This window comes from Armigeres subalbatus, chromosome 3, assembly GCF_024139115.2.
Source record: "Armigeres subalbatus isolate Guangzhou_Male chromosome 3, GZ_Asu_2, whole genome shotgun sequence".
Classification (NCBI taxonomy): Eukaryota; Metazoa; Arthropoda; class Insecta; order Diptera; family Culicidae; genus Armigeres; species Armigeres subalbatus.
The window spans coordinates 226,941,032-227,061,545 of record NC_085141.1 but is presented as its reverse complement, the minus strand read 5'-3'; the positions used below and the strand labels follow the sequence as shown (position 1 = coordinate 227,061,545).

The 120,514-nt window shown below is 41.0% G+C and overlaps 4 protein-coding genes and 1 long non-coding RNA gene across 8 annotated transcripts; 2 read left to right on the top strand and 3 right to left on the bottom strand.

Annotated features, from left to right (window-relative positions):
• Positions 1-16,196: 16,196 nt before the first annotated feature.
• Positions 16,197-32,199, bottom strand: LOC134220504 (WW domain-binding protein 2). Its single transcript, XM_062699571.1, has 6 exons — positions 31,953-32,199; positions 18,030-18,204; positions 17,653-17,787; positions 17,040-17,454; positions 16,893-16,978; positions 16,197-16,822 (listed from the first exon to the last, which is right to left on the bottom strand). Exons 1-6 carry the CDS (start codon positions 32,006-32,008, stop codon positions 16,778-16,780), a joined length of 912 nt encoding a protein of 303 aa, XP_062555555.1. The 5' UTR covers positions 32,009-32,199; the 3' UTR covers positions 16,197-16,777.
• Positions 32,200-35,772: 3,573 nt separating this feature from the next.
• LOC134219755 (uncharacterized) lies at positions 35,773-36,745 on the top strand. The gene is made up of 3 exons (XR_009981655.1): positions 35,773-36,035; positions 36,124-36,225; positions 36,634-36,745. It is a non-coding gene; the product is annotated as an uncharacterized LOC134219755 (long non-coding RNA).
• A 531-nt stretch (positions 36,746-37,276) lies between these two features.
• LOC134220501 (uncharacterized) lies at positions 37,277-73,180 on the top strand. 3 transcript variants are annotated; one of them, XM_062699567.1, is made up of 7 exons: positions 37,277-37,653; positions 50,539-50,917; positions 50,974-52,520; positions 52,591-52,805; positions 54,390-54,502; positions 71,554-71,687; positions 72,590-73,180. In XM_062699567.1, exons 2-7 carry the CDS (start codon positions 50,565-50,567, stop codon positions 72,937-72,939), a joined length of 2,712 nt encoding a protein of 903 aa, XP_062555551.1. In that variant the 5' UTR covers positions 37,277-37,653; positions 50,539-50,564; the 3' UTR covers positions 72,940-73,180. The 3 variants fall into 3 exon arrangements, with proteins under 3 accessions (XP_062555551.1, XP_062555549.1, XP_062555552.1); XM_062699565.1 differs by having other exon boundaries at positions 71,527-71,687; XM_062699568.1 differs by lacking the exon at positions 71,554-71,687 and having other exon boundaries at positions 72,590-72,735.
• A 3,108-nt stretch (positions 73,181-76,288) lies between these two features.
• On the bottom strand, positions 76,289-79,933 carry LOC134222327 (uncharacterized protein K02A2.6-like). The gene has a single exon (XM_062701476.1). It carries the CDS (start codon positions 79,931-79,933, stop codon positions 76,289-76,291), a length of 3,645 nt encoding a protein of 1,214 aa, XP_062557460.1.
• Positions 79,934-83,948: 4,015 nt separating this feature from the next.
• On the bottom strand, positions 83,949-112,276 carry LOC134220499 (SPRY domain-containing SOCS box protein 3). Of its 2 annotated transcripts, none has more exons than XM_062699563.1 (3): positions 111,912-112,276; positions 98,785-99,145; positions 83,949-84,883 (listed from the first exon to the last, which is right to left on the bottom strand). In XM_062699563.1, the coding sequence occupies exons 2-3, from the start codon at positions 99,127-99,129 to the stop codon at positions 84,140-84,142; spliced, it is 1,089 nt and encodes a 362-aa protein (XP_062555547.1). In that variant the 5' UTR covers positions 99,130-99,145; positions 111,912-112,276; the 3' UTR covers positions 83,949-84,139. The 2 variants fall into 2 exon arrangements, with proteins under 2 accessions (XP_062555547.1, XP_062555546.1); XM_062699562.1 differs by lacking the exon at positions 111,912-112,276 and adding an exon at positions 99,465-99,710.
• Positions 112,277-120,514: the final 8,238 nt, after the last annotated feature.

The following is a 120,514-nucleotide window of genomic DNA, read 5'->3' as shown; positions in this document are numbered from 1 at the left end:
AGTTTCTTCTGGAGCCCGTAGTAGGCCCGACTTCCATAGATGATGCACCTTCGTATTTCACGACTAACATTGTTATCAGCCGTTAGCAAGGATCCAAGGTAGACAAAGCATCTAAGTTGAATTATTGTTTATTTGTAATCTTCATAGCTGAATAAAATGGATGCTAAATAATTCGCTAGACAGATTTCATCTCAGCATTTGATCCAACTAATATTCGGCTTGACCTATTTATTTGTTTACCGCCTTTATTTGAGGTCGAACTAACGTTTTAGTTTTATCAAATTTCAGCACATCATCAATGTGCTGAACTAATGATTTTCAAAATTCTCTGTTCGACTAAGGTGTGTTGTTACAGTAATTGTTGTCAAATTGAGTTTGAATAGTAGATTAATAAGCAAGCATTAGACATCCTTCTTAACCGTTGTCCTTCTTTACCATTGGATTTCACCTTTACCGGATCTATCGCACAGTGGGAGAAAACATCATAATAGTTTATGCTTTTTCCGTTTGAAAGAAAATCGTGATGGCTTGAATTGATGATATTTGGATAGGAAAATAATAATTTATTTTCAAGACATTGTTGGATTCATTGTCAAGAACACTCAGGCTTTTTATTTATATTCATGGGGCAATGCATAATTGTTTCGTGATACATAATTAATTTCTGATCTAGAATAAAGCTGTTGGAGATTATAACGAACAAAATTGCTGGTGCAATGAAGAAAATTCATGCAGTTGTTGTAAAGTTGAAAAGGAAACGAACACAAACAAATTCATAAAAAAAATCGACCATATTGCATGTCTGTTACAGATTTCCTATGTACTAGTTGTTTTTTTATATGTAAACTAGTTTAATTGTGGACGAAATAGCGCCCGTGGCAAGTTTTTTTTTTCAATATAATCGTCTGTTGTCTGTGATTTTTTCATCAAATGCTGTGTCTGGTTGTCTAAGGTTGGCACTGGTTTTGTTTTCTGCATCTGATATAGTAAAAAAGAATTAAAGTGTCAAACTCTTTTTTTGTGAGAATTTCCCCGCGTGCTGCGTCTGGTTGGCTAGTCACCGGACAGACAAACAGGGCTATTATATTTATGATAATGTCGATATGTGTATAGTTATTTACTCGCTGCATGTGTGGTATTGATGGCATAATAATATCGCAAGTTGTTATTCAGAGTATCCGAGAAAGGTCGAACATAAATTCATTAAATTTTCATAAACCCCATCATTGGAGACGAATTTTATTTAATCGTTTTGACATTATTTTCTTATATTTTTTCCCAGTGTTAAATGGTCATGACTGGCTGAACAATGGTTGAATTAAAAATCTTGTACAGTAATTAACAAACTGTAGTTTGACAGATTGACTTGTTGATTAAGAGTCCAATTATGATTCATATTCAGCCATACGATTATTTATGTTTTGTATTGAGTAAGCCATAACTTAAAAATCAAGGATGGCGCGGATGGCAACGTTACCGGCGGATGATCAAAATGTCAGCAGTTCGAGACCCGATTTAGGAAAATTTTAAAATGATTATATGGAAATAGCAATTGCAATACGTTCAATGGGAGATCTTTATCATGTTACTTTCAAAGCGTTATTATTTTCGAAGAATTTACATGTAGCTGAATTAAGGCTAAGTAAAATGCTTATTAGAGGTTTCACGAATCAGGTAATAAAGTTGTTTTTCAAAATGAGATGTTGTAGCTGTATAACTTCTCCAAAATTGTGTGAACAAAGCCTGAACAGAAGTTGCGATAAGAAATAGTACAGACATAATTCAACACAGTGCTGAACTGAATCATCACACTGATGTTAGTTAAACTAGTGATTGTTTGTTGGGCCCACGTTGGGCGCCAATGAAACTACTTTGACCCAGGGAGTTTCTGCTGCCTCAGAATGGGGCTAGCTTAGACCCCAAGCTGTTGGTCTAGAGCCAATGACAGCTCATGGGGTGGGCACAGAAGACCTATTTTGCTCCCAGGGCGTTAAACGGAGGGAAAGTTTTCGAAAGGCAAGGGAAATGGAACAACTACTTACGATTTTTAAACGGCTATATTACAATCAAAAAACACCAACAGATGTGGGGGCGTGTGGCTGCATAGACCCGATACGGTCGACGGTGATAACTGTCGTCCTCTTCTTGGACAACATCTTGTGGTGTGGGAATCCGGGTAATCAGGGTCGATCTCGGGCGACCTCACTTGCTCACGTGTTTTTTTATCTCATGTATCCCGATGGGGGGGGGGGGCCTGCGTAGTTCGTGTGTTTTTATTTGTAGATACCCGGGTCATTGTGCTGACGAACCAAATGGTGGGACGAAACGGATCTGTCGTCCGGCTTTGCGGGTCTCGGGGGCATTCAACAAAAATCAAAGGCGGGGTGGGGGGAGGGGTCAGATAGTCTTCGAACCCACTGGTATGATGATTCATTCGACGCTCGCCATGACAGATATTCTCGACACCAAAAAACTGCACTCGGGTACGGTTGCCGGCTATCTACAATTACGCTCGTACGACGAGAGTATCACTCGTCTACTCTCGAATTTGTGTCTGATCAGCAGCCAGGTTCTTCTTTGTTCGGCTTTCCTCGCTTGTTGGTATCCCGCTATCCATTGCGAAAAACTTCAGGCTTGCTTTCGGATTAGTAGCTACCATCACACAGGCCCTGCTGTTGGTGCTATCGTTCGTTCATTTAAATTGAACGTTACCGTGATTCGAATAAAAACATCCTTTTCCCGAACCATAAATATGGTACAGTGTTACCATTTTGTTCGGTACCAATACAGTTATGCCACCTTTGCAAATGTTCGGCCGACAATGTTCATGTCATCCGCGAAACAAATAAATTGACTGGATCTGTTGAAAATCGTACCCCGGTTGTTACACCCAGCTCTACGCATGACACCTTCTAGCGCAATGTTGAACAACAGGCACAAAAGTCCATCACCTTGTCTTAGTCCCCGGCGCGATTCGAACGAATTGGGCCGGTTCGCCCGAAATCTTCACACAGTTTTGCACACCATCCACCGTTGCTTTGATCAGTCTGGGAAGCTTCCCAGGGAAGCTGTTCTCGTCCATAATTTTCCATAGGTCTACGCAGTCTGTACTGTCGTATGCCGCCTTGAAATCAACGAACAGATGGTGCGTTGGGACCTAGTATTTACGGCATTTTTGAAGGATTTGCCGTACAATAAAGATCTGGTCCGTTGTCGAGCGGCTTGAAGCCGGCTTGATAACTTCCCACAAACTCATTCACTAATGGTGACAGACGTCGGAAGATGATCTGGGATATCACTTTGTAGGCGGCATTAAGGATGGTGATCGCTCGAAACTTCTCACACTCCAGCTTGTCGCCTTTCTTGTATATGGGACATATATCTCCTTCCTTCCACTCCTCCGGTAGCTGTTTCCCAGATTCTGACTATCAGTTTGTGCTTTTCCGGGCCCATCTTGATGAGCTCAGCTCCGATACCATCGTTACCAGGTGCTTTATTCGTCTTTAGCTGTTGGATGGCATCCTTAACTTCCCTCAAGGTGGGGGCTGGTTGGCTTTCGACGTCCGCTGAATTGACGTAGTCATCTCCTCTGCTGCCTTGACTTTCACTGCCTGTACTCTCAGCGGCATTCAAATCAAGACAAAATTTTCAAAACGACTTATCTGCTTTTGTAAACAAAGATTCAAACGACGATTTGACGAATCTGATAGATCTCCCACGCAAACCAACACCACCAATAGATAGGTGAAGGATTCCGCTACCTGATGATGGTGTTGGTTTGCGTGGGAGAGCTATCAGATTCGTCAAATCGTCGTTTGAATCTTTGTTTACAAAAGCAGATAAGTCGTTTTGAAAATTTTGTCTTGAAATGTTCCTCGTAGTGCTGCTTCCACCTTTCGATCACCACACGTTCGTCTGTCAAGATGCTCCCATCCTTATCCCGGCACATTTCGGCTCGCGGCACGAAGCCTTTACGGGATGCGTTGAGCTTCGGTAGAACTTGCGTGTTTCTTGTGAACGGCACAGCTGTTCCATCTCCTCGCACTCCGCTTCTTCCAGGCGGCGTTTCATCTCCTGTAAAAGGCGGGTCTGCTGTCTCCGCTTCCGTCTATAACGTTCCACGTTCTGCCGGGTACCTTGCTGCAGCGCGACCGCCCGTGCTGCGTCTTTCTCCTCCAGAATCTGTTTGCACTCTTCGTCGAACCAATCGTTCCGTCGACTTCGTCCCATATACCCGACGTTGTTCTCCGCTGCGTTGTTAATGGCTGCTTTGACTGTATTCCAGCAGTCCTCAAGAGGGGCCCCATCGAGCTCACCCTCTTCCGGCAACGCTGCGTCGAGATACTGCGCGTATGCAGTGGCGACATCAGGTTACTTCAGTCGCTCTAGGTCGTAGCGGTCGTCGGTACCGAACATTGTTGATAACGGATAGTTTGGGGCGCAGTTTAACCATCACCAGATAGTGATCAGAGTCGATGTTAGCACCACGATATGTCCTGACGTCGATAATGTCGGAGAAGTGCCGTCCATCAATCAGAACGTGGTCGATTTGTGATTCTGTCTGCAGTGGTGAGCTCCAGGTGTACCGATACGGGAGGCTGTGTTGGAAGTAGGTGCTGCGAATGGCCATATTCTTGGAGGCGGCAGAATCAATTAGTCGTAGGCCGTTTTCGTTCGTCAGCCGGTGAGCGCTGAACTTTCCAATAGTCGGTCTTAACTCCTCCTCTTGGCCAACCTGAGCGTTCAAATCTCCTATGATGATTTTGACGTCGTGGCTTGGGCAGCTGTCGTACTCACGTTCCAGCTGCGTGTAGAATGCGTCCTTATCATCATCAGTGCTTCCGGAGTGTGGGCTATGGACGTTGATTATGCTGAAGTTGAAGAACCGGCCTTTGATCCTCAACCTGCACATTCTTTCATTGATCGTCCATCACCCGATCACGCGCCTTTGCATATCGCCCATCACTATGAAAGCTGTTTCCAGCTCGTGTGTGTTGCCGCAGCTCTGGTAGATGGTATCATTATTTAGAGGTTCGCACCAGTGATCCCTTCCAACAAACCTCCTGCAACGCTACGATGCCGAATCCACGGTCCTTGAGTACTTCGGCGAGTATGCGTGTGCTCCCGATGAAGTTGAGAGATTTGCAGTTCCACGAACCGAGTTTCCAATCGCTAGTCCCTTTTCGTCGCAGTGGTTTTCGCGGATAGTTCCGGTCCGCAATGCACCTTGTTGGAACGCAACTTGTTGCAAGCAAATCAAATGAGCATCAGTGTTAAAAAAGTGATTTTGTATTGTGGTTTTGAATTTTGGCCATAACTTCTGATCACATAGTTCGATCGGGCCAATTTTCGATGGGACTTTGCCGACTGCCGACTTTCTCTTCTTCTTCTTCGTTGGCATTACATCCCCCACTGGGACATTGCCGCCTCGCAGCTTAGTGTTCATTAAGCACTTCCACAGTTATTAACTGCGAGGTTTCTAAGCCAAGTTACCATTTCTGCATTCGTATATCATGAGGCTAACACGATGATACTTTTATGCCCAGGGAAGTCGAGACAATTTTCAATCCGAAAATTGTCTAGACCGGCACCGGGAATCGAACCCAGCTACCCTCAGCATGGTCTTGCTTTGTAGCCGCGCATCTTACCGCACGGCTAAGGAGGGCCCCAATTGCCGACTTTAGAGCATTCAAAGCTGCTTGGCTGTCGGACATTATGCATATATTTGAGTGTCTGTAGTTCCTACGCAAACATATTATAGAACACTCTAGAATTGCGTGAACTTCCGCTTGGAATATGGATGGCCAACTGCCAATGGGAATCGATACGTCTATCCCAGGGCCAGTAACTCCTGCTCCCACTTGGTTGTTCAATTTTGAACCGTCAGTATAAAACGTAATTGATCCTGAACGAAGTGTTGGTCCTCCATTCAACCATGTATTGCGCCCAGGATCAATTACTTTGAACAGTCTATTGAAATTGTACTTTTTCTCCATCCAGTCTTCATTGTTCATTACTAGAGAGTTTATACTGAAGTTTTTTAGAATGCTAAGATAACCCTTACGGTCACCTCCTAAGAGGTTTTCGGATCCTCTGATCCTTAAGGCAATCTTTTCAGCTTCTAATTGTACATTTTGATGCAGAGGAAGCATGTACAGTAAAGTATTTAGTGCACTTAGTGCTCATTGCACCTGTAATTGAGATAGGCGTTAATCGTTGAAGTTTTTCGAGCTTCATCTGAGCATTCTTCTCTTTCGTCTTTGGCCACCAGACCAACGAACCATAGGTAATTCTTGGTTTTACTATAGCTGAATATATCCAATGGATCATTTTCGGCTTAAGTCCATTTGTCGCTTTATTAATGGCGTGTTCTAAATGCATGTTCCAGTTAAGTTTGCTATCAAGAACTACGCCAAGAAATTTGACTGTATTCGACAGTTCCAATCGTGTACCTTTCAATATCATGTTGTTTAGTGAGAATTTCCTCCTACGCGTGAAGGGCTCAATAGTGGTTTTGGAAGGATTTACACTCAATCCTTCTCTATCGCACCACGTGGAGACATAGTTTAAAGTTTAAAGCAGTCTGCATTATGTTGGCGATAATGTCATTGTATTTGCCTTGTACTATTATGACAATGTCGTCAGCGAAACCAATTACTTCGAAGCCCTGGGCTATAAGAATTCCAAATTTTCCCCGTGCTCATTAAAATTCCCGCATATTTCCCGGTAATTTTCAATTCCCGGTTTTCCCGGTTTGCAGGTCACTGTTCTTCTATTCTATCTTCTCTATAGAAAAAACCCTGATTGATCCACCTAGCCGTGTTTGTGCCTTTCTCGTACATTAGATATACTAAAAAAATTGAGTAAGAATTTCTTAGCGTGTTTTTTTTTTAATTGTAATAAAGAGCGTAATAAATCCAATTTTCAACGCTCGAATAAAGCTTCAATTTTTGGTCATAATGTGGTCAAATGAATTACCCCCATAAGAATGCCTGCATTGCGAAGAGTTTATGACGGTGTTTAATAAAAGCAAACATTTTCTGATCAAATTCCATGATGGCCATATTGAAAATGGAAATGCATTTCGAAGTCAGTGAAAAATATCACTGAAATTTATGATTAAACGTTGTTTTCACCGCGTATCATGCTTTTTCTGACAAATAATTTTATTTACTAATAATTTAGGCAAAAGTAGTAATCAATTTAGCAAACATCTTAGATAATGTGGTAATAAATATTTTCAATTTATATCACTGAAACACGTTATATTGCCGGCGCGTGGTGTTCAACCTTATTTTTCACCAGCTTTGACCATGAAATAGGACGCGCACCTCATTTTCAGTGGCAGTAAATCGAAAAACAAATCTGAAAGAAAATATTATTTTGTTATCATCATAATTTTCATCAACAGTCCATTTTGTTGTTATTCATCTGCAAAGTTTTGTTTCTCTTTTTTCAAAGCTACATTCTGACAGCTGCCGCAGCCAAATTGCCTTTTTTGCAAGTGGCTCAAAAAGGGTTTCTAAATGCTCTTATAATAGGTTTATAGTGGTTTTCTAGAGAGGGCCACTTGGCCATATCTTACTCTTATAGTGGTCATCAGAAGGTTGCCGTATATTATTGGGTTTTATTATTAAATCTTATAAGTTGATCTTGAAAACCATTCCTAGAGCGAAATAAAACTTTAAATGTTACTTGGGATAGTAGGGTGGTTCAAAAAATCGATTTTGCTCCACAGCACTCATCTGATTCTGTATCATGTTCTGAGTGTTCTCTGAAAATTTGAGCTCATTTGGATTAAAACTGATTTAGCACAAGTCGTTTCAAGTTTGCATGCAAATTAGTATGAGGGGATTTATTTTGGCGTAGAACTACGTCTGTCTTTTCTATATTGGGGTACACTTTACGATTGCAAAAAATCGGAAAACATCACGAAAATATGATAGACTTTGATCGTTAATATCTCAGCCGTTTCTCGATGGATTTTCTATTTTCTTGGGCCATTCGATCAAGGAAGAGTCAACGCTTTATTCCCGATGTACACTGAAGTCGTTTTTCACGCGGTTTATTTTTACACGAATCTCTTTTTACGCATTTTTTTCACTAGAATTTCGGGATTAACGTGGTTCATTTATACATATTTTGGAATTTATGCGGTTTTTGCGGGTACTTGGCCTGCTTTTCAACTTAGTGATCTATTAGCATTAGGAAATTAAGTTCAAAAGTAGCATTTACCAATGCAATGCTTCGAATCGAGATACAATTATCGAACGACTTTTACTTCTTAGCGAGTTTTTATCAATTGATAATTTGGATATGTGATCGCTTGAGAGTATTGTTCATCCTCGATTATTTGAAAGTTTTATTTTTATCATCCTTTTCAAATTTTGGTCTAAAAATTTTATACATCACCAGGATTCGTAATGCTCACTCAATCCCAGCAGACAATCACGAAAACTACCAGTACTGCCACGTAGTTCAACGTCACCTTTGCGTACAACCCGATTGGGCTGCACCTTTGAGTTTTTTCATTATACTGTTACTGACGCTTCCCCATTAAGCGCAGGTTAAAAGAAAACCTACATAGCTAGAAGGAATACTCAACAGCTTTCACCCAACGAAAACCGCATGTTGATTAATCGCCCCAATAATAAGTAATCGATTTTAAGACAGGTTGCGAATCTTTAGCCATGATCGTTAAACTTCACTGAAATGTGCAGTGCAACACAGTAGCCTGAATTTATGTTTTCTATCTTTCGCGCCACGAGCAGCAATGTTGCCTGTTTGGGAGTTATGCAATTAGCTCCAGAAAACTACAGTATAGATTAAATTCGATTACTAATTATTGGAACGATTAATTAAGGTGCGGTTTTCGCAGAGTGAAAGCTCTTGAGGTTTCCTTTTAGCTATGTAGGTCTTCTTTTAACTTGCGCTTAATGGGGAAGCGTCATTAACAGTATAATGAAAAAATAAATTTCCCCATACTAATTTGCATGCAAACTTGAAACGGCTTGTGCTAAATCAGTTTTAATCCAAATGAGCTCAAATTTTCAGAGGACACTCAGAACATGATACAGAATCAGATGAGCGCTGTGGAGCAAAATCTATTTTTTGAACCACCCTAATATATAGCTTTTTTCGTTACACGTTGGTGTACGAGAAAGGCAAAAATAAAATGGTCTGTGTTTGTATCCGCTTAACTCGAAAACGGCTGGATGAATTTTCTTCATTCCTTCAGCAAATATGTTCGTTATTGTTTCCGATGGGTTTGTAATGATATTTCAAAAACAAAAAAAAACAAAATCGTTTGGAATTTTGGATGGGCTGTTCACAACGCGCATTTTCGCCTACTATGCAGGGCAACGTCTTTCGGGTCGACTAGTTTCTAATAATTTCTAAAGAGGCTGCACTCATAACAAAGAGACGAAGTGTCAAAATTGGAACAGCGCATTTGCTGTCAAATCAGTTGTTCCAATCGAGCACAAGGTTGTTAAAGGTAGGAGTATTGCGTCTCTTTGTTTTTCGAGGCTCGTTAATAATTTCAGCAATGACTGCATCGATAAAAGATATTAATGCTGTCCAATGAGAGCTTGAAGTAGCTCGAAGTTTCTCCCTGTCCTGCTCATGCCCATTTGTTGACAAAAAAGAACGAGCAGGACGGGAACAACTTCGAGCTACTTCGAGTTGCTCATTGGACAGCACTATTTTAGTTACCAGATAAAGATTGTCGCTTCGGTTCTCTTTGTTCTGCTGTCCGAAACACGCGTGGTATCAACTGTCAAACCGGATGTATTTTTCCTTCATTGACATTTAGATCCCCTATCCTCGCCAGCAAAAGATGTTCCGGACAGCGACGACAGCGACACACACATACCAGGAATGACAATATTATGAAACTAAGATGAACCTCTAATCTGTTTTCACAGGGTTCTAGTGTGACGACCCCAACTACTTAAATTCCTTTAGGGGGATTCGTCACAATCTTTTATGCGGAGTCAGTTTACCTTGGCACCGACCCGCGCTAGAAAAGAGTTTTGCGCCCAGCAACAGGGTTTTGTTATTTAAGTCTGCTTACTTTTGCTTTATAAGCAAAATACAGCACTTGGCAAGGTTCTAAATGAACCGTTATGTGTGAGAGAGTCATTAAGTAAAGAGAGAGAGAAAATTGTCAACATAAAGTAGGTTAGCTGTAAGTTAAATGTAAGTTAATAAAGAGTCTTATTTGTACCACCGAACTGAGTGGTGTTTTAATTTAATTCGAAAATCCAGTGCCTGCTGCGGCCCACCGGCGGGGATCGTCGCCCCGTCGGTAGAGGTCTGTTCATTGTGGTGACAGCGGAAAGCGCTTCGTGTGAAGCGCCGGTACGCCAGAAAAAAATCTGCGGTGCGAAAATAATGGCTTATATGGATTTAAGTGAGTTTCGAGATTTTGGTGAACATTAGTGACAAAGAATGTGGTGTCCTGCATGATCGGGTTTCCAATGAAAACCCCAAGGATAACATTTCACAAAGAGAACATTTGAAGTGAGCAAACAAGAAGCAACGAAGCGCGAAGAGCCTTTATGCTGTGCAAAGCTGAGTGTAAAATTGGATCATCAATTAATTGCGACGAAAACAGCTGAGTGTAATTGTTTTGAAATGGCGATAAGCGAAAAGTGGCGCTTGCGAAACGACCACGGGCATTCGTTTCTACACAGTTAAAAATATGTTGTGATTTTAAATGTATTTTCATGCACATATTTGGAGCATGCAAATAAACGTAACATCCAATCGATCTCACTGTTCTTTTAAATCGAAATAAATTTAAATTGTGCTTGCTTGTAAAAGTCAATAAAATTTAATTGAATATCGAATGTTAATTCGTTTGATAGGGTTAGCGACAATTTTACACGTCGTTGAATTTTCAAAATTATTTGCTGTGTACGACAAAAAATTGAGTTTTCATCAGATCCTGATTTACAATGAACTACAGCTAAGTGGATTTTAATATGCAAAGGTGAAGAATGATGTAGATCTCTGGTCGAGTTACGGATTCGCTTGCGTAGTACGCACGGAAGAAACGAGTGCTTTTGCGACAAAAGATGGTACAACTGTGCGCTCTTTGGTTGAGGGTCTGCGGCCACGAGGAAACGTCCAGCTGCCGACGGAGAAGAAAGGTTCCAGCACGCAACGTAAGCCTGGTGAATCCTCTGTTGCAGGTGGTTTCTAGTAGCTTCGACTTCGATAGGATTTCCGAGAAAGTGATTTAAATGATAAGTATGCCTTTTGTCTTCTTTTATCTTCTAAGTGTAGTGCGATACTTTCATTAGTTGAACGCGAGTATTTTCTTATAAGTTTCAGAGAAAAATATGCATTTGGTTTACAACTGGACGTCTTATAATAAGTTTTTGTATTAATAATTAAACTGCGGATTTTGTTTCGTTTGCGCGTATTTTTGATCGCTTATTATTATTATCTACTAGTGAAACATCTTTTCAAATTCAACAACAAAAGTTGTGTGTAAAAGTGAATCTTTTTATGCGTTCAAGTGATATTGCAAAGAAACAGAAGCACGTTGAGTCCAACATTTAGCATATAAGAATAAGTGTTTTTAATCGAGAAAATTTATTTTGAAAGTAAAAAGCAGCGGAATTACGCGATACAAATGTGCAGAAAAATCATTCGAGTGTATGTGACGTCGAGCACGTTGCTTATTGAGTTTTATTATTAATTAACAGAATTTAATCAGATTATTGCCCCAAACGAACACACATTGAAGAACTCAAACAGTAAAAGACTAAACAGTTTAAAACATTCAGCGTATAATTCGTAGCATGTAGAACGATTCAAAAAAAAAAATTATTGTTATATTATTGTTGAACACATTATTGAAAAATTAAAATTATGAAATTATTCAAAACAAAAAAAAACTGTGAACAATTTTCTCTCTCTTAAAAAATGGATCTTGACTAATTGTATTTTGAAATTTCAGTCTCTCTCAAGCCTTTTTGTTTTTAATAACGGACTATTTTGAGCCTTGGTTTTCACTATAACGTTTTCAAAGAAGGAATCTTTTGCTAATTTTTTTCTTCTTTCAAAGGAGGAACAGGGAATCGGCAGGTATTCCGTCAGGCTATTGCGCTTCGGCTTCGTTTCGGCTAAAGCCGCAATTACTACTATAATGCAATGCATTTTAATGATAGATATGAATTGATGGAAACATTGGAATCTATCCTCCTAAAGCGCTAGTTTGGTGGACAATCTTTTTTTTTTATATGACGGCTAGCTTGGTTTTTTAATCAAAACCATTACTTTAGCTGTCTTTTAAATTGGGAAAGAGAAATGGACTCTCACATTCCATCATCAGAAAGGGAAATGGACCCTCATATTCCACCACGAGCTGATTGGGAAGGGGGTGATGCGATGACTCTGCTTGGCCTTTGACCGAAAAGCCATCACATTTTTAATTTTTGGATAAATGTTCGAAAGTCATATAATATGGTAGAGTTGCAGTATTTTTCATGTGCCATTTTTGAAAACAACAACATGGTACATTTTTCTAAAAGTGGGTTTTATATACAACGTATGAAAATGTTCATATTGGCACATTAGTTTGCCAAATTTTAATAAGGGAAAATAATGAAGGAGGATATAATCCTATAGATAGATTTATTATTTGAAGAAATAATACTATATTACAGGAGAAGAGTCATGCCTCCTATAGAAAGAAATTAAAAGAGATATTACAGGAGAAGAGTCATGCCTCCTATAGAAAGAAATAAAAAGAGATATTGCAGGAGGAGAATTATGCCTCCTTAAAAAGGATATTATGGGAGAGGAAAACACCCTCCAGAAAATTAAACAAAAGGGGAGTACATTTATAGAATTTTGTATGGATCTGGATACTTAAAGTTATCCAAAAAGGGAAAAGTGTACAAAAATATTGCAAGTTCTACCAAGTTGCTATAAAGTTTAGAACTCAACCCGCTACTTTCAATTGAAAGTGATCTTTTCAAGTACACTTTCAACTCATTGGGTAGGGGGTAATGTGACGACCCCAACTACTTAAATTCCTTTAGGGGGATTCGTCACAATCTTTTATGCGGAGTCAGTTTACCTTGGCACCGACCCGCGCTAGAAAAGAGTTTTGCGCCCAGCAACAGGGTTTTGTTATTTAAGTCTGCTTACTTTTGCTTTATAAGCAAAATACAGCACTTGGCAAGGTTCTAAATGAACCGTTATGTGTGAGAGAGTCATTAAGTAAAGAGAGAAAATTGTCAACATAACGTAGGTTAGCTGTAAGTTAAATGTAAGTTAATAAAGAGTCTTATTTGTACCACCGAACTGAGTGGTGTTTTAATTTTTATTCGAAAATCCAGTGCCGCTGCGCGGCCCACCGGCGGGGATCGTCGCCCCGTCGGTAGAGGTCTGTTCACTAGTACTAATCATCCCCTTTCAGGAAAGCATGCGATCAAAATATTCTATCGGTGAAATTTAAAAAAAAATAGATTTCAATATTTTGGAGGGGTAAGATATATAGGTTGAGATAGGAAAAAATTGTCGAAATTCAATTTAGCATAATTTTTCGTGAAATAACTCACAGTGTTATCCGATTGGCTTGAAAAGGGTGGTATTCATCATCTCCATTATTGCCTATTGAAAATACGACATACGTCGGACTATGGGTTTGAAAATTATGGCCAAAATAATAATGTATTGAAAAATCTCTTTTCTGGCATCTATACTCATCCGATGTATTCGAAACAAATAAGGCAAAGACAAAGGTGCTGTTTGAACGAGATGGCGCCACAACATTTAAAGTAAAATGAATTTCTTTGTATGGACAAATCATTCGTTCTCATTAACTACGCATCGCATCAATATGAAACCTAGGTCAAAAAGCAACAAATAATTTTTAGATTTTTTGTTCCCACGACTTGTTTTACATTTCTAAACAATAAAAGAGATTTCATTGTACCTCCATACTAAATTCTAGCTGTATACTTTCAATTTCTTCAAGACTGTTCTCCACCTCGTGTGTGTGGAAGGAACATTGAAAGCTTACGATATCGAACAGCAGATGTCACTAGTGTATATGCAATATTACATTGATACAAACACACATCAACACCACCTGTCGTCTGATAATGGAAATATTGCAATTATACCGTCAGGTGTAGTGGCTGTTGTTAAATTTTTTTGGGAAGGGCCTCAAGCGGATTTTTTGCTAGAACGCAACTGATGATCTCCTATTGCGTTCGACGTGAATTTTTTCAAATGGGATTCAAAAATAAGGACCTATTTACCTATCAGTGATATTTTGGACCTTTCTTGTATGCTTTTTAACTCTTACAAAGGCACGAGAAAGGCATCATCACCGCTATGTGGAGAGCTTTACACTGACTGAGACCATGCAAATATATAATACTAGCTTCCATATTTTGAAAACGATAACTACTAGAGCAAGATGGAATACATTTAAAACACTTTAATATCCAATACTTTAAACTGCAATGATCTATGGGTTGGAAGAGCTTTGCATATAACGGAATTAACCAAAATAGTAACTCAACCATGTTCTACGAATATCAAATGCATGTTAATTCAGTTATTATAATACGGATATACTGCCGTTCTAAGCATAATTGTCCCATGTACATAAGAAATCCCTGCAAACATGGGACAGATATGCGTATGACGGCAGTATAGTACACAGTAACAACATGGTTGAGGTATTTATCATCCTATTAACACAATTCAAACCGATTTGATCACAGCAACTTTCATATAAATTAATAAAGTCGTGTCACAGTCATTGTAACTTATCTATGACGAGTATCACTTAGTACTATCAAGTTATGTTATTACCGCTTGCTCTAATTTTGATTCAGGACTCACTGACTATGTAATCTTTATCAGTTGCCAGGTGCCATAGAAATGTGAAATCAGTAATTGCCAAATTTGCTTACCAAATGAAAAAATATAAGCAACAACGGTCATAATATTTCTGTTGTGAATGCAACTTGTGTTCAAAAAACATAAAATGGCATTCTTGTCGAATCTGGAATCAACTAATGGATAGTCAGATATAATTATTATCTTAAAAATGTCTAAATAGTCATCGATTCGCATAACTATAAAGTTTGATGACCATATTAACATAATTTCGCTCGTTAGAAATTTGGTCATATTCTGTTACAGAGTGGCTATTGAATCTCACGGTCTAGATAATCTCTACTTAGTCATCGTCTTAGGGCCAAGCCAAAGTAAATACGATGCGACGCGACTTACATAAAAGAATAACAAGCATTATCAATGAGCTGTCAAATTGCACTGTCGCGTCGCATCGCTCGTCGCGTTTACTCTGGCTTGCCCCTTAAACAAAATCAAAAATACGATATTCAATGCATATTTGCATGGTTTCGATTGATTCCAAAACTAATCAATTCCCTCAACATATTCTAAGGAAGTCATTCCACATTAAGATCCTGAAAATCTCTATAATCATCGTCTTGAAAAACGAATTTCCATGATTTCGATTATCAATTCGTTCATATTCCCTTAATCAATTCCACGGAAACGACCATATATCAGAGAATTCCTTGTGGATTATCGACATATAGCCCGCTTTGGACTAGTGCAAAGCTTACCTCTCAAATAATGAAAAGCATGAGTGGAATAAATGCATTTTCCGCCAACCTCCGAATTCCGGAATATCTCCGCTATCTTCAAACGGATATGAAATTTCATCTGAGGTAAAACCTAGAAAACAAAATCCAATGGTTTCATTTTTATCAAAAGTGAATTATTTTACGAAAAGTTATGCTAATTTGAATTTCGATCATTTTCTTCCTATATCAACCTTTATGTCTAACCCCTGTGAAATCTTAAAACCTAATTTTCTTAAGTTTTCACCGATAGAATATTTTGATCGAATGATTTCCTGAAACGGGATGATTAGTACTAGAACCCTGTGAAAACAGATCAGAGGTTCATCTTAGTTTCATAATATTGTCATTCCTGGTATGCGTGCGACAATGTTTATCTAGAAACTAAAATATCTTTTGCATCGATAGTTAAATTTACCTGTTGGATGGATGTTTTCCCGTATTATTTTCGGTTGTTCCCATTTTTGTCAGTTTTTCCGACTGGATGGTCTGGATGAAATATCTCTCATGGACTATAAAATTCTTTTATTCTAAGTTATTAAAATACTGTTTTTATATTTAACATGTATAATATAGATCAGATTTATTAAGACCTTCAATATAATTTATTTAAAGATTTACATTTTCAAAGCCATAGGTGTTTTGTTACTTGAATATATATAATGATTTCGGTTCAACATTCTGTTGTCTTCCGTCTTACCAGTGCTTAATATTTTTGGCGTTTTATCCCTCAAATACTCCTCAGACTTTTTAAACCTTTCAATACTTATGTGTTGCTTAGTGCTGTATCTATCAGGTAAAACATTGAAACATATATCAATCGACAACACATCTTGTACATGGTATGATCAATGCCATGTAATGATTTCAAATTTGTGAGGAGCAAATTGGATGAAAAACGTCTCAAATACTGGGCGACAGTACGGTTATACTACGGTGCATTAATCGACCAATATACCTATTCTGCTTTTATATTTATTTCTGCTGTGTGCATGTGTACCAATGTACTAAAATCAAAAAGTAAAAACAATTTAATCTTTTGCGTTAGGTTTGTGACTGCACTAGTATTATTTTCTTTTTGGAGCAGATTATAAGGCGCGTTTTAAGCATACCGCGAAAAAAAATCAGAGCTACTGCTCTTTCTTGTTCAAGGAACTGTAGCTTGGCGGCGGCTCCTGCAATTTAAACAAGCAAAAATGGAGCAAATTAGTATTACATTTTTTCAGTGCAAAATAAAATCCTTACGTAATAGGCTGGTGGTGGAACGTATGCCGTTTGTGGTTGATTCGGATCGTAGTACGCGCTCTGAGCGGCTTCAGCCTCTTTCGAATCTGTAGCGAAACAACGGTGGATTACTTTAGCGTATTTAAGGCAATCTGACGTACAACCCACTTGCTGGAGGTGGTTGGGTAAAACCCATGGCCCCAGCAGGTGCCCCAGATACACCTGGCCCACCTGTAAAGCCATATCCTGGGGCACCGTTTTGCATTGGGTATCCCGGCTGCTGCGGTGGATACGCAGACCCATTCTGAGGCGGATACGCCTGTGGAGGATAGCCTTGCGGATGACCTTGTGGTGGTCCGGATATGATTCCCGGATACGGCGGTGGACTGTCGTGCATATAAATTGAATTCGGGGCCGGTTGGTCAGGAAAAACAGTCGAAGACGGAACCCATCCATAGTTGTACGGATTCGGAGTGTACGCCGGCGGAGGCGCAGCATACCAACCACCACCCGGAGGAGTGTAAGGCGGTGGTGGCGCTGTGCCAGCATTACGCTGAGCCATTGCAGCCGCTCTCAGCATAGCCTGTATTAGAATATAGAGATCAAAATAGATTAACCAAAATATTGGATTTTTTGTTATCAGGGAGTAAACATTTTCAAATTTCAACGTTCTCGACACTTGACATTGACATTATTAAATTATTCTTCACGCTCAATCAACTTGTCATCGGCGAACGAGTTTAACTATCTCGTCTTGGCTATCAACGCTCGGTTCACTCACCTGTCCGTAATCAATGGCTCCACCGTGCTTGAAAACGAGCTTAAACTTGGCTTCTCCAGTCCAGTTACCATTCTCTTGCGCACGCACTTTACCTTTGATGTAGTTTGCGCCAAATACTGGCTGTTCGAGTTGAACCTAAATGAGCAAATAAACGCAAATCCGAGATAAAACGAAAATATTATTTGGCTTATGTATTAGTCTTTGCATTTTCCTTTTGCATCTACTGAGAAAAAGTATGAACGAGCAAGATGTTAACAATCGTCGCCAAACTGCACAAGATGTTGGTATGATATGCACACGGGTATTATGTAGAAGAAACTATAAGGGATGGAAAGAAACTAAACCCGAAAAGCAAAGCGAAACTGAACGATACTTACATCATTGAGCGTCACGAATGGAAAACTAAACGACTGCATTGAGTCGCTGGCTTTCTTGTTGTTGAAAATCATGCGATGCGTTGTGAGATAAACGCGACCTTGCTTGGTGCCCTTGAAGGCCGTGCTGTCCTGACCACTGAACTCCATTGATACATTGTCACAGAAGATTAGAATACTGAAAAGTTGAGAAGATGTTAAATTTACCTACATTAAGTTGTGATTGATTATTGTTTTGTATTTCTGAAAACGTGAATTATCGATATTGGTTGGTATAAAATTCCAAAACATTAATGAAGTATTGCTCGCTTGTATCGTATTCTTCATACAATGATATGATATTTATCGTAAAACTATGCAGAGATAAACGTTCTTAATCCACTACTCGAATGAATCAAAAATTGATGATTTATGTCTATAGCTATCTCGCGCGTGAGAATTTTGTGTAATTCGAATGGAAGATATTACATCTTTCGTTACTTTAGCGATAAGATGTTTTGTTTGTTTGTTTATTAGAGACACTTCACACCGCCATGAAGCATTCGTGTCAGGGAGTATGTGTCTAAAATTTCGATTTACAACTAATTGAAAAGAAATTTAGAAATTTTCGTCCTTTTCCTTCAAGAGAGAGGAAACCATCTCATAATCTTTCATCTCTTCAGCTTCACCTTCTTTTGTCGTAACGAATAAATTGTCAGTCCCTTCTTCTGTGCAAACAAAGAATTGTGTAAAGCATGTGGTACTGTAGACCGGAGGCGCCGCCATAACGACAACCCGTGCCGAAGTATTCAACGAACTGCAATGTGGATGCTCTGCGTTGGTTGGTCAACTGTGGGAGAAAAGGTGCCACGGTAACTTGTGAGGATATTAGCTCAGAGCTGGAACTTGCTTGTGGGACGCTTTGCCCCACTGTGCCAGCCGCTGTCGAAACCATTACACTAGTCTTCAAAACACCGACAACAGCCGGCGCTTTGTTTAATATTTCTTCGACGATTCGTCGGGGCCCTTTCCCAGATGAGAGGACTGCTTGGTAGCGACCTGGAATTTTTGGCGAGACAGCATCCGTTGGCGGTTGGAATAAACGCGTACTGACCTGTAGGACGTTTAGCCCCAAAGTGCCAGCCGTTGCCGAAATTACTACATGATTGTATCTCGATCTACCGGCAACAGCCGGCACTGGGGAAAGGCTTCGTGTAGCTCTGCCGATGAGATAATTTTGCTTATACCGTTTTAAGACCTACGAGCTGACCAACTCTGAATGGTGTTGCTCGTATAATCGCGTTTGGTGCAAAACACCACCAGTTTCCTTGTTCTTCCTTTATCATTACTAAGGGCATCTTTCAGACTGCTGAATAGATCATGCTTGGAGCCATCTGTGAAAATTACTGTCGACCTGTGAAATTTGGTCGAAAGTGGCTGTTGGACGACTGGACGAACTCTGTCTGGTGGGTCGCCGACTCGGACACTGTTCTTTACATCCCATACGTACGTGCCAAACACGATTCATTGTACCCGTACCCGCTGTACCCGTTACTTCGAGTACACGGTCGGAAGCTCGATGAACCAGCGGAAGGATGCTGTTGCGTCGACTTTCAGCTAACATCCGAACGGTCGTCCTGGCGATATACTGAACTGCCAATAGTTCGAACGGTAGATTTCCAGCTTTAGCCATGACCGAGTTAATCGGGCTAGTTGCGATTGCACCAGAAGCGTAGCGGACCATTGTGTTGTATACGGGAGCGAGACTTTGCAGCAGAGTTACTGTGCACGTGCTTCAGTTGTTGGTGCATGAGACGCGTCTAAAGCTTTCGCATATGAACGAAGTAGGTGATGCGCTTTCCCAATCCCGCGCCTCCGCCTAGTTGCTGTGTGCCTCATGTGAAGCGCATGCGATTCGTCTCACGCGCTCGTCGCATGAGCTGATCACCTAGTGACCGAGCGCTAGGAAAAATAAACAAGGACAAGTCAATTGTATCCTACCACCGATGCAGTTTTGTTGGAAGTATTTGCAGCTGGTCCAGATGTAATTTTCGCCCATTTTTGAACATAGTTTGTGTTATTGAAAACATCGTCCAAAAGGTGTGTGCGTGAAATTCTTTTTTCGAATAACGATTTCAAATGCTTTTTGTAGCTTCCAATATACAAGTTCTCCGTAGTAATTGATTGGATTGATTTCTTGCATTTTACGAACCATACACCTTCATTAGTGCATCACTTTTCACCGTAAATAGACTTTTGCTGCTTCGTCATCATGCTTTCCATAGAACCTAAGACCAATCGAAAATGGACTCAGAACGACGCTTCATATGAACCCCGTTCATAAACACATAAAAACACATCATCTTAGACATGGACGGTATGCTCATCGGTGTTAAGATGCAGCAAATTCAACCGACGAAATATTGACACCACCCCTGCACCTCTGCGGTATTGATGTACGGAGAACTTTGTCGATGTCAATTGATAACGCTAATAACATGATTGCAACATACAAACGTCTTGAAGACTATTCAATAATGGTGACATATGTTAATGTATACATCAATAAAAAGTTGAAATATATTTTTCTCTGAATATGCTCTAACCATTTTCCTTAATATTTTAAAATCTACAAATACCCCTGATAACCCCATTTTTTTACGCCAGTTTTGGTGGTATGTATATAATAGATAGGGGCTGTCCACAAACCACGTAGACTGAAATTTCACCTTTTCAACCCCCTCCCTCCCCCCTAGTAGACTTTCGTAGACTTTTCCGAAACCCCTCCCCCACCCCCTTGATACCTACGTAGACTTTTCCAAATTTTACAAAATATCATATGTGATTGGACAATCAAAATCGAAATCAAATTTAATCCTCTGTCCACAGCTCCTGAAACCAAATCTCCGAGTCAATTAATTAAATTTCTGTTGAATTTGTTTCCTCCTATAAGTGTGCACCACCGCTGACGACACTTTTGCATCGGCGCGCCACTGTTTAAAATCTGTTACGCATCACGCCAGTTCAAATTTGTAGAAAACCGAAGAATTTTCATAATTTCCCTAAAAATTTAGAATTATTGCCCGAGGTAAATTTAAGTTTAAATGGACATTCCGAAATATTTCCCGTTGAATTTAGGAATGGTTTCCTACGTTCTTGCAGATTTGGAGCAATTTCCTGAGGGTTTTTTTTTTATCCTATAGACATTTCAAAGACTTTTCCGAATAATTTATGGTGGAAATTATAGAGAATTTTCAGTTGAAATTTTAATGAATTTCTCGTAAAAATTTCAAGTAATTTTTCATAAAAATTACAAAGGCTTTCTTAAAGAACTGCAAATATTTTTGTGGAAACTCAAAGAGCTTATGGTGGGATATTCAAAAAATTTCTCGTGGAAATTTTCAACAGTTTTTTTTAGAAATTCCTAAGATTTTCCATCGATTATTCCAATGAATTCGCATTAGTACTCCCGAAGAAATTGCCGTAAAATATACGAAGAATTTCCCATGGACATTTCGAAGAATTTTGCTTATATATCCAAAAAACAAATTCTCGCGAAAATTCTGAAGAATTTCCGAAATTAAGAAAAAATTCCCGGGGACTTCCCAGAAAATCTCCATTGAAGGGTTTCTTGTGGAAATTTCGCGGAACTCTTCGTTGAAGCGCGACAATTTCCAAAGAAGTTCCCGACGAAAATAAAACAAATCTAGTAGAATCTGTAATAAAATCCAAATGGAAATTTTGAAGGTTTTTATAGAATACTTCGGAGAATTTTCCTGCTCAACACAGAAGAATTTCCTGGAAATATCCATATAGTTTTAAGTCGTAGTTCAGACTATTATTTAAGTGAAATGCAGATTATTTCGATAAAATCTTGCAAAAAAAATCAAACAAGTGAACTTTGCACATAGCTTCTGTATAAATTGTTTTCCAAAAAGAAATAAAAAATAAAAAAGTCTACGTAGACTTTTGGTATACCCCCCCGTCCTCCTTCGTAGACTATCGTAGACTTTTTCGAAACCCCTCCCTCCCCCTCAAGAGTCTACGTGGTTTATGGACAGCCCCATATCAATTTTCCACGGGGTTGATAAACTTTTTTGAACTGTGACGTACGATCATTTAAAAATGATTAACATTTTGATGGAAATCCGAACTGTTGTTCCATTTTTACTACAGTTTGTGTTTCTTGCAACTTAGCCAGTTCTGATTTAAAACTGATAATACCCTCAACCAGAAACACTATCTTATATTACATTTCCATATAATACCATTCACATATAGTCGTGGGAAGTTGGAGTCAAAGTACAAGCCTGAACTCATTCATTTATTTCAGTAATTTTTCATTATTTTAAAAAGTAAAATAGCTCAGAAAAAAGCACGTTTCACGTTCACAACAAAGGGACTACACGAACGATCCAGGACCAAACGAATCCCGGAAGGTTAAATCAGACACACAATGACCCCAATATGGGAATTGGAAGCTGGTTTCGGGTTGAGGCAATTCACTTACTTAAATATACGATTGAGAGCACATTTTCATTAGTTTTCATCATAAAGTTTGTGTTAGTAAACTAATGAAAACAGGAATACGAATGACAAACTTTAAATTAAAGGATGAGAAAGCGCGCGGCGACGAGCGCGGGGCGCGCGCACTTGAATTTTCTTAAGTGTCACATTCAAGTCACGCGCAAAATTTTGATTCATGCGTCCTTTCACTGTTCAGCACACTTCGATTCTTATGTGCTATGAGCTGGTATAGTAAGAGTCTCAGTAGCACATTTTTGTACGCATGAGAATAAAGTAACTCTGCTTTGCAGTGTTTCCGGACTTCCTCGGCTAACTAATCCTATTCCATGTGTCAGCTTTGCGGTGACTAAAGCCGAACCCACCTGCAGAAGAGTCGTGCGATTGAAACGCGGGAGTTTCGCTCCGATCATCTGCAGGATCCTTAGTCGCGATTCGCAAGCTTTCTAGGCCATCTTATACTGCGGTTTGAACGTAGGGCCGATGCCCAGGTAGCGTTTTTTAAGCTGCGTGCACGCCGTGTCCATGCAAGGTACCCAGCATCAAATGTAGTCGTGCACACGTTTAAGTGATGCGTAAAAAACCGCTACGTGGACATCGGCCCGTAAGTGTTCGGTCGAGAGCGACACCTAGAATCCTCAGGCGGTTGGTCTTCAAGATGGGGATGGGGATCGGTCTATGGAGATGCTCTGTGTCGGCTCACGGCGTGCATTTGGACTACAAAAGAATGAATCTTCGCCCAGTTATCCACTGCCTTGACTGCCGCATGCAGTTTCCGGTGCCAACCTTCCCCCTTTGACCTTCGTACTACGAGAAGGATGTCGTCCGCGTACAAAAGAATTTGAACTCCGTCTGGCAGCACACGGAAGACCGGCTGCATGGCACGAGGAACAATGTCACGGACAAGACCCTGTGGAACTCCGTTCTCCTGCGGATATTGTTGAGACATGTTTTCTCCTATGGACACCTGGAAGGTGCGTTCCGAGAGAAAGTTTTGCAGCATGTTCAGCATGCGCACTCGAATTCGTCAAGATTTTAAGGTTCATAGTATGCCATGTCGCCAGGTGGAGTCGTATGCCTTCGACAGATCAAATCTGAGAATGAAATGCCCTGACTGTCTTTCTTTTTTTTAATTCCTAGAAGCGCATGAAAATCTCTGCATGTGTAAATCCTTGAAATCCATATGAGTTCCTGAGCTACTGGAAGCCTAATCACTTCTAGAAACAGAACATTAAGGATTTGTAGAATATCGTAGGCAATTCTGGTCGTTCACAAATATTCAAGTACACAGAACTCCTGAAAGATTTTCATTTGGAGTCGTAATAGACCTCCAATACTACTGACGGAAATTTGTGTGAAATCTTGTATCTTTTGACACGACTTTTAAAATTTTTCCAAACTATCGTAGAAGCTTCTAAAAAACCTTCAAATCCCAGGGTTAATAATTAATCACTTCAAATCCCGTTAAAAAATATTACGGATTGTTGGGACTTGGACAACCCTACACGGTTAGAGAAAAGTACCTAATATTAGGTACTTTTCATTCAAATCGGGGGTTCAGTGCGGGAACCCAAAATTAAGTACTGTTTTCCTGAAATTAAGTAAAATTCACTGAAAATTAAGTAAAATTTACTTAATTTTAAATAGAAATTAACCAAAAGTTAGGTAAATTTCACTCCACTTTTGTAAACATGAGATTACTCAACGTTGGGTTCCCACACTTTAATGCCCTTGTTGAGTGGTTTTGCTCTTCATTTTATGACAACAAAGGGAAGAATGAGGGAGATGCAAGAGAAAAAAAGTACCTAAAATTAGGTACTTTTTTCTAACCGTGTAATGGACAACTTCAGTAACCGGGCTCAAGATTGACAGTTCAGCTGTCAAACCTTTGACGCCTTGTCATTACACACAATGTCATAACCGAGTTCAGTAAATCAATGAATGTATTGTTTTATTCTCCGTACAATTATATTTTAATTTGTAACTTTAATGTACGTGTCGCGTTAATTCATTATAATACCGAAACGGCTACCTCGTATTCACGCGACTCGGGAAAAAGTGATTCTGTCGCGAAAATCGGTTAAAAGTGCCTCTACCGAGAAAGCGATGCCGGCTCAGCATGGACGAGGACCGTAACCTCAATTTGGGGAATGCTGTAGCTGGAGTCAGTGGACAGCATGGTCAGCAACCACCTACTGTTACATCCCAGCACCCCGGACAGCACAATCAACATCAGCAGCCACACGTCGTCAACCCTCCTTCGCAGTCAATTCCACAGCAGCAGCAGCCACCATCATCCGACACGATTTTTGCCCATCTATTCAAGCAACAACAAGCCTTCGCACATCAGCACACAACAAGCCTTCTAAAGTCAGGTTGCTCATGCAGCAACGGCACGAATTCATGCAGCAGCAGCAAGCACTTTTCCATCAAGCAATGTCATCCATTCGAATTCAAATACCTCCGAATCCGGAAATCATACTCGATTCCCTAGCGAACAACATCAAAGAATTCCGGTATGAGCCGGAGAGCAGCATTACGTTTGCAGCTTGGTACGCAAGGTATGATGACCTATTCGAAAAAGATGCGGCTCGCCTCGACGATGAGGCTAAAGTCAGGTTGCTCATGCGCAAGTTGGGAGCTGTGGAACATGAACGCTACGTAAGTTTTATCTTACCAAAGGTTCCAAAAGAATATACATTCGATGAGACCGTTCAGAAATTGAAAACACTTTTCGGTGCTATTGAATCTGTCGTTAGTAAACGATATAGATGTTTTCAAACAGCAAAGCAATCGAATGAGGATTTCATCTCTTTTGCTTGTCGAATCAACAAGAATTGTGTTGAGTTCGAATTGAGTAAGATGTCAGAAGAGCAATTCAAATGTCTAATGTTTGTTTGCGGTCTGAAGTCGGAGGGAAACAGAGAAGTTCGAACGAGATTGCTGTCAAAGATAGAGGAGCGAGCGGACGTCACACTGGAACAATTGTCGAAAGATTGCCAACGGTTGTTATGTCTGAAACATGACATGGCAATGATAGAAGCACCACAAAGTTGACAGTACCGTCAACTCCGTGCTGGTGCTGTGGAGCAATGCACTTCCACCGGGACTGCACGTACAAGCAGAACAAGTGCAAAGATTGTGGACTCGTCGGGCATCGTGAAGGCTATTGCTCGAGTGCAAAGAAAAACCCTAAATCAGGGGCTTTCAGGCGGAAAGGTCATCCAGAAGCCTACTCGACAAAAACTGTGAATCTTTTGGTGAACACTGTAAATAAACATCGTCGTTTCATTCAATCTCGTATCAACGGAGTGAAGGTGCGGCTTCAGTTGGACACTGGTTCCGACATTTCTTTAATTTCCAAGCAAACATGGATACGAGCTGCAACAGCGTCAGGGGACCAGTTGGAGATACTCTTCAAGTGTAGACCCGGAAGATCTGATAATGCTTTATCGCACAACGATTCTGTCAGTTCTCGAATACGGTAGTTTCTATTTCCAATCCGCCGCGAAAACTCACATTTTAAAGCTACAACGTATTCAATATCGTTGTCTTCGTATCGCGTGAGGTTTTAAATCCGTTGGTAATTGAGAATTTTGAGAAGCTAATCAAACAAAACTTCCAGTCAAAGTTTATGACACTGTACCATTGGTACATGAGCCCTTCCTCGAATGTTCCCAATCGTATGATTCTCCAGTTCTACTGTAGTTTTTGATCTGACCATGAGACAAGAGATCCGTGGGATACCGGATCCGCACCGATCGGTGTACCATCAATTTTTGCTAGCAAGTACAGTGAGGTCAGTTGTGACAAAAGGTATTTCACCGACGGGTCAAAATTAAATGAATCCACTGGTTTTGGTGTTTTTAATGAATTTCATAGCGCCGCTCGAAAACTTCAGGATCCTTGTTCAGTATATGTCGCGGAACTAGCGGTTATACACTATCCTCTGATAAATACTTCATTTTCACGGATAGTCTCAGCTCCCTTGAGGCAATTCGTTCAATGAGGCCGGTGCAGCACTCACCGTATTTCCAGAACGAAATACCCTCACATCACCCTCACATCCCTTCACATCTCTCAATTCCGGGAGAAAGCGGATTCACTTGCCAAGGTGGGCGCTATGGAAGGCGATATATACGAGCGTCAAATCGCCTTTAATGAATATTTTATAATTGTTCGTCAACAGGTCTTGATCGATTGGCAGAAAAAATGGGATGAACGAGATTTGGGGAGATGGTTACATGCTATTCTCCCGCATGTATCGAAGAAACCCTGGTTCAAGGGCTTGGATCTTAGTCGAGACTTTATTAAAGTGGTGTGTCGTCTAATGTCCAATATTATTATTATTATTTAATCAGACTAAGGCCGAAGTGGCCTGTGCGGTATATAAGAGTCTTCTCCATTCGGCTCGGTCCATGGCTACACGTCGCCAACCACGCAGTCTACGGAGGGTCCGCAAGTCATCTTCCACCTGATCGATCCACCTTGCCCGCTGCGCACCTCGCCTTCTTGTGCCCGTCGGATCGTTGTCGAGAACCATTTTCACCGGGTTACTGTCCGACATTCTGGCTACGTGCCCGGCCCATCGCAGTCGTCCGATTTTCGCGGTGTGAACGATGGATGGTTCTCCCAACAGCTGATGCAATTCGTGGTTCATTCGCCTCCTCCACGTACCGTCCGCCATCTGCACCCCACCATAGATGGTACGCAGCACTTTCCTTTCGAAAACTCCAAGTGCGCGTTGGTCCTCCACGAGCATCGTCCAGGTCTCGTGTCCGTAGAGGACTACCGGTCTAATTAGCGTTTTGTAGATTGACAGTTTGGTACGGCGGCGAACTCTATTCGATCGGAGCGTCTTGCGGAGTCCAAAGTACGTACGATTTCCAGCCACTATGCGTCTCCGAATTTCTCTGCTGGTGTCATTTTCGGCAGTCACCAGTGAGCCCAAGTACACAAATTCTTCTACCACCTCGATTTCGTCACCACCGATGCAAACTCGCGGTGGGTGGCTCACATTGTCTTCTCTTGAACCTCTACCTATCATGTACTTCGTCTTCGACGTGTTGATGACTAGTCCGATCCGCTTAGCTTCCCTCTTCAGTCTGATGTAGGCTTCCTCCATCTTCTCAAAGTTACGTGCCATAATATCTATGTCGTCGGCGAAACCAAATAGCTGGACGGACTTATTGAAAATTGTACCACTCGTGTTAATCCCTGCTCTTCGTATTACCCTTCCAAAGCGATGTTGAATAGCAGACGCGAAAGACCATCACCTTGCCGTAACCCTTTGCGCGTTTCGAAGGGACTCGAGAATGCCCCTGAAACTCGAACTACGCTAATCACCCGATCCATCGTCGTTGATAACCCGTAATAGTTTATCCGGAAATCCGTTTTCGTGCATTAGCTGCCATAGATGGTCCCGATCGATTGTATCATATGCGGCTCTGAAGTCGATGAATGGATGATGCGTGGGCACGTTGTATTCGCGGCATTTCTGCAGTACTTGGCGAATGACGAACACCTGATCAGTGGTGGAGCGTTCGCCCATAAAACTCGCCTGGTACAGCCCCACGAACTCTCTTGTAATTGATGCTATTTGACGGCATAACATTTGGGAGAGTACCTTGTAGGCGGCGTTCAGCAATGTGATTGCGCGGTAGTTGCTACAATCCAGCTTATCGCCCTTTTTGTAGATGGGACACACGACACCTTCCATCCACTCCTGCGGCAAAATTTCCTCCTCCCAAATCTTGGTAATGACCCAGTGCAGCGCTCTAGCCAGTGCCTCACCACCGTGTTTAAATAGCTCTCCTGGTAGTTGGTCAACCCCAGGGGCTTTGTTTTTCTTCAGCCGGCCAATCTCCTCCTGGATTTCCTGGAGATCCGGAGCCGGTAGAATTATGTCCTGCGCGCGTTCTCCCAGGTCCATCACCATACCGCCATCTTCGTCTGCCACATCGCCATTCAGTCTAATGTCCAACCATTACTCATTAAACGCGCATTCGTATCGAACAGGGCTCGCAGACAGTAATCAATGCAGCTGTGGTGTAGGCTATCAAGACATCAACCACGTAGTCTGGAACTGTCGAATACGGATTTGCCAGGTCCGAATTATGTGTATACTTCCGGGCCCAAGGGAAACCAGAAAAGGAGAATATTAGAGTTGTGCTGAGTAAGCTTGACCTTGACTACATGGCCCTGGTATATAACGTTTTGAAACGTATAAATGTGTCAGTTTAACTCTCTTGTCTTTCGTTCGGCCATGTTCACCTCGCCCACACCCACTCCGCTCGGCAAAAACACTTTGTTTGTATCTTTACAGTTCGTCCTCTGTCAGCAGTGAGAACAGCACAGCAACGCTGCTCAAGAACATCGTCACAGATCCTAGGCCCTTCAACTCCTTTTTTTTGTAATCCTTAACCTCGACCAAGTCGCGAGTTTTTCGGCTCCCCTAACATATAAATTAAGAAGCAAATCATAAAATTGTACAAACAATTCAACCAAGTGATGGCTCCGTTATGCCTCCTGGCACCTGAGCCTTTAAATAAATGACAATATAAAAAAAATCCTCACGGTAAATACATTTGCTTCAATGAGCCTCTATTTTAGATCAATAACAGACGTACCTTAGCCACGTTGCTCAAATGGTCGCTGTTTTAGGCCTGATCCAAATAGTTTTATTAAATAGTCCCCTTCAATAACATCACTGATTTACCATTATAACTATCACTCATCACTCCAACTTAACACTGGGTCTATTCCCTGTTGATCCGGTGATTAAATTTGCTTCTACGAGCCTCTATTTTTGATCATTAACAGACGTTCCTAAGCTACGTTGCTCAAATGGTCACTGTTAAGGCCTGATCCAAATAGTTTTCTATAAAATAATCCCGGTATTATCGTTTTCGCCACCATCACTATCATAATTACTATTGTCACTGTCATCAAAAATATCTTATTTACAGTCATGAACACACACACAATGAATCGATCTTCAAAACAGCGCTGTTATATATCATATAAAAACCGACACTTCCACTAGCTTTCATAGGACATGTACCGAATATTTTACATTATTTCTAGTATAATTGTAAAATAATTCCCACTTCTAGCACATCAACTCAATATTGCATTTTCCTTCTTCATACTCACTGCGAACATGTTCCCATCCCGTTTAAATCAACTCTATCTTCTACCAACTTGTGTAAAATACCAACTTGTGTATTAACCTTTTCACTAACACTTGCATAACCACACAACATCATCATTATCATATCAACAACCATCGTTTTCACAATTTCATCGAGATCAGCAATCATATCCCTACTATCCCTACTACAATGTTAACGCAAACAAAAACTAGTCAGTTATTTTTTTTTCTAAATTTGCATGGAAATGAAGCTCAAAAATTAATAAGCTTATCATCTATCGCGAGAGTCAGTCTTATTGTAAATATGATGTCAAAGAGAGAAAACTCGAATAGAAGTGCATTTTGAAACAATAATAACGCACTAGATGTTGATAAATATGACTCGTTTGAAATTTATTTTGGAATCTATTTAGTTCATTTACCAGGCCACAGTTCAGAACCATGCGCCCAGCAATCTTCAACGCCGAATACTGTTGCTATGGGCCTGTTGGTCCTCAACAGCTTCGCCTCCAAATAAGATTCAACAGGTAATAAGTTTACAAACATTTCTTGACCTTCGAATTGTTGATAGGCTTAGGAAGTCTTATGGTAGATCTTTATGTCTATGGATCTACTGTCAATCTAGTCATAATTATGTCGAATGTTTCGCACTGTGTCATTGTTACTCTGTCTGTCTTAGTTATCTAATGTTTCTTACGTTATTCAGTTCAATTCTATACTCATTGTAGATTATGTTACGTTTTGATGTCAGTTCTCTATTGCTAAAGGTCACCTCCTCTCAGGCGAGTATCCTTCTTCTTCTTCTTCTTCTTATTGGCATTACATCCCCACACTGGGACAGAGCCGCCTCGCAGCTTAGTGTTCATTGAGCACTTCCACAGTTATTAACTGCGAGGTTTCTAAGCCAGAATACCATTTTTGCATTCGTATATCATGAGGCTAACACGATGATACTTTTATGCCCAGGGAAGTCGAGACAATTTCCAATCCGAAAATTGTCTAGACCGGCACCGGGAATCGAACCCAGCCACCCTCAGCATGGTTTTGCTTTGTAACCGCGCGTTTTACCGCACGGCTAAGGAGGCGAGTATCCTAGTTCAAGCGTATAAGTAAGCACCGCTTAAGAGTTAAGCGAAGGTGAAGAATGGTCTCTAAGTTGTCTAATAGTCTCAAAGCCTTACACGCAAGCGTAGCACAACTTTAATTGTATGGGTCGTGGTCAGCTATAGATTCTCTTTTCGGTGGCGAAGTACCTACAGCTTCATCACGCTTATTCCATATCTATCAGAAAAAAATTCGAGAAAGAAGCCAATGTTAGATTGTTTGCATATCATCGTTATAATACGAGGTATTTTTATTTATGGCTCGTTAAGGCATAACAAAATAAAAAGGTGCCACCTTCCATAGTTTTGATAAAACTTCTACTCAGTAGTCAATTCCCTATTAATGTCTTGATGATATTTTCTACAGGTTAATTCCTACCTAGCTATGTTTAAGCGTGGCTACGACTCATCATCATCAGGGAACGCCTCAGAAAAGTATTGCCTATCTCACATCATTATCACTGATGAAAAGGGCCTCTACCTGTCTGCATCACCATGCAAGGCTCAAAGATACGATGTGCGTTGAATCACATGCACATGCGTAAAATCAGTGCATCAATGCCAGATTATATGTGACGCGGCATTAAACAAAAAATAGTCAACATGTGATATCACCACGACAGGATATGTCTTTTGTTGCCATATCAGTGCTAATGGCGTAAGCCCACCCATCGCGGCAAGATATCATATCCGAGGGGAGGGCGAACGACCCCGGTGGATTTCCGAAGCAAACTAACGAGAGATTCTGAAGCAAATCCTCCATATATTATGAAGGGTATCTCCCACAGATTCCTAAGTACGTATCATGGCTCTTCATTTAAATTTTCATGAATTGAATTGTAAATTCATTTTAGATTGTTTTTTTTTATAAATACCATTCAATGTACCAGCTCAGCCCAGCACTTTTTTCAGCGATCGAATATGGATGTGGGTATATCCTATTTTTATTTCTCAAGAGGTCTATAAACATTTTGAATTCAACCCTGAACTGTTTGTTGTAACTCGCACGTAGTTGTTATATTAGTTGATTATAGCTGAACTGATAACATCGTCGTCTTACTTATAATAATTTATGAGACATTTTACTAATTTCACCATCAGTCTATAGCATTATTTTCTATAAATTGTATTTACATATCATCTAAATAATGAATTGTGCAGACTTACCCTTCTCCGGCATGGATCAACACTCCGTTATTTGCGTGAGCAGTATTGAGGGACATTTTCCCGTATATTTTGATGATAGCTCAAAGCACAATGCGGGAACAACAGTACGAGCTAGGAAAAACACTTAAATAACTTTTTTCCGCACTACAATTTTTAATTTTCCACAATGAATGAGTCACCAAGAAAAACACAAATTACAGGAGAATTTCACAAAATACGTATCAGCTTTGTTTTGGTCATCTGACAACTGATCATTGATGTTTTGATGACGATGACTGACAAAGTTTATACTAATCAAGGTAATTAGAAGACCGAATAGGCCTTTTCATGTGGCACTGCCGAGACCCTGCAGGAACAGACATGAAATGCTCATCGTCCATCATTTTAACGGATATTTTAAAGTCAGCTGCTTGGGAGTTTCACACCCAGAGGCGCGCGCATCGCATTCCTTTATATTATCAATTCAGTAGAAAACTGAAATGGGGACTAGCGAAGTTGGATTTTTCTTGAGCCTGTTGATTGGAATTAATAAAACATAAAGGTTCCCCCAAACACACGTGACGCGACGGTCGCGTTGCGATTCTATCGCTTGGCGACAGCGATTCTGTCGCCGTTGGTATGGGAGCGTAAATAGAACATTGCCTACAGCGACCCAACGATAGAATCACGGCGATGAAATCGCTTAGGTCTGGGGGAGCCTTAAAAAATAAAACATTTCGGAAGTGATGTGCTGTATAGCGCATCACCAAATGAAAACAGCGCACCACTAGGAGATCGTCAGTTGCGTTCTAGCAAAAATTCCGCTTGAAGCCCTTCCTAAATATTTTAACAACAGCCACTACACCTGACGGTACAATTGCAATATTTCCATTATCAGGCGGCAGGTGGTGTTGCTGTGTGTTTGTATCAATGTAATATTGCGTATACACTAGTGACATCTGCTGTTCGATATCGTAAGCTTTCAATGTTCCTTCCACACACACGAGGTGGAGAACAGTCTTGAAGAAATTGAAAGTATACAGCTAGAATTTAGTATGGAGGTACAATGAAATCTCTTTTATTGTTTAGAACTGTAAAACAAGTCGTGGAAACAAAAAATCTAAAAATTATTTGTTGCTTTTTGACCTAGGTTTCATATTGATGCGTAGTTAATGAGAACGGAGGATTTGTCCATACAAGTAAATTCATTTTACTTTAAATGTTGTGGCGCCATCTCGTTCAAACAGCACCTTTGTCTTTGCCTTCTTCCGAAATTAGGTTTAACGTATGGATTCAATACCAAATTTTTAAAACGACTTATCTGCTTTTGTAAACAAATATTCAAACGTCGATTTGTCGAATCTTAGAGCACCATCTACAGGTAGCCGTGAGCTTCAGCTGACATTGTCGGGAACTGACGGCTTTGGCAGGTTTTGTTTTATTATTGTCAGGGGGGTTTTTATTGTTCAAATTTCATGAAATTTGACCACAATATTCTTTGATATGCAAAGAATGTTTAGGTCAAATTTGGGCATAATTAGTTATAGAAAACCCCCCTGACAATAATATAACAAAACCTCCCGCATAATTACAAACTGTACATGGATATTTTCCCGTGCGGTTGGCAACAGTATCCTTTACTGTTGACAACTGTATGTGAACAATCTCATATAAAGTTCCAACAGTTTGTGGTACGGTTATTTGACAAATAACAATATGTTGAATGGGTTGTTAAGTTATGTCACCATACAAAATCGGCAGTTTTCGCCTGCAAAATTTTCGCTCGTTAGTATGATAAAATGTTGACATATAATGCAGGAAATATAAAACATTTTCGGGATAGCATGTTATACATTGACATTTAGTGTTGATGTCGAGCAGTTATGGTTGAGTCCGAAAAGTATTTGGTAACCGCAACATAAACTGTGAAGCTATATCTTACATCGTAATAATAATTCTGACCATATAACATGTTGTTTTTGTATTATGCGGGCTGCCAAAGCCGTCATTCCCCCTACTGAATAACTTTTCATGCAACATGCACACGAGATGTTTAAAAGGAAACCGAAGCGACAATCTTTATCTTGTAACTAAATTATCTTTTGTTCAGTCCTCTGCAGCACAGACAAACATACGTAACAGCTAGAACAACTTTTAAAAAAAAATATCACCCAAGTACTTGATCACTTCTAGTTTGACATTTCTCGCTTAAGGTCACTCCTGACGGAATCCAAGTTTCAAAGTGCTCGCGTTTTCGGGGGCACACCACTCGATACGAAGGCGGCGCACAACTGTCATTTTTGTTGACTTAGCTTTGCTGCGTCGCAGCATGCGTGAAATAATAAAAATGACAGTTGTGTTGTGCGTTGCTTCCGTATCGAGTGGTGTGCCCCCGAAAACGCGAGCACTTTGAAACTTGGATTCCGTCAGGAGTGACCTTAACTTTTCAAAAGGACCTAAGTAACATTTTTTTCATGAATTAATTTGAATACTGCAATCAATAGCTTTCATGTTGTTCTATTCGTTGCGCTATTCAAATTAATTCATGAAAAAAACTCAAAGGTGCAGCCCAATCGGGTTGTACGCAAAGGTGACGTTGAACTACGTGACAGTACTGGTGGTTTTCGTGATTGTCTGCTGAGATTGAGTGAGTTGAAAGCAGGCCAAGTTCCAGTTGGAATGTAGTGCTATGGAAAAGAAGCTTGCGATGCATCTACGAGTTTGACTGATTCACCAAAACCGATTGCTAAACTGTTAGCAAGTGTTAGCAGTAGTAAATAATCATACATAAATATTGTAACACACTGGAGTCAGCTTTTACGCGGAGGATATGGGCCGCGTAAATTAAAACAACGTAAAAAACCGCATAAATTCCAAAATATGTCTAAATGAATCGCGTTAATCCCGAAATTCTAATGAAAAAAAATTGCATAAAAAGCGACTCGTGTAAAAATAAAACGCGTAAAAAACGACTTAAGTGTACATCGGGAATGAAGCGTTGAGTCTTCCTTGATCGGATGGTCCAAGAAAATTGAAAATCCATCGAGAAACGGCTGAGATATTAACGATCAAAGTCTATCATATTTTCGTGACGTTTTTCGATTTTTTGCAATCGTAAAGTGTACCCCAATATAGAAAAGACAGACGTAGTTCTACGTCAAAATGTTACTTAGGTCCTTTTGAAAAGTTAAGCGAGATTTCACTCCAGTGCCTTCTAGTGACAATATCATACAAAACATTGTTTCGTGTAACATGCTCGCAAGATGGTGGTAGACTCGGTGGTTGAGGAGTTGAGCGATGAACTTTTCAGAAAAACATGTTCAAGCTGTTACGTCTGTTTATCTGTGCTCTAACTATTTTAAAAATCGAAAACAGAAACCGAAAAACTGCTGCACGTGTAAACCGGTCTGAAAAATTCACTCGATGTTCGTTCAAAATTGGCCAAATGTTAGGCCAATCATGAAAAACAGCACTCTTTCGATTTTTTGTTTTGATTTTTAAAATACCTACACGGACAGATAAATCAACCCAAACTTTAAGTTCAATATACGCAGAAAAAATTTACCCAAATTTGGGTAGTTTTCCCTTTCTTTCCCATGATTGCTTTGGGAAAGTTGACCTTAAATAAAATAAAGAATCGATCGAGCAAATAAAAATTGTTGACTGTAAAATCAGCTGATTTCAAACACACTCAAATCGAGAATTTCAGCTCGGTAAAATTATTTACTGATTTAATTCGGTAAAAGAAAAATTAAACCGAGAGCTCAGTTAATTGATAAGCTTTTACTGATTTCTGCATTCATTTTTTCAGCTGTCTCAGTAGTTCAAAAAAGAATACTGAGTTCCGGTAATAAGCATTACCGATCTATTCTGTAATAAGAAAATGTTCTGAAGTTGTCGAAAAATATGCCGATCACTCAGTAAAATCAAAACTGCTTTACTGAACACCCGTCAAAGCAAATACCGAGCTCAGTTTCCAACCACATGCCTCCTGATGTGACGCCATTTTTACTACTCGGAATTGGATCAATTTTATTATACACGATTTTTGTTCGCACTTGATTAGTGGTACCAGAAAAAACATGATCTCAACTTAATATTCAGGTATGTTCCGACATTCTTACCAGCATTTACCAAGATATGTTTCTAGTTTCCAGAGTTTTGTTGATAAATTTATTTCATGAAATTTCAGACTAATATTCACAACTAGTATTTAACGTCCCTGCTGCTGATGCTTCGTTTCCAGTAAATTTAGTTTCAATTCTAGATTCTAGAGTCTATAATAAATATTCAGGTATTTTATTTCTGTAAATTACTGTTTTCCCTACATTTTTGCTGAACAAATTGCATTCTACAATTGGGTTGTTTAGGGGTATGTATGTTTTTACATATTCTGAATCTGCATAAAAAACTGAGACTAACCCCAATTTTTCAGAATTTTTGGAGCCCCGGAACTATTTTTAATTTGCATTTTAAATTTATATGGAGCTAAAAATTTGTTCTTATGCTGCATGGGCCAACTGTCATTCTATGAATGTTAGTGTCATTCTATCGATTGAAATGGCTTATTGTTTGCTGTATAAAAATGGAAATAAAAGGTTTACAAACAAAATAAAAATATGTTGGAGATCAGGAGAGCATGCTCTTTATGTTAAACTGCAAAAAACTCGATATTTTTCTGAGTTAAACAACCCAATTCTAGATATAAACTTTCTGGAAGAAAATGCGGTCGTATGCCACCGTCTTTAAGGTAGCTTCCCGAGATGTGAATGAAGTAGCGTAGCGCTACTTGAGGAAGACAGGAAAAGAAAAATAATCAAATATTCCACAACCCGCAAAAAACAAAACATGTTTTTAAATAAATTAAATGACTATACATATTAAAGAGCTGATATTCCATCTACTTTTTTGTTATAAATGAGAAAGATGAAAATTAAATTACATTTTACTCGGTTCTTTGAATTACAGCCCTCGGTTACGTTTTTACAGATCCATCAGTATTTTTTACCGAGAGCTCAGTAAGTATTACAAATCTGCTCGGTATATTTTGACAGTTCATCATCATTAATGTGGAACCGAGGACTCGGTAATAGAATTTGATTACCGAGGTGACTACCGATAGCTCAGCTGTTGAGAAATCGGTAAATGAATTACCGAGCCCGTTAAATAAAATTAAGTGTGAACGTCTCGTGAAAAGGCTTATTGCCGTTCGCGGAAAACTGGATAGGCTTTTAAACGCCTTACGTAATATTTGAACGAACCCTGCGTCAAAGAGAATTTTGCATAAGTTTTTCGTTCAGTGTGGTTGTCAAAATTTTGTCAAAAACCTCAAAAACCAAAATACTTATTTTTATGAAAAGCAAAATGGCAGAATGCAGACGTTGTTGAATTGCGTTTAGTAAAAATATTCAGTAAAAAGATATTTTCATCGATCATAGAAACAGTACTGTGCATTGCAAAATAACAAGTGTGAATGTTATCAAGTAGAGTGAAAAATAGTGAACATAATCTTCAAAAGATTTGGTGTTGAAAATCTGCACGAAAAAAATGCAGTCCCAGTGAAATCGATGAGCGGCTGGCCTTCTGTATGTGAAGTATGTGCAGTTGCGAGCTAAGGTTATTCAATAACTCCTGGAAGATACTACTTGAGCAGTGAACAGAATAAAAGGAGAGCATTCACGACAGCGGAAGAACCGAGGGATGATGGAATATAGATTTGAAGGTGAGCCTGCGTTAAATCGATATACATACGTCATCCCTCTACAATTTGTTACAATTATTTTAGACGAACATAAAGTAAAATTATTTTGTTAAAAGATGTACTGATTAAAATTATGGAACTAGGGTACTAGGCGTAAATTGAACCATTTTGCAAATTTTATGCATTTCAACATTGATAATAATATTGTGTTTATCTAAAAGAATGAATGATTACATAAAAACTATATTTAAATCCATAACATTCAAAAAATTGATTTTCCCTTAAAATTTTTTGAGCCAGTCATTTCAGAGGGCGTAAGGGCATTAAGCCCTCAGTCCACTGTTTGTCATAATGACAAATATTTGTCAAGTTGATCCGGACATCTACCAAACCGATTAGAAATCGACATGGATCTCATTATGACAAACAGTGTACTGATAGCTTTAGTTTGTAACTTTAATGAGGACTACCTACCTATATCGTTTTGGGATTCATCTTGTATCAGGGCAAGGAAGCATTTAAAAAACTATATTGCTAGGTTGTTAATTCTTTTAAAGAATTAATAATGGTTCTACGCCGGTTCTACGTGGTTTGGCTCCACTTTGTAATACATAGTTTACATCTTCTTCTTCTTCTATATACATAAAAATGAATTTCTGTCTGTCTGAACCTTGTAGATTCGGAAACTACTGAACCGATCGTCGTGAAAATTTGCAGGCAAAGGTTTTTGGGGCCGGGGAAGGTTCTTAAGATGGTTCGAGGGCCCTCCCTTTTTTGGAAAGGGGGGCTCCCATACAAATGATGCAGAAATTTTGACACAACTCGATAACTAATCAGGGTATAAATCGATTTCAGGTGAAACGAAGTTCGCCGGGTCTGATAGTCTTAAATTTAGACCAATATTTGAAAAGGGCGTAACAGCCAAAATTTATTTCTTCAGATTCTTCGTCCATATATATAGCTTTATATGTAGACAACGAATCCGAAGGAATAAATTTTGGCTGTTACGCCCTTTTCAAATGTTGGTCTAGATAAAATAATCAATGAAGCGTTTCCACAATCATTACCTAATTAGGCCGATACAAATATTTTAAAACAATAATTATTATGTCTCCCCCCTAGGATTTTTTTTGTCCAAAAATAATATTTTGAGGGGGTAACAAAATAAAATTCGGATAATTTTTAAGGATTTTAAAAATATTCCTTCACAAACCAAAGGTTTATTTTGATTTTTTTTTTCATTTTAACATTTATTGTTTATTATCCTCCCCCCTTGACCTTTTGGATTTTTCACAGATTTTGATTTTCAAGCATTCGCTTTGACGCAGCCGCGCTGTTGCCATCTAGCGGCGACGGACGTGTGCGTGAAATCACCGTTTTTCAACATGGTGAAGTATAGGAAGTATATTTTAAAATGTTTTTAAAATTTTATTAACAGGAATATGTTGAACACTTTTAAAGACGTAGGGTTAGAATTTTAAAAAACTACATGTTAGTCTCCTTATCTACACATGTTTTTTTTTAATCAAAATAATTCAACTTTCGTGTTACCTGTATAAAAGTAAATTAAATTTCTAACCCAAAAAGATGAACAATTTTAGGCTAAAATGTGTTTTAACCCTTTAATAAGCATTTTAAAATTGTCGTCCTATATCCCTTGCTGGGTGAAATAAAAAAGCATCAGCCGGCCCCCATTTTGTCTTCTCGCTTTCGTCAGGGCCAATTTTTGGGCGGATTTTGATAAACTAACAGTCATGATATTTTTTTGTCTTTATTAAAGAGTTGATAAATGCGCATGGAGAAAACAGAACTGTGCAATAAAAATCCTATTCGACTAGATGCTGATGTCATATTAGAAATTTGAAGACAGTACTCGTCGATAGAAAATTTCCTTTCCTTTTTCCAGTTGAGATATATCAGCTTCGGCACTGATATTCTTCTCTCCCCCTTCATACGGGAGTTTGGCAGAAGGAAGGTCGTGCGATATGTGCCATTAAAAATATTGCCCTCTTTCAAATCGACTTCTATAAAAACATTCTTCATGCCTGCCGTATCCTAAGGGTAAAATCAGCAGTGATTCAAATCGTTCGGGGCTGTCAATTTGAATATGAATCTGAAATATTCATTTTCCCAGCAGCTGAACTAGATTCATTTTTTATACCAGTCAAATGTCAAAAAAATAAAACTGGTATAACGCTCCGTTCTATTTTCTGCAGATTTGATTGAATCACGAGATTCAAATATTTTCCAATTGTTTTGGTGTATGAATGCGTCATTTTATCTACGGATCAATCCACTTTGCAATTACGGCGCCTTTCTTGGCGCCAACATGATGATTTCATTTAATTGGAAATTTGAAAAACATGAATAGAACACTGCTGGGGAAACCAGCGAGTTTGTTCTATTTGGCTCAAGATTCAAACTAGAATAGTGGTCGAAAATTTGGAATGAAACTGAATCACTCCTGATTTCACTCTAACGGAACTATCAATTCTATACTTTCGCCTCTAATTCTATTATGAACATGTACGTCTAAGTTTGGAAGATGATATTAGGGTAAAATCAGCAGTGATTCAAATCGTTCGGGGTGGTCAGTTTGAATATGAATCTGAAACATTCATTTTCCCAGCAGATGTTCTAGATTCATTTTTTATACCAGTCAAATGTCAAAAAATAAAACTGGTATAACGCTCCGTTCTATTTTCTGCAGATTTGAACCACGATTGAATCACGAGATTCAAATATTTTCCAATTGTTTTGCGTCATTTTATCACGGATCAATCCACTTTGCAATTACTGCGCCTTTCTTGGCGCCAACATGATTTCATTTAATTGAAAATTTGAAAAACATGAATAGAACACTGCTAGGGAAACTAGCGAGTTTGTTCTATTTGACTCCAGATTCAAACTAGAATAGTGGTCGAAAATTTGGAATGAAACTGAATCACTCCTGATTTAATTTTCGGATCCGGACGGACGATATGGGGCCTCCCAAATGTCGCAAAGAGCTCTTCGTGGCAATACTCAGTTAAGGCAAAAACGCGGACTAGATGCAACTCATAACCTCGACACAAATCTTCACCCTCCGCGCGCGAAGAGTACTTACATAGATGAGATGTCAACAATGGCAAGCAATAATTCGATGTCAACATCATCAGCACCTGCTAGTGGCAATGGTAGCCACGCGATTAATATTACTGTGAGTAATGAATTCGAGTTGCTGCAGGACAACGAAGCAGACGAATTAAACGACGAAATGCCAACGCTCACACCAAACTGCACCGTCCCCAACACGGCGCGCAAGGAGAAGAAAATTCGTGTTCCCCCCATTTCGGTAATGAATCTCACGACCCAGCGAATTCGGGATCTGATGTCTCAGAATAATATTGCGCAGAACGAGTATAACATGAAATCGACGAAGACGGGCGTTCAGCTTTACTGTTCGGGAGAAGAGGCTTTTCGCAGTTCTATTTTAGCTATGAAACAATCGAACATCCAATTTCATACCTATACCCCCGCCTCTGGTGGTTAACATCGCCGAACTGGAATCGGAGCTAGCCACTCTTGGACCTTGGAAAATGTTTTCTCGCAAGGTCATCGGTCTGTAGGAAAGTGCGTTATATTTGCTCCAGTTCATAAGGGGGTCGGTTAAACTGTCGTATCTACAAAAGGTAAAAGCAATCTTTAATATCATAGCGAAATGGCGATACTACGAAAAAAGGCCTACCGATGCTGTTCAATGTCACCGTTGCCAAGGATTCGGCCACGGCATGAGGAATTGCAATCGTCCAAGGTGGTCTCTCCAGTTCCACAGCCGCACCATTGTCCGGCTCCTATGCACAAGTTCTACAGCAGGGCGGTAATAACAACCTCTTCTCGGTGTCGGAATTTCTTGCTATAGCGAGGGAGACATTTGATCGCTTGACAAACTGTCAAACGAAGCAGCAATAACTTCTAGCTTTATTCGAGCTTACAACCAAGTACTTGTACAATGTCTAATCAACTTGCGATTTGGTAACTGGAATGGACGCTCCGTCCACAGTAAGAAAATGGATTTTTTTGACTTCCTACAACAACACCGCGTGGACGTTGCAGTAGTAACTGAAACATGGCTGCAGCAAAAACACGCTTTCTACCATCCTGATTTCTGCTGCGTTCGTTCCGACCGTAATTCCAATGATGCCGAAAGAGGGGGAGGCGTACTGATTGATATTCGAAAAGGTATCAAGTTTGCAGAGCTGAGCATCTCGACAAAGATCATCGAAAGCATAGGCGTTTCGATAAACACAACGAACGATATCTTACTTTGTCAAACAACCTACTGGACATGACAAAGCCAATCACGCTGAACGAATTGTCATTGGATCACCTCCCGGTCAGGTTTGACGTCAGGCTCACATCCACTGTAGTTCAAATAATGCCGCAGTACAGATGCTACGCCGAAGAACAGATGCCGACTGGCTCCGTTTCCAATACGAAATCAACGTAAAGTTGGACCTACTAAACCCAGCTTTCATAAAGCTCAACAGTGAAGCTGAAGTTGATGCTACTATAGACTTTCTAACGACGACTCTTCTGGAGGCAGAATCAATTTCGGTACCGGAAGTTCAGCAACGATCGTGCTCATCTGCCACAATTCCTGAGAGTACCAGAAGGTTAATCGCATTGCGGAACAAACGGCGACGACAGTGGTACCGGCGAAGAGACCCAATTTACAAGGATATAGTGCTGTCCCTAAACCGGAGAATTCCTACCACAAAAGTTCAACTCAATGGATGCAGTGGTTCTACGCCCCAACAAAAAAAAAACCGGAGAATTAGAGAAGAATGCGACCAAGCCAGCTTCAAGAGATTTCGAGAAACTCTCTAAACATTAAACGACAAACACGTCACTCTCTGGAAAATATCGAAGGCTTTGCGGAAATCGACTAAGTACAGTCTATCCTTACGACAAGGAAATAACATCATTGTTTCCTCATTGGAGAAGGCCCAACTGCTAGCTTTGAGGTTTTCACGGTCCCACACCAACACCAAATGGCAGACGATCCCGAAACCGTGGCAGCGGTAAACGACTCTGTTACAAACATCGACCAATCCTTCCTGACTGGGGAACACTCTTGGTTGATTTATCCGAAGTAGGTAGCTCAGCTTATTCGGCGACTCAAATCCAAAAAATCTCCTGGACAAGACACGCTCCGGAACTGTGTAATAAAGTAACTACCTCGAAAGGCGCACATCTTCCATGGAACAATATTTTTCGCCTGCTTCCGTCTTGGATACTTCCCGACCAATTGGAAACATGCCATAGTAACAGCCGTTCCGAAACCAAACAAAGACTGTACTGAAGCGTCCAACTACAGAAATACACTGGTGGAAATAAGTATAAAGACAAACTCGGTTTCCATACAAAATGGCCATATTGGGAAGACAATATCTCGATTCTTAGCTATTCGATTGGGCTGATTTTTTGCCAACAAGCCTAAAATGACTTGAATTTTTATTCAATGATAGTTACATTTATGCATATATTCTGATTATACGCGTTTCTGTTGGAAATAATTATAAAGACAGTTCCGTTGTATGGAGCTCCATATAAAAAAGTGGTGTCTTTATAATTATTTCCAGATTTTGAGGTCAAAATCAACAGAGATGTATAAAATTTACTCAAAGATCGAAAGTTCAAGTTAAAAACAGGTGTCTAGTAAAATTTCAGCCAAATCGAATCGCTACGAATCGAGATATCGATCCTCAATCATGATGAAAACGTATGAAAATCATGCTTGTCTTTATACTTATTTCCGGCGGTATATAATTATTCTGCCTACCTTTAGCAAACTGCTTGAACGAGTAATACTGAAGCGCATCGAATAGAAATTGGAAAATACACGGCTTATTCCTGATGCACAATTTGGATTCAGAAAAGGACACTCAACCAACCATCAGCTCGTTCGTCTTGTAAAGGATGTACGTAGCAATTTTGCGCTGGGTCGATCTTCAGGTATGGTGCTTCTTGATGTTGATGAAGCCTACGATTCCGTGTGGCAAGATGTAATTTTGCATAAGATGTTGCTTGGGAACATTCTTTTATATGTTTTTAAATGTTTCGCTCTTTCCTAACAAACCGTACCCACTATGTAACTGTCAATGGACAAAACTCAGATCGACACTATATTCCGCGTTCCGCAATGTGCTGTCTTATGCCCCACGCTCTACAACATCTTCACCGCGGACCTGGTGATGCTTGACGGAGTTAAATAGTTCCTTTTCGCCGATGATACCGGTTTTATTGTGTCAGATTCCGACCCAAACATCGTGCTCTCTAAGTGACAAGCAGTCCAAAATGCCATTGAATATTATCAAAGAAGGTGGAAGATAAATACTAACGCGGGGAAAACACAGGCCATCTTTTTTACTCGGAAGCGAAGCCCTAGCAAACTACCTCAAAATGAAATCTCCGTATGGGGAAGCCGCATCCCATGGTCAAATGACGTTGGTTACCTTGGGCTAAAAAAGAACACTCTAGTAAAGTGCAGCAAGCTCACCAAAATGCTCTACCCACTCATCAAACGACGTTCACATCTGAGCACTGAATTGAAGCTACTACTCTACAAGACTGTGTTCCAGCCATCATTAACTTAGGAATCTCTGCCTGGTACAATTGCGCTGCTGTTCACCGAAAGAAACTTCAAGTGAAACAAAATCAACTATTGAAGATGATGCTGAATTTAGATCCATCTCAACTCCATCATCCACTCAACTGAAGATGTCCACTTTATTGCAAATATGGAACAACTCAACGATTGGTTTCAACGTGTTCTCCCAAAACCCTTTGCTAGAGCACTTAAGCTTATAACCTGTGACATTAGTATAACATAATCTTATCCATCCTCTAACTATCCATAACATTAATTTGCTATTTCGAAGGTTTTTTTATAGTTATTTTTTATCTCAATTCAATCTCAAATCTTCTGAAGAGGAAAGCGCAACACATGTTTGTTTCTTTGCACACCAACTGATTGCTCCTACTCCGAAGAATGTTATGTAGCCTGTGTTCGATTTTCGATCACGATGATCTCCTGCCCAGTCAGCATCTACGAAGGCAGTCATGTTTGACTCATCTATTCCTAAATGTAATTCATGTTTGGCCGTTGTTATAAGGTATCGCATCACTCGTTTAGCTTCCGTCCAATCCTCTGTCCTTGGGGAACTAACTTTGCGGCCCAGTAAGAAAGTGCTGATGGCTATGTCCGGCCTTGTATTCACTGCAGCGTAGAGCAATCCGCCAATCAAACTCAGATATGAATTATTATTGGGCAAAAGATCACTCTCCTCCTCCTTTGCTCGAAGGTAGCCCGGTTTCATAGATATGGCTGATGGTTCGTCTTGTCAAGACCAAAACGTTCTGCTAATCACTGAATGTAATTTTGCTGATTGATTACAAAACCTGAACATTGGTTGACTTGAATTCCGAAATAGTGGCGTACATCACCGAGTGGATTAACTTTGAAATGCAATAGGCATTTAATATGCTGATCTGTGATTGATTACATGCATTAATTAATGCTTGGTGGTTACTTGTGAACCAACTCCAATGAAAAATCTAATACATTGCATTACTTGTTGATGAAAATGAATCGCAGAAAATTTTGAAAATTATCTAGTGAAAGCGTCGAAACTGATTCAAATGGCTGAAATGGGCCATAGTACAAACAATCATCAAAAATGTTCAACCTACAATCAACAACCAGATATTTGGAAGCTTGTTTATGAAGATAAATTATGAACTTCACAATACTTTCCAAATTACTTCAGAATTCTCACTGAAACAAAGATCGCATTAAATGCGAAATTTTCCTATATCATAAGCACATCAACGTAATTTTATTAACCCGTTTCGGTCTGACCTAGAAATCAAAATTGAAATAACCCGTGTAGGCTCATTTTTCGTCCGATTGCCATGAAATTTTCAGGGAAGAAGCGTCATCATGTCTATTTTTTGGTACATGACTTGATTTGACCATGGTGCCAATCCGGCCGGATTTATTAAGGGGGGGTCCTGGGTCAGATGCAGTCAAAAACGGGTCATTTTTTAAAACCATTGATAAATGAACGAAAGTGACCAGAATGCTGATGCAAACGTGGTCAATCATCATTGACCAGCATCAGAAGTTAGTTTTGATACATTTGAATCACCAGGACATGGTTCCGGATGTTCCGGGAACCTGGTTCCCTGGGGTATCCCTGGGGTGGTGGACACTTTTCAAGTGAACACAACCCAGTCTTGCGACATATCAAACTTCATGGTTTTGGAAAAGAATCCTAATAGATGATTTTTTGGGAGGTTTTGGACACATTGGCCACGTTTGGAAGTGTTCCCGGGAACCTGGTTCCCTCAAGAAAGTGGACAAATCTCGATTAGCACCGAAACCCATCTTGCGACATATCAAACTCCATGATTTTGAAATACAAGCTCAATAGATGAGTTTTTGAGAGGTTTTGGACACATTGGCCACATCCGGAAGTGTTCCCGGGATCCTGGTTCCCTCAAGGAAGTGGACAAATTTCGATTAGCACCGAAACCCATCTTGCGACATATCAAACTCCTCGATTTTGAAAGACACGCACAACACATAATTTTTTGAGAGGTTTTGGACACATTGGCCTCGTCCGTAAGTGTTCCCGAGAGCCTGGTTCCCTCAGGGAAGCGGACAAATTTCGATTAGCACCGAAACCTATCTTGCGACATATCAAACTCCATGATTTTGGAAAACAATTTCAATAGATAAGTTATAGAGAGGTTTTGGACACATTGGCCACATCCGGAAGTGTTCCCGGGAATTTGGTTCCCCCAAGAAAGCGGACAAATCTTGCCTAGCACCAGAACCCATCTTGCGATACATCAAACTCCATGATTTTGAAAAACAAGCACAATACATGATTTTTTGAGAGATTTTGGGCACGTTGATCACGTCCGAAAGTGTTCCCGGGAGCCTGATTCCCTTAGGGAAGCGGACAAATTTTGATTAGCACCGAAACCTATTTTGCGACATTTCAAACTCCATGATTTTGAAAGACAAGATCAATAGATGAGTTTTTGACAGGTTTTGGACGCATTTACCACATCCGGAAGTGTTCCCGGGAGCCTGATTCCCTCAGGGGACCGGACAAATTTCGATTAGCACCGAAACCCATTTTGGGGCATGTCCAACTCCATGATTTTGAAAGACAAGCACAATACATGAATTTTTGAGGGATTTTGGACACACTGGCCACGTCCGGGAGTGTTCCTGGGAGCCTGGCTCTCTCAGCGAAGCGGTCAAATTTCGATTGGCTCCAAAACCCATCTCACGACATATCAAACTTCATTATTTGAACCGGTGCCAGCGAAAGTGGTACATGTTACATTGAGTAAATTTTTCAGTAGACGCATTTTCCCAAAAACATCGAATAATAAATTCATATTAGATTTTTTTTGCAACTAAACTGTACCAACATGTTATGACTGATGTGCCTAAAGATAGTAGTGAAAAATAAGTGAACTTTATGACAAATTTCAAGCTTATTAGAACAAATTGCACATGTACCACTATTGATGGGAACAAAAGGAAACAGAATCCGAAAAACGTTGACAGTAAAAGTGGTACATGTACATTTTTAAAGTCATTCTAAACGGCAGTAAACTATCTTGAAATTCAAAATAGGATTAAAATCTGTTGTGAAAACAGTCATGTTGCTGAATTTTCTTTTAATTCAGCTGATTTTAGTGGGTGGAACTGTACATGTACCACTTTTTATGGCAACGAAATGGCCATTATGATATATTCCAGAAAATAAAATGTGCATATCTCCAGATTTAGTTGCCAAAAATCACTTTTTCGTTATTCCCTTGCTAGATCTTTGCAAATAGAAGCCGTTGGTGTAAAAAAACTCAAAATTGACAAAAATGGTTTACAGTCAAACCTCCATGAGTCGATGTTCTATGACTCGATATCGACTCATGGAAGCAAATTATTCCATACTAAAAAATATTTTCTGGGTTACTGTGATGGTCCCTCCAAAAAGCTTTCCAAGTATTTTCTATTCTACATCTCGATATTTCTATGAGTCGATGGTCCCTTCAATATCGACTCATGGAGGTTTGACTGTATGTACCACTTTCGCTGGCACCGGTTCATTTTGCTTGACTTTCAAAATCATGGAGTTTGTTACGTCACAAGATGAGTTTCGCTACTAATCTAAATTTATTTACTTCCTTGAGGGAGCCAGGTTCCCAAGAACACTTCCGGTCGTGGCCAATGTGTCCAAAATCTAAAAAAAAAAAATCATGTGTTCAATTTGTCTTTCAAAATCATGGAGTTTTATATGTCGCAAGATGGGTTTCAGTGCTAATCGATATTTGTCCGCTTCCCTGCGGTAACCAGGCTCCCGGGAACACTTACGAACGAGGCCAATGTGTCCAAAACCTCTTAAAAAATCATGTGTTTTGCGTGTCTTTCAAAATCATGGAGTTTGATATGTCGCAAGATGGGTTTCGGTGCTAATCAAAATTTGTCCACTTCTCTGAGGGAACCAGGTTCCCGGGAATACTTCCGGACATGGCCAATGTGTCCAAAACCTCTCAGAAACTCATTTATTGAGCTTGTCTTTCAAAGTCATGGAGTTTGGAATACCGCAAGATGGGTTCCGGCGCTAATCGAAATTTGTTCGCTTCCCTGAGGAAACCAGGCTCCCGGGAACACTTCCGGACGTGGCCAATGTGTCCAAAATCTCTAAAAAAAAACCATCTATTGAGCTTGTCTTTCAAAACCATGGAGTTTGATGGGTCGCAATATGGGTTTCGGTGCTTATCGAAATTTGTTACCTTCCCTGAGGGAACCAGGCTCTCGGGAACACTTACGGACGAGGCCAATGTGTCCAAAATCTCTCAAAAATTCATATATTTTGCTTGTCTTTTAAAATCATGGAGTTTGACATGCCGCAAGATTTCGGTGCTAATCGAAATTTGTCCGGTCCCCTGAAGAAATCAGGCGCCCAAGAACACTTCCGGACGTGGCCAATGTGCTCAAAACCTCTCAAAATTTCATCTATTGAGCTTGTTTTCAAAATCATGGAGTTTGATGGGTCGCAAGATGGGTTTCGGTGCTAATCAAAATTTGTCCACTTCCCTGAGGGAACCAGGCTCCCGGGAACACTTTCGGACGTGATCAACGTGTCCAAAATCTCTCAAAAAATCATGTATTGTGCTTGTTTTTCAAAATCATTGATGTATCGCAAGATGGGTTTTGGTGCTAGGCAAGATTTGTCCACTTTCTTGGGGGAACCAAATTCCCGGGAACACTTCCGGATGTGGCCAATGTGTCCAAAACCTCTCAAGAACTCATCTATTGAGCTTGTCTTCCAAAATCATGGAGTTTGATATGTCGCAAGATGGGTTTCGGTGCTAATCAAAATTTGTCCGCTTCCTGAGGGAACCAGGCTCTCGGGAACACTTACGGACGAGGCCAATGTGTCCAAAACCTCTCAAAAAATCATGTGTTGTGCGTGTCTTTCAAAATCAAGGAGTTTGATATGTCGCAAGATGGGTTTCGGTGCTAATCGAGATTTGTCCACTTTCTTGAGGGAACTAAGTTCCCGGGAACACTTCCGGATGTGGCCAATGTGTCCAAAACCTCTCAAGAACTCATCTATTGAGCTTGTCTTCCAAAATCATGGAGTTTGATATGTCGCAAGATGGGTTTCGGTGCTAATCAAAATTTGTCCGCTTCCTTGAGGGAACCAGGATCCCGGGAACACTTCCGGATGTGGCCAATGTGTCCAAAACCTCCCAAAAACTCATCTATTAGGATTCTCTTCCAAAACCATGAAGTTTGATATGTCGCAAGACTGGGTTGTGTTCACTTGAAAAGTGTCCACCACCCCAGGGATACCCCAGGGAACCAGGTTCCCGGAACATCCGGAACCATGTCCTGGTGATTCAAATGTATCAAAACTAACATCTGATGCTGGTCAATGATGATTGACCACGTTTGCTTCAGCATTCTGGTCACTTTCGATCATTTATCAATGGTTTTAAAAAAATGACCCGTTTTTGACTGCATCTGACCCAGGACCCCCCCTTAATAAATCCGGCCGGATTGACACCATGGTCAAATTAAGTCATGTGCCAAAAAATAGACATGATGACGCTTCTTTCCTGAAAATTTCATGGCAATCGGACGAAAAATGAGCCTACACGGGTTATTTCAATTTTGATTTCTAGGTCAGACCGAAACGGGTTAAAGACTGACTCTCGCGATTGATGATTAAGTGTTTGAACGAACTTTCAGAACTACTTTTGTTTGATGGAAACAAGAGTTGAACGACCCTGGTGGGGAAACTGCAAAAAATTCAAAACGACTCCGACACAAAGCCTCGTTAACTAAACAATCTAAAATATTACATCTGCCTTTTTATAAAACACTATTTGGATCAGGCCTCAACAGTGACCATTTGAGCAACATGACTTTGGAACCTCTGTTATTGCGTAGAGATTAATAGAAACAAACTCGATTACCATGGGGAACATACCATGGGTTCATGCACCAAGAATAAACTATTGGAGGACTGTTTTTTTTGGCTGATGGAACTGCGAAGTCATCAACAGAGTTTGTGGTGGCGCTGATAGCGCTGCGAAATTTTATGTTGCACTCCTCGAGCGACGACAGTTTCGCAAAGTACTTCGTCAGTTTATTGACCACTCAATCCGAAGCCTATCGTAATGCTGATTGCTCTGGTTCTAGTTGATGCTTCTAACAGGTTGAACCAGCTAGATTTTTGCTTGGCGAGCTGAAAAAGCAGTGGTTTGGCCCAAACAATAAAAAATGTAATTTGAATAATGATTAGTAGGTAATTCCTTGTTTCTTTTCAGTTTTATCGGATTAAACATATTGGAAAATGATTCGTCCACATTTTGAATCATCGCTGGACTATCAGCAGCAACAGCTGCAACAACAGGCGGCGCAACAACAGCAAATATCTAAAATGGTTAGCAGTCCGCCGCCGACAATTGTTGGCACTCCAAATGGCACCACTATGTGCGTGGCAAAACTGCTTGTCGGGCTGGATCACGCCCCATTATCATTTAACGTACGGCATCGGATAATCGGAGACGGCGGCACCAATTTGAACTATATTCGCCAGGAAACCGGGGCAATGGTTTCACTTCGAGGACGGGGTTCGCTCGCTATTGAACCCCAAACCGGACAGGAGGCTCCTGAACCGCTGCAATTATGCATCGAGCATCCTACGTAAGTCGGGACATGTTCTTTTATGATAACATTACATTTATCAATTATATTTTTAGGCTGGATGGATTACAAAGCGCAAAGCAATTAGCCAAAAATCTCATCGAGACTCTTCAGGAAGAATTGAACCTTTTCCAGGAAAATATTGCCCCTAAACAAAATTTTCAAATAATTCAGCAACCGACAATAGTCCAAACAACTCAGGTACCGCAAATGCCCCCGATGATTCGGGCTCAGCATGTTGCCCAGCCTAATGGAATAATTCATCAACCACCACCGCCTGTTTTACCACCCCAAAGCTTCGTACAGCATTCACAAAGTCAACCGCCTCCTCCGCAAATCATCCAGCAACCACCAACTATTATCCAGTCTCATATTCCAATGCAAATCCACCAGCAGCCAAGCAATGTAGTAATCTCCCAAATTCAACCACAAATCACTAACGTAAGCAATCCTCCACCTGGTGCGCAGATCAGACCCTCCTTGATGCAAATGAAGAGCGCTGGGCCACCACATCTTTCTCAGCCTCCTCCCAACATTCAGATATCACAAGCAGCGGAAGCTCCGCAGCAAATTTTGGTAAATCAAGGACCACCATATCAGGTACAATACATTCAGCAGAATCCAACAATCCAGACGAGCAGCGCTCAGCACCAACCTGGACAGGTGACAATCCAACACGTAATACAACCGCAACCCCAACCAATACAAGGGATAGTCCAAACCACTATTCCCCCTCCGCAATTCGATCAGTTTCAAAGGCCACCCCAAGGGCAGCAAATAATTGCCGTGCAAGGCAGTACAGCTTTTATGGTTCCTCCTCCAAATATCATCCATCAGACGGTAGCTCCGGCTCCGCAACAAACGAACCAGATCATAGTACAGTCACAGCCGATCATTACTCATCCACCTCCCAACTCGATTCCGCAAGAACTTGTTCAAACGACTATGCAACCTACAATGGCACAAACAACTTCACTAGGGCCCCCTCCAATGACTCAAGTTCCGATGATAGTCAATGGTGCTGAGGACAAAAAACCCGGCGAACTGCAAATCAAGCAAGAACTTGTAAAACTCGAAGAGGGTCCTCCCCCGGGAACTATTATTCAGCAAATAAACAAACAAACTGTGATCCCTGTGTCATCTATACAAGGAATTCCACTAAGTCAGCCTCCACCGCCAATTATGTCGGTGCCACCGCCAACCGTGCAGCACATCGTCGGGAACACGATCATCACTTCCCAAGCAAATCCTCCCATAACTCATACGATTCCCCAGCAAATCTACAGCCAAATACCGGTTTCGATACAATCGTTCCAACCAGCCCCCCAACAAATCCACATGAATGGAAGTACCCACTTTGTCGTAAATGCTCCACAACCATGGCCACCGGGTGGGACCACAAACCCTCCGCCGCAAATCCAGCAGGTACCAGTCAGCTCAATGCAGAACATCCAGTTCACAGCGCAACCGTTGCGTAATCCGAACGAGTTCCAAATTATCAGCCAGCCAACGATTATCAGTGCTGCAGAATATCGGCCGCCTCCACAACAGCAGCATATTATCACTACTAGTTCATTCAATCCTCAAATGCAGCCTCCACCAGGTAATAAAGTATTTAGGTATCAAAATATCACACCCATTTTTAAACTCGAAATTTTGTTTTACTTTTGCAGGTCTGCAAGTGTTTCATACCGTCCCACCACCGCCGCAGCAGATCATTACAAGCATACCAAACCCACAGCCTCAGCCGCAAATTATCGAGGCTTCGCCACATCCGGTGCCTCCACCGCATCCAGCAGCAACTCATCAGATCATAACTGCCCAGGGGCCTCCACCGCCGCCCCCATTCACCACAACGGTGCAGTACACGGCGACGCATGAACCAAAGGTAAAATAACATAGTTAATGTTTGATGCAAAACGTCACGATACAAAAGATTTTTCCGGTTCAATATCTACCGTGCACGCACCCAACTTTGCGCAGCTCCTAACTTTGCGCATTTTGCGATTATTTTTGTAATAGAATGCGATTAAATTGAATTTCGAAATATAATTATAACTTGTCAGCACAATATACATGTTATCATAAAAGGGCATGCATTTTTTCGCTGTTAAATGACACATTTTTCATTTTAATAGTTGAAACTTGTACTGAAAACAGTGAAAATGACCAAAATGGCGTGTTCTTAGCACAAATGACAAGTGACGGTCTACCCGAAAAACTGTATTTTTTGTAAATTTTTACATTCGTTGACAACTGATTACACATGGACCCAATAATTATAATATTGTTGAAGCCATCTTATGAGAATTTGGTTAGTTATTAACATTTTTCGTTAAAATATATGATGCGCAATGTTAGGAACAATTTTTCAATACAGTGTACCTAATTTTGCGCACAACTCGTATTTCTTCGATATTTTCAACATTTATGATATACCTCGTCGGAATAGGGTTTACGTAAAAAAAAACTTTTGTTAGCTGTGGCCAATGTACATAAATGAGGCTGTACATACACCAACAGACGTGAAAACATACTAAGTATGTCGAATCATAAGAAAATAATGCTGGGCATCCTTATCACCTCTAATATGCTCAAATATGCCTACAAATGGAATAAACATGAATTGTAATAGTAGTATTAGCTGAAAAAATAAAATTTTAATGAAAAATTGTATGATAGACGCTTGCTTCGTGTTAGAAATTTTTCAAGTTATGTGCGCAAAGTTAGGCATATAATAAGGGGTCTGCTTTGAAGTTCAATTTACTATTTATTTCAAATTTTTGTAACAAATTTAGTTCTCAAACAATAATATGATAATAATACTACAGCATGGAAACTATTTCAGGCTGATAGCTACTTTCTGTAAGTTGTACGAGTTGATTCAATTTTGCATTTCCTTAACTGCGCAAAGTATGGTGCGTGCACGGTACACTGCTAAAAAAGTTTACACACAAAAGACTTTGAAGTATGCTCTTTTGACTATAAAGTATTCAATTATGACTTCAAAGTACACTCTTTCGTGGGAGAATGGGACTACACACAAAGAGGAATAAATATTATGCACAATTAAAACTATCCTATGATTACAAATGAATAACATTTATGTATAAAAACAGGAAAAGTGTGTAAAACTTATTCTTTTTATGCGTCAAATTTTACTCCTTTTGTGGGTAGTCCCATTCTCCCGGAAAAGAGTGTATTTCTGCCCAAAAGAGCATACTTTCAGCTGTGCGTGTAAGGCATTCGTAGGTAACCTACGCACTTAGTTTTTGAAGGAATTAATCACAATCCAACGAAATGACTAAGTTCGCTACGCTTAAAAAAATCAAACCCTCTGGATGGTCCACTGTTATATTTGCGCTAGGACCGCAGAACTTTTGTATCCTGATCGGTGTTGTCGTCGGATACTTCTACGGCAACTTGGAAAAAACCAAACGAAATAGCTTAATTTTGTTTTCTTTTTCCACAGCCAACAGCAATCGAGATACATCAGCATCAAATGCATGGCATGCGACAAGCACAGAAGCGCAAACATCCCGATGAGGAAGCACATAAGAATATGCTCCCAAAAATGGGAATGGGGTAAGTTAAGTGATGCTACCCCCGTTATTTTTTTTCTGAAACTTTATCAATGTAGCGGCAAGTGCTCAGAAAGGTAGACGATATGAACAGCAACTGCCAAAAAAGTAAGATGTTGCTGTAGGTACGCAGTATTTATTCCACGTATACAAAAATCAGTTATGAAAAGCAGCAAATCATTTGATTATTATATGCGATCTTACAATGAGATATCAAATAACTAGCATTAGCTGAGAAATTGGCATTCTAGAACATTCTAAAGATACATATTAAATCTAACCCAACTGCGTTTACTCCTTAAACGATTCATCAATGTTCAAAATAAAGTTTCGTAGGGTATATTTTTTCTAACTATCATAAACCATACAAATGTCCTATGATTTTTGTTCGTGGAATAAACACACTTTTCCATACCTCAGCATCTATTGTTGTCCATATCTATCTATGCGTGGCATCTGAATCTAAGTCTGCTGAATCAGTTAATTCGTTGCTGCTTTCCTCTAGCATCTGCTAACTTCGAGCATTAAAAAAGCAACCATCGTTAGTTTACAGTTGCTTGAATTCTAATCGTCTGGTAATTTTGGTTTTATTTATTGATGGCAACATAGCTCCTTTGTAAGTTTTGTGTTACTAACATGCGAATGATTTATATTTCCAGATTGCGTTAGAAGAGTCCTAATTTCATCGGAAGGTCATGATCGCATGATTCATGTGTATGACCAAAGGGCTGTGTATCCAGAAAATAGCGATTAGTTCGAATCCTACGTGTTCCTTTTTGAGTTTATTTGGCGGGGAATTTTTATTCAAAAAAGCAACATCTTCCAATTCCTGATTGCTTCATCCAATAGTAGTAACTTCTTATGATAGCCGATGATACCATAATGGAAGCCCAAAAAGCCCCGCACAATGGGTACATTTGCGTACTTTTTGATAGTTTTCTGACAAACTGTGAAAACGTACGCAAATGTATCCATAGTCCGTAGCCCGTATATACATATTTACTAATTCTATCGGACAATGCATTATTCGACTTCCCAGGCAATTTAGAATCAGGAGAGGAAAATAAGTTATTGTTACAAAAGGTTTTGTCTCCGTGAGCGCCACTTAGGAGGAAAATAATTTGTTTTACGACTATCACTGATGATTCAACTATTGGAATGGAAGACAAACACAGTTCGACTGAACTGAATGACGGTTAACTAAAGACTAATTTATTTGTTCTCTTCATTTCATATAGACTACATCAATAGATTATGATTGCTACGATTCGTTAACTCTAACACTCCTCCTCGACATCGATAGCTAAAACACCTGTTGCTTCACGTAGCTTTCCCAATTTCACGCTTGTTAACGGTTTCGTCATCATGTCTGCCAGCATATCTTCCGTAGGACAATACAGCAAGCTAATGACGTTCTTGTTTTTCAGGTCCTTGATGAAACAATACTTCGTATCAACATGCTTCGAACGTTGGTCCACTTTCTCGTTCTCCACCTGTCGTATACAGCTTTGGTTATCCTCACGTATGCAGATCGGATGATCCACGATTTTCTCGAGATCCTTAAGCAGCTTCAGCATCCATTGGATTTCTTTACATACTTCGGCTAGAGCAATGAATTCGGATTCGGTGGATGATAGGGCTACGCAGGATTGCTTCCGGGAGGCCCAACTCACAACTCCACCGCCGAAAAAGATAAGAAATCCTGATGTTGATTTTCGATCCAGCATATCTCCAGCCCAGTCTGCGTCGCAGTAAACTTCTAATTCTCTATTTGTGGATCCTAGCTTCAAATAATAGTTGCTCGTGTATACAAGATACTTTAACACTCTCTTCGCTTCAGTCCAGTCTCGAACGCGGGGATGACTAACAGATCGTCCCAGAATTGATGCGCTAATGGAAATATCCGGTCGTGAATTTACTGCAATATACAGCAAACCACCTACCAGACTTTGGTACTGGTCGCTGTTGGCTAATACAGCTGAATTCTCCTCCTTTTGCTGGTAACCAGGGTCCATCGGAATTCTCGAACCTTTCGCATTTGACAGACCAAATCTAGTAGCTAGTTTGGTGATGTATGCCTGCTGGTTGATAAGGTATCCACCTTGAAACTTGGTGATCTTCATTCCAACGAAGTGCTTGATGTCGCCCAACACCGTAAGCTTGAAACATTTTTTCAGGTGGTTCACTATCTCACAAAACTCGGCTTCACTGGAACAGAATACTAGTATATCATCCACATAAATAAGGATAAACGATCGCCGACCCTTCCTAACTCGAACGTATAGACACATATCGGCTGATGACTGCACAAAACCAGCTTGCTTGAAAATGTCGTCAATTGTCTTGTTCCAAACTCGAGCCGCTTGTTTTAGTCCGTATAAACTTCTTTTTAGGCGACACACACCGGCTGGATTGCCAGTTTCATAACCAGGGGGCTGCTTCATGAAGATTTCTTCTTCTAGTGTGCCGTATAAATATGCAGTCTTGATATCTACATGTTTGACTAGAAGTCTCTGTTCAGCTGCTACCGTTAACAGTGTACGGAAAGTGACTTGTTTAGCCACCGGCGCGAAAACTTCGTCATAGTCCGCTCCGTATTTTTGTGAGTACCCTTGAGCAACTAACCTGGCTCTGAATCGGACTACCATACCGGTTTCATCTGTTTTTCGTTTGAACACCCACTTACATCCAATTTTCTTACGATCCGGCGGCAACGTTGTGATTTCCCAGGTTTCATTTTCCATCAGTGAACGGAATTCGTCGTCCATCGCTGTTTTCCAAAATGCACTGTCCGGGCCGTTGATTGCTTCTTCAAAGCTTCGTGGTTCAGAAACTACATCTGATGCCATGCCCAATGTATCACGGTAGCGAGCTGGCAAAATGCCCTTGGTTCCTCGAGAAGATCTTCGAATCGGTCCTGGGTTGTCATCGATGCTACATTCGATTACCGTAGATTCGGTCGCAGTGTCATAATCAAAATCGTCTTCATCTGGGTTATCATTATCCACGTCCGACTCATCCAACGATTCAGTTTCATTGACCAGTGGAGTGGCTTGAACTTCAGCTGGCTTCATGGACAACTCATAGTTCAACCTGTTTTCCAATTCCTTACTGACAACTTCTTCGGGTACGACGCTTTCCTCCTCCTCAACGAAATTCGCATCTCGACTGATTATTATTTTCCGAGTCGATCGATCCAAAAAACGGTATGCTTTGTGCTCCAACGAGTACCCTACGAAAGTTAGCTTCATTGATGCAGGGCTTAGCTTCTTTCTTTTTTGCTTCACGATATGGACATGTGCAACACTACCAAATATTTTCAGGTGGGTCACGTTTGGCTTTTTCCCATGCCAAATTTCGTACGGCGTTGTAGGAACTGATTTCGATGGAAGAATATTCTGTAAATAGACGGCAGTACTTACCGCCTCCGCCCAGTAGCACTCCGGTAGTTTAGCGTCGAATAGCATACACCGGCTCATCTCGATTAGATACCGGTTCTTTCTCTCGGCTACACCATTCTGTTGAGGTGAGTAGCTTGCTGTATACTGCACCCGTATGCCTTCACTTTTGTAAAAGTTCCTCAGTTTGCTTCCCGTATATTCGCCACCTTGGTCGCTTCTGATCACTTTCGGCGTTCGCCCAAATTGTGTTTTCATCATGGCCACATATTCTTTTATCTTCTCGGGTACCTCTTCCTTCTTCCGCAACAGATACAACACACAAAACCTGCTATAATCGTCGATGACGGTCATGAAATAACGATAACCAGACACCGATACATTCTCTACAGGCCCGCAAACATCGGTGTGTACTAGATCGAGAATTGAACGACTTTTTCTATCTACTGATTTCGGAAACGGTTTTCTGCTCAATTTCGCTTTCTGGCAGCAATCGCACCCTTCGCGTACACCACAGTCGTATATCTTCAGACCATCCACGAGGTTATTCCTTACCATTTCATCAAGGGCATTTGGGTCACGATGTCCAAAGCGTCGGTGCCATACGTGCTGACAATCAACTTTGTGGTGGTCTCTGGCCGTCATCAGCACTTCTTTCGTTGTTCTTAATTTATACAGTCCGCCAGTCTTGACAGCTGCTGCTGCTAGTTGACCACCAACAAGAATTTTGCACCCAATTTCATCGAACATCACAGCAGCACCCTTATCCACTAGCTTCGGTACAGAAAGGAGATTGATTTCCAAGCTTGGTACATAGAGCACGTTGCTAAGAGTAACCGTCGTAGGTTCACCGTTGACATGGTAACATAACAGTTCACCTGAGCCAACACCTTCCACCTTTGCAATTTTTCCATCCGCCAAACTGATGGATTTCACTGCGCTTTCCATCATATTCTTGAAAAATTCTGGTTGGCCACACATGTGCCTGGTCGCTCCTGAGTCCACGATCCATTCACCGGAATCTTCATGTGCTCCCGCCATCAGAGCGAATGTTATGGACGATTCTTCACTACGAGCCGTTTTTGCTTTAGGTGACCTACCTTTTTCCGCTTCCGTATCCTTTGCATACAGCTTGCATTCTTTTTGCTTGTGGCCACTTTTCTTGCAAAAATAGCACACTATAGGCTTCTTCTTCTTCGCAAAACTTGCTTTAAGTGCTGAATCCGAAAGTCCATTGCTTCGCTTCGCTACTTCGTCTAGAAGCTTTCTTTTCACCAGTTCCAATTTCAGCTCGTCATCAGAACGGCTTTCCAGTGCCGTTGTCAGCGTATCAAATGAGTCGGGGAGGCTCCTCAGTACTAGCGCAACCATTAATGGTTCACCAAGGTCCAGTCCAGCACACGACAGCTTTGCAAATAGCTCTTCCAGTTCGAAAAAATGGTTTTGCATGTCGTCCCCGTCTTTATACGTTTTGTTGCAAATCCGTTTCAGCACCGCAACCTTCGAGCAAAGGGAAGTTTTCTCGTGGTGTTTCTTGAGATTATCCCAAGCTTCCTTAGCCGTCTTCGTATCGCGTATCAGGGTATGTTGCTGATCCTCAACTAGCAGTGCTATGGTCGCTCTTGCTTTGCGATCTCCACCCTTCCATGCGTCCGTCACCGGCTCCGGAGCGGCATCTTCAATGTACTTCCACAAGTCCTCTCGAGTCAACAGCATTTCCGCCTTGAATTTCCATACGGAGTAGTTGGAATTATTCAGTTTCACTATCGAAATCTTGCTTGCTTCCATGACTTCCAGAACTTTCCGGACCGACGATAAAAGAAAACTTCTGTTCCGCGCAAGGCCTACTGTAACTGGGGCCCATAACCTATTGGAATGGAAGACAAACACAGTTCGACTGAACTGAATGACGGTTAACTAAAGACTAATTTATTTGTTCTCTTCATTTCATATAGACTACATCAATAGATTATGATTGCTACGATTCGTTAACTCTAACATCAACGCATTGAATATTTGACATGTGATAGTTAACTCGGCAGTCCAACTACTCCAATGTCGTTTGTGTTAAATGACAGCGCAATAGTTAATCAAAAGGTTCTCCCAACACATATGTAGCTACTGGAATACCCGGGACAGGTGCATTAAAATGATGAAAATGCTCTAGAGAGGGCTAACTCATAAACCAAATAACTTTCAGCTATGTAAGAATCGCCAGGTACCCATATAAGGTGTATTGTATTAACTGAACGCAGTCCCTCCATTTGAGCTCGCAATGCGATTACTTATTTCGAACTTGAGTTGGCCGAAGCTAGCGCTATTGGCCAAATTGGTCGTATATGCCTGACGTATTGTAGAGCTCCATAATCGTCGGTCTTGAGCGAAGTTCTTCCAGTTTCCCCAAACGTTTAGGTCCCCAGGTCGGATTCCACCGCGTGCGTGCAGCCAGCATGTTCGTGGCTTTTCACGAAGTCGCCGGGCTTCATCCGGTTCTCTGTTAAATATTCTTTTCGCTATTTTTTTTCCGACATTCGCTCTAAGTGACCAGCCCACTGAAGTCTGTCGTATTTTATACGATTCTCTTTGTACTTAATACGATTTTTTTGTAAACTTGAAACAGTCCGTGAATCATGCGTCTGCGACTGCACCACACACCATTTTCTAGTTTCTTTACTTCCCTTACTGACCATTTTTTCATTAACATCCCTCCGCGATTATCACTGCACTTCACTTCTTCTCACAACGCAACCAAATGCACCTCGTCTACACGTTCTACCTTTTCATGGAAGTCAAAGCCACACACTTGGCGTACAATCAAATTGAAGCGGAAAATGTGTTTTTCCGACGAAAAAAAATACGTCACACAAAAAGCATTCGCCAGTCGTACAATTTAGAGGCCTTGATTAAGGCCTTTATAGTACAATTCATATCAGAGAACCAACAGCAACGCTGCCAGTAGTCAAATTTAGAATTTTGCTTTATGAGAAATGTTTTGAAATGATTCACTCCTTGCATACGTTCACTCGTTCTCCGCGCGCAAACGAATCAGCGGAAAGTTTAGCATTATCTATGAATTAATGTTTGCGTTAAAAAAAGACATCATGATGCTTTATTCATTGGCGTAACTACAGGGGGATAGAAAAGGGGGGTGGACTTTATTACGGCAAGTTGAATCTATTTTATAAAGCTTCGAACTGCGAACAATTGTTATATCCTACGATAGGATTCTTGTGAGGAGTAAACTCTCAGGAGCGAATGATTTATTTTCTAATTATTAATGACAATAATTATTCTTACACGTTCCGACGCGTGGGTAGGACAAAAAGGAAATGCCGATTTGGGCAACAGTTCTGGTTTAACAGTAGCATTAAGCGATTCGCGTTACAAGGCACTCTCCAACAGTCGAGATCTGTCCTTGCCCCGTTCTTGTTAATGCTGGAGGGAAAAGAATGGTTAGTTGGGACACCTATACTTAATAAAGGAGCAGAGAACTCTACGTCCTCCCATCGGTACCACGGTAGGTTTTGTAACTGTTGTTCAAGCTGTAACGTTAGGAATCGTTTTGGTAGAAGGTGAAACACAGAAAGAACTAAGGCATACAGAATAGGAAAGGCCGCGCCTGTGATCGAACCCCTGCTCATAGGCAGAAACGATAGCCGCTAGACCACCGATCATGTCTCCGACTTGGGCCGATTTGGTATTGAGAAATCGATGCAAATTTTACCTGTACCGTGAAGTACCCTTATTTCGCGCACTTATATCTGACAAAGTTAAAACATTCATTAAAATACATGTAGGGGCCATTTGGAAACATTTGCTACTGCATCACGTAGTAGAAGGATTCGAGGTTCTCAAAAAAATGTTACTTGCAAATTTTGCTGCTATTTAAAAAAAATGGGATATGAATCCGAGACCGTTGAATGCTCCTTATTTCGCGCAAGAAAATAGAATAGTTTCTAATTTCGCGCAAAAGTGTTCCTAACTTCGCTCATGTTTGGAATTGAATATCGTTATTGGTTTGATGAAATATAATCAATTAACCAATAGAAGCATGCATCCATTGTTCAAAATATGCAGATAACGGTATCAGACAGCCGTCATTGACCCATTTTTTAGTCGAAATGGTATGTGCCTATATTTCGACCCTGGAGCTTTGCTTAGAATTTACTTCATGAATTTTATTTGACACAAGTCATAATTCCTAAAATTTCGTTTTCTTCTGAAATATAAACCATATTTTAAGAAAAAAGGCATTGTATGAGCAATGTTTAGCTGGTGTATAAAAAATATTTAAATTTTCGAGACGTCATGAAAGAAAGTCTTAAATTCCGCTATCTCTTACATAGGACATCTTCAAATATGTGTTTTATACAAGACAACTTCAATATTATATACATTATCGAAAAAGCTGCTGTAGTTTTATCTTAAGTTTAGCATCATTTTACACATCGCACATTTTAGCATCATTATACACATCGGCTTTGATAGCTATTGCAGGCACTGATCTATAAGATTTTTCAAGTCAACATTTGTCGATGACGGTGGTTATCCGCCTGAAAATTAGATAAAAAGCGTATGTGAATGAACTCTTCGGATTCTATTCAGTGTGAAACCTGAATTAGATTGCTTTTGTTTCATTAGAATGTTGCAAATAAAACAACGCAACAACAATAAACGAAATTAGGCGCCCCAATTAATCTCATTGCCTAATTTCGCGCACAAAGCCAAAGCCTAAATAAACATAAAATACATACAATTTTACACTTTTCAATAGAAATGACGAATAAACATATCCAACAGAGCATAATGGATACAAATATTTCCATAAAGTAGCCAGTTTTGTACAGTAAAATCATTTGTTTACTTGGGTCATGTTCTTCGTCGCTGTGCTAAGCACAAGCAAATATGGTGGTCGATGGGAGGTTCAAATTGAAATAATTTTATTTGGTGTACTAAACCAAGTTTGTTTTTCAAATTGTTTCGTGAAAAACATTCAACAACAATGATATTTTGTAATCCTCCAGATTTTTCAATTTTGACTGGCACCTAAAAATTGAAAAAATAAATGATTTTATAATGCGCGAAGTTAGGGCGCGCGCGAAATTAGGGCACATCACGGTACTGCCGCTGAAAGCATAACTGTACCATGTTGATATGAAAACCATTTCAAAATGGAAAAGTTATGCTTGCAATGTAATCTTCTATATAATAAAAAAGAAATGGTCCGTGTTCGTATCCGCATAACTAGAAAACGGCTGAATGGATTTTATTAATTTTTTCAACAGTTACATTCGTTATAGTTTCCGACAGGTGTATATGATATTTCCTCAGTCTAAAATCATTAGTTAAGTTTAGTAAATCATGAAATACGAAAATAAAGATTCGTATGGGAATCTCGCATAGGCATCAGTTCTCAACGTTCATTTTCGCCTACTATGCAGGACAACGTCTGCCGGGTCAACTAGTCTATTCTAAAAATAATCAGAACTTGAAAAGTTCTTGCGGTCTGAATATTTATATAATTTGATAAAATTTCTTCGAGAAGAAAGAGAGGGAAATATTGCTTTTCCATTATCGATTATCGAATATATTTACAAGCTTCCAGAAGCAGTCACCGGTCACGGAAATTAAAAAAAATCAAAGGTTTCAATCAAATATTTCTAACTGCTAGGATTTCATATTACCTCCAGGATTTAGCTATCCAAAACAAACTACCAAAAAATCGCATGATTGTCAAAGAATCTGTTTTTGGAGCTCAGAACCCTTTAAGAGCGGTCTTCGGTATGTTTCTGGTTCCTCAGATTTCAATAGACCTTTTGAGGTTTGAAGAAGACTTTCTCCGTGGGCTTTTAATAATCCATTCAATCGTGCTTTATCATAACTTCTAAAATATTTAATTAATCGCATTTGCAGATAACAACAACTTCTATTTCATCTCTGTAAAACCTAAACATGCTTGAGCGCTTTAGGGATTTTAAAGTGCCTGAAGTCCTAAACAGCAATCAGTAGTCTATTGCTATTGGATCCCGAAAACATGTATGATTATTGTTTGGACTCGGATCAACTTAAAATCATCTTCTACTAACACACAAATTATTGCCATCCAATGACTTCATATGTTCTTACCACATTCATGGGTAGGACAATGCTTTGACTGTCCCACCCAGGAAAATTCATGCGTAGGACATGTTTTACCTGTCCCACCATTCCTGGCGCCACTGAGTCCAACAAACTTGACTAACTTCTCTAGTCTTGTGCGCCAGTAGAAGCATAAGTACTAGAACGCTGTAGTCATTTAAATTATTTTACCAAATTATGCTTCAACAAGCTTCAATCAATGATGTTATCGATCATTTAGTAATCTGCGTTTTATCGTTTAGTAGTTTGTCGATAACTCATTTCAGAAGCTAAATTTTAAAATGTGTTGTATGGTGAACTTCTAGTGCGAAGGTTTCTCTACAACTCTGTCTAACAACTTGTTCTTTGAATTTCACTAATAACGGAGCTATAGCGCTAGTAGCAGTAACTTTTACTAAAAGATTGCAATTTTGTTATCATTTAGTATGAGTTACTGCAACTGGCGCCTTAACTCCGTTAATAGTAGAAATCAAACATCGACCTGTTAGGCAGAGTTGTAGAAAAATCTTCGCACTAGAAGTTCACCATACAACACATTTTAAAATTAAGCCTCTGGAATGAGTTATGGACAAACTACTAAATGATCGAACGCAGATTACTAAATGATCGATAACATCCTTGGCTTCAATTGGCCATAATTTATGCATCATGAATTCATGATGTAGTGCATGTTTGGTTTCATCACCAACATCGGTTTGACATTTGTAGTACCGGTACTTTGGCTGCCAGGTCGAAGTAACCTAGATATTAGTCACGCGAACAGGGACGACATAAAATTTTGTTGCGATTGTTTCATTTTCCTTGTTAGCTTCTCCCTCTCCATGATCTTCAGGCAACTTTTGTCTTTGTCCTTTGTTTTTTGTCCTCGTGGATGACAACCAAATACTGTTGAAAATATGGGTCCCATGTCCATGTTCTAAATCATTGTTCTGATATTAAAACCATGATGTTGAGACAAGTTTATTTTAATAGTGTGCAGTTTTCAATGGAGTTAACCGGTTGCGCAAATGCAACAGATGTTCACCTTCGTCTCACTTAAATAACCCAGGAAAAAAAACAAGCATTGCATCCTACGCTAGAAGATTTGTTTTTGCGTTTTTAATGAGAGAAGAAGGGGACTGTGGGCAGACGTAACTCTTAGTGAAAATCAGATGAAGAATCTTCGTCATCGGAAACACTAGCGGCATCTGTTGGACAATCTATTCGAATCAATGACGCCTAGCTTCAAAAAGCAACGCATTATTAGCAAGGAGCTACACGCTCATTTTTGTCTACTCAATAGTGAGTAGTTTTGTATTACCGTCTCCTTTTTCCCACAGAAATTTTACTCACTTTTTATAAAAAGTGGAACCACTCAAAATTTGAGTGGTTCCACTTTATTTCAAAAAGTGAGTAAAATTACTGTGGGAAAAAAAGAGACAGCAATATAAAACTACTCACCGGTGAGTAAAATCAAAATGAGCGTGTAGACTTTACTAAAGTAAAGTCTAGCTCAAGATGAATACACAGCTTGGTGTTTCAATCTGCCAAATTTGTGGACGAGAAGAAGGCGGGGGTGAAAAATTCATTTTCAGTGCAAAACATAAACAAACTGGCTGGCTCTCCCATGCTAAAATCCAAGATGGCTGAATCGTGAATTTGGCAGATTAGAACACCTAGTGGTTTATTCATCCTGGTCTAGCTCAAGATGAATAAACCACTAGGTGTTCCAATCGGTGCTAATCGATGCTATGGTGATGTTTTGTTGGTGTTTGTTTCATCCATAATAGCCATCAAAGAGGGAGCCCAATGAAGAGAAAAATAATATTGGTTAATAATGTGTATCTATAGCAATTCAAGTTTTATAATGGGTTAATGATAAGCCGGGTTATTGGTAATGATATTGCATGGACCAATATTAACTAACGAAGTTGAATCCCTCTCTCACAACCTGTAAATTGAACAAAACTTAGCTTTACCGAACGGAAACAGCCCATCACTTGAAGTACAATTTGCCACGGACCCATCTTCGCTAATTTAACGTACAGGCGAGCGTACACCTACAAATTTCGACATATAAATCACGCTTATATTAACAATTTACTATGCCGAGACGAGCCAGCCCAGGGCAGCTGAAAGTCTCGCTAACAAAGACAAAAAAAAATACAATGCTGCACTATCGTTCGAGATTTAGAGAGTGGTGGTTACTTATATGAGCCTATTACCTGATTATCAAGAGAAAGTCAAAAGGAATATCTTCAATATATTTTTTTTAGGTGTATGTTTTTCTACGTATTCACAGTTACTCATATTCTGGGGGTCGTAAGTTCTCAACGTACAGCAAACAGAGTGTCTTCAGAGTATAGCTTGATGCTCGCCATGGAACGAAGTTGACATTAGGTTGTTTATTGTTTGCACCTCGCCTAGAGGCGCATGCTATGATGCAAAGTAAAGCGGCGCTTTGGGCGTTTGATTTTTCGAGTGTCATAGGCTAAAGTAGTTGATCACTGGGGCCTCTATAGGCAGAATCGCGCAAAATAAATCGTGTCACTGGTTTGACTGTGTTACGTCTGTTTGTCTGTGATTTGAGTAAAATGCCTTCAACGTGTGTTTATAGATTCACACTTCAGCAGCGTGTCAATCGACGAGCAGCAAGCCTCTTCTGGTCAGATTCCGCGGCGTGCACATGCATCCATGGAGAATCGATGTTATCATTTCGTTCCTGTCATTTAGGGCCACATACGGCTTACCGACACAATCTCATAATCACCCCCCTCCTTACCCCAATGAGCACCGAGAAATTCAATTCATTTATTGACACCGACACCATAGCTGACTATCCTCTCACAAAAAGTAAATCTGCACCTAGCTCAGAGTTCAATCTACGCTGTGGTATAAATATAAGCAAGTAAACAAAGTGAAAAATTTGCCCCCCGTAACGCACCACGCTATCGACGTCGCCGTGACATCACGTGTGTAAGGTGGAAGTTGATCCATGCTTTCAATTGACCCAACTCGATACAGTCGCGATTCGCTGGTTGTGGCACAACTTCAACCCAACTCACGAATTCGGTTTTCTAGTTGGGTCAACTGACAGCCATTTGAACACGTGTATTTCGACTTGAACATCACAAATGATGCCCAGTGCCCGCTTTCCGTGTTTACATTGAATTCTGACGTAAGGTTGCTTTTTTGTTGGACCATGACCCAACCAGCGGAGGCCCAACTAAAAAGTTACACAAGTATTAAAATCCCAACCAGCGACTGTTCATTCGGAATTAGCCTGTGGGTCCAACGACCTTTGACAGCGGTATCCCAGTCATTTGAGTAACGATGTTGCTCTTTTGACAAGTTGCACTTATACCGAGTCCCTTTCGTTAAAGCACTCCACATCTTCCTCCAGAAGTATGTCTATTGGCATCATCCCAGCAATGACGTAAACTGCCTCATACGATATGGTGTGCAAAAACGCGTATTTTGACAATATAAAAAAGTTTGCGGAATATACGTGTACACTAAGATTTGTGGTTTTTAAGATATTATAAAATCAATTTTTTTCCAAAAAAACGTTTTTGTATTACCGCGATATATGGCAATATGGTAGAACTCAGGTGTGAGTAATTCTCGCTGAAACCGGGCCACAATTTGCACGAGGTTCTTAAAAATTCCTAAATTTATGTTCATTCTAAAGCTTTTGGCGGGTATATTAAGGATCAGAGTTTAATTCTTCAGAAAGATAGACCCCTCGATAGTTATCTACGAAATCACGTTTATGGACCCCTCGATTTTTATCAATTCTTGACTCACCAAAACTGTCATAATTCCAACATTCCTCAACCGATCTCAGAGATCAGCATATCGTAGGAAAGAGGAAAAGTGTATCCTCAATTTGCAAGAATAAAAATAGAAGCAACCATATTGAATTTGGCCGCCATCTTGGATTTCTTTTTGAAAACTATGTTTCTGCTAGGTTCGCATCCACCAGTTTTGAATATTAATAGGGGAAGTGCACCGGTTTTGGCCAACTTAGTGCCTAATTTGGCCAACCCTGAAAAAAAAATATTTTTGCGAAATAATCGATCAGTTGAAAGCAGCGTTGAATCGTGAGGGATATACCTCTTGTTGGAACTAATAAAACCCTCGCGAATTGCTTTATTTTTGGAGTTATTCGCAAAATTGGCCAAATTAGGAAATGGCCAAAACCGGTACAGTTCCCCTACATCGATGGAAAGCTTAGCTTATATTATGCATTGTGTCCTAAAATCTCAGGTGTATTTTTTTTCTTTCAAAAGCTATGTACGATTTACCAATACCAAAATTCTTGAATTATTAAATACAATAACTTGAATACGGCTCCGTTATGCTCAAAACTTTTGAGCCCTTCAAGTAAAATACTGTTGTAGATATGTTTTTCATTTTCGAAACATATTTGGCTTAGTATAGTGTATGAAATCAAGAAACTGACGTCGTAGTATCATATTAACCATAAAAATAATGTTCGTTGGTCACAAGGGCATTCAAAAAATAATTTGGTAAATCGTTCATAGCTTTTGATAGAAAAAACATACGTCTGAGATTTTTGGACACAATGCACAATATAAGCTAAGCTTCTAATCGATGTAATTATATTCAAAATCGATAGTTGCCAATTACGCGGAAACATATTTTTTTAAAAGAAATCCAAGATGGCAACCAAATTGAATACAGCTGCTTCTATTTTTATTATTGAAAATTGAGGACACATTCTTCCTCTATCCAACGATATGCTAATCTCTATAATCGGTTGAGAAATGTTGGAGTTATGGAGTTTTAGTGATTCAAGAATTGACAAAAATCGAGGGGTCCATTAAAATGATTTCGTTTATAACTAACGAGGGGTTCATCTTTCTGAAGAATTTAACTCAGATCCTCAATGTACTCGCCGAAAGCTTTCGAATGAATAGAAATTTAGGCATTTTGAAGAACCTCGTGCAAATAGTGGCCCGGTCTCAGCGAGAATTACTCTGTGGTAAAATTCAAGTTATATCTGAGCTCTGGTCAAATTTTCAGCAAATTTGGTTCACACGCAATCGAGATCTAGATCTCCAAAATTGACCATTTTGTATGAAAAACGGCAAGTGGGTTTTTTATTATGCAGGTCACTGTAACTGTACAGGTCCCTACCTTTATCTTGGCTTTCTGCAACCCATGACGGGAATGTACCACAACAACCTTAGTCTTGTGATGTGCTGAGGCCATTCTCCTTGATTCAGCTAAGCGCATATGAAGCTATAAGTTTAACTTCATCGAGAGTGTCGCCAGTAACCTTAAGCCTTACATCATCCGCGAACCCGTTTATTTTCACGTCGGCTGGGAGATTTAAACGTAATGCTCCGTCATACATGATATTCCATAGTACTGGTTCGAGGATCGATTTCTGGTGGAACACCTGCGGGCACCTCAATCGACTGCTGACCAGCATCGGTATCATATATCAAGATCCTATTTTGAATCCTACATAGGTACTTCAAAACTTGCAAGCGGTGTAGTGAGTCTGCAATAGCTGCCCTACTTGCGGTATTAAAAGCATTTTTTACATCTAATGTAATCAAGGCACATGGCTAATGCCAATTCTATTCAAACTACGCGCTATCCTAGCCGTATCCGTTACCGATCGAATTGCTTCAACGGTAGAACGACCTTTACGAAACCCATACTGGTTGCTTGATAAGCCGCCAGCACCGACAATCTAATGAATACAAAGTAGTGTGCGCACAACTCACCAAAACCAACGATTTTTGCTCTAATCGGTCTCCCGCCCTCAATAAAGCAATACTACAGGGGGCGACTATCGAGCTAGGAGATCATCGAAGACACTCCTTTGCCTCGCACTTCAAGTGACAATGTGGCTAAGTGGAGGCAGGAAGCCCATTGTCGACACCCTAGATCTATTGTGCTACCAGTGATCTCATGGGATCCTTACTGAGACTTCTCAATCACAATCAGACCACACACACGGTGAGAGTCCAAATGGTTCTGTAACAAAAGGTGTCTCCATCCCTGACACTCAACTGCCGAAGCGAATCATTCATTACGTCAACGTGCGGCACTATTGCTAACACCTTCAACTTTCTATCACTATCCGGCCAAAGCGGGGACACTCTCAGACCACCACTGTGATGCAGGTAGACACATAATTGTCCCATGTATATAAGGAATCCCTGAAAACCTGGAACTGCCTTACAAACTGGAAATACGATTCGCGAGCGTAATAATAGTCGCACATTCTGTGTTGTTTGGAGCAAAACCGAATGTAAAGTCATATTCCAGATCGATCATTCTAAGGCCTTTTTCTTTACTGCTTTTATTGAGGTTTTAACCACTTAGCTGAGGTCATTCACCTAGGTTCTTTGGCCGCCAAACGCCAGTCTCCCTGCACACCGACTGCACGCGTATCTTCTCCGATTGCACACAGCCAGCGAGTACGCCGGAGCCGACTTCCTTCCAGGTCCTCTGCTAGACACCATTTTTGCTGATTTCTCTTCCGGTATACGCACTACACGTCCAGCCCACTGCAATCAGCCATATTTTATAAGTCTGCCAATGTACGATTAAAGTATTTTTCGTTAAAGTATGGTTGTGTGAGCAATCCTCGTAACAGGGTTAAATGACCAATAGTGGGCCATTAATCATTTTCTATGAAATTCCGTCGGAAGAACCTAAATCACATTCCAACGATATTAGAGGCTGTCCATATACCATGTGGACAGGTTTTGGTCAGTTTTAGATACCCTCTCCCCTAACATGGACAATTGCTCATATAAATTTTCAAAAATTTGTATGAGCCGTGGTCATTCGCCATATCCCCCCTTCCTCCTAAACTGTCCACGTGGTATATGGATAGCATGCATAGAAAATCCTTAAAAATGCATAAATAGCTTTATTTTTACAAGTTTGTGAGAATGAACACTACAGTGTAAATTATAGAAATATTTTGAGGAACATGAAAAACAAATGGAGATGTATAAGGAATTAATTTTCCATTGTGGACAAACTCAGCTAGACCTTCAAATGTCGATTTCAAAGAAAAAACGTCGTTAACTTGAGTGTTTTATGTGCGTATCGTGCCATGCAGATATTGGCTTGTTGACTATTTAATGCTACGAGAAGTTAAGATTTGTTTAGGTTTTATTAAGATTTAGATACGAAATTCCTCTACTAGATGGTCCTGTTGGTCATTTACTATACCTGTTCCCATCTCTACACTTCGAACGCATCGGTCAGAACGTGCCTGGAAAGGCGAGTTGAAGGTTCTTGTGGTGGCTATCTTTGGTCTTTCTCACTGTGGCAAAATATAAATATATGATATGGAAAGTTCAGCTTTTGGTCTATCAGTGTGGCGTAAGTATAATTCGTATAGTAAATAGGAGCTATGTTGCCATTTTGATGGATAAACCATTTGAACTTGCCAAATATAGAGTATTCCTTGTATTGTATTTCTTACCCATTTATATACTAAACTTTTAACTTTAAGATTAAAAATTCATACAAATTCAACTAGGACGATTCCAAACAGCAATCCCGGATCAGTGACAGCGAAGAACACGATGTCTTCAACGTCGACGGCAACGGTAACAACGTCGTCGACATCCGGTGGTCTAATAACATCGCAAATTTACTCTGCAGCTTCAGCAGGTACCGTATTTGTGTAAAACATGCCAAATTTTGTGATTGAATATATAAATGCCATGCAAAGTTTGTGGGTCATCGAATCTTGGAGAAAATAACATCGTAAATCCTCGAGCTTGGAGCAAGTCAACGTATCACTGGGAACCATCCAGTCTTTCTTAAAATCTATCAATTTAGTATGTAAGGTCTTTCTTTCAGGTGACGACCAAGCGGAGTATTCACTATTGTTTTAAAGATTTTATTTTTATGTACAATTCTCACCAATATCCCTAGACGAAAAATGTGCGATTGACAGTTTTACACTGTTCAATCGATTCTGGTCCTATTTTGCTTGAGCTTTCTTTTTGAACACTTACGTAATCTTGGTAGTTTATGTTTTTTTTTCGAAAACGCGTTCAAGTAATCTGTTGATTGCTGTATATAACTATTTTTCATTTAAAACAGAACATAATTGTTCAAAAATAATAATTACTTTAATTTCCGTTAATTTAATCGAAAGCAGATTCCAATTTATTGCATTTTATGCAAACTAAAGAAGCCAATCAAGCACCTGTCCAAAAGTTTGAATTCTCACAACAAAGTTTTGTCTAATTTATTCGTTTCACTAACATATCTCGATCGGAGAAGGGTATTAATTTTCGGTTCTCAGCCAATCCACAAATCAATGCTTTAACATTTGAACTTAAAGGAGCAGCCTCGATAAAGGATATGGGAAATGAATTACCTGCGGATTCATGCTTTTCAACACAAACAACCCAGGCTGAACAGGAGGAGCCATCATCACGAGGAACATTTGAATAAACATTCAACGATTATATACGCCTATAGTTTCTTGAAGGAAAACATGTTATTTCCGAGTATTCTAATCCTTTATTTCGTTGCCCCTATCTCCATTGCCTTGCCCTTAGATGACCTGCAACACTTGGAAATGGATACTAAGTCGGGAAACGAGCAGCAGTCCGGCGGCGAGCACAACGCCGAAAACTTTGGCGGCGCCGGCGTCGGCAGCAACAACAACAACAACGGCAACAGCATTCATAGCGGACCGAAACATGGCCAGAATGGTCCGTCACAGCAGCAGCTTATGGGTGGCAATTCTAGAGGACGAGGTGCATATCGCATGAACCAACCTTACTATGCAAACAACAATAGTACTGGACGCAACAACAGCAGTGGCAGCTATCAGTACAATAGCTTTCAACGGGTTTACGAACCCGTCCAAACAGCTCCGCCACCTCCTACGAAATGTCGTTGGTAAAACGCAAAAAAGTCAGTGATTTATTACAGTCGTGATTCAGATTTGTTGACATTTTTTAATGTGAATAATACTACAATTATTGTGGTTCTACCCACTAATACTATTACTACATTACAAGAGTAAATGAAAATTTAAAAATCATAATTTATTACTGTAAATATTGATAAATTGTCCTTAATAGTGGACATATGATAGGCTTAGAATATGTTATTCAAAATAAAGGATATTATTTTTGCTGGAAGCATGTATATTTTTCTTCAGAGAATCGCCCCAATCGATGCGGATTTTTTGCCTTTGTACAGCTAATGCACGAACACGGACTTCCGGACAAACTGACACGGTTGATTACTATGTCTGAAACTCGATTTATGCATAGGGTAAAGGATGTATTTTGGACCACCCTTACGGGGGCTCTTATTTTGGACCACCAAGAGGAATTTGCACTCGGTGGTCCAAAATAAGAGCCGTCGAACTGGTGGTCCAAAATACCTCCCTTACCCTATGACCAACATGTGACAGATTTATACTTCGAAAATGTATTGCAGGGTAAGCACTTCCCTCGGTGGGGATCTGACGATCAACTGAAACGAACTTAACAAAACCATACTTCATACTTGAGAATGAATGGGTGTGAGATTGAGTAGGTGAGAGAGAGTGTGTGAGTGAGTGAGAGAGAGCGATTGAGTGGGAGTGAGTGTAGAATGAGTAAGTAATCGAGTGAGTGAGAGAGAGAAAGTGGGTAAATGAGAGAGTTGGTGAGAGAGTATGAGTGAGAGAGAGGTGGCCGTCTCACTACTGACTATTTCTCAGTTCTCGTTCAAACTTCTTAATTTTCACTGCTCACTTTTTACACGCAGCATAATTTTGTACGATTAATCCAAAAAAATATATTGTTGGTTCTAATAATCACTCTATTATTGATTCAAAAGGAGTTGATTGTTAAAACTACAAAATTGTGTAATTGAATCAACGATAATATTGTTATTTTAACAATATATATTATTATTTTGAAATTTATCGATTTCGAGTAAGTGTGTATTTTTTTATGCGTATCCAGCATCTGAAGTTTAAGAGTGGAATCTAAATGCAAAAAAATACTATAGTGAAGCAATAAAGTGCAAGTGCAATTGTTCCCTATGATTAACCACAGGTAAAATTGGCACCGATTGTTGCATAAACTTTTTGATATTCACATTCATTCATTTTGTTACAGAAATCAAGTGGTTTAATCATGTTGAATATTGTTCAACATGCAAGTTTACGGTCCCATGACGACTTCCTATCGAAAAGGCATTCCTCTCTCCGGACCTATTACTCTCGTGTGTAGCGAAGGGATCGACGTAATTATGATTGTGTTAAAAATGTGAAAATATTATTAATAAATGAAGAATAAAGTAGTGTTTAACTCGACAAGATTTTTTTTTCATTTTTATTGAAAAACATAATCACATAATCTTAAAATACATTATTATTGTTTCAACAATATGATATTGTTGAATCAATCGAGAAAGTTGCATTGAATTAAAAATACACAGATATTTGTTTCAACAATAATATTGTTGATTCAACAATAATGTCGATTAATTCATTTTATCGCTTTGATTGTAAAAACAACAATATTATGGATTGACTCAAACAATAAATATTATTAGCCCTGAGTTAACAATATTTATTGTTGAATTTGATCCAGATTATTGTTGTTTCTACAATACATTCCTCTGCGTGTACTTCTCATTTATCACTTCACTCTTCTGACTTCTCATACTCAATTCCCACTTCTCACTATTAATTTCTTCACTTCTCATAACTCATTTCTTACTTCCCATTTTTCACTTCTCATTAGTCACTTTTCATTTTTCTGTTCTCACTCCTCGTAACTCACTTCACACTTTTCACTTCTCATTTTTCATTTCTCGCTTCTCATTCGCACTACTCACTACACTACTCTCAGTTCTCACTGCTCAACTCTTAAGAGCGGAGCAAAATGGATACGTTTGCGTGCGTTTTGACAGTTTTTCCATGGCAAAACTGTCAAAACGCACGCAAACGTATCCATTCTGCTCAGTTTCTCAATTTTAATTTTACACTCCTTACTTATTATTCTCACTGCTCACTTCTCACTACTCATTGCTCACTGCTCATTTCTCGTTTCTCAATACTCAGTTTCCTCTCCACACTACTCACTTTTTGTTATTTTTTACTACCACTTCACTAGGTTCTTTCCACAATTAATTTCCGTCAGAAATTACGCATTTCCCGTGTGGAATAAATTCGAACGGAATTGTTTCCCCGTGGGATTGGGTTTTAATTTCGGGAAATTATTTTTTTACTTCAGACCTCTTCTCCTGTCACGGGAAAAGCTAATCCTGCGCCCATTTAAATTACATGGGTGTTATAATTCAAATAACTATATATATTGGAGCTATGCGACTGTTCTGTACAAGAGCAAGTTATGGAATGAATATTCTTATTTTTCTTCACACAGAGGCATGTTTGGTTGCTATCAAACGCTAAGTTGTCATGGACTGCCTTTATGCAACCACTGGGTTGCTGGTCTCCCTCTTATTTCCAGAGTACCAAGTATGGCTCGAATCTCGACGGCATCCTAACTGATCGTTGCGGGCGGGTTCGTATCTCTGGTGAAGGTTGTTGAATCATGCTGACTGGTTCTACTTGGTTCACAGTTTCAGGTTCTCAAAATTCTTGATTGATCGGAAAGACTTCATGGACATCTTCTTGACTCATGTTTCCGACAGAACCATCTCTGTTTTCCTGGGCTATAGCAGTGACTTCTGGAATTGCAATTTGATCAAGTTTCGAAGGTTCTTGATCGTCAGCTTGCACAGGTTGAAGTCCAAACATGTCAACCAGAATGTTCAACGGAGTATCTCTTGGTAAATCTGCTACATTAGTATCTTTTGGTAAATCTGCTACATTAGTATCTTTTTCACGGGATTTCAACTGGTTTGCATGCGATCGTATGAGCTTGCGTCTTCCGTGTTCGTTTTCTAGCAGTACATTGTAATTGACTCGTCCAAATGCTTCGATCACGGTTCCTGCTGACCATTTCCATTTATTCGAAGTATAAACTTTGGTGTAAACTTTATCTCCTGCTTGAAAATAACGTGAAACAGCTCCATGCTTTTTATTGAACTGCATATTCTGCTTGTGGTTTTCGACTGTTGTTTTCTGTTGGTCTGGTTGGAGAAGATTAAGCGTAGTCCGCATCTTGCGACCAAGCATGATCTTCCATCCAGTGTACGACTCGGCGTTGACCGGTAGGTTTGAAGAAACACTTGAAGCGTATTGGTAATCTTCTCCCCCTCGTTTATCTTGAGTAGTGATCTCTTCAACGTGTCAACGAATCTCTCCGCCTGGTCATTGGACTGTGGATGGTACGGTGCTGTTTTGAGGTGCTGGATTCCGTTTGCTTTGCAGAACACGGCAAATAGCTCCGAGGTAACTGCGATCCGTTGCCCGATACCACAGTAGTAGGAACTCCAAATCGTGAAAATAATTCGTCCAAAAATTCAGTGACACTCGATGTTGTTGGGGATTGAACGATCTTCACTTCAGGCCATTTGGAATGTGCGTCGACGACAACCAGGAAATATTGGCCAAAGAACGGTCCAGCGAAATCCATATGAATTCGTTCCCAGGGATGAACGGTCAGGGGCCATGACTGTAGCGGAACCTTTCTCTGCGACTTTGATTGAGCTGCACAACTGTTGCACTGTTTGACGAAATCTTCAATAGCGTTGTCTATTTTCGGCCAAAACACATGACTTCGAGCGATAGACTTCATTCTCTCAATACCGGGATGACCACGATGAAGTCGCTTCAGAATGCGGCGATGGAAGTTGAACGGTATTATTAATCGATCCGCCATCATGATACATCCCTTGACAACAGATAAAGCTTCTCGGTACGGAAAAAATTGGCGAATTTTCTCATCTTCAATGCTGCTTTTGTTTGATGGCCAACCTTGCTGGATGAAGCTGATCACCTTCTGTAAAACTGGACACTTGGATGTATTTTTCAGCACCATCTTGAATGTTATAGGCAGAATACCGACTGCTTCGTCCAACGGCACCTCGATATCTTTTTCAAACTGAATTGCAGCAATGATGAAGTCTTCGTCTGATTTCGTGTAATGGTTGATGAGGCGCGACAGCATATCAGCGTAGCCAAACTGGGTTGTAGAAACGTACTCAATCTCGAAGTCGTAGCACAATAGAGTTAGCGCCCATCGTTGCAAGCGGTTTGCGGTATGCAAAGGAATTCCTTTCTTTGATCCAAACATTCGCAGTAAAGGTTGATGGTCGGTTTGAAGCGTGAATTTCCTGCCAAGGATCATTCGATGGAATTTGGTAACTGCAAAAATCAATGCTAGGCCTTCCTTTTCGATTTGACTGTAACCAACTTCAGCTTGAGTCAGTGTGCGGGAAGCATGAGCTATTGCTTTCAAGCTGCCATCAGGAAAACGATGCATAGCCACTGCTCCGATACCAGATTTTGATGCGTCTGCAGCGATGATGATCTCCAACTTCGGGTCGTAATGAGTAAGCAGTAGACCAGATTGAAGAACTTCCTTGATTTTCTCAAACGACTGCTGACAAATTGAAGACCAATTGAACTGGACATCCTTCTTCAGAAGCGCATCGAGAGGGCGTCGTAGCTGGTGCATTTTCTTCACGAATTTTCCGTAAAAATTAACAGCGCCAAGAAAAGACCGCAGACTGCTGATATCGGTTGGCGCAGGCATCTTGACGATTGCTTCAATCTTCGCTGGATTCGGGCGTAGACCGTTTTTATCCACGATGTGGCCCAGATATTTGATTTCTTGTTGAAAAATACTACATTTTTCTTCACGAAGATGAAATCCGTACTCTTCCAATCGTTTGAAAAGAGCTTCCAGACGTTGATGATGCTCCATTTCAGTTTTGCTAAACACTATGATGTCATCCAGGAAAGATTCAACACCTTGCAGATCTGCTATCATACCATTCATGAGCTGCTGAAAAGCGCCGGGGGCAGACTTCACACCAGGTGCCAATCTGTTGAAACGATAGAGTCCTCTATGTGTGTTGATGGTTAGAAGTTCTTTTGAATCGTCGTCCACTTCAACTTGAAGGTAAGCGTCCGAAAGATCGATGATACTGAAAAACTTGCATCCGTTCAGCTTCGTGAAGATGTCGTCCGGAACTGGCAACGGATAGTTGTTAGCTTCCAATGCAGCGTTCAATACGGTCGAATAATCGGCACAGATGCGTATTTTTCCGTTAGGCTTCCTTACAGTAACGATTGGCGCAGCCCATTGGGAAAAATCGACAGGTGTGATGATGTCCAACTGCTCCAGGCGATCCAACTCGGCATCAACCTTCGCTACAGATGTAAAAGGAACAGGACGTTTCGGTTTGAATACGGAACGTGCTTCTTGCTTGAGGTTCAACTTTACTTTTGTCTTCTTGCAATGTCCGAGAGTCTCCTTAAACACGTTTGGAAAGGCTGTCTTGTAGAACTGGATCGGACTATGCATAGAACGTACCTGGTTGCAGATCGCTGAGAGAGGCTGTGACCATAGTTTGAAGAGTTCAATCCAGTCAAGGCCGAACAAATTGAGACTGGGATGAGTGGTCACGAAGCAAGTGCCGTCTTTGATGACACCTCCCAGAGTGATGGAACACGCAAGTTCACCGATTAAATGCAGAGGTTTACCAGATGTCGTTTTTGCTTCGCTTTTAGATGGCTTCAGTTCCGGAGATCCAAGGTTTTTCCAAGTTTCCTTTGATATGATGGAAATATCCGATGCTGTGTCGAATTGAAGCTTGATTTTCACACCGCAAATGATGACTGTTATGAACTTTCGCCGGACTTCGCTGTTCACCTGGTTGACTTCAAAAACACCGTTGACGGTCGACTTCTTTTTGTTTTTGAATTCCTTGCCTCCGGTATTGGGCTTAACAGAAATGCAGCTGCAGTAGCCTTCCTTATGCCCAACTTTGTTACAGGATTTGCAGGTGTGATTTGCAAAAGGGCATTCACGAACAAAGTGCATGCCACCACACTGCCAGCATGGTGTCTTCGGAATACTAGAATTCTTGCTGTCCTTTGACTGATGAGCTTGAGCAGATGGTTTCGATTGATACTTCTTCTGATTGACTGCACAGACAGAGGCTGATATCGATGACTTCTGCTCGATCAGAGCGGTATCGTGCTTCAAATTCTGTAACCATTGGCATTCGTTGATGAGGGTATCAAGTTTGCATTCGCCATCCGATTCTAGCTTGGAGAGTAATCTGGTCCTGATGTCAGCTTCTTTTGAAGATCGCAGCCCACATATGAAAATGAGAGATTTGAATTGATCGGCTGTGATACGGTTCAACTCAAAATCCTCACATCGCTTGTTCACTGTCGCTGCGTAGGTTACGAAGTCCTCCTCAGATTTCTTTGACAGTTGGAAACATTGATATCGCTTGCTGAATAAGGTAGTCCTCATTCCAAACAGCTGCTTCAACTTGGAAACGGTGTCCGCAAACGAGTACTCACGATAATGCTTCGGCAACAGAAAGTTCACGTACTTGTCGTGTACGCTTACGCTGAGGCTTCTTAACAGGAGACGAACCTTTGCTGCATCGTCCAGATTTTCGCCATCCTTCAGGAAAAGGTCTTCATATTTTTGATACCACCGGTCGAATACCATGCCATTGTCGGGGTCGTAGCAAAACTCTCGGATGTTGGACGCTAGAGACTCGATTATAAATTCGGGACTGCTTATCTGCTTGGCTCTGACTTGTGCTTCTTGAGTGTTTAAACGATCCATCATGGCCATAAGACGCGCATTTTGTTCCGCCATCTGCTGGTTTTGCTGGAGAATGAGCCGGAACACATCTTGACTGTCGATAGTTCCTGACAATTGACTTCCCGACGGTTGACTTTGACTTCCCGACGGCTGATTTTGACTTTCCGACGTTAGAACTTCCGGTGGTGACATTCTTTTTCTCTTCCGAGATTCCAGGGTGGATTCTTGATAAAACTCGTCGCCAAATGTTATAAAGGGTGATACGGTCAAAATTTGGTCAATATCAACATGACGTATTTCTTTCAATTTTGCATTTAAAAAACCTGAACACCCCTCATTTTGAAGGTGTGTGTGTGTAGAATGTTGCTCCTATTTTGATTTTGGAATTAACTCTTTAGTTGTCAAAATGCCGTCCAAGCAAGAAGAGCAGCGTATCAAAATTTTGCTCGCGCATCGCGAAAATCCGAGCTACTCGCACGCAAATTTCGCACAAAATCACTAAAAGTTGCCAAATCAACCGTTACAAATGTAATTAAAGTGTTTAGGGAACGTTTGTCGACAGCCAGGAAGTCTGGAGGTCGCAAAGAAATATTTGATTTGGCAAGTCATCTGTACCTGTGGCTTGAAAAGCAGCATTTTCATAGCTTCCGGGACTGTCAACCAAGAAATTTACGTGAGAGAGTGTTTGAATAAACGTCTGCTGACTTTCCTGAAGAAACACGGTTGTTCCGTACTGTTTTGGCCGGATTTGACATCTTGCCATTACGGTAAAAAGGCCATGGAGTGGTACGCCGCCAACAACGTGCAGGTGGTTCCCAAGGACAAGAACCCTCCCAACACGCCAGAGCTCCGCCCAATTGAGAAGTACTGGGCTATTGTCAAGCGGAACCTAAAGAAGACCAAAAAAACTGCTAAGGACGAGCAGCAGTCCAAGGCAAACTGGCTTTCTGCGGCGAAGAAGGTGGACAAGATGGCTGTACAAAATCTGATGGGAGGGGTCAAGCGTAAGGCCCGGCAATTCGGATTTGGAAAAGCGGAAGCCTAACTGAATATTTTTCCAGAATTTTATACTAATTGAACTTGAAAAGAAATTTAATTTGATTTTTTAAATAAACGATTTCACCGATTTACACGCGTTTTCCCTTGACCAAATTTTGACCGTATCACCCTTTAATTCAAATAACTATATATATTGGAGCTATGCGACTGTTCTGTACAAGAGCAAGTTATGGAATGAATATTCTTATTTTTCTTCACACAGAGGCATGTTTGGTTGCTACCGTTGCTACCAAACGTTAGGTTGTCATGGACTGCCTTTATGCAACCACCGGGTTGCTGGTGTTAACAATGGGAGACCAAATCCCGGGACACGTTTTCCGAATCAGCCTTAAGTAAAACGTTACGTTACGTTACGTACAATTCTGCGTTGTTCAAGTCATGGGCTGTTCCATGATGGATTTTATGCCTAACGTCCATGCTGCCCAACTAACTCATGCCTGTTGGGAACTACCTAAAAAAGTGCTGCTGAATCAGATATTAAATACGTTTAGATTTAAATTATAATTTTAGGCTTTGTTTCATACCCAAATTAAATTAAATTCAACTTAAAAGTAACTGCTTGGAAATCAAAGAACCTTCTGATTATAAGAATGGCTGGTGCAACTTAAGAGTAACATCAGCAGTAGGGTGGTTCAAAAAATCGATTTTGCTCCACAGTGCGCATCCGATTCCCCACAATGTTCTGAGTGTCCTCTGAAAATTTGAGCTCATTTGGAATAAAACTGATTTAGCACAAGCCGTTTCAAGTTTGCATGCAAATTAGTATGGGGAAATTTGTTTTTTCATTATACTGTTAATGACGCTTCCCTATTAAGCGCAGGATAAAAGAAAACCTACATAGCTAAAAGGAATACTCAACAGCTTTCACTCAGTGAAAACCGCATCTTGATTAATCGTTCCAATAATTAGTAATCGAATTTAATCTATACCGTGGTTTTCTGGAGCTAATTGCATAACTCCTCAACAGGCAACATTGCTGCTCGTGGCGCAAAAGATAGCACACACAAATTCAGGCTACTATGTTGCACTGCACATTTCAGTGATGCCCTCAAAGAAGTTTAACCATCATGACTAAAGATTCGCAACCTGTATTAAAATCGATTACTAATTATTGGGGCGATTAATCAACATGCGGTTTTCGTTGGGTGAAAGTTGTAGAGTATTCCTTTTAGCTATGTAGGTTTTCTTTTAACATGCGCTTAATGCGGAAGCGAACATAAATTTCCCCATACTAATTTGCATGCAAATTTGAAATCGCTTGTGCTAAATCAGTTTTAATCCAAATGAGCTAAAATTTTCAGAGGACACTCAGAACATGGTGGGGAATCGGATGAGCACTGTGGAGCAAAATCGATTTTTTGAACCACCCTACAGCAGTGATTCAAATCGTTCGGGGCTGTCAGTTTGAATATGAATCTGAAACATTAATTCTCGCGTGATTTTTGAAAACGTCGTAAGTCCAAAAGAGAGGCTCTCTTTGTTTACTTTCTCTTTCGATTATTACAAAGCCATACTAACATTTACATTGGATTTTTCAGCACCGATCTGAAGAAAATAGCTTTGTCTAGTGTGCTGAGGTGAAAATATTGCAACAAATTTTAAACTAGCCTAGATATTAGCAAAAGAGAGCGTAATGAAAGAGAGTCTCTCATTTGAACTTACGACGTTTTCAAAAATCACGCGAGAATTTTCCCAGCAGCTGTTCTAGATTTATTTTTTATACCAGTCAAATGTCAAAAAAATAAAACTGATATAACGCTCCGTTCTATTTTCTACAGATTTGAACCACGATTGAATCACGAGATTCAAATATTTTTCAATTGTTTTTTTTCGTATGAATGCGTCATTTTATCTACGGATCAATCTACGTTGCAATTACGAAGACTTACTTGGCAGCAACATAATGATTTCGTTTAAAAAAACATGAATGGAACACTGCTGGGGAAACCAGCGAGTTTGTTCTATTTTCCTCCAGATTCAAACTAGAATAGGGTAAAGGATGTATTTTGGACCACCCTTACTTTGGACGACCAAGATGAATTTGCTATCAGTGGTCCAAAATATGAGCCGTCGAACTAGTGGTCCAAAATACCTCCCTTACCCTAGTGGTCGAAAGTTTAGAATGTTACCCGCTGCTACACCGCAGCTAGGAGCAGTGTTGGTAAAATCACTCATAAATCTCAATCAACGAGCGCTCCCGTGCGATTGAAATCGTCTGCGATTTTAAAGGAATGCATCACGCTTGAATTTTTCATGCTAAAACGCATCATTTCACTCATTTGCCAAAAAATCATTTTGGTTTAAAAACGCATTTGAAATCAATTTGGGGGCAATTTATTGCTTATACATAAAAGAGTGTCTAATATTTTATGCGACAAACGTCAATTAACTGTTTTTAACGAAGGAGAACAAAAGAAAACCTACGATGATTCAAATGGATGATTCAACTCATCCATGAGTTTTTAGGTGCTGAGTTGGGTGCGTTTCAACTCACGCTTGATTTGAATCATCCATGAGTTTTGAGATCTTGAGTTTTTACCAACACTGGCTAGGAGAGGAGACAATTATAGGGTCGATAACCGTAGTACCTACCACGCACCGGAAACTCCCCTCAGCAGGAGCAAACTCACCTTCTGGGTGTTACGCGACACGAACCAATAGAATTGTTACAATACGAAAGAGTCAGCAGACCGTGTCGCACCAAGAGAGGCTCAAAAGCTGCCAAGGAAATAAGGGCGAATGTCGCAAGAGAGGATTCTCTTCGGCGACTTCCCCTCTTTTAAATGAAAGTGACAATCAGCTGATTCTTTGTGGTTTATCACCTCAGAACGATAGAAAACAATGCGAACTTGCATTCTGAGATGATAAGCTGCACAGAAATTATCTGCTTGTCACTTTTATGCAAATGAGGGGAAGTCGACGAAGAGAATTCTTTCTTGCGACATTCGCCCTTTTACCAGATAGAGCTTGAAATATTCGCCCGCGGAAAGCGAGGCCTGGTGACTTCTTTTTGAGTCCGATTGCTTGTGTGGAAAAAAGTGCTACCTGATGTACATTTTTACATGCGATTTATTCCCCTCTGCATGGGACTGTTAGACAATGCCTCTATTGTCTAAAGGGGTTTCGGAAAAAAATTAGTCAGGCCTGATTTTTTAAGTTTTGAACATAGATTTTATTTTCACCATATATTTTTCAGAAATATATTGATTGATATGTGAACTGAACACTAAATTATAATTAATGTAAATGGCACATAGCGGCAGACTATTAAACTTCACATTTTCAAAGTCGAAATTGTGTTGTTTGAATCAGTCACATGACTTCATGCATGATCACTAATCAGTGGTTACAGAAAAATTCTCGAGATATCATCAATGCCAATTCGTCATCGTCACTGCTGCTACTGGTACTTATCGTTCTAGTGCCACTCAAGGAATGTTTCTTGATATTATCTTCCGTGATCATGTCATCATAGATTTGATCTTCAGAAATGCATTCTGTAGAGGCGTGAGCCTGACTGTTCGACACAATTTCATTGAATTTCTTTTTCTTCATTCCACATAGCAGTGCTTCATCCTCTAGCAGTAAATTATTACGTTGGAATTCGTCAGGCTTTTTCGGTTCCCTCAATTGCAGGAACCACAAATCATCCGCGTGCCGCCGTAAACCTGGGATTGCATTAACTTGCTCTAGTAGTTTGGGATACTTTGAGATCACTTTCATGCAGTTGAACACCAAACTGTCCCTGAAAGATGTTGCATTGATGAGTTTGACGGACGACTTGGCTGAGGTAGAACAGATCATAGGGTAAATGCGTCCATTGCTATCACGTGGTATGTTGGAGTAGGCGCGACCTTGGGACCGTCGGTTCAGATAGAACTCGAGAACTCCACGGAACATATCGACGTAGACACCGATGATTCGGCCTTGACTGAATTTCTTTCCATAGTATTTCAGCTGCCCATTGTGTTGGGTCAACCCACGGTACGAGTAGCCCCACGATTGATCGTCTAATCCCAAGCTGCTGGAAAATTTGAAACGATGCGCCAGTAGGTCTACCTTATCCGTTCCTATGCCGAGCATCTGAAACGGGACGAAAAGGATGAAGTTTTAGAAACATTTTCTGCAGCATATTTTCATAATCTCGAGGTATGGAGCTAACATTTTAGGCTTCTTTTGCAAATCACGTAACGCAGAAAATAATCATTTCTGACCCACATCCGCCCCCTTATCATACATTTTTTCTAAGTCACACGCCAAGCTAAAGAAAAGGCTAAAGAAAATTTGTCTGGGGGAGGTTTTCTGAATTTTTTCGAGGAACAATTTTAATGTTACTAGTTAATCTCTTAAATTTCGAATAAATATGGTCTACGTGCACCGCCGAGTTTTTTTAGTTTGAGAGGGTTCGAACACATGTTTTCTTGTCTTTGAGGGGGTTTTATGTCCAAAACCCCCCCCTGGCTACGCCACTGGTTCTCGACAACATACTATTTTATTATATTGCACGAGAAAGGTACTATTACCGCTAGGTGGATTAATTAGGGTTTTGCCTTTCTCGTACAACTACAAAGTTGTACCGACTGGCTATAGGATAACTCCAAAAACGAACTTATGATAGGCGGCCCGAAAATCCATAGTGTTTTTTTATAGGGGATGAAGGCAAATCTGCAAACAGATCGCAAACGACTCGGATACTCCCCGACGGCGGATCTAACCTACTCTGCTCTCTTTGATGGCCTTGTTTAGGGCCAGCTTCGCCGCTTGGAAAATCTCGATGCGTTCTTCCCTCACTTCTGCCGAGCGTGACCTTTGTAGTCTTCTTCTAATCCTGAGGTAGGTTGCTCGAAGGGCCGCAATTTGCTCGCACCACCAGTATACCTATGGCCAGTTTCGTGGTCGCGCCTTCCTCGGCATAGTACCGTCACACGCTTGAGACAGGACCGCAACCAGTTCGTCGTTGTTCAAACGGTTCGTGTTTTTTTCCAGACCCATAGCTTTGCTGAAGGTCCCACCGTCGAAGTGGGTGACTTTCCATGCCTCACTTCTTATCCCTGTACCGGATAGCCAAATGGTCACTGTGGGTGTAACCGTCGCGACGTCGACCATCCACTGCAGATCGCCGACCAAACTTGGACTGCAGAATGTTACGTGTATTATCGATTCCACTCCGTTTCGTTGGAAGGTATTTCGCGACTATTCGTTGCACAGCACGACATCTATAGCTTAGCTAAAGCCTCTAGAAGCCTTTTCCCCTCTGCGGTTACTAAATGCATATAAATAAATGCAAACAAATGTAAATTTCTAATATAATGGGATCTACCCCCCATAAGTGCTTTTTTGGCCTTTGTAATAATCACTGCTAGGTGAATCAATCTGGGTTAGCGAGTCCATCCCGGGACAAAAAATCCCGAGTTTTACAAAATTTCACAACCCAGGAAATATTATTTTAAATCCCGAAAACGGTGGGAGGAACACATCATACTTCAAGCAGCTAAAAAACTTGTATTTTTATAGTAAAATGCAATATTTGGCGTATTTGAAATAAAGCAAAACTCATTTTCCGAGCATTACGGAAAGTTATGGAAATTGTGGTTAGTAACATTACAAATTGACTTCTAAAGACCGCAACTTCTTGAATTCGTACGTTACTTGAAGTTAATGCATTTATAGTTGAAATATTTTCCACACTGATTAACATCAAAATTGCGCCAGTTACGCGTGACCTCAAACATAATCCTGTTGAATCCATGTTACCTAAAACTCAAACTGCGCCAAGTACTCACAAATTATACAGAAAAAACAAATATTTTAAAACCACTAAAACAGTATTAGCTGTACATGTCTGTTACAAAGAAAAACGCGCCATAATCAGTATATAGGGTAAATCACTACTTGGGCCTATGGACCCGATTCCCGGCTCACTACACAGAAAACTAACGATTTATACTTTTTGGAAGCTGTAGGTTCTTCTTCTTCTTACTGGCATTACATCCCTACACTGGGACAGAGCCGCCTCGCAGCTTAGTGTTCATTAAGCACTTCCACAGTTATTAACTGCGAGGTTTCTAAGCCAGGTTACCATTTTTGCATTCGTATATCATGAGGCTAGCACGATGATACTTTTATGCCCAGGGAAGTCGAGATAATTTCCAATCCGAAAATTGCCTAGACCGGCACCGGGAATCGAACCTAGCCACCCTCTGCATGGTATTGCTTTGTAGCCGCGCGTCTTACCGCACGGCTAAGGAGGGCTAAGGAAGCTGTAGGTTTATGGTTGATAATTTTAAAAAAGTCTCCCATTTATTTCACACAAAACTCAATATTTTTAACCATTTATTTCACTCCTAATTGGTCCAATTATAGAAAATAAAAATGTAGATTCCGAACATTTGCTCTCCGTTGCTACACCACTGAGCCGGAGTGAATCTTTCCACTTTTACAAAACGGTATTTTCATATAAGCACCTACCTGAAAATCGTCACAGTTCTCGATATAATCATTGCTTGAAGCTGTTAATCACCACACAATAATTCTAAACTCAAGCACTTTAATCTTTTATATTTGTTCGTTTCACTAGAACTAATATAAACATATTACAATACATTTAAAAATCTATCCTCAAACCGAACAAAAATTCACCTCGGCATAAGAACTTCTAGTCGCACCGTGCTGCCAAAAGCCCTCGTTAATTTAAATCAAATAAAAGCTTTTTCAAACGATGTTTACCAAGAAAAGCTATTTTTAAGCATTGCAGTACTGCACGGCCCACGAAATTTTGGAAAAGTTGCTTCCTGTCATAAATATCAATTAAATAATGCAGTCGTATGCTTAGCTTGTTAGGCCGGGAATGGGGTAAGAAACCCTAAATGAAAAAAAAATAAATTTCCCCATACTAATTTACATGCAAACTTGAAACGGCTTGTGTTGAATCAGCTTTTATCCAAATGAGCTCAAAATTTTAATGTTCGGAGGTCACTTAGAACATGATACAGAACCAGATGAGCGTTGTGGAGCAAAATCGATTTTGAGAACCATCCTAATGGACACCCTAAGGAATCGCGTCATTTTCACATGTAAAACGTTGTAATATTGGGGACCTGAACCACTTACGTGAATCTTAAAGTGAAGCACTCGTCATTTTCACGATCGAAATACAAAAATTCGAAAAGTGTTGATTTTTTTATATAGAGTTTATTCACCGAAGTTTCATGATATTTAGGAACGCATGATAGTGAAAATCATGATGAAAAAAATCCGGTTGAAAAGTACGTTAGGTTGAGATAGGCAAAATTTTCTGGAAATTCAAATCAGCATAAATTTGCATAGAATCATTGGCGTAAATAAGGGGGGGCTAGAGGGGGCTTAGCCCTCCCTAGAAAAAAATTAGCCCCCCCTAGGATTTGATAAGTTAGTTAGCAGTGATATCAGTTTTCAACATATAGCATAATGAATTACCGAAAAAGTTTGAAGACAAAAGAGTTATATCTCATATTCACTCTATCATACTTAATGAAATGAGTGGAAGAAAAATTAGCATGTTTCTGAATTCTGAGAAAGATTCCCATCAGCATCCGAGAAGGATTCTCATCAGAATCCGTGAAGAATTCTCACTTCAATCTCTAAAGAATAATTTTCGGATTCATCGAAGTATTCCAATCGTAATCCAGAAGAACTCCTACTGGATTCTTTCCAGTATTGTTAAGCAATACCCTTTGGAATCTGTGAAAAATACCCTTTAAAACCCATGGAGGATTTGCTTTAGAATCTCTCGTTGATTTGCTCCTGAATATTTCCAGATTCGTTTTAGGATTGGTTTAGGAATTCCTTGACAAATCAGAATCCTTCAGCGATTTGCTTCGTAATCCTTTGAAGATTTAATTCGGAGTCTCTCGACGTTTTGCAAATGATCTGCGCTGGGATCTCTAGCTAGACGATAAGGAATCCGGCTGACGATTAGCTTCGGAATCCCGCGAAGAATTGCTTCAGAATCATTCGACGTTTCGTTTCGGAATACATCGACGGATTGCTTCAGAATTTCTCATAGATTTTGTTCAGAGTCCCTTAAAATTTTTTTTTTGGAACCATTCGACGATTTGCTTCGAAATCCTTTGATGATTTGCATCGGAATCCTTCAAAGATTTGCTTCAACATCCTTGGGGGATTCCCTTCGGGATCGCTGGAGGATTCTTTTCGAAATAACTGAAGGATTAATTCGGAGTCGCTCGACGATTTGCTTCGAAGTCCTTCGACGGATTGCTTCGGAATGCTTCGACGATATGTGTCTTCATCCCTGGAACATTGCTCATGAAATACCTGGAACCATCATATTGAAATTCCTGGAGGGTTTTTGACGAAAGCCCTGAAATATTCCCGTCGAAATTCCTGGTGGGTTTCCTTCATGATCCGGGGGCAGCAGGGACTATATCCAAGGGCTTGACGACCCCTCCCCAGGCCATCTGCGAGTTGTGGGGCTTGCCTAGGATGTGGTGGGGTTTGACAGTGGGCCCTGTTAAACCTCTATAAAAAGCTGCATGTATCCGCAAGTAGGCCCCACCAAAGCGACCGTGTGCCGCTCAAAGCGCACAAGCCCAAGTCCTGGTGTTAGGTGGGACGCTAAACAGCCCTGACACGACGGCCCTCCGACGAGACAGGAGGTTTGCGCAGGCCCAATAAGCCGCCTAGAAAACCAATCATTACGAACAATATAAGAGATAATGCGACTCGATATAATCGGCAAAGACCTAGGCGACGAATACAGGATCACGATTGGAAGCTTGGAACATGGAATTGCAAGTCGCTAGGTTTCGCAGGTTGCGACAGGATGATCTACGATGAATTACATCCCCGCAACTTCGACGTCGTGGCGCTGCAGGAGATTTGCTGGACAGGACAGAAAGTGTGGAAAAGCGGGCATCGAGCGGCTACCTTCTACCAAAGCTGTGGCACCACCAACGAGCTGGGAACCGGCTTCATAGTGCTGGGTAAGATGCGCCAACGCGTGATTGGGTGGCAGCCAATCAACGCAAGGATGTGCAAGCTGAGGATTAAAGGCCGTTTCTTCAACTATAGCATCATCAACGTGCACTGCCCACACGAAGGGAGACCCGACGACGAGAAAGAAGCGTTCTACGCACAGCTGGAGCAGACATACGATGGATGCCCACTGCGGGACGTTAAAATCGTCATCGGTGACATGAACGCACAGGTAGGAAGGAGGAAATGTTTAGACCGGTCATCGGACCGGATAGTCTGCACACCGTATCGAATGACAACGGCCAACGATGCATAAACTTCGCAGCCTCCCGCGGAATGGTAGTCCGAAGCACCTTCTTTCCCCGCAAAATATCCACAAGGCCACATGGAGATCACCTAACCAAGAAACGGAAAACCAAATCGATCACGTTCTAATCGACGGTAAATTCTTCTCCGACATCACGAATGTCCGCACTTACCGCAGTGCGAATATTGAATCCGACCACTACCTCGTTGCAGTATGCCTGCGCTCAAAACTCTCGACGGTGTACAACACGCGTCGAAGTCGGACGCCGCGGCTTAACATTGGGCGACTACAAGACGGTAGACTAGCCCAAGAATACGCGCAGCAGCTGGAAGTGGCACTTCCAACGGAAGAGCAGCTAGGCGCAGCGTCTCTTGAAGATGGCTGGAGAGATATTCGATCCGCCATTGGAAGCACCGCAACCGCTGCACTAGGGACGGTGCCCCCGGATCAGAGAAACGACTGGTATGACGGCGAATGTGAGCAGTTAGTGGAAGAGAAGAATGCAGCATGGGCGAGATTGCTGCAACACCGCACGAGGGCGAACGAGGCACGATATAAACAGGCGCGGAACAGACAAAACTCGACTTTCCGGAGGAAAAAGCGCCAGCAGGAAGATCGAGACCGTGAAGAAACGGAGCAACTGTACCGCGCTAATAACACACGAAAGTTCTATGAGAAGTTAAACCGTTCACGTAAGGGCCACGTGCCACAGCCTGATATGTGTAAGGACATAAACGGGAACCTTCTTACGAACGAGCGTGAGGTGATCCAAAGGTGGCGGCAGCACTACGAAGAGCACCTGAATGGCGATGTGGCAGACGAAGATGGCGGTATGGTGATGGACCTGGGAGAACGCGCGCAGGACATAATTCTACCGGCTCCGGATCTCCAGGAAATCCAGGAGGAGATTGGCCGGCTGAAGACTGGGGTTGACTAACTACCAGGAGAGCTATTTAAACACGGTGGTGAGGCACTGGCTAGAGCGCTGCACTGGGTCATTACCAAGATTTGGGAGGAGGAAGTTTTGCCGCAGGAGTGGATGGAAGGTGTCGTGTGTCCCATCTACGGGCGATAAGCTGGATTGTAGCAACTACCGCGCAATCACATTGCTGAACGCCGCCTACAAGGTACTCTCCCAAATTTTATGCCGTCGACTAGCACCAACTGCAAGGGAGTTCGTGGGGCAGTACCAGGCGGGTTTTATGGGCGAACGCTCCACCACGGACCAGGTGTTCGCCATTCGCCAAGTACTGCAGAAATGCCGCGAATACAACGTGCCCACACATCATCTATTCATCGACTTCAAAGCCGCATATGATACAATCGATCGGGACCAGCTATGGCAGCTAATGCACGAACACGGTTTTCCGGATAAACTGACACGATTGATCAAAGCGACGATGGATCGGGTGATGTGCGTAGTTCGAGTTTCAGGGGCATTCTCGAGTCCCTTCGAAACCCGCAGAGGGTTACGGCAAGGTGATGGTCTTTCGTGTTTGCTATTCAACATCGCTTTGGAAGGGGTAATACGAAGAGCAGGGATTAACACGAGTGGTACAATTTTCAATAAGTCCGTCCAGCTATTTGGTTTCGCCGACGACATAGATATTATGGCACGTAACTTTGAGAAGATGGAGGAAGCCTACATCAGACTGAAGAGGGAAGCTAAGCGGATCGGACTTGTCATCAACACGTCGAAGACGAAGTACATGATAGGCAGAGGTTCAAGAGAAGACAGTGTGAGCCACCCACCGCGAGTTTGCATTGGTGGTGACGAAATCGAGGTGGTAGAAGAATTTGTGTACTTGGGCTCACTGGTGACTGCCGAAAATGACACCAGCAGAGAAATTCGGAGACGCATAGTGGCTGGAAATCGTGCGTACTTTGACTCCGCAAGACGCTCCGATCGAATAGAGTTCGCCGCCGTACCAAACTGACAATCTACAAAACGCTAATTAGACCGGTAGTCCTCTACGGACACGAGACCTGGACGATGCTCGTGGAGGACCAACGCGCACTTGGAGTTTTCGAAAGGAAAGTGCTGCGTACCATCTATGGTGGGGTGCAGATGGCGGACGGTACGTGGAGGAGGCGAATGAACCACGAATTGCATCAGCTGTTGGGAGAACCATCCATCGTTCACACCGCGAAAATCGGACGACTGCGATGGGCCGGGCACGTAGCCAGAATGTCGGACAGTAACCCGGTGAAAATGGTTCTCGACAACGATCCGACGGGCACAAGAAGGCGAGGTGCGCAGCGGGCAAGGTGGATCGATCAGGTGGAAGATGACTTGCGGACCCTCCGTAGACTGCGTGGTTGGCGACGTGTAGCCATGGACCGAGCCGAATGGAGAAGACTCTTACATACCGCACAGGCCACTTCGGCCTTAGTCTGAATAAATAATAATAATAATTCCTTCATGATCCCTGGAGGCTCCCATCGGTATTCTTGAAGGATTCCTGTCGAAATATCTAGAGATTCCCATCGGAGTCCCTGGAACATTCCAGTCAGGATCACTGAAGGATTCTCATCAGAATTCTTGGAAGGTTGTCGGCGGAATCCATGGAAAGTTGCACTTTTTTTTTTCATTTGAGATTGATAGAACATTTATGAAGTATGCAAATATATCCACTGCCTGACGCTAGTCGAGCGCAATTAAACATAGACTGTGAGTTGTTGCTCACACGTGCACACGTGCACGTGCTTGAGAAAAGAGAATAATGTGAATGAGTTTGATTGATCCGCAATTGCCTTAGGTGGTTGGACTGCATTTGTCACATTACCGCTGATAATTTGATGAGGTGTTAAAATGTTCGAGAATTTTTGAAAAGAGGGTCAATTTCGAGAAAAAATATAAAGGGGCTATAGCCAACGTTTCTAACGATAGCCTACCGGTCAGAGGATCAATTTCGCCTAGTGCATTACCTGCTCATGCATTGCGCATCTACTATCAGAATGTGCGCGGGCTCCGTACTAAGGTGGACTCTTTCTTTCTGGCTGCTAGTGAATGTGACTACGACGTAATTGTTCAGCTAACAGCACTAAGTCTCGCGGAGGAGGAGTTTTGATAGCAGTCTCAACACGCTGGAATAGCTACGTTGACTCTACATTGACAAGCATAGCACTGGAGCAGTTATGGATTAGAATTTCTACGACAGATCGATTGGTTAGCATAGGAGTATTATATCTACCTCCAGACCGGCGTAGCGACATAAATTGCATTCGGGATCACATGAACTCTTTAAGCTCTATTAGTTCCAACCTTGACTTCAATGACTTCGTCTTGCAACTAGGAGACTATAATCAACCGAACTTGGAATGGGTTGCATCGGAAGACGGGTTTATGCATGTGAACCCCCAATCTGTTTTGTCCACCAGTAGCTCCGCATTGGCCGATGGGTTTTCGTTTAATGGCTTGACTCAACTCAATGGAGTTTCTAACAGAAATGGTCGGTTTCTGGATCTCGTCCTCGCCAACGATGCAGCTAAATCTACTAGCACCGTTTCCGAAGCCATCGAACCCCTCATCTCCCTTGATGCTGAATATCCTGCTCTGGACATAGTCGTCAACCTTCCGGGCCTGTTTACGTTCGACGATGCTTCTGACGTTCACCAAATGTACGACTACCGCCGAGCTGATTATGATAGTATTTGTGATGCTATCTCATGTATTGACTGGTCACCCATCGAGCTTGACCTCTGTGTAGATGATGCTGTTAATTATTTCACTCACCAAATTCGTCGTATAATTGCGGAGCACGTGCCCTTGTGTCGTCCAAAGCCTAAGCCTCCCTGGTCAAACAGTCGTCTGCGTCGGCTAAAGCGAAGTAGGGCAAAAGCATTGCGACAGTACTGCAAGAATCGCACGCTGATTACGAAGCAGGAGTTCAACCGTTCCAGTACTGCATATCGTGTATACAATCGATTCCTTTATCGTCGTTACGTGCTTCGAACGCAAAAGTTTTTGGTCGTTTGTTAACTCCAAACGAAAGGAAGTAGGTCTGCCTTCGTGCTTGCATCTGGGAGAAGAAACCGCCAGTTCAGAGCTGGAAAAGTGTAACTTGTTCGTTCAACATTTCCTGAGTACCTTCAATGCCACCAGGGCCACCGCCGATCAAATAGCTGTTGCAAATCAGTTCACGCCGAGAAATGTTTTGGATTTACATGCGTTTATAATCGATGAGCAGACCGTTCTGTCAGCCATCAGAAAATTGAAAAGCTCGTACACTGCCGGCCCGGATGGTATTCCGTCTTCTGTGCTCAAGAATTGTTCGAATTCGCTGGCTACCCACTTAGCCAGGATTTTCACACTGTCGCTCCAGGAGGGAAAGTTTCCTGATGAATGGAAGATGTCGCACATGTTTCCCGTTTACAAAAAAGGCGACAAAAGGAATGTACAAAATTACCGAGGCATCACATCCTTATGTTCTTGCTCCAAGGTATTCGAAATAATCATGAACGACGTTTTATTCAGTGCCAGTAAAGCGTACATATCTACAGCACAGCACGGCTTCTATCCAAAGCGCTCTGTAGAAACGAATTTAATAGAGTTTGTTTCGCTTTGTGTTCGTACCATGGACTCCGGTGGCCAAGTTGATGCAGTTTATACGGATTTAAAAGCAGCGTTCGACCGCGTCGACCATGGAATATTGCTTGCAAAGTTAGAACAACTTGGAGTTAGTCATCATCTAGTGTGCTGGTTCAAATCATATCTGTCTAACCGTTTGCTTTCTGTGAAAATCGGTTCTTCACAGTCTGAATACTTCTCCAATACTTCTGGTGTACCACAAGGAAGTAATCTGGGACTTCTCTTGTTCACGCTGTTCATCAACGAACTCTCTCGACTGCTACCTCCTGGTTGTCGTTTGTTTTATGCAGATGATGTTAAAATGTTTATGATTATCAACAGCATCGAGGATTGTGAAGAACTGCAGTCGCGTGTGGATAGAATGGCGAACTGGTGCACTACTAATCTCCTGGCGCTCAGTATTCAAAAATGTAATGCTATTTCCTTTTACCGGAAACACAAGCCGATAGTTTTTGATTATTGTATCTCTGGTACTACCCTTGAGAGAGTGAATAAAATTAAGGATTTAGGAGTCACACTGGATCAAGACATGACATTCAAGCCGCACTATAACGACATCATCGCAAAAGCTAATAGGCAACTCGGATTCATTTTCAAACTATCTGAAGACTTCCGGGACCCTCAATGCCTAAAATCTCTGTACTGCTCTCTAGTTCGTTCTATCCTTGAATTTTGTGCTGTAGTTTGGAGCCCTTATCATAGCATATGGATCTCAAGGCTAGAAACCGTGCAGCGTAGATTCGTGCGTTATGCACTCCGGCACCTACCATGGAGGAATCCCGCTCATCTTCCCGCATATGAGGATCGATGTAGACTACTTGGTATTGACACTCTTCAAATGAGAAGGAATAGATCGCAGGTTGCCTTCGTGGCCAAAATCGCGACTGGTGAAATTGACTCTCCGGAACTTCTGATGAGATTAAATATTTATGCTCCGGAACGAACAATGCGTCAACGAGATTTCCTGCACCTTTCTCCACGTAATCGAATGTATGGCATGAATGAACCTTTCCGTGCTGCTGCGGCTGCTTTTAACAGCATTTATAGGCTATTTGATTTTAACTTACCATTGACCACCTTCTTAAGAAGATTGTAATCGTTTAATGTATACTTGTTTAAAATTTACTATATTCATTAAGACCACTAAATGTCAGATGAATCTATACAATAAACATAAACATAAACATAAACATAGCCCCCCCCCTAGGCATCGGAGGTAGTTACGCCAATGCATAGAATAATCCGATTTTGATAAAACCAGGACCACTTTACGCGGACACCTTCGGACATTCTGTCCCCATTCAAAACCTCAGATTGGCCCTTGACCACCAAAGATGTTCCGGGTTTTCCGAGGGTACGTGAAAAAAGCACTGTTATAATTAGAGAACGAATATCTAATCAGATACAAAATAATAAAGATTAGTGTACACTTTTTTTGCAGAATTGTAGATTTGTTCAAAGATTTATTTCGGATACCCGAAATGACTAGTGTGCGTAATCACAGAGATTTAAAAAATGTGAAAACCTTTTTCGACTATAACACCGCAACAGTGATGTACTGCAGTGCAGCTTTTTTGCTGTTCAACATAGATGATTGCCCACTTTCGAGATATTTTTCATCCAGAATGTAAATTAATTACAAAGTTGGATAACAAGTTTTCAAACATATTTTGCAGATATGTTAGATAAGTATGCATAGAAATAAGAAAAAACGTCACCACTTACTCGCGCCTATAGAAATGTTTGTACCGTGACCTGCCCTAATTCCGCACATCGCCTAATACCGTGGTTTTCATCAAAAATCAGAACCAGCAAACTTAAAAATTTTCGCCGAGATCTCAGCATTTTTTGTTTATTTTCCCGAGGTGGGCACCGCCGAGTTTCAGCAAACACGATTTTTACCGAGATCTCAGTAAAAGTGACGTTTCATTTGCCGAGATACGGTAAATATTTCGCCGAAAATCTGCCGAAGCTCAGTTCTGAAATTTACTGAGCTACAGCTGTGCCCGATTTTGCCGAGCTCGAGAAACAAAAACTTAGTGTGTGGCTATCATGGACATCGTATTATTTGGTGAAATGTTCAAACATATTATGTTTGAACATTTCACCAAATAATGTGATGTCCATGATAGCCAGGTTCTGATTTTTTATGAAAACCACGGTATTAGGCGATGCGCGGAATTAGAGCAGGTCACGGTACTGAGTTTTAAAATGGCATTGGTATTACAATTTCACGAGAGAATGGTTAATAATATTAACCTATCCATCTCTCCTTCTTCTTATTGGCATTACATCCTCCACTGGGATATTGCCGCCTTGCAGCTTAGTGTTCATCAAGCACTTCCACAGTTGTTAACTACCAGGTTTCGAAGCCAAATTACCATTTTTGCATTCGTATATCTTGCACAATGATACTTTTATGCCCTGGGAAGTAGAGAATAATTTCAACCCGAAAAATTCCTAGACCGGGCCGGAAATCGAACTCAGTCACCTTCAACATGATCTTGCTTCGTAACCGCGCATCTTACCGTACGACTAAGGAAGGCCCCACAACCTATCAACATATTATTATTAAAATTGATTCGAAAAGCGTGAAAAGAATGTGAGGTGTGCATATTTTTGATTGAAGTTGATCAAATTGTTTTCTTATTTGTTTCACGAAATTGTTCAAATAATATAGCTGAAAATATTTGAAGTTTTTTGCGATACACTTGAAGTCTCAGCGTAAGTTGCAAGTTATTCCACATGTAAGGTAACTTGCAACAAGCATGTTTTTGCCCCTTACTTCGGAAGTGTCTATAATTTCACTTTGTATGCGTTACTCAGGTGTGTTACGTATTAATCTATCAAGAAATCTCGTGAATACTTGAATAAAATGTATGGTATTTGAAACAAATTCACTTTGATATTGAAAATATAATTCTAACGAATGATATGATATGGAAATATGCCTATTTTTCTGATTTATTTCAAAGAAACTAATGATTTTAATTGAGGAACATATAGAAGCATGTACAAAAAAATCTTCTCAGAAAATCAAAAACGTAAAAATTGAAAGGGATTTCAAAAATTTCTTCAGTGGAAGCTAGAAAGCAAATGTGAGCATGTTTTAAGACACTATTTGACCACTTGTATGCATGTATGTGTGCGTATGTGTGCAAATTCAGAAATTTACTACCATATAAATCTCACTCATTTAGGTATTGAACAAGTTTAGTTTTACCAAATTAGCCATCCATAAGGCGAAATATATGTTATTATTGAACGCTATTGAGTTTCGCTCAGATCAATGACTGATTTAGTTAGTTCTGGATTAATTGATATCGAGGTCTCTGGATATTCCGAGTACAATATATGCAACCAGCGTTACGATAGTTACTAACCATGTCACAATAGCTATTCAATCCGACGAGCGCCTTATATTGTGCTTCCAGTTGAAAACCGAAGTGAGCTCTCGCGACGATTGAGTTTTTCCTTATTTTCTGATGTCGCAACTGCATCGCGACTAGTGCGCATCTATGCCACCGCCGTGCGCCATGATGCGCACTAGTCGCGACGTAGTTGCGACAAAAGGAAACGGGAGAAAACTCGATTGTCGCGAGAGCTCACTTCGGTTTTCAACTGGAAGTACAATAAATAGGCAGCATGAAGTACAGTGCGTTATCATTCGTTGAGTTGTCACTCAACCCACGACATCCGCCTTTGGGTAGGCAATTATTTTGTCACTTTCACGGTAAATCGCCGTGGGAAGCTGAGTAGTTTTATCTCGTTTTAAATACTGGAGTCTGGAAAAAATTTCCTAATAACTAAGGAAGGGTCAAAATCTCACTGTAGGTGGATTAATCTGGGTTTTTTGTTTCTGTGAATCAACCCAATCGCTATTTAGGTGAAGTCAAGTGCACGACGTATTCTACACGTCCTCATAAGGATGTGGAGTGGTGCATTCATCTTCTTCGGCTGCTACATTTAAGTACAAAGACTTTGAAAATAAAAAGTGTTGCAAGTAACCCCATTTGACGGTATCTGACCAACTGGGGTTATGCCCCTAGGCCAGGACTCTATAGTTACGTATATGCTCATTATAACTGATAAAAATAATATAACTTTGCTTACGATGTCCGTTCCGGCTAGCTGACTCAGCACTTTGATTTCCCAATAGTGATGCATCGTCTGCTGCAAAGGTTGCGTTCCCCGTATGACGGCCGTACCCTGACTGTATACGGGATGGAACACAATCTCCGTCCCGTTGGTGATCTTTGTGTCCGGATGGGCACAGCCGACGTCCCAGATCCAATCGAACCGTGTCGATGTATCTTCGCCACACCGGCAGCGTTCGATTTTCTTGGCCGTGTGTCGCGACCGTGTCACGGCGGGATATTCGCAGTTGCAGAACGGTACGGAGCGATTTTCGCTGCTGCTCAGTAGCATGTTGTATATCGTGCGATGGTTGTGAGACATGTTGCATCGGATGGTTCTGCAAGATATTTAGCAAAGTTTGTTGAACGTACATCAGATAGCTATTGAATTGTCGTAGTATAAAATTTACATAAAAATGTTGCATGATCCATTCATTATTTATTTCGGAGCAGCATTTATGTAGGTATCATGTTTACAAATACAATGCTGTTGCAAAGATACACACAAAGAAGCTGTAATATGAAATGTTTTCAAACAAGTCAATAAATAATACAATTTTTGAATGAAATTGTATATAAAACTACAGAAGGCTTGATAACCACTGCTGTTATCGTCACTATTCAGTATAATTAATTCACTTGTATACACGGACTTACCTCAATTCAACTTTAACAAATAAGCAAAACCTTCAGTTTTGTAAACACCGGTTTTAATATCCAATTATGCACATGTTCGCTCCATTTAGTGTACATCACCAGAATAGCTCTGCTTCCTGCGTTCAACAATAATGCTTCGAACTGAACTTTTGCGTGGTGTCATTTCAAAACAGAGCCCTGCTTGTGGGAAAACTCTCCGAAGATATGGTGATGGAAAAAAACTGCTACATATGTTTGATGGTTCGCTTTCAACACACCACTACTTGGGCGTTTATGCTTCTTCGGCATGGCTAGGTCGATGAATACAGAAAACTAAGAAGATTGATAAATGTGAATGAGGATCTAAACTAGAGGTAGTCGTTTTGAAATGCCTCGAATAGCAAAAGAAGGAAAGAAAAATCCCACCGATAAGTGTCCCGAAAGAGGCCCTGTTCGTACTTATGTGCTTTGTGAATTGGCGATGCAGCTAGATAAAATTAAATTTAATAACGTAAAAGTTTTTCAAGAGTTGCCATGGGGGGCAGTATGCTTTAGAAAATTTAAAATTCATTAACCCGTTTTGACTAAAATTCCGAACATGACTCATATTCCGAACACTCGCTTTTATATGGCCGTTTTGGCTTTATTCGTGCAATTCTTTCCTTAGAATCTAGAATTCGTTATTGCCATCTTGATCCTGAGTGGGGAAAATCGAAACGCCAGCGTTCGGATGATGAGTCAGTTGCTTGGGATTTGAGTCAAAATGGTAGCTTCTGCACGCATGGTTATTGATCAACTTTGTGTAACTTCCGAGCCCCTCCACCAAATTTGGAACGTATGTTCTCTGTCCAAAAAAGACGAGATTAGACTAGGTGGAAGGAAGGAGGAAAGGGAGGCGTATTGATGATAATGATGATGAGGGTCCCGCTACATAATAGCCTTCTAAAGGTTTCTGCTGGACGAATTATCTTCAAGATAAATAAAAATACTGGATCAGCCTTTTGGTGTGCATTTGCAGTCCTCGACCTCTAAAATCGACTGGTGACTGGCGTTGTAAGCATAACAGCATATGGAGACGCATGGTATACTATAGATTTGTGCAATGATTCGTCTTGTGACTAAACTTTTTATGCAAATTTCATCACATTGGTTTATTTAAATAAAGGGATAAGTGTGTAAGCAATTTTAAAGCAATTTGTAACCAGAACCTTTTAATTTTTTAAATTTTTTCAAATAATTTTAAAAACCTTTGAATGAATGATAACTGAATTTGAATCATGAACTTAATTACATGTTAGGAGAATTATATGATTTTGGTTAACATGTCGAATACTGCGAATCAAGAAATCATGAGAATCTTCTTCTAAGCGTCTTCGTCTTCTAAGCGATTTCCATAATTCTTTAACGTTTGTTTTTCATCTAGTTTCCTGTAAAGAAAATTATTTTGAGCTTTTTAGTGGAATGTCTTCACTTGTCATAAGACGAGTTTGTACAATCCCATTGAATTCCACCACTTAATTGTATCTTGACAGATACATATTTCGACCTCAACAGTAAGGCCGTCTTCAGTGTCTCGTACTTGACTTGAGTCGAGTCAAGTACGAGACACTGAAGACGGCCTTACTGTTGAGGTCGAAATACGTATTTGTCAAGATACAATTAAGTGATGGAATTCAATGGGATTGTACAAACTCGTCTTATGACAAGTGTAGTTTCCTGTAGTTTGCTATGGCCCAATTGAGTTCTACAAAGCCAGAATCACCAACACCGATATCGCTGTGTAGTAGTATGGGAAAAACTTTTTACAATTTTTTTGATGGGCCACCCTCTTATTCGGTTCTATTTGATGCCTTGATGCTCTGGACAAAATTTCAGCCAAATCGGTCAACGTTTGGGCGGTGCTAAACTTGTGGAAGTTTATATGCAAAAAGGTATGCAGAAACATTCAAAAACAGTGAATTGCAGTTGGACTTACGATGAAGAACTATGATACTCATTCAGATCTTGAAGAATTTAATACAGAATGTTATGCAGAAAATCGCGAGAAGATTAGAGTTTGCCCGGCTAAGTTTTTAGCATTTCTCTGAAGTAAGGTTTGAGCAAATTTCGTTTCTTTTACCTTTGAAAAGAAATAAATTCACCCCTACAACACTCCAGTAAAATGCTAATATCTTTGCCTAATAAACTCTAATCTTCTCGCGGTTTTCAGCATAACATTCTGTATTAAATTCTTCAAGATCTGAATGAGTATCATAGTTCTTGATCGTAAATTGTGCCGTCCAACTGCAAATCACAGTTTTTGGATGTTTCTGCATACATTTTTCCATATAAACTTCCAACGAGTTTAGCACCGCCCAAACGTTAAACGATTTGGCTGAAATTTTGTATAGAGCATCAGGGCATCAAATAGAACCGAATAAGAGGGCGGCACATCAAAAAATTTGAAAAGTGTTTTTTGAGCCACCCTACTGTGTAGGATGTAGAAAATAAAAGTGGGTGGTAATCCAGTTGCAGCAAAAACATCACAAACACTTCAAGAGGAGTACAGCGAAATCACGCAAACTTTTACTCTTTTGAAGAAGTCAATGTACCGAATGAACACAATGACGTTTACGCGGTGCGCTGTTTACTAAAAATGAACACTTGCATGAACTCGATGAATGAAAAAGTATTCATTCTTAGTAAACAGTGCACCGCTCAAACGTCAATGATGAACTCGGTGCATTGGATCATAGTTTGTTATACAGTCGACTCTCTACATCTCGATGTTCTGTATCTCGATATCTCTCCCTATGTCGATGGTTTCCTTGGTCCCTTCAATCTACATATATTTAGGCATTCTACATCTCGATAACCTCCCCATCTCGATATCTCTCTATCTCGATGTGATGTGATCATATTTTGTTCTGGATTCACTCTCCTTATATCGATATGTTCAATTTTTAGGCTACTAGACCATCTGTGGACAATAATAAACATATCAACAAGCGGAAATGACATTTGTTTTGTTGTTGTTTTTCATGGCAACGAGCTTTTTTTGGATCTAGTACCCATTTCAATTTTCCTTTCATTGCTCGATCTCTCCCTATCTCGATGATCCCTTCAATATCGAGATGTGGAGAGGCGACTGTATTTCTAATGATTTTCAGATTTATAAAGGAAAAAAATCAACCCAGCATGTGCATTAGGGTGGTTCAAAAAATCGATTTTGCTCCACAGTGCTCATCTAATTCTTTACCATGTTCTGAATGTCCTCTGAAAATTTGAGCTCATTTGGATTAAAACTGGTTTAGCATAAGCCGTTTCAAGTTTGCATGCAAATCAGTATGGGGAAATTTATTTTTTCATTATACTGCTAATGACGCTTCCCCATTAAGCGCAGGTTAAAAGAAAACCTACATAGCTAAAGGGAATACTCATCAGCTTTCACCCAACAAAAATCGCATGTTGATTAATCACCAAAATAAATTTCCCCATACTAATTTGCATGCAAACTTAAAACGGCTTGTGCTAAATCAATTTTAATCCAAAGAGCTCAAATTTTCAGAGGACACTCATAACATGGTAAAGAATCAGATGAGCACTGTGGAGCAAAATCGATTTGTTGAACCACCCTAATGTGCATGCTAGTCAAATTAGTTCGATGCAGATATTCTAGTCTCTCCAAATTGTTCTGGAGCTCAGATCAATTGTTCTACCCCTGGTATCAAACCGAAATCAACCCAACATGTCCATTGATTGAGAACAATTTCTTCAGATTTACAAACAAATAAAAGTCAATACAGACATAACTTTATAATCATTCCATGTCGAGCTATCGTGCGACCAACACATACGCCTCGGGCGTCGTACCACGTGCTATCGTCTAGTGCGTACTGCAGCAATCGTAAGCAGCTGTCGACGCAGCAGTAGAAAGCTAAGTGTTTGAAATTTCCCCTCGTTGTCTCCCTATTCTTTACCATCTTTATCGATAAGTTATTATAGTCTGTAGTTAGTTTTCGTTTCTTCCATCCCCCCTGTTAGATAAATAGTTATTTTTGCGTTATTTTTTTTACTCTCCCTGTGATAAGTGTTCTTTAAATAAGTGTGTGTGTGCCTCGCTGCAGCGGGACACTTGGTCTCCGCAATGCACGAAGGCGAAGGCGGTGGGGGTTCATCGAATTCCCTATCCAATGACCCTTTGTTGCATTCTGGTGTTTCATCCCAGAGTAGAATGGAAATAAACAACACTACCACCATAAGTCCAGTGAATAATGGTACTTCTCCGCCTCAAGGCCTACCTCCCGACTCTAGTGGGTTATATGTTGTTTTTTTTTCGACCCAAAGACAAACGCTTGAATATTAGTCAGATCAGCAGAGATCTGGAAAAGCGATTTTCGTCTGTCATGACCATTGACATGGTCGAGTGCAGTGAGCTCCGTGTCACGGTCAGTGATCGCAAACAGGCCAACGAGATTGCCACCTGTGAGCTTTTCACTCTCGAATAAAGAGTTTACTTACCGTCAGCAGCGTGCGAGATCGCGGGGGTGGTGACGGAGGGGAGTATTGGCCCTGACGAAAGCGAGAAAACAAAATGGGAGCCGACTGATGCTTTTTTATTTCACCCAGCAAGGGATATAGGAGGTCAATTTTGAAATGCTTAATAAAGCGTTAAAACACATTTTAGCCTAAAATTGTTCACTTTTTTGGGTTAGAAATTTAATTTACTTTCAAATAGGTAACACGAAAGTTGAATTATCTTGATAAAAAAAACATGTGTAGATGAGGAGCCTAACATGTAGTTTTTCAAATTTCTAACCATACGTATTTAAAAGTTTTCAACATATCACTGTTAATAACATTTTAAAAGCATTTTAAAATATACTTCCTATACTTCACCATGTTGAAAAACAGTGATTTCACGCACACGTCCGTCGCCGCTAGATGGCAACAGCGCGGCTGCGTCAAAGCGAATGACATGCGACGATTTGAAACAAGGTTTCGGTCGTTTCAAGAATGCTTCTTTGCCTCCTGTTGCAATACTGGATTGCAAACAAATGTATGCGGTGTCGCAGGAGGGAGAGAAGCGAGTTTATTCTCCGTCTGATTCTTTCTGCGTCACCTTCTCCGGGTCCACACTGCCTGACTACGTAGTGATTGGCAAACTTCGACTACCTGTTCGGTTGTATGTACCGAAGGTGATGAATTGTGTTAATTGCAAGCAGCTGGGCCACACCGCTCAGCACTGCTGCAATAAACCTCGCTGTGCATCATGCGGAGAGAAGCATGTGGGTGGCGTGTGCAAAACGGCACCGAAATTTGTATATTGCAACGAAGGCCCTCCACATGCTCTTGAAGCTTGTCCGTCGAAGCTACGCCAAGATGCTGCGGAAGGCCGCTTCGCCGGTTGTTTCTGACACCATCTACTCGTCTCTTCCTTTGGACGATCAAGGTAGCTCTGACTCTGAAAATGGAAATGGGGCCTTTGTTTTCAAAGGCTCAACGAGGAAACGAGTAAAACAAAGCCAGCGTCCCTCGAAAAAGCCTAGAAATCAGCCTCAAAGTGAGCCCCACTCCAACATGGCGAAATCAAACGCAGGTGCCCGAGCCACGGTTGCACTTGGGAGATTTGAACTCCCACGGAACGGGCTGGGGGGAACTGTACGACGACAATCGTTCATCAATGATATACGACCTCTGCGACGACTTTAATATGACAATTTTGAATACAGGAGAAGTTATACGAGTGGCTCCTCCAGCAAGAGATAGCCGTCTAGATCAGAGCTTCCCAAACCTTTGGGTATGCGACCCACCTAGCAAAATTATATATGTCTCGCGACCCACCTATGAAAAAATGCATTTTACCAAGTAGTAGGGTAAAGGATGTATTTTGGACCACCCTTACCGGGGATCTTATTTTGGACTTCTTCTTCTTCTTATTGGCATTACATACCCACACTGGGACAGAGCCGCCTCGCAGCTTAGTGTTCATTAAGCACTTCCACCACAGTTATTAACTGCGAGGTTTCTAAGCCAAGGTGTCATTTTGCAATCGTATATCATGAGGCTAACACGATGATACTTTTATGCTCAGGGAAGTCGAGACAATTTCCAATCCGAAAATTGTCTAGACCGGCACCGGGAATCGAACCCAGCCACCCTCAGCATGGTCTTGCTTTGTAGCCGCGCGTCTTACCGCACGGCTAAGGAGGGCCCCTTATTTTGGACTACCAAGAGTAATTTGCACTCAGTGGTCCAAAATATGAGCCGTCGAACTGGTGGTCCAAAATACCTCCCTTACCCTATTAAGCATTAATTGAATCAGAATGTCATCTGTTTCGGCTTCTTCCACATAAAAAATATTCACGTTACCTTACATGTACAAATGCAAAAAATGACGAACATGGTATTGTTTGTCAAAATGTTAGCGTTTTTATTTTACTTCATTAGGGGACAGCTTTTAGGCATAAATGTTTAAATAAAATAGCGTGGTGATGGATATTTAAAATAAAATGCGGTTTGAACTTGAAATAATGTTCCTGAAAAAATGATCAAAAGGTTCGGCATTTGAGCTGCAATTAATATTTGTTCTGCGCGACCCACCAACAATCCGCTCGCGACCCCCCTGGGGGTCGGGACCCACAGTTTGGGAAACCATGGTCTAGATCTTTCCTTTTGTTCGAGCTCATTATCGTTGGACTGTACTTGGAAGGTGGTCCAAGATCCCCATGGTAGTGATCATTTGCCGATCGAAGTTTTAATTTCCAATGGACATAATCAATCCGCTTCTATCGACTTCTCATATGACCTCACAAAGCACATCGATTGGGGGAAATATGGGGAGGCCATCATCAATGGCATACAGTCGATAGAAACACTTCCACCGCATGAATAGTACCAGTTTCTATCTCAGTTGGTTATTGACAGCGCTCTCCATGCACAACGCCGGCCGGTGCCAGGAGCTTCGGTTCGTAGGAAACCACATAGTCCGTGGTGGGACACCGCGTATACACAGCTCTATCGTGAGAAATCCAACGCGTTTAAGGAATTTCGGAAACACGGATTGATCGTTCTTCACAAACGGTACATCGCGCTTGAAGTCCAGTTCAAGAAGCTGGTCAAGGTGAAGAAACGCGAATATTGGCGCACTTTCGTTGAAGGCTTGTCGCGCGAGACTTCAATGAAATCTCTTTGGACCGTCGGAAGGAGAATGCGAAACGCGTCGTCCGTTAACGAAGATCGTGAAAGCTCGTCGCGGTGGATACTCGACTTTGCAAAGAAAGTTTGTCCGGATTCGGTACCAGTGGAACAAGTATCACGTGATACTTTTGCTGACAGGGATGATATGGATCACCCCTTTTTGATGATCGAATTCTCGCTCGCTCTCCTTTCATGCAACAATTCTGCTCCGGGGATGGATAGAATCAGGTTCAATTTGCTCAAAAACCGGCTTGACAAATGGGTTGAATCTAATGGTTTGTTGTCAGATACACACTTTGGTTTTCGTAGGGGAAAGGGGACGAACGACTGTCTTGCGTTGCTTTCTTCAGAAATTCAGTTAACTTTCGTAAAAAAGAGCAAATGGGCTCAGTATTTTTGGACATTAAGGGGGCTTTTGATTCAGTTTGCGTCGATGTCTTATCCGACAAGCTTCACGCCTGTGGACTTTCTCCAATTTTAAACAACTATGTGTACAATTTGTTGTCAGAGAAGCGTATGAGTTTTTCTCATGGTGACTTGGCAACTTCACGAATTAGCTACATGGGTATCCCCCAGGGCTCATGTTTGAGCCCCCTTCTTTACAATTTTTACGTCAGAGACATTGATGAATGTCTCATGCCAAATTGCTCGTTGAGACAGCTTGCAGATGATTGTGTTGTATCCGTTTCGGGGCCAACAGCGGTTGATCTGCAAGGACCATTGCAAGTTACTTTGGACAATTTGTCTACTTGGGCTTTAAAGCTGGGTATCGAATTCTCCCCGGAGAAAACTGAGATGGTTGTCTTTTCAAAAAAACATAAGCCGGCTAAGTTCTCGCTTCAACTGATGGGTAAGACAATCACTCATAGCATGTCTTCTAAATACCTCGGGGTCTGGTTCGACTCGAAATGCACCTTCGGGAAGCACATTGTGTATCTGACACAAAAATGCCAGAAACGAATCAACTTCCTGCGAACAATAACCGGAACATGGTGGGGAGCACACCCCGAAGATCTCATCACGTTGTATCGAACAACAATTCTGTCGGTTCTCGAATACGGTAGCTTCTGCTTCCAGTCCGCGGCGAAAACTCACATGCTGAAGCTTCAACGGATTCAGTACCGCTGTCTCCGTATCGCGTTGGGTTGTATGAATTCGACTCATACGATGAGTCTGGAAGTACTTGCGGGAGTACTGCCTCTGACAGATCGTTTCGCGGAATTATCGCTCCGGTTCCTCATCCGTTGTGAGGTTCTCAATCCATTGGTTATTGACAACTTCGAGAAGCTGCTCGAACAAAACCCTCAATCTCGATTCATGAGTATTTACCACTGGTATATGACGCTTGAGGTAAGCCCATCTTCGGTTGACACCAATCGTGCTAACTTCTTAGACTCCTACACTCCTACAGTTCCTCTGTATCATTTGATCTGTCCATGAAGCAGGAGGTTCATGGAATACCAGACTTCCTTCGTGCGGAGGTAATACCTCCATTATTTGCAAGCAAATACGGGCACGCCAGCCAGGAGAGAAGCTTTTTCACAGACGGGTCAAAAATGGATGACTCCACTGGTTTCGGTGTTTTCAACGTTTTCCATAGCGCCTACTTTAAGCTCAAAGAGCCTTGTTCCGTGTATACTGTTGAGCTAACAGCTATACACTATTCACTCGAGCAAATCGCATCTCTACCTCCTGATCACTTTTTCATCTTCACCGACAGCCTAGGTTCACTGGAGGCTGTTCGGTCAATAAAACCGGTGAAGCACTCAGCGTATCTCCTAAATGGGATAAGAAAAGCATTGAGTGCTCTATCGAAACGGTAATTTACAATCACCATGGCTTGGGTCCCTTCTCATTGCTCGATTCCGGGCAATGAGAAAGCGGACTCTTTGGCTAAGGTGGGCGCTGTGGAAGGTGATATTTATGATAGGCAAATCACCTTCGATGAATTTTTCACATTAGTTCGTAAGGAAACCTTGACAAGCTGGCAACAGAAATGGACTAATGGGGAGTTGGGTAGATGGCTGTATTCAATTCGCCCGCAGGTATCGAAGCGTCCATGGTTCAAAAAATTGAATATGGGACGAGACTTCATTCGAACCATGTGTCGTCTAATGTCCAATCACTACACTTTATGCACATCTTTTCAGAGTGGGGCTCTCAGAGGGTAATCTCTGTGTTTGCGGCGAAAACTATCAAGATATCGATCATGTCGTGTGGGCGTGCGAAGAGCATCGTGGCCCCAGATCTGCTTTAACTGAACATCTCCGGGTCCAAGGAAAACAACCAAAGCCTATTAGGGAAATGTTGGCGGGTCTTGACCTCGAATACATGTCCCTTGTCTACCAATTCTTGAAAGTTGCTGATGTTAGACTGTAACCATTGTCCACCCATCCCTTTTGCTATCGTAATCCTTCAAGAATGTCTTCATCTTGTCGTCACTCCCCAGGCCCGCCGTTTAACCCCATCCGTATGTCTTCCTCTCGTTGTTGTCTCCCCAAGGAAATGCGTCTTTGTCCCGTTACAGATGTGAAACATCACCAAGAATGCCAACCATGTGAACATCAGCATTGTAATTAATTAAGCACCCTAAATTCCTTTCCCTTCCTACTGTATTATTGTATTCCCTAACCTCGACCTAACCCTATATATAAGAATCATAAAATGTATAGAAAAATATGATTTCGGCTCCGTAACGCTTCATGGCAAATGAGCCTACCAAATAAACGAAAGATTAAAAAAAAAACCTGCTCGCAGAGCAAGATTACTTTTGACAGATATCGAATCATTTTCCATCGATGTCCTATTGGAATTGCTGGGTAGCACCAGCCATTCTTATAACGGGGTGATTTTTTAATTTTCGAACTGTCACTTTTAAGTTTAATTCTCCAAATGAGACAGACCCTAAGAGTAATTTCATTTGCGTGCAGCATGTTGTCTGTTGGAAAGGCATCCTTCAGGGCATGAATTGGCAGTTAATTTATAAACAAGCAAATTGTGCTCAATGACTTTAAAAAGCAATATTATTTATTGAACAGTTGCAACCGATTAAAACATTATGCCGATACGACATGTTTTGTGAATTGAGATATTGTTACGACACAAATTATAAGTTTTATGTTAATCGAGTGTGTGCCACAGATCCAATTTTGATCTAAATAATTTAAAGCTAAAGAAGAATTCAATAATAAATTACTTTGATGTTTCCATGTGTTTTAGTTAAATGCACTTGGGTCATCTCATGCGCTTTTTTATTTAACTCATCTATTTTTACGTAGATTTTGGAATATACACGTTTTTACGCAAATTTTCCTCATAGATTTTTCACGCGATTTATCGAAATCGTCAAAAAATACGTGAAAACTTCAAAAACCCGATTTTAGTTGAAGTCGTTTTTACGCGGATTTCGGAATAATTAGAGATTGCATATTGTCTGGAAACTATAAAAGTAGACATTCTTTTCCTCAAGAGACAATAATAAAACATTTATTCTCTTCCCGTAGAGGAATAATAACCAATATAATTAAAAACTTTCAGCAAGAAATAACTGATTAATTATTTTAGAGCGTCTTAGGGGAAATGCTACAAGGTTAAAAGACTATTATTCTTCCATTTACTTCCACTATTAACTTTTTTATGTATCAACAAGCAGATACGCATTTCGTTTCCTACTTGGAAACTTCTTCAGTGTTTGTTATCGTTTGTCGATAACAAACACTGAAGAAGTTTCCAAGTAGGAAACGAAATGCGTATCTGCTTGTTGATACATAAAAAAGTTAATAGTGGAAGTAAATGGAAGAATAATAGTCTTTTAAGAAATAACTCTCGAACAACATTCAAAAGCTATAAAGGTGACGAGTGTTTTTCATTCGACTTGAGTCGTTTTTCAGTGTGCTATCGAGCTTCCGCATAATGCCAAAACATCTCGTTATTCTGGTACCGTCAACGGGGGTGTCATTGGGCCAAAATGTGGTATGCTCCAAGTAAATGTTACAAAGCTCTAGTAGTTAACATTGGAATCAAGTTTTAATTAGTTTGGTACAAGCTTGAATAATAAATTTACCGCTTTGTGGGGAAAAAATAATTAATTATGGAAATTCTTCAAAGTTATATGTTGTTCAAAATTGGCCCATTCTCACCCCGCACAGAGGGTGACATTGGGCCAAACGAAATAGTTCAGCGGTGAAGATGGAACGATTCAATCGTTCATTCAAAATAATTGCCTACATTACGGCTCTTACCAACTATGTATGGCAAATCAACTGAAGGCTTGGCTCAATCTCACCCCTTTTTTGCGTGTATTGCTCGTTGCTACGATAAACCAGAACCGTTCAATAATTAATAATAAAATTCTATAAATCAACAACAGATTATCGTAACATGATAACCAGGTATCCATTGATCTAAAAACTAGTTATGTAATAGATTTGTGTGACATTACTGACACTATTTTAATACGGGTTCATTCGCTCAAAAGTTTTACATTCAAATTCCAAGCATTATCGTTCGAGCACAATTAGTTCTTGGAATTTGTTTTGTGATTTCCTAGACGTGAATTTTAATATAATTTCGAACCGTTTGAAGTTTTCATCAAAATTCGTAACAGTTTCTGAGATATTAGGAGTTGAAACATTTTTCGTTTTCGGCCCAATCTTACCCCCTAGGCCCAATGTCACCCCGAAAAACGGTACCTTCTCGAGATCGAATCGAAACCCGCAATGCCAATCATGTTCGACTCGATAGAATTACGTTCGAATCGAGATGCACAATTCCACCCCTGGTTGATGGATAAGAAGACATTAACTAGCAGACAATCTGATACTATTCTGAAAAATTTAATTCTTTATCTTGTGTCATTTTCAGCTTTTATTCAACTTTTACGGCGGATTTATCATCATCATACCATGATGCTTCAGTCTCTTGGTTTCTTGTGTAGAATAACATTACGCAGAAAAACCATCGCTGAAACATGCATAATGCGGAATTCGAAACAGTAACGTAACAAATCATTTGCATTTACTCTTCGCATGATTTTTGAGATAATAAACAGTTGCGGTTTGTTGTTAATTATTGGGGATGGTCAATAGGTTGACTTTAGAGTAACCTTAACTGGGTTTGTTAGCATATAGATTTCGGTGAGGTGAAACCACACGAAGCGTGTTTGTGCCATTCGTACAAACATGTTTTTCGAACAGTCTAATTACTAGATTACACACATCCCTACCTATCTCAACAAGCCGCTCACACGTTCAGTTTTGTTTGAGTTACCGCTTAGAATTAAACACTTACCGTTGATCTATAAACAGAAGTTGTTTCTTACACTCGCTACCGAAATGCAGTACACTTTGGAGTGAATTAAACACCTCTCCACGTGATAACGTATCAAAACTAAAATAAATTGCAAACGAACACTCAGCTGTACCGAGGTTTCACCTTCTCCGGAAGCATTTGTGCGATGAAAGAAACCGGCTGTAGATCTCCCAGAGCAGCGTTATTGAATTTCACGATTAGGTTCTCGCGGCTGTCGGCGGGAGACGCAGGCTGTGTATAAATACACAAAAGCAAATCTACTCCCAATAGTGGACCGCGAACGACTAACAACCGATCCTCTGCACTGAAGAAGACGATTGAAGAGAAACTGCATCTCTACATATTGGACAACTGCAACTGTGGAAAATTATTGGAGTGCAATGCAAGTGTAGGTGCGTTCAGTCGCAAGAATGACATCACACGGGTCGTTAGGAGGGTTTACGGGGGATGGTGATGATGAGCAGTAACGAGAGCAATCTTATTTTGTGCGTTCGATTGCATTAGTATAATATACCTAAGCATGCTGGAGGGAGTATACAAAGAAAAGCATCGACAATCAATGAGTAATAGTTTATTAAAAGTTCATTGGCTCTTAAAATACAGAATCACTGCATTAGATAGCGGATAAAACAGTGCAAAACGCTTTTTGAGTATTCCTTTAGTTCTAACATTATACAGGTTAAATAATAATATTGTCAAAATATTAGGGTTACTGCTCTTGGCCTTCATCTCATAGCTCCGATATTCATCCAAAACAAAGCAATGAAAAGGTATTCGATTTGTTTCTTATTTTTGTGTTCTTTGAGCAGTGAGCACACATGTTAGCAAAAAGAAGCGACGGGTGTCGTATTTCTTTGTTTCGCGATGAGATGAATATATGTTCAGTGAGATGGAAAACGGTGTAGTTCCCCTAGATAGGTAAATAGGAAAACCAGAGATTTTTCGCTTTTGGAAGAAACATCTAAAGCACTACCCTCTATGTACTGCGCGCCTCCACACACTGTACGTACATATCAGAATGCTGATTTCCCGACGAAAGTGGCGCATTGTTTCCTAAGAGCTGCCAACTAAAAAGCGTTTCGCCTCCGTGGGCTTTCCTGCAATAAAATATCATTTTTGCCTTTCTCGTATACATTGTGGCCTAGTTAGACCCCAGTTAGCTATGTTTTTAACTGTTGCATAAGATGAAGATATACTAAAGAAAATTGTTACAACTGAGAGATTAGCCATCTTTACTTAGCGAGCACATATTGCCCCTTTCACCCAAACTCAGACCGCAGCTTGGATCGGAGGAGAAACGCTTTTCGAATAAATACTATTCTTTCTTAGGGGCCGTACCCAAATTACGTAAGCAATTTTCTGAGATATAAACGCCAAAAATCATCGCAACAACCTCTTAACAGAAGGTTTTGGTGCGCTCTGCAAGTCCTGTGAACATTGCGATTCGTTCCGTTCACGTTTCGACCATGTTATTAGCATTTGTAATAAATTCAAGAATTTTGTAGAACAACGACTTTCAGAGGAAACAGTGTTTTTATCCTCTTGGGAGCTTGAAAATGACTTTAACATGGTCAAAACGTGTACGGAACGAATTGCAATGTTCACAAGACTTGTGATTCTGGGCTGACCGGTTGGATTTTTTATACTTTTTGTAAACATGAAGAGGTCTTATATGCGCCAGAATTATTTTATTTATTTAACCCTTTTGTTACCGACAAAAAAAAACACCCTTACGTTACCGACAGGGTACCCGGGTACCCACGGACTTAAAATGATCATAACATAGTCAGTTTTTCACCGATTTCGACGATTTTGGTTGCTACGGATGCAGGAACTTACCCGCTATTCGATACATGTTACAGAGAACCGATTCGGATTACCTGGTAACCGGAATTCCGGATTAACTGGGCCAAGTCCCAAAGTATATGTGAATTGAAGATATATATTCAACCAAATGAAGATTTCTTGCGTGATGACTAATAAACTTCGTTGGAAATTTAAAGAATATAACTTAACTACGTTACAGGACCTTTTTATGAATTAATCCCGGAACGGTTATTCCGGAAACAGGTTCCCGTCGGGCCTAAAGTGGCCACAAACTCATTTTGAAGAAACCCTGGCAATATGGGTATCAAAATTCATGAAATTGTTTCGGAAGCATGATCTGATAAGTAATTGGACCATTGGATGGTTTGACAGCGTACCGGTCATCCTGGAACAGGTTCCCGTGGGGCCTAAAGTGGCCACAAACTCGTTTTGAAGAAACCCTGGCAATATGGGTATCAAAATTCATGAAATTGTATCGGAAGCATGATCTGATAAGTAATTGAACCATCAATGGTTTGACAACAGACCGGTCATCCTGGAACAGGTTCCCGTGGGGCCTTAAGTGGCCACAAACTCATTCTGAAGAAACCCTGGCAATATGGGTATCAAAATCCATGAAATTGTTTCGGAAGCATGATCTGATAAGTAATTGAACCATTGGATGGTTTGACAACGGGCCGGACATCCTGGAACAGGTTCCCGTGGGGCCTAACGTGGCCACAAACTCATTTTGAAGAAACCCTGGCAATATGGGTATCAAAATTCATGAAATTGTATCGGAAGCATGATCCGATAAGTAATTGAACCATAGGATGGTTTGAAAACGGGCCGGTCATCCTGGAACAGGTTCTCGTGGGGCCTAAAGTGGCCGCAATCTCATTCTGAAGAAACCCTGGCAATATGGGTATCAAAATTCATGAAATTGTTTCGGAAGCATGATCTTTCGGGTTATTAGGCCATAAGATGGTTTGACAATGGACCGGTCATTCTCACACAGGTTTCCGAGGGGACCCTCATTTAGAAGAAACACTTGCTCTCTTCTTTTCCCGTTATTTCTTGTCAAAAAGACTTAAAAATTCTTGACAGGTACTCAGAAATGATTTATAATAAACCACAGACGCTGTAAGTATCATTGATGTTTGCTGAATAATTTACAAAAATAAAAAGAACGGTTGAAATTTTCAAAAAATTTTATGGATGCAAAATGGGTAAAAACGTGACAAAATCGGAACGTGATGAAATCGGGTCGAAAATGTGATAAAGTCGGAGGTAGATAAAATCGGGGAGTGACAAAATCGGGTCAACACTGTGTAACTTTTCACTTCTCTCTTCTCATTTCTCTCATTTCACTTTTCACTTTTTACTTTCAATTTGTCACTTCTCACTTCTCACTATTCACTCCTCACTTCTCATTCGACCCAATAACCATTCGGCCTAACAGCCATTCAGCCTGATGACCCAACATCAGTCCCATCTTCTTGGAAAAACATGTTTCCGAAAATATTTCAAGAACTTTGATGCCAGGGTGTCTTCTAAATGAGTTTGTGGCCACTAAAGGCCTTTCGGGAACTTGTTCTAGCATGACTGTTCTGGTTGATATCCATCCTATGGTTTCAACTTTATGAATAACATGTTTCAGGAAAAATTCCAAGAATTTTGATACCCATATTGCCAGGGTTTATTCTAAATGAGTTTTCGGCCCCTGTTGGCTTTCCGGGAACTTGTTCCAGAATGACCGTTCCGGTTGATATCCATCCTATGGTCTCAACTACATGGACACGTGTTCCCGGAACAATTCCAAAAATTTTGATACCCATATTGCCAGAGTTTATTCTAAATGGCCCCTACGGACCCTCGGGGAACCTATTCCAGAATGACCGTTCCGGTTGATATCCATCCTATGGTCTTAACTACATGGAAAATATGTTCCCAGAACAATTCCAAGAATTTTGGTACCCATATTGTTAGGGTTTATTCTAAATGAGTTTTTGGCCCCTTCGGACCCTCCGGGAACCTGTTCCAGAATGACCGTTCCGGTTCATATCCATCCTATGGTCTCAACTACATGGAAATTATGTTTCCGGAACAATTCCAAGAATTTTGATACCCATATTGCTAGGGTTTATTCAAAATGAGTTTTTGGCCACTACGGGCCCTCCGGGAACCTGTTCCAGAATGACCGTTCCGGTTCACATCCATCCTATGGTTTCAACTATATGAATAACATGTTCCCGAAACAATTTCAAGAATTTTGATACCCATATTGCCAGGAATGAATTTGCGGTCACTATAGGGCCCACGGGAACCTATTCCGGGATGTCCGTTCCGAGTCCATATGATCACGTGGTCCTAATACGCTGGGAAGTCATAACCCTCGAATTTTCTGCGAAACTGGTAGCTCAGGGTACAAGAAATCATCATTTGGATTCTATAAGATCAACTTCTCCATTTTTGTGACATGGTCTAGCAAATCCGGAACTCCGGTAACCAGGTAATCCGGATCGGTCCTATGTGACATGGAACGGATAAAAGATAAATTTCTTAATCCATAGCAAACGGAATCGTCCAAATCGGTTGAAAACTGACGAAGTTATGGTCATACCAAAACGTGGGTACCCGGGTACCCTGTCGGTACGTTACGGGGTAAAAATATTCAGAAGCCCCTCCCCAAGCCCCCCCTTACTGGATTTTCATTTTCGTACCACCCAAACCTTAATTTTGCCGAGTTTGAAGATGTCACGGAGTTTCAATTTCCTGCGATGTTCAGAACCCTAAAAAAAATTCACTTGAAAACGAAAAAGGTACCCGGGTACCCTGTCGGTAACAAAAGGGTTAAAAAAATCCTCTAGTAAAGTAGTTATTTAAAAAATCCCCTAATAAAACCAGGCACAATTCCTTAATCCTTTCAGGGTCAAATTTTTCTAAGCAGTATTACCCAGTAAATTTGATATGTTCCATTAGCTTTCGTGATTAATAATGGAAAACTGACAAAACAAGTTGAATTTTTTTTTCGGCTGTACTAGGTCATCCAAACTATCCTTATGTCCGGAACTTGCGATCTACAGTCACCATGTATTCAACCATATCCATAACATATTCCTGAAGATCAAGAGACATGGTCAGATTGATTTGGAATATCCTGGGTCATCCAAACTCTCCTTGAGTTCAGAACAGCCACATAACATATTCATGGAAGATCAGAAGACATGGTCAGATGGTCTTGGGATATCCTGGGTCATCGAAACCGACCTTGAGCTCAGAACTTGTGATCTGCAGCCACGAAGCTAGGCTTTTTGGCCTTAAAAGCATGGATATGTATTCATCTTTATCCATAACATATTCCAAAATGCCAGGAGACATGGTAAAATGGTTTTTGAACATCCAAACTGTTTTTGTGTTCAGAACTTGCGATCTACAGCCACGACACTAGCTTTTCTCGTCACTAGAGACTTGCATATGTATTTAAGCATTCCAGAAGACCAGGAGACATGATAAGTTGGTTCTGGGACATTCTGAGTTATACAAGCCGTCCTTGAGTTCAGAACTTGCGATCTACAGCCACCATTCTAGCTTTTTTCGTCGTTTCAAGCTTGGATATGTATACAGCCATATCCATAATACATTCCTGAAGATCAAGGGACATGTTTTTGGGATATCCTGGGTCATTAAAACCGTCTTTAAGGTCTAAGCTTACTAACTACAGGCGCAGCAGTATATTTTCCAGGTAACCCTAAGCATTTGAAAAATCCGTAGGTGCGACTATACCGCTGTCACAGTGCAAACATGTTTTATACTGGCTTATGAAGTCTGGATTATATAGTTTAATATTGCCGAAAAGACGAAGTATTATTATTTATTTAATCAGACTAAGGCCGAAGTGGCCTGTGCGGTATATAAGAGTCTTCTCCATTCGGCTCGGTCCATGGCTACACGTCGCCAACCACGCAGTCTACGGAGGGTCCGCAAGTCATCTTCCACCTGATCGATCCACCTTGCCCGCTGCGCACCTCGCCTTCTTGTGCCCGTCGGATCGTTGTCGAGAATTATTTTCACCGGGTTACTGTCCGACATTCTGGCTACGTGCCCGGCCCATCGCAGTCGTCCGATTTTCGCGGTGTGAACGATGGATGGTTCTCCCAACAGCTGATGCAATTCGTGGTTCATTCGCCTCCTCCACGTACCGTCCGCCATCTGCACCCCACCATAGATGGTACGCAGCACTTTCCTTTCGAAAACTCCAAGTGCGCGTTGGTCCTCCACGAGCATCGTCCAGGTCTCGTGTCCGTAGAGGACTACCGGTCTAATTAGCGTTTTGTAGATTGTCAGTTTGGTACGGCGGCGAACTCTATTCGATCGGAGCGTCTTGCGGAGTCCAAAGTACGTACGATTTCCAGCCACTATGCGTCTCCGAATTTCTCTGCTGGTGTCATTTTCGGCAGTCACCAGTGAGCCCAAGTACACAAATTCTTCTACCACCTCGATTTCGTCACCACCGATGCAAACTCGCGGTGGGTGGCTCACATTGTCTTCTCTTGAACCTCTTCCTATCATGTACTTCGTCTTCGACGTGTTGATGACTAGTCCGATCCGCTTAGCTTCCCTCTTCAGTCTGATGTAGGCTTCCTCCATCTTCTCAAAGTTACGTGCCATAATATCTATGTCGTCGGCGAAACCAAATAGCTGGACGGACTTATTGAAAATTGTACCACTCGTGTTAATCCCTGCTCTTCGTATTACCCCTTCCAAAGCGATGTTGAATAGCAAACACAAAAGACCATCACCTTGCCGTAACCCTCTGCGGGTTTCGAAGGGACTCGAGAATGCCCCTGAAACTCGAACTACGCACATCAACCGATCCATCGTCGCTTTGATCAACCGTGTCAGTTTATCCGGAAAACCGTGTTCGTGCATTAGCTGCCATAGCTGGTCCCGATCGATTGTATCATATGCGGCTTTGAAGTCAATGAATAGATGATGTGTGGGCACGTTGTATTCGCGGCATTTCTGCAGTACTTGGCGAATGGCGAACACCTGGTCCGTGGTGGAGCGTTCGCCCATAAAACCCGCCTGGTACTGCCCCACGAACTCCCTTGCAGTTGGTGCTAGTCGACGGCATAAAATTTGGGAGAGTACCTTGTAGGCGGCGTTCAGCAATGTGATTGCGCGGTAGTTGCTACAATCCAGCTTATCGCCCTTTTGTAGATGGGACACACGACACCTTCCATCCACTCCTGCGGCAAAACTTCCTCCTCCCAAATCTTGGTAATGACCCAGTGCAGCGCTCTAGCCAGTGCCTCACCACCGTGTTTAAATAGCTCTCCTGGTAGTTGGTCAACCCCAGGGGCTTTGTTGTTCTTCAGCCGGCCAATCTCCTCATGGATTTCCTGGAGATCCGGAGCCGGTAGAATTATGTCCTGCGCGCGTTCTCCCAGGTCCATCACCATACCGCCATCTTCGTCTGCCACATCGCCATTCAGGTGTTCTTCGTAGTGCTGCCGCCACCTTTGGATCACCTCACGCTCGTTCGTAAGAAGGTTCCCGTTTATGTCCTTACACATATCAGGCTGTGGCACGTGGCCCTTACGTGAACGGTTTAACTTCTCATAGAACTTTCGTGTGTTATTAGCGCGGTACAGTTGCTCCGTTTCTTCACGGTCTCGATCTTCCTGCTGGCGCTTTTTCCTCCGGAAAATCGAGTTTTGTCTTTGTCTGTCCGCGCCTGTTTATATCGTGCCTCGTTCGCCCTCGTGCGGTGTTGCAGCAATCTCGCCCATGCTGCATTCTTCTCTTCCACTAACTGCTCACATTCGCCGTCATACCAGTCGTTTCTCTGATCCGGGGGCACCGTGCCAAGTGCAGCGGTTGCGGTGCTACCAATGGCGGATCGAATATCTCTCCAGCCATCTTCAAGAGACGCTGCGCCTAGCTGCTCTTCCGTTGGAAGTGCCACTTCTAGCTGCTGCGCGTATTCTTGGGCTAGTCTACCATCTTGTAGCCGCCCAATGTTAAGCCGCGGCGTCCGACTTCGACGCGTGTTGTACACCGTCGAGAGTTTTGAGCGCAGGCATACTGCAACGAGGTAGTGGTCGGATTCAATATTCGCACTGCGGTAAGTGCGGACGTTCGTGATGTCGGAGAAGAATTTACCGTCGATTAGAACGTGGTCGATTTGGTTTTCCGTTTCTTGGTTAGGTGTTCTCCATGTGGCCTTGTGGATATTTTTGCGGGGAAAGAAGGTGCTTCGGACTACCATTCCGCGGGAGGCTGCGAAGTTTATGCATCGTTGGCCGTTGTCATTCGATACGGTGTGCAGACTATCCGGTCCGATGACCGGTCTATACATTTCCTCCCTTCCTACCTGTGCGTTCATGTCACCGATGACGATTTTGACGTCCCGCAGTGGGCATCCATCGTATGTCTGCTCCAGCTGTGCGTAGAACGCTTCTTTCTCGTCGTCGGGTCTCCCTTCGTGTGGGCAGTGCACGTTGATGAGTTGAAGAAACGGCCTTTAATCCTCAGCTTGCACATCCTTGCGTTGATTGGCTGCCACCCAATCACGCGTTGGCGCACCTTACCCAGCACTATGAAGCCGGTTCCCAGCTCGTTGGTGGTGCCACAGCTTTGGTAGAAGGTAGCCGCTCGATGCCCGCTTTTCCACACTTTCTGTCCTGTCCAGCAAATCTCCTGCAGCGCCACGACGTCGAAGTTGCGGGGATGTAATTCATCGTAGATCATCCTGTCGCAACCTGCGAAAC

What these genes read in the sequence shown, in the direction of transcription:
- LOC134220504 (XM_062699571.1), bottom strand. Translation starts at nt 32,008, where the DNA reads ATGTCCCTCAATACTGCTCACGCAAATAACGGAGTGTTGATCCATGCC. An exon ending in TTGATCCATGCCGGAGAAGG is followed by an intron (nt 18,205 to 31,952) that starts GTAAGTCTGCAC and finishes TCAACTTTTCAG; the next exon opens with TATTCTAATCTTCTGTGACA. An exon ending in CATTCGTGACGCTCAATGAT is followed by an intron (nt 17,788 to 18,029) that starts GTAAGTATCGTT and finishes TTGCTCATTTAG; the next exon opens with GTTCAACTCGAACAGCCAGT.
- LOC134220501 (XM_062699565.1), top strand. Translation starts at nt 50,565, where the DNA reads ATGATTCGTCCACATTTTGAATCATCGCTGGACTATCAGCAGCAACAG. An exon ending in CTCCCAAAAATGGGAATGGG is followed by an intron (nt 54,503 to 71,526) that starts GTAAGTTAAGTG and finishes TTTAACTTTAAG; the next exon opens with ATTAAAAATTCATACAAATT. An exon ending in TTACTCTGCAGCTTCAGCAG is followed by an intron (nt 71,688 to 72,589) that starts GTACCGTATTTG and finishes CCTTGCCCTTAG; the next exon opens with ATGACCTGCAACACTTGGAA.
- LOC134222327 (XM_062701476.1), bottom strand. Translation starts at nt 79,933, where the DNA reads ATGTCACCACCGGAAGTTCTAACGTCGGAAAGTCAAAATCAGCCGTCG.
- LOC134220499 (XM_062699563.1), bottom strand. Translation starts at nt 99,129, where the DNA reads ATGTCTCACAACCATCGCACGATATACAACATGCTACTGAGCAGCAGC. An exon ending in AGCTAGCCGGAACGGACATC is followed by an intron (nt 84,884 to 98,784) that starts GTAAGCAAAGTT and finishes GTCCCGTTTCAG; the next exon opens with ATGCTCGGCATAGGAACGGA.